This window comes from Haliotis rubra, unplaced genomic scaffold, assembly GCF_003918875.1.
Source record: "Haliotis rubra isolate DU_JTF1 unplaced genomic scaffold, ASM391887v1 Scf782, whole genome shotgun sequence".
NCBI classification, from domain to species: domain Eukaryota; kingdom Metazoa; phylum Mollusca; class Gastropoda; order Lepetellida; family Haliotidae; genus Haliotis; species Haliotis rubra.
Genome location: NW_025767504.1, coordinates 244,833 through 346,206, shown reverse-complemented (window position 1 = coordinate 346,206; position 101,374 = coordinate 244,833). Strand labels below are relative to the sequence as shown.

Genomic DNA, 101,374 nt, shown 5'->3' with positions numbered 1-101,374 from the left:
ATTCACTATATTCTTTATCATGACAAGTAACAACGCCTTAATCCTTATATTGTTATCATGATGAGAAATAATGCTTCAATCCTTATATTATTTATCACGACAATTAATAATGTCTCAATCCTTATATTCTTTATCATGACAAGTAATAATGCTTCAATCTTTATTCTTTATCACGACAAGTAATAATGTCTCTATCCTTATATTGTTTATCATGACAAATAATAATGTCTCAATCCTTATATTATTTATCATGACAAGTAACAATGCCTCAATCATTATATTGTTATCATGACAAGTAATAATGTCTCAATCCTAATATTCTTTATCATGACAAGTAATAATGTCTTAATCCTTATATTGTTATCATGACAAGTAATAATGCTTCAATACTTATATTATTTATCACGGCAAGTAATAATGCTTCAATCTTTATTCTTTATCACGACAAGTAATAATGTCTCAATCGTTATATTGTTTATCATGACAAATAATAATGTCTCAATCCTTATATTATTCATCATGACAAGTAACAATGCCTCAATCATTATATTGTTATCATGACAAGTAATAATGCCTCAATCCTTCTATTGTTTATCATTGTTTATCCTTATATTGTTCATCATGACAAGTAATAATGCCTCAATCCTTATATTGTTATCATGACAAGTAATAATGCCTCAATCCTTATATCGTTTATCATGACAAGTAATAATGCCTCAATCCTTATATTGTTCATCATGACAAGTAATAATGTCTCATCATGACAAGTAATAATGCCTCAATCCTTATATTGTTTATCACGACAAGTAATAATGCCTCAATCCTTATATTGTTTATCATGACAAGTAATAACGCCTCAATCCTTATATTGTTTATCACGACAAGTAATAAAGCTTCAATCCTTATATTGTTATCATGACAGGTAATAATGCCTCAGTCATTGTATTCCTCCTCGTTGCAAGGTACATTAGCTCAGAGATCGTACTGCTAATGAAAATAGGTAATACAAGTGTGGTGGCTAAATGTTTGGACTGTCCGTACCGACATTGGTGTACAGGCTGTACAGACAACGGATACTGCTCGTGTAGTCGTACAGGACTACATACAAGGCTCCTGTGTGTGTTGTGTACCGAGGAGCGTTCTTGGCGAGTCTAGTTAAGTGGAGGCCAGTCGTCACAGTTATTAACACTGATCACGTGTCAGTGAAACCGACATGAGAGTCTGCCGATGATTGATTAATACGTCAATTAGCCAGCCCGCGAGGAAGATGCAACACTAGATAAAGCCATGCACCGAGGCAACGGGGGGGAAGGGAGGAAGGGTAAGGGGAGGGGGTGCCGTCATCAGTGAATAACTTCCGATGGTATTCCAAACAAAGCAGGTTCATTTTTATCTGTTTCCGTCAGAAGAAATATATCTTTGTTGTGTCGTTTTCACAACCACGTATGGCTAAATCGAGTGTCATCAAATTAGATTTTGACCCATTTTAAAACACACATGAATGAGATACTTGATTGGCATTTTAGAAGATGATATTTGATGAACATAGAGATTTTTTCTGGGTTACATCTTCTTTTTATTCTAAAAAGAAGATGTAACCCAGAAAAATCTCTATGTTCAACAGATGAATGATATAGTTTTTTAGAGTTACAACATTCGAAATTTGGTTTACCTGAAAAGACGTTTACACTCGTGTTCCATTGGGAATAAAGCAAATAACAGTGATCTTATTCACACATGTAGCAGGGATTACTTGGAGGGGGCGTCTAAGACGGGGGGCCACATAGGCTCGGGTTTCGAAGGAAAGTGGTTCTGGGTTACTATAGCACTGAACATATTCTTAATATCCTAAAAAATTTAACTGGGTAGAAGAACAAGACAAACTAGACCTTTGGAGGACCGTCTCTGTGATCAATGCTCAGTCCTTGGGGATGAAGAACACTATTTCATGTCCCGTAGTAAATATTCATATGTAAGACACGCCTTATTCAACTCCCTTCCCCTCACATTAATAACTTTCAAAGCCTTACTACCACAGAAAAATTAACCTCCTGTTTAGAAAAATGAACCAAATAGAATAGAAATAATATGCTACCATATATACAACTTTAAGCAAATCTAAAAGATCTCTAGATTGTCTTAGGCCATTATTATACACATTTGTATTATTATATATTTTGTTACTCTGATTCATTATATATCTTGTTTATGTATGTAGTTTATAAAATATTGTCACTGTTTCTGCATGGAACGTTTGCGCAATAAATATCTTATCTTATCTTATTTGGACTAATATTTTGAAAACAGCTCGGAATGAGTGATGCAGTCAACAGATTGATACAGCTCCTCCCGGCTCATTCTGTCAGGTAGGGGCGCCGGGGTAGCCTAATGGTTAAAGCGTTGGCTCGTCACGCCGAAAACTCGGGTTCGAATCCCCACATGGGCACAATGTGTGAAGCCCATTTCTGGTGTCCCCCGCCGTGATGTTGCTGGAATATTGCTAAAAGCGGCGTAAAACCAAACTCAGTCAGTCAGTCAGGTGTTCTTACAACAACACAAACACACCAGTGGACATTGATGCTCTGAAGTTGCCATTACACATGACTGTTTACACATGAAGCCAGTTGGGATGAAACGTGAAGAGAAGCGATGACTTGAAGTAACTACACTACTACATCTACGATGTATAGAGCAGACGGAAAGTGGGCTGGTGAAGTGCTCTTTCATTCTAGCATCTGCGCTACAGAAACGTGTTTGGGGATGTTTTAATAATTAACAATTAAAGGTAATATTCATCTGTGTTTCATGTAGGCGCACGTGATCATTAATAACTGTAAAGGCAATTTTCACGAGTACCTAGCAGCTCCCGACCCGTGAAGATCCGGGTTAGAATTGATCTTCTGTAACCCAAGCTTGTCGTAAGAGGCGACTAACGGGATCGGGTTGTCAGGCTCGCTGAGTTGGTTGACACATGTCATTGTATCCTAATTGCGTTGATCGCTGCTCATGCTGTTGATTACTGAATTGTCTGGTCCAGACTCGATTATTGACAGACCGCCGCCATATAGCTGGAATCTTGCTGAGTGCGGCGTAAAACTGAATGCACTCATTCACATAACGGATGAGTAGTCGTGACTTTGATATTAATATTTATTCTACCATACGACCAATCTACTGTTGCTTCATGGGTGCAGTATGGACAAGTAATGCAGCCTTGTGCTGAAGGGGTCGTTGTCGGCACAGGTACTACAGATATGTACCCCAGGTACGTTTCTGTATACAGACATGTACCCTAAACAAAGACAAACTACAGAAACGTACCCGGTACCCTAAACGATGTTAGACAAACTACAGAAACGTACCCGGTACCCTAAACGACGGACGAGTCCATATTCCGCAACCCAAAACCGAAACCATATGTAGTTGTTCCCGTTCAGCTGATTGCGAGTGGTGTACGTTGTGCACCGTGACACATTCGTTACAGTGTATGCTCTTATATAACGATATCAAATGCATCTAATACAACAGTATGGCCGTTCCGATTAAGAAAACCCCACAATGCAGAATGGAACCTCCAAGGGTACGTTTCTGTATTCTGATTTTGGCTAGGGTACATTTCTGTATACAGAAACGTACCTGGGGTACATCGGTAGTACCCGTGCCGACAACGACCCCTTCAGTAATGGCACTCCTCGAAATGCTGTGAGAGAAATTCCCTTAATTGTGTTACAAGAACGTACGCATGTGTATGCAACATTCGTCACGGGCCCACGTGTTGATGGAAATAATGACACTCTGTCCAAGTCGCCCACTTCCTATGGCGTGACATCGCCTATGTGATGTGTCGACACACAGATTACACATTTAGTGGTCATGTTGCATGTAATGTTAACGTCGGCTAATTGGAGAAAGCTGACACTAAACCTACCGGAACACATTTAATACCACGGATTAACACGTGAACAAACTTGAAATGCTGCAAATAGTTCTACTCTACAAATGATGACTTTATCCCGTCAGCCTCCTTATGGCCGACAACAGCTGACAGCCAATTACGGCACACTGTCGTCCATTGGTCTGGATGGAGGAAGGAACGGACACATTCACGCTGGGGTGCTAACTGGTGTTCATTGGTACATGTATCTTGGTAGACAAACAACCAGTCTCTGAAATGGACATATTTTACAGAAAAAAATAGTTCATAATAAATAAAGTAAAATATAATGAAAAGGAGCCCTGAGACTTTCTTCATTTTCAGAATTTCCTGAAACTGTGGAAATCTAGACTTTCCACATATTTTAGACTTGCATGGGCTTTCTTGGATATGTTTGTTATGTTTTGTATGACAGTTAGTATCTTGGCATATTCAGAATTTTAGTTGAATGATTTGATATCTTGTTTACATATAGGGGGTACAAGAAGACTAACCACTAGTCTCTGAAATGAACATATTTTACAGAAAACAAGTTAATAGTAAAAAAAATATAATATAATGAAAAGGAGCCCGGAGACTTCTGTGGAAATCTAGACTTGCCACATTTTCTAGACTTGCGGGGGTTTTCTTGGATATATTTGCTTCAGGGTCTGTATGACAGACTAGGGTACAATGTGCAACACAACATGTGATATATCAGTGTATGCATGACAACGTACAACAGAACACGCAATACAACACAACAAAAAGCACAAAAAAACACTACTTGTAATAAACAACAATGAAAGACAACGTGCAAGAAATCACGAAAGACACAATAATTACACATCGCACACAGGATATACCAACAGGGTGTTTCTGGGCAAGAGATAAGGCATTGCTTCAAATATGTAAATGTCATAATTTCAAACCCAAACTTCGTCACCGTATTTGTAATAAACGTTTGCTCGTAAACGTAGACTAATAACTAGTCTCTGAAATGAACATATTTTACAGAAAAAACCCAGTTCATATTAAAAATAATACAATATGATGAAAAGGAGCCCTGAGACTTTGATGAAACTGTGGAAATCTAGACTTGCCACATAATCTAGACTTGCATGGGATTTCTGGGTATGTTTGTTTCAGGGTCTGTACGACAGACAATCGTAAACGGTAATGTGCCATTTAGTCTTGCATGGTCCCTGGATGAAATGAAGCGTACATAAAATATACATTGAACGTCGCGACTGAGAGCGCCACACACACACAGGGAGTCTACACAAGCAGCCCTGTCAGCGACCCTGTGTGGAGCATGTGTGTGGTTCGCACGTCGCCAACAGTCAGGGTAAGTAGTTATGACATAACCCCTCCAGGAATCGTAATGGCGTAACAAGAATAACCCAAACCCTCTCCTGTATTGTGATGCAAGGTGACAGTAATGAATCAAGGTTGTCGTGTCTGCTTGTATTTCGCCAATATTAATACACATTACCTCCAACAACCATCTGAATAAACACTGTTTGTACAGAATACAAACATAACAGGATTCCTGCCGTGGGTATGCAGAAAACATTTGTTACAGGGAATTATCTAGACTAACGCTTTGTCTCTGAATATATAGTTTTGATTGTAACAAATAAACCATTTATTTCAGAGATTCAGAACCTGAGGAAATCTAGACTTGCTTCATTTAGGGCTTTAGCACTGCAGGGATGGCTAGGCTGTTGCGGAAAATAATATGGTTCATGGACTGTGAGACAGACTAGGAATTATCTCTTACTTTCATAAAGGAGTATTGCATCTTACTTCTTGACACACCCCTGCATGGCTGTCTTACACAAAGGCTATAGCTCACCTGGATCACACGTCAAGAGTGTTTCTGCGGACTGTCCCACAGTCGTTGTCATCGTGGTCAATACTTGTAAACATCTGAGTCTGTGGCTGACGTAGCGGAGACTTCGCCACAACAGATGAAGCAGAGGCTGTTCAAAAATGTTCTCCATCCGATTTTTAACTGTATTAGAAAGTTCCTGTTTCTAAATACATGTTTATTCATTTTTAAGAGATATGTATTCGGCATGTTGGTAGCTGATATTCATTCATTACATTTTCTACATTTTGAATTCCCATTTGTGTCCCATTACAAAGACATTGTCTTCAATAAATAGAGTTGAAGGGATGCAACGCTTTGCCAAATTAGATAATACTGAAAAGAGATTTATACAATCAACATAATTCGTCGACTTGTATTTGACCATAGTCATTCTGTCCTATAACAAAGACATTGTCTTCAATAAACTAAAGTTGAAGGGATGCAACGCAGTGCCAGAATAAAGGTCATGACAGAGACTTGACAAAATCAACAGAATTTGCCTTGATAGAGAAAGATAAAGAAATACTTTATGTCTGTAGGTCACTCACCTGCACATTTAGCACACTGAAACTCCATGTACTGATTTTACTGAAAAATTGAAATGGTTGTTATTTAAATTCATTTGGGAAATAATAAAAATCCCAAAGCAAACACGAAATATGAAAAAGGGTGAATTAGAATGGCTGATATCTAACCAATAACTGATCCATAATGCAATCTTGCTCAGAATATTTGAGAAAATACCATTATTGTAGGTTCCAGCTGAAGTTATTACTCCTTGTCGAATACACTATTAAGTCATTATTAAAAATGATACTACGAAATCATATACTGGACAAAAATAGTTGGGGATATATGTAAATTTTGAAATTATGAATAATGATCTATTTATTCATTGACACACTGATATAATATCAATCATAAACATACCAATATCCTTAACTTATTTTGTCCAGTATATTTGGAAGCATGTACTGACTATTTGGGGATGAGGAGTTAAAGACATCGTTGCCTTCGTACTATAAGGGATGAAAATCGGAAGTCAAAATATATTTGAAATCATGATAATTGCTGCTATGAAGTAATTTTAAGATAATAAACCCCTCTTCCTATCCGAGCATAATATATATTTGGAAATCTGTCTTCTGGTTTCTATTTTGCTCTGGGGGCGGTGGGGTAGTCTAGTGGTTAAAGCGTTGGCTCGTCACGTCGAAGACCAGGGTTCGATTCCCCACATGAGTACAATGTGTGAAGCCCATTTCTGGTGTTCCCCGCCGTGATATTGCTGGAATATTGCTAAAAGCGGCGTAAAACGCAACTCCCTCACGCACTCACGCTATTTTTCTCTGTGACAGTCCTGATGTTGCACTACAGATAAATGAATGCATATTGTTTGATTACTTTGTATACAGGCCCTGGGAGTTTTATTATTCGGTATTAAAATATATAAGAAGTGCAAATTGCCAGGAGTAGTTGTCTGCATGATATACACTTAGTCTGTCTAGATATACACTGTGTAAAGTAACTTAGCTATTTCCCTTTAGTTCATACATTTTGCAATGTTACAAAAATCACAATCATCGTCTGGAATGTATTGACTGTGTTATTTTGGATAGAGGATTATAGACTAAAATATATATTAGCTGTCTTCAGATACTGACAGAGGACCGAGGAGATTTGTGTGGACAGACGTTGTACCATTTCCCCTTCCGAGAGGTGCTTTCTGCAAGTGCATGGCTGTATCACTATTGACAGTCAATGGTCGACATGTAAATGATATATCACTATTGACAGTCAATGGTCGACATGTACATGATATATCACTATTGGCAGCCAATGGTCGACTGAAACATGTATATATCACTATTGACAGTCAATGGTCGACATGTACATGATATATCACTATTGACAGTCAGTGGTCGACAGGTGCATGGATATATCACTGTTGACAGTCAATGGTCGACAGGTACATGGATGTATTGCTATTGACAGTCAATGGTCGACAGGTTCTATATCACTATTGACAATCAATGGTCGACAGATACATGGATATATCACTATTGACAATCAATGGTCGACAGGTGCATGGATATATCACTATTGACAATCAATGGTCGACAGATACCTGGGTATATCACTATTGACAGTCAGTGGTTGACAGGTGCATGGATATATCACTATTGACAGTCAGTGGTCGACAGGTGCATGGATATATCACTGCTGACAGTCAATGGTCGACAGGTGCATGGATATATCACTGCTGACAGTCAATGGTCGACAGGTACATGGATATATCACTATTGACAGTCAGTGGTCGACAGGTGCATGGATATATCACTGCTGACAGTCAATGGTCGACAGGTGCATGGATATATCACTATTGACAGTCAATGGTCGACAGGTGCATGGATATATCACTGCTGACAGTCAATGGTCGACAGGTACATGGATATATCACTGCTGACAGTCAATGGGCGACAGGTGCATGGATACATCACTATTGACAGTCAATGGTCGACAGGTACATGGATATATCACTATTGACAGTCAATGGTCGACAGGTACATGGATATATCACTATTGACAGTCAGTGGTCGACAGGTACATGGATATATCACTGCTGACAGTCGATGGCTCCAGACATTTACGACTTTGGTAAAACGTTGATCAGTGAGTAATGTTCATTCAGTGATGTATTGATATCACTGGACAACGTCATGGAAACAAAATGTCTGTATAAACAAATCATGCACATTACCTCATTTACATGAACACATTTGTATACATGAGTATATTTAAACACGTAAGTATATTTACTCGCGTATGCAAATGTGTCCATGTAAACGCAATTACTCACGTATGCAAATTCACACTAGGAGTAATGTTCACTAGGGGTAATGTAAGAGTAACCTTATCACCTTCACCTTCTAGAGGCAGTGCAAAAGTATTTTTGCATGTATATGAATTTGCAGCCTATGTAAATGTGTCCATGTAAACGCAACACCGTCGTTTTGCATACCTATGTAAATATGACAGAAATAGATAATTGTTCCAAATGAGTTCTCAATTGTTATCCTGGCACGACTCAATCTCAAAGTTGAAATCTTTCTGTGAAGGTGATAAGGTTGCATGATTGGTATATGGTTTTAAAAACCATGTCTTCAGCGGGTAAGCAGCATCTACAATAAGGTCAATGGCCATGGTGACTGCTTTGCCCTGGCTTGTAAGTGTCTTGTTCCATTCTGGTAAGAGATTCTTTGTTTCACCTCTTTAGAAAGGTTCTGAATTTCCAAAGACTCGAGCATCATGTACCTGGCCAGGCCAACCAACTGTGATATATGTGAACAGGTACCTGTAGACACATACACCTAGCAAAATAATGGAATACCATCCCCTGTCACCATGGGCTTCAATCGGTATCATGCCACTACAGTATTACATAGATAAAAGAGCCCTCTACCTATCAGGAAGTTAAGTAATGCAAAGTATAACTGTGTTTTTAAAGTAATGTTTCCAGTTCAGCTCGGTCAATTTATGTGTACAGATAGTTTTACGTGCAAGGTATGTAGTAGAAAATCCCCGATATATAATATGCTGCAACTTGTACATAAGTATAACCTAAACGATATATTTGCTAACTATGTCAATAATTGTCAATTTATTAATAAGAAATGCTGGTCCAAGGCCGTAAATGATGCTATTAAATCTCATCGAGACAATCTATTTTATGTTCATCTTAATTCAAGACTTAGTCTGTCAAGATAATTATGTCAGTATAAGATCCATGAATGAACACTATCTCTGGATACTAGCTGCAGAGAAGAATCACCAGTTAACTGATATCGCAAGACTTGTTTTCTATGGATCAAGAGAATGTTATTGTAAAACTGTCGCCAATGATATTGTAAAGCACGTGTTTATGTCAAGTACGATCAATATGAATGACCGAAATGAACTCTTTAACACCTTATGTGATATTCTGGATGTAGATACTTTTGTTAAGATCTGGGATCAAGACGATGATGTTATTCTTACTTGGTGGATGTCCAATAGAATGTATTAAGGAACTAGAGAGAGATGTGTGGGCAAAAGTAATAATTAATGTAAGCCATTTTATAAGGAAATGGCGATACCTGCTAAAAACATGTATGTATATGAACATTCTTGACAATATCACTAATTCATCTTAATCATTTGACGAAAAATATATTATCACTGCATATCGTAATCTTCATTCAGTTGGAGGAAATAAAGAATATATACCCATCTATCATACTTGGGCAGGAGATGCCCCACCATGGTGGTACACACATCTTTGACACAAATGTATACAGTGGCTTTGGATACTCCAAACTAATTACCGATTGTTCTGTGGTCTGTCGAAGTTGCTAGCCAGTTTGTGGTCAACACCAAGGCGCTCCCTCACTGGAGTTGAATCTTTATGCAGAAAGGGTGAAGTTCTTCACAGAGAAGGTCAAATGTAGTTTTAGGCATTTAAAATTTTCAACCCATTCATTATCGGAAAATGTCATTTGACAGTGTTTTGCCACCAATGACTTGATCTCTCTTTTTTTCCAAACATTTCTCTGTTTTGTTAAAGCCAAAATAAGTGCAGAGTTCAGAAGCATAGGAAATTCTTAATACGTTCGCTTCAACATATATCTCTACATCATGTATGATACTTGCCTCAGATGTGAAAAACTCAAAATGAGACAAAAACACATGACCATATCATAAAATACATATAGGTTCTAATTCTTCATGTAAACGCAATACACCATATGCAAATATACACACGTTAGTAAAAAGTGTCCATGTAAACAGGGTATAAGTCTTTGTCCGTATAGACCTAGGCTAACATCTCGTCTCTGAAATGAACACTTTTTACAGAAAAATACTGTTCATAACAAATAATCATAAAATATAATGAAAAGGATTCCAGAGACTTTCTTCATTTTCAGAAACTGTGGAAATCTAGACTTGCCACATATTCTAGACTTTCTTTTTCACGTTGCTGCCCATGACGGTTTACCAGTTACATGGATTTACTTAATGCTGAAGAAATATTCAAACGAAGTCCTAAATATACTTCTTAAATTATTCAAACAGCCAAATGCAAAAGCTTCCCGTGCGTTGTTTCCTACTATACACAGTGTGATAAACATACTAGTCTGTCGTACAGACCCTGAAGCAAATATATCCAAGAAAGGCCACGCAAGTTTAGAAACTGTGGCAAGTCTAGATTTACTCAGCTTCAGGGAAAATGAAGAAAGTCTCAGGGCTCCTTTTCATTATATACAGTCAAATCCCGATGAGTCGAATGCCGGTGTCTCGAATATTATGCATAACTCGAAGTACCTGTCAGTCCCGACCATTCCCTGTTATAGTTGTCATCATTTGATTTCCGGTTACACGAATTCGTCATAGACATACCTATGTCTCGAATACATCGATAAGTCGAATTTATTACTTGGTCCCAAGCGATTCGACTCATCGGGATTTGACTGTATATTTTTTTTTACTATGAACTTTTTTCAGTAAAATATGTTCATTTCAGAGACTAGTTGTTAGTCTATAAACATACATAAGTTTCTGAGAGTTAACGCTGTTTCCAGAGACCGGCAGCAGCGTCTCGTAATGTTGGAGTCGTGTAGACGCTTTCTAAAGGTATACGTGAGAGCGTCTGTACACCCGTCAACTGCGACCCAGGACGTGATCGTTTGTGCACCTATTATCATAAATTACCCAAGTGCTGCCTTCAAGTCGGGGATGCAACTCCAACGCCAGTCAAGTGGACATTGTGATTGATCGTCTGCTCTGCTCTGGCTGCTAGCTCCGGGCTGCAGACGACAGTTGCACGTGCCGCCCTGTCAGAGCGAGACCAGCCGACGAGAGTTGGAGGCGGATGTTGAGGATTCCCGCCGAATTTGGCACGTGCGGAACGACGGTGACGTAAATATTCCTCGCATCAACAAATTATTTTGTAAATATGTTCCGATGTATTTGACAGTTGCAAACGCACGGACGAACTGCCTTTCAATCCCTCCTTTTCAAAGGTGGAATTCCTGATATGTAGAATCTATGCTTCTATTCTGATTGTTTGACATTCTGGACGTTTCGCGGCTTGTCAAATACATCTGGAGCATGCTGGATAGCAGTACGGGCTCTATCCGCGCCGTCCCTATCCGGAAATGGTGGATTAATGGTAATCTCTTGTGTTCATACAGTGCAAGGAACCAGGCTACTTGGACAGCAGTCTAGGAACTGAATTCCTCCACAGTTCCGGCGATTATCGGCACTGCAACTTAGTGTAGAAATGTTGCCCACTACACCAGCCTTTAAACTGGTCTCAACGCAGTCAAACAGCTTCAGTGTATTCAGTACAACCAACACATGCCTGTGTAGCATATGATCCCAGTATAGAGTTAGAATTTGGAGTATTCTTTAAAATTGGATTCATCTATAAACATTTAGGATCAATTGCTTTCAGAAAGTAGCAAATGATGAAATTAGCGCGGCAATAGCATGCAAATTGTATAGATCCTGAGAAAATCACTGACCCAACCGTTATGTGTCTGGCTGGTCGCTATGGTGTCCAAGAATGACAGCTGGAGTCTGTTATCCACCACCTTCCACCCCGTAGTGTTGTCTCGGTACCTGATAGCTAGGGCGGCTAACGGTACACGGGTAGAATGTCCTAACCAGATATTATGTAGCTTTTCATTAACCCCCGCCGCGCGTTTAGCGCGAAGCGGGGGATATAGTATTAGGCTCCGTACGTCCGTCCGTCCGTCCGTACGTACGTACGAATTGGGATATCTTAAGAACCGTTGACTAGATTCTTTTCATATTTGGTACCTAGCTTCATCACAGTATAAGAAAGGTTTGGTGACCTTGAAATGAAGGGGACTTTAACGTTTTACCTGCATGTTAACCTATCTCATCCGTAACTACGCTGCGGTAGTTACGGTCCAACAGTAGCTGTCACTCTGATACTGGCCTGCCTATCGGCCAAGCCTAAACCTAAATCGACATAAACCTACGTTTAACTCTGTGGTTCTTATATTACGAATTACGGAAGCTGGAAGTTGCCCCGACTGAAGACTGTGCTCGAAGAACTAGCGTGTCTGCACGACAAATAATGCTAATAGAACGGTACTGCAGTTATTGTAATATTGCCGTTTCTCGGAATTTCTTATTCAGCAGTTGCTTTGTAAATTCGTCAAACCTTTTACTCCCCATTATGTCACATCACACAGAGCATTAATTACGTCGTAGTAGTTGTTAGAACATATGTTCAGTGTACACTGAAATTAGCCTTAAACAAATAACGTTAGCACTGACCTGATTACGCGGACAACATAAGTGCTTCAGCTTTCGTTCACGTAAACAACCTATTCTCATAGCTTATAACGCTTCGGGATGCAATGGAAAGAGGAAATGCTATGGCAACGTATCGTTTTCGAGATGTTTTGAAACATAAATCATTTTTATCGAATTAACGACTCGTTGACAGTGTGTTCAACCAAATATATTACACCCATTCACACGAATAAATAAGCACACAACTTCCGGTTTATAGTTTCTACATATTCAGGGACCCTTCATAATTAATGGGGTGGGGGGTGGTGATGATTTTTATGGAGCAGCATGTGAATGACCTCCCTACAATTTATGTACAAAGTAAGTGACATCCCCTTTGCATGTGTCATATTCAAAATCAAATAAACTCAGCCCCCACCCAATAATTTTAAGCATAATCTTATTTATGTGCAAATTTCTGACCCCCATAGTACATGTGAACAAAATTGATGAACCCTACCTTTCCGGAACAAAATAGGTGACCCCCCTAAAAATCATTATCACCTCACATCCCCCCAAAAATTATGAACAGTCCCTTAGGCTATTATTCAATCCCAAAATGTACAGTAAACTGGCATATTGCTTGCATAATATATGTCTAAGTATCGTTTGGGACCCCACCCCAATCTTTACTATTTATATAGGCTGACCCTTCTCTATACAAATAACCAGTACCTAAATGTAAGATCACATTTTGAAAACACAAGTATATTACTTGAAATTGTGTTTCAGGTGTTGTCAAATAATGTAACTAAGCATGAGTGAAATACTGAAATATTATAAACACATTGAACCATTACTGGAGGTCTGAACTATCTGATGCCAGAAGCAAGGGGGTATCGGGTTCATTTCCTTTAAGGTGGGAGCCTTTTAGATTTGAAAATAAAATATTTCACATTTGTTTTTCCAGCATGTGTGAAGGGTTTGCAAATTACATCAAGGCTCATCACAATTATAATGGGATGACAGTGTCAGTGAACACAGTGTGCATTTGAAATACTGAAACAAGGAATAATTTAGCTTTTGAATGGTAGTCTAAATGGTACAATTGAGATTCTACAATACTTAGGATTATTATCATGTGTCAATTATCATCAGGCAAAAAGCAACAAAGTCTGGGTTGTCATTTCAGTTTTTATTGTTCAACATATTATATTCTGCATGTATGGACATTCATAAATATAGACATAAATACAGTAAAAAATGATGGTCTCCTTTTGAAAAACCTTGATTAACACTAACACCAGATGGGTGTTGATGTTTTCCACACACTGACACTCATACTATCAATATTGCTGTACAGATAATTTAGGTGACATGCATATGGACCAAAATTGGAAGTACAACAGTGAACTCTGAAAAGTTTGACAGTCCTGTGTAAATGAAAATTGCTGCAGCACTAAGCATAATAGTTAGTACTGGAAGCACTGCATGTTTGTCTCTCTGTGTTGATATACAGGTACTTTCATATTTGGCTCAATATTCTTGCCATCAAAACCATCATGGGTGATTGTTTCCTCCCCACCAACCTCAAGTCATGTCACATTCAACATCACAAGTATCCACCAGCATTAAGTGGGTCAGTTGATACAGTCCAGGGAAAGACTTGGTCATACAACATCTTTCTCTCTTGCCTCAGAGGTGTTCATCCTGGAAAACATCAGTGGAGTATTACTATCCCAACTGATACAGGGTAATATTATCTTATGACTGCCAGTTATGAGAAAATGTATCATTATCAGATTTAAGTTACTATTGTGGAGAAAGACATGTCACATGATGAACATATTCATTGGGATAAGTCAAAGATAGAAAACATTATTCTTAACAAATGTTTCAACTTTGGAGAAGCATAATTTAAATATACTGACATTTTCTTCCTTCTTTGAGTGGCATTTAGAAGTTGGTGTGATGAACGAGGAGAGTTCTATGGATATACAACTTCTTTAATATAATAATGTAGCTACTAACACCGTTATCAAGCAAGTAACTCTCCTCGTTAATACTTTTTCTGTAGGGAGAAATGTCTGATACAAGGAAGTGTGTTCAACAAGTACACCAGACATTATTCAGACAAATTCATACCAAAAGGAAACAAACATTAACCTGTATCATGTGTATTCTGGAATCACCTGGGCCTCATCTTTGTGGACAACAGGCACCTGTAGGGATATGCATTAAAGGGAAAAGTCAATTGTGTATTACTATTAGCATTCTTGGTAAACTTTAATTCAACAATGAAGGGAGCAAAGGTGTTATAGTCAAACATAAACAACTTTTCAAACATGTATATAATGATGCTAACTTGCTTTTTAAAAGCAAGAAGTAAATAAAGGTAACCCACAGGTTCACATGAAAGTTACTTGTGAAATGCCAATTACCTTTAAATACTGAAAATAATAAATTGGGGTCTGTTCAAACTTACTCGCATACTCTACCTACCTGTCATCAGGAGATATTAGCATATGTGAAAATATCACATACATTAGCATTTTAAGTATATTACTCAATTTAACAAGCAGGTAAAATCAACAGGTCATATCAAGTGATGAATGCTTTGCTAACATATAATTGAAATATAGTTGAAAATAGATTAACCTGAAATTAGAATCCAATAGCTCTGTTTAAGTAGGGTGGAAAATTTTGAATCAATGTTGACAATGAATAAAGGCTAACTACTACAGGAACTGTTTCATAGCTAATCTTCCCTGGGGTGCCGATTTCACAAGATAACATCAGTGGCATTCTACAGATGGTGACGCGAAAAGATTGTGTACTGTAAGTTTTGATGATTACTACAATGAGAGGCCCCTAATTTCGCGTGGATAGTTTTGTACACCGTGTGTCCCTCTTGAAGCAATATATTCTTTTTCCCTGAATCGATTCAAAAACGCTGCTCGTAATTTCGGTTGGAATGCACGTTAACTAAATTTGGCAAGGAGAATAACAATAACAAACGTTTTCTTCAAACTTTAAAAGTAACAAAATACGTGGTATACTTACCATGATTAGTTACAGTAATGAAATCGCTGTCAGAAGTGGAAATGGCACACAACCGTCAACACTGAGACAGTGAGAGTTAGACCAGCTTTGATTTAAATTCGTCGCTACTTCGAATGACATTCAACCACCATTTCAGCAAGTTTTGACCTCTGGGACACGTCGAACCACCTCTATTGCAGCATCCCGAGGCACAGCAGAACGTCTCAGGCATAGTAATTGCTGCGCATTTGAAATCGACCGTGCTACAAACTTCGAACGCCATGATTATACCGGAAAAAACACATATTGAATAATAAGAGTAAACAATTTACTTTTAAGAGAACTTTCATTGACATATTACTTTTTACAGACGGTGCCACAAGGGGGCGCCACTTGTCAGACAAATGCCGAGGTGACTTGCTATTTTTATTACATAATTAGATTCGGGACACATTTTTCTACAAAATGTTACCAAATTTAGCAATTTCTTGACATTTTGATATTTAGTAGGCAACCTCCTTAATAACATTGTTAAAGAGAATATTCAATCTTCAGTCACACTCACCTTAAGTCATAATTAAAGCGCTTTCTGCAGAACTGTATCAGTACTAGTATTTAACCTGAAAATATTATTCTTATGTACCAAGGGAGGGATACAATGGATGGGCATGTGGTCCCTCTATACGTCAACGGGATTTCTATCAAACTTCAACTTACAGGTAAGTCTTGTACCTCGGAATCCCAGGAGATATTTAGAGCAACAAACATATTTCTAATGGGATTCCGAGGTACTGAATAGGGAAGTAGAATATCTATCACCTATACCAATGTATAGAGCAGAGTTAGGATCTTGTACAGAATGGGAGCAACTGATTGCTGTGTATAAAACAATGTACAGCGGACAACGATGTTTGGAGGAGTGCGGTAAATATTTGTTGGATATATTTGGTTTATAAAATACTGTGTTTGCCACATACACCACTTATTCGCTTTCCACGAAAAAGTTATTTTGTATGATAGTCATGACAACACTGGATGAGTTACATATGAAAGTATGCTCTGTCCACTTGGTTTCGTTGATGTTTGTCAGCCAAAACACCTGGAAGTCCAAGGTTTCTTACCTTCACAACACAATGTTCAATGGTCAACGGTCTAAGAATGTCATCAATTTTGAACTGAAATGGGAAGAAAAGTAAGTTTTCTCATACCTGAAGAGAATGTAAAGTATGTTGATCTGGGTCCTATGGATATCAATGTTGTTTGTATGTCCCGCTTGTATTCAAATGTGAATAAATTTGATATGTAAATGCCAGCGATTATTATTATTATTTTTTATTATAGGATATTCATAAATCGCACATATCCACGCAACTAATACATGCTCAAAGCGCTGATATTTTTCCCCCTCGATCTTTACATGTCAATTCTCAGCGGCACATCGTATTATCAATCTCAACACCCCGGGGATTATACAACCTGTGCTACTATAACCCTCATTATCTCTCGCGTCATCTCACGTCTTGATTACTGTAACTGCCTCTTGATTAACGCTCCCAAATCTCTGATCAACAGACTTCAGCATGTTCAAAACACAGCCGCAAGAATTGCATCCCTTGCCCCCAGACAGGCAGACATCACTCAATTACTCAAATCTGTTCATTGGCTTCCTGTTCACTTCCGTATCAAGTTCAAGCTCCTGTCCCTCACCTTCCAATGTATCTCGGATCAGCTCCAGTCTATCTCTGCAACCTTCTTCAGACATACCAGCCTGCTCGAACTCTCAGATCCCAGACCAAGTCTCTCCCTGTTGTCCCAAATACAAACACTCTCCGCTACGGTCACAGATCATTTGCATATGCCGCAGCAACTGAGTGGAATAATCTGCCCCAAGAACTCAAAGACTCTCAAACGTTGTCATCCTTTAAATCCTTACTAAAAACTTTCCTCTTCCGCCAAGCTTTCCTGACTGTTAATATCAAACCATGTTTGTGCGCTTTGAGCATCCTTATGTTTGGAAATAGCGCTATATAAAATGCACTATTATTATTATTATTATTATTATTATTTTTACAGATTAAGATAGTATGCAGCAGAGGTGGTTCGGGTGATCCTGGCACAGTCAGGCTGGTAAGGCTCATCATCAGCTCAGGGCCCTTGCCCCCTCTACACGCAGCCCAGACAGCGAATGGGACTTCTCCCAGGAAACGCTGCCTAGTCGAACCCACCAAGAACTTTCCGGAGAATATGAAGGCTCCCCAACACTGCAGCCTTCTGCATTACCCAGAGTGTCAGAAGGGCTGTGCTCCCGGTGGAGAACCCGGGCACTCTCCTGATCTGCGCCAAGAGTTCAGGAGGTACCAAACCAAGGGCACCGAGAACAATGGGGAGCCTAAGGACAGTGTACTTGGGATGCAAGCGAGACATTTTAAAGGCGAGGTCCGCATATTTAGCATGCTTTTCCTGAATCTTGCCAATCACATTGCTGTCAAAAGGGACAGAAAATTCAATGATATAAATAAATTCATTGGCTTTATCAAAAAGGACAAGATCAGGTTTGTTGGCAGGAATTCTTCTGAGGCTGTATATGGGCCTATTCCACAAAAGCTTGAAAGCATCATTTTCCATGACGCCCTGGTCATGTTCAGGGTCGTACCATGGATGGACCTCGGAGTCAAAGCCACAGGCATGACGGAGACGGTAGTAAAAGCAACGAGCCATGTCATCATGTCGTTTAAGATATGCTGTTTGTGCCAAGGAAGGGCATCCACTGACAAGGTGTTGGACAGTCTCTGTAAATTCATTGCATAATCGACATTTCATGTTGATATTTTCTTTAAGAATCACATTTTGGCGATTACGAGTGGGAAGTGACTGGTCCTGAGCAGCAAAAAGGAAGCCCTCAGTTTCACATTTGAGACCAGCCGACTTCATCCAGGCGAAGGAGTCGGTGGGATTGCTATTCTGTTCCACACACTGCATGTACACACGATGCAATGGCTTCTCAGAAAGCCTGTCCACAAATGACCGACTCTGGGCAGACTTGGTGAAGGACTTCACCTGGTTTACTCCCATCGCTATACCGTCCAGCAGTACATTGCCATCAGCAAAATCAACCTCAAATTTCAGATTGTGTCCAACAACCTTGGCACGCTTAAAATAGCTGTGGAATTTTTTGCTTTCATCATGAGTCTTGACATGCATCACCAGAGGATCATCCGACAAATAAATATGTGCAAAAGTACACAAAAGAATTCTATCATGAGCCTCCACATTAATCAAACCCCGACCTCCAGAATTGATTGGCATGTATAAACGATTGAGAGAGGAACGAGGGTGGTGGGCTCTGTTATCAGACATGATCCTTCTGGTCAGGCGGTCAAGACTCTGGATGTCTTGTTTTGTCCAATCAACTACTCCAAAGGAATAGGAGAGGACTGGCACAGCAAAGGTATTGGTGGCTTTGACCTTGTTTCGAGCATTTAGCTCTGAGCTCCAGATTTTCTTTAAACGAGATTTGTACTCGGCCCGAAGTTTGTCTTGAATTTGGGCACTCTGGAGCTTGTCTCGAACTTGCATTCCAAGATAGGTGTAGGCCTGATCTTCCACACGATGCTCAATAACTCCTCCCCCTGTAATTTGACCGATCCACCATTAACTACCTTGCCACGTTTCAAATGAAGAGTATAACATTTGTCGACTCCAAATGTCATGCCAATATCATTAGAAAAGGACTCGACAAGGAGAACCTGCTTTTTCAAATTGGTATCTCCCTTTGGCAAGGAGCTCGATGTCATCCATGTAAAGGAGATGAGTAAGTGGTGTTGGGGATCTGTGCTGAGGAGGTCCGGGATGGTAACCCTTCTCTCTGTTGAGCAGAAAGCTCAAAGGATTAAGACAAAAACAAAAGCAAAGGACTGAAGGAGTCCCCCTGGAAAATTCCCCTTCTGATTGGAATAGATTCTGAAGTCTGCACCTGCCCTTGCGAGTACAGCTCAAGTTGAGTCGACCAGCAACTCATTAAAGACTTGAGTAAATCAAGTAGTCGCTCCGGGAGGTCAATACCACGAAGAGACTTCAGAATCCATTCGTGAAGGACAGAGTCGTATGCTTTCTTGTAGTCAATCCAGCACATGGAGAGGTTGCGGTGGTATGTTTTAGCCTCTTCCAAAATCATTTTCTGTACAAGAAGTTGATCCTTGCACCCCCAACATCCCTTTCTTGCTCCCTTCTGCTCTCTGTAAATTATATCATTAGCAGAGCAGTATGATGACACGAGATTTGTCAAACACCCTGTGAATAATTTGTATTGTGTATTCAAACATGTGATAGGGCGGAAGTTTTTGGGATCAGTCAAGTCTCCTTTTTTGGGAAGGAGTATTGTGCGACCTTTGCAGAACCATGGAGGAACATCACCTGTGTCCACGAGAGGATTGAAACAGTGAAGTAATGGTGTTTGGACACAGGGGAATAGTTTCCAGTACCGGTTTCGAATGCCATCAGGCCCTGGAGCTGTATTAGATTTGGACTTTTTAATGACACTTTTCAGGCAATCTGGTGAGATGTAGCAGACAAACGACCTAGTTACTTTCTCATGCATTGCATGGTCATAATCACGGACCCATGGTGCCTCAAGGTTACAGTCGCCGGGTATAGACCACAACTGTTTCCAGAACCTTTCATTGGCATCCATGGGAGGCCGCTTATCATGCTCACCATCACCGTTTGTTTTAAGTTGCCTGTAGAAGTGTTTTTCATTATTTCTAAAAAGTTTATATTGTTTGATGAATTTATTTTTATTTTCCCATTTTTTCTTTCTTTCAGTCCAAACATTTATATTTGCCTTTTCGAGGGAATCGACAATTTGGATTTGCGAACGCTTATCTTTTCTTTGTCTTATACCGTAATTTTAATTTTCTCCAAATTGACTTTTGGCGTTTTGACAAATGGACTCCCCCTGATGATCGTAACTTCAGGCAAAGCTCTATCCAGGAAATGTATTTTCTTGTTTCTGTTAATTTCACCTGAAACCGGTTTTTGTTTGCTGTATTGTTCTTAGGATTGGACGTGTTTTCTTTGGAAACTGTGTGAAGTTCCTCCAAGGTTCGAGCGGCAGCATAGACATAACAATTCACTTCATGTAACGAACAGTCCGCAGAAAGTTTCATAGAAATAATGTCATTTAATAAATTAATTTCATTTTTGGGAAAAGATTCAGTAGTTTTTGTAATTGGCCTCCGTTTTTCTAAAGGTAAATCAGATATCTCATCATAAATAGAATGAAACAAAATGTACACAGGATTTTCGGAAAGATCTGCAACTGAGGAAGAGGAAGAGAAAGAGTGAGGGTCCGTAACTCTTGCAGCCACAAGGCGCACCGAGTTATTGGTCTTTCCCAACCTTAAGAGGTACCCATTCACAGCTAGGTGGACTTGGACACATAGTCACACAGTACTTTGTCCAAGTTTACTGCACGTTGCTGTACCCTCAACTGGGTGTTTGCACGTATTCATGTGGCCAACATCTGGTCATATACCAACGGATTCGTGGGTTCTTTTAAGTGCACAGGGTTGTGTGGTAGCGTTTGTGACAACACTGAAAGAGTCTGCACACAAAGTTGACTCCAAGGTTTTTTACACCCGGTCACAGGTGGGCTCGATCCCGACACCTCAAGCTCGCTGGATCACTAGCCTTGAGCCTTAGACAGCTCGCCCACCATGCCCCGAATAACGCATTTAACTCCTATCGGTGCTGAATGCCTTGTAAGCAATACTGGTTTTGTAAAATGTTTCATTATATTTCAGTCATATTCTGCTACAGGCAAGAGCCACATTGATATATCATTTGGCAGAAATGGTTACACTACAGACTGTAGTCCTTGTGGAGAGTGAGTGAGTGAGTTGAGTTTTACGCCGCACTCAGCAACATTCCAGCTATATGGCGGCGGTCTGTAAATAATTGAGTCTGGACCAGACAATCCAGTGATCAACAGCATGGGCATCGATCTACGCAATTGGGATACGATGACATGTGTCAACCAAGTCAGCGAGCCTGACTATGCGATCCCGTTAGTCACCTCTTACGACAAGCATGGGTTACTGAAGATCAATTCTAACCCGGATCTTCACGAGTTCAAAATCGAGAAAATACCACAACACTTTTTTAAACACACATACATATGCCTGTGGTATATTTCATCAGAGATGATCATATGGAAAGCAAGAAGCCAACGCCTGGTTTTAAACCACGAGTAGATTAGTGCTACATGGCCTGACCCAACTATAAAAATACATTCACTGGTGTACCTACCTAATCAATAGTGTGTAATTAAAATGTTGATGATATTAAAATCAACTGACAACATAGAAAACAACAGAAAACAAGAAAATAGGAACATAATTTAAGAGTGAGTGAGTGAGTTTAGTTTTACGCCGCACTTAGCAATATTCTAGCTATATGGCGGTGGTCTGTAAATAATCGAGTCTGGACCAGACAATCCAGTAATCAACAGCATGAGCATCGATCTGCGCAATTGGGAACCGATGACATGTCAACCAAGTCAGCGAGCCTGACCACCCGATCCCGTTAGTCGCCTCTTACGACAAGCATAGTCGCCTTTTGTGGCAAGCATGGGTTGCTGAAGACCTATTCTACCCCGGATCTTCACGGGTCACATAATTTAAGAACATACATGGTTTACCTTGAAATAATCAAGAGAAGCGTCACCAGGGCCCACTTGAATAGAACAATCTTAGCGCTACAATTACAGTCGAGCACCGTTGTCTCGATATTCATGGGACCAAGAATAAATATCGAGTTATCCGAACTTCGAGACATCCGACCGGGGCATATCATCACATATCACTATGAAAGAAAACAAAACAAAAAGTAGATTTCATGTATGTTTATTTGCATATACATTTTACTCACAGGGATCGCAATCACAAACGGTACAGCTCAAGTTACAGTGACCATCTTGAATGATACAAAAGTTGGATTTATTCAACAATCGGAACAACTCAACAATCACAGGCTAGTCATGTGATCACACAAAACCCTCACTGGATTCTCAGTATGTTTTGATTCGAAACTATAATCCTTTATCAGTAGTGTTTAGACGTAACAGTGGGTACTTCCTAATTAATTCCTTCTTAATTAATCCTAATTAAATATCAAACAAATGACACCTTCAACTAAAGATCGTGTCCAGTCTTTATTCGGTGTGGCTCATCAGTGATTTTACGTGCGCTTTCCGACCTGTTGCGTCTTTCGCACTCGAGCCCGCCAGGCCATTTGCGTTTGATCCAAAGTGGGGTGATTATGACTGAAAGATAGGCTAAACTGAAGGGGGTGTTTGGGCTGCGTAATTAAAATTTTGTTTGAATTTTGAAATTTGAAAGAAGCGGTAAGGGGAGCGAAAGTACGGGGGGATTAGGTAGGTAATATCTTTGTTCTTTTCTTTTCTTTTCTTTTATGTGTAAAGGCTGTAATTTATAACATTAAGAGCGATGTATGTTCGGTTGTCTCTTATTCAAACAATCATAGAGTAAAGAATGAGGACAACGACATTAGAATCTATTTCGAAACGTCACCTATACAGAATAAAGAAGTTGTATGTCCATAAAAAATGTCCTCATTCTTCATCTCCTCAACTTCTAGAATGCCAATCAAAGAAGTAATCATGGAGTAATGGTTACTTGGGCATGTAGTCTTAATGCTCAGTACATAACACTTGGCAATCAAGCGCAAATTGACATAGACGGATTATAGTCTTGGGACGTCACATTTATTTATATAAGCTGGAGGAAAATATGACGTATGTTGGAACTATACTAGTGCTGTGGAGTGGTATGGTCGACTGCCTCACTACTCAGTCTCACGAGACCACGTCAGAGACAACATACACCCGCGATATGTCCGCCATACATGTCTTCCAGTAGTACATGAAAAACGTGATATAAATGAGTGAGTGAGTGAGTTTAGTTTTATGCCGCACTCAGCAATATTCTAGCTATATGGCGGCGGTCTGTAAATAATCGAGTCTGGACCAGACAATCCAGTGATCAACAGTATGAGCATCGATCTGCGCAATTGAGAACCGATGACATGTGTCAACCAAGTCAGCGAGCCTGACCACCCGATCCCGTTAGTCGCCTTATACGACAAGCATAGTCGCCTTTTATGACAAGAATGGGTTGCTGAAGACCTATTCTATCCCGGATCTTCACGGGTCTGATATAAATGAACTGATAAACCATCTCTCGAGCCAATTGGTTTCCTGGTATTTACCTAAAATATTAGACGAAAAACTAGTCTCTGAAATGAACATATTTTACAGAAAAAAGGCTCATAGTGAAACAGAACAAAATATAATAAAAAGAAGCCCTGAGACTTTCTTCATTCCTGAAGCTGTGGAAATCTTGACTTGCCACAGTTTCTAGACTCGCGTGGGATTTCTTGGATATATTTGCTTCAGGGTCTGTATGACAGACTACTAAAATATGTGTAAATGTTTCATTTCTGAGTTTCATATAATATTCAGGAATCCCTTCCGTCCTAAGTGGTAAAACGAATATTGTCACCATTTTCTGGAAAGTTCCAGTCAATATGTATATGTTATGTCTGTAATTACACTGCCCGGTATAATGAATCTGCCCGGTATAATGACACTGTGGAATAGGAAATCAGTGTTGTATAGTGACTAAGACATCAAATTCAGCCAGCTCTCGTCACTCGGACGTGAGGTGAAACGGGGTTTAACGTCGTACTTGAGAATATTTCACTCATATGATGACGTGCATGTGTTAGCATGTGTGGCTGCTTGTACCAGATGGTGGGAAGTGGTTTATTTAGTATCCCGCCTTGTAGTACTAGCTTTAGACTAAGGCTTAGTCTCTGAATATATATAATTTTGATAGTAACAAACGGGCCCATTTATATTGAAAAGGAGCCCTAGGGAGACCAGAGATTCAGAACCTGAGGAAATCTAGACTTGCTTTATTTAGGGCTTTAGCACTGCAGAGAGGGCTTGGCAGTAGGGAAATTAATGTGGTTCAGGGACTGTGAGACAGACTATATTAGCTTCACGCTGCATGGATCGCAGGACAGCTGTCCAGAGGTCAGATGAGGTGAAATGGGGTTTAACGTCGTACTTGTGAATATTTCGCGTGTGTATGTGTGGCTGCTTGTACTAGCCCAGACTTAAGCTGGTTTTATAGTGTTCGCCCAATGAGATACCATGCCGTAGTAAAGCATGAATACCCCACTCAGACACATTATACTGACTCCGAGCCGACCAGTCCCTGTTGTACCCATTAATTCCAAGCGCCAGGCAGGGACCAACAAGTATCTGTTATAACGTCTTTTGGTATGACGCGGTCGGGGATCGAACCCGCGACCTTCTGCTCTCCGGGCGTCATAACTCGGATATAACAGACGTACAATACCATTTAAAGAATGGTTGTAAGTCAGTATTAATGAATATCTATAGCTTCAGGCGTCTTTCTTGAATACACCTATACATTTTCTGGAACAGTCATTTTTAAAGCACTATTTGTCTAGTCCTTTAGAGTGGGGAGCGGGGATAGGGTTACAGTGGACGGTTACTAGGTAAGACCAACATTGTGGAAATGATACCATGTGCGTGAGGTAGATTGCCATCAGGCGGGAACATGAGAAAGGACAGGGGCCGATCCAGGATTTTGGAGTATCATGAAGTCCAAAGGTTAGACTCGTCAGGGAAAATGTTTTCTGTGTGTGTGTGTGTGTGTGTGTGTGTGTGTGTGTGTGGTGTGTGTGTGTGTGTGTGTTTATGCATATCATTAAAACGTTTGAAGGACAATATGGTGTTGACGCCTCCAATTCAAGATATCTTTAAAACAATTTCAGATATCAGTAATTTCTCAATACATTTTCTCTATTATTTCAAGATATCTCTAATTCAATTCAAGATATCAGCAATTCATTTTTAAGATATGATTAATATGCTTCAACGTATCCCTTATTCATTCATGATATCATGAATTGTAATGGAGATATCTATATCTCTTCGATATTTCTTCAATTCAAGATATCTTCAAATTAATTAAATATATCAGTATTTCTTAACAAATGTGAAAACGGCTTGCCATAAGTTAACACAATATTACCCTGGATAATTCAAGCTGCTTGTGAGGCGCTAGTGAAACTTAACAACAAATAGCGCCAAATCGTAAATGTAACCAAATTTTTCAGATATGAACATGGCATTTAAAAGGCATATCTGCAGACTCTATGTGCAGACCTACATAAGCACGACCAGCAAATTAATACAGCTCTAGACTATTCTTTTCATTCTACAACAATCTTTAAATTTCAAAAGTATAAGTTAGAAACTGACCTTGTCATTTTAATATATTGGTAAAGCATTTCTGTTCGTGTAAGTCTTCGGATTTTACAATTCCATTGCACAAAGATAAATACATGAATTAATTTGTAATAAAAAATAATAAATACATTTGGCGAGCTTCAAAAAGGCAAGTCAACCTATAAAGTCTATTATTATTGTGGTAAATCTATAGCTTCCTCGTCCGCGTCGGAACACATGTTGCACCCAAATCAATCACCTACAGTGATCACGGAAATAATGACGCTAATAATATGTGGCTCGAGGCACGTAACATTACCACGTGGCTTTGTATTGGAAATCTTCAGCGACTGAGATCAGAAAAAGGCATATGTTATATTCCTACGACTAATGTTTAATTTGGTAACGTTCTTTGTTTGAAAATGCTATCATTGTCAACTGCTGTCAACAGACTAATTATTAATATTTGCATTTATTTATATTTTATAGAATATGAATCAGCTTCATCTCAACTCTGTGATTATTGGGATCAGAACATTTAAATTGTTTCTACTACTGATATAAGTTGTGATGAAAATACTACTTACCGGTTCACGTTCAGCGCCAGTGTTGACGTTTTGCAGTGTTTGACAGCGAGCGATGTCCGATTCAGGAAGATGAAGGCCTGCCTGTTTCTGATGACATTCATATTTCTTAACGAATGTGTAGGTCAAACGAAGAAAAATGGGCTTTATTCACCTTCTGACGATGTGATGATTTTAACCAATAAAAATTTCTACGATCAGTTTTTGGACAAAGAGAATGCTTGGTTGATAGAGTTCTACAACAGCTGGTGCGGACACTGCATCAACTTCGCACCCACATGGAAGAAATTTGCTACCTACGCCAAGGGTAAAGGACGACATATTTTTTTTTAAAACTATTCCTATTGACATTATCTTACTATATAATCATATACAGTTGCTGTGTTCAGAATAACTTACACTTATATGATATATGCTGAATTGTTTTTTGGGACAAAATAAACAATCAATTTCAAGGGGAATATTCCAGACTTTCTTCATGCTTGGTGTACAGTGAAAATTAACGATTGATAATTAATATATCAATGTATATTTGGTACACCTGCAGAATACTGGATACCTTCCACTACCAGCCATATTGTGTAGTGTCACGTACACTTACAGTTACAGGGAAGCAGAAGCTTTAAATTCGAAAAAATACATGAGCATCAAAATAAAAAGTAAACATTAAAATCGGATTATTTGAAACAGCTTACAGTTATTGAAGCTAAACAACGATTTTGAAAATGAAAGGTAAGTTATCACAAATAAAATATGCAGGTGTCTTTGAAAAAATGGAGCTAAAGAATTCTGGGATTTGGAGTGAGCGTGGGAAAGTTACCTAACCCTAACCCTATTCATTAACTAACCGCAAGGAAGATATTAATGGATATCCAAGGGCTAAAAAAGTAATTACACTAAGATAGCAAAGAACTAAAAACTCTAGTCGAGTTGCGCACATTTTTTGTGCAGTTCTAATGTTTTGAAAGATTGCGGAAGGTATCCGTTATTCTGTAGTCTTTCCGTCTATTTTTTGTAACTTAAAAAACATGATGTGAAGATGTAAATATGGAATAAAATCTAAACTAAAACTAAATCTTTCAAGCATTAGAAATCTTCAGTGTAAACCCACATGATCTAAATGTGTAGTCAACTCTGTCCTGTTGAAGATTATTTATCTGCTTTTCTCAACAGATTGAAGTGATTCATTACGTCGTATTTATGCAGATATCCTTGCAGTGAAGTCAACATGTTTTTGAATGCATCTATGGTCTTGGTTTTGCTTGGAAATTACAGTTTTGATGCAGACTTTGTTCCTAGATACAATTTCGTAATATCCCTGTGTGGGAAATGAATGCTAACTGTTCTAGTTCTCCTTGCAGGTTGGGGGGAGGGTGTTGTCTATCGGAGCTGTGGACTGCTCCAATGCCAACAACAGCGACCTTTGCCGAACCTTCAATACACAGGGCTACCCTACCATGATGGTATGTACTTACAGATCTATTTGACTAGTGACTGGGTCAGCATCAGTATGTACGAGGGGCGATCAAAAAGTATGTAGAGTCACCAAGAAAACGATACAAATGCAGTTATTTTTATGTTTTATTTTTCTACATATTATCTGTCAAGCTCAAGCAATTTCGTTTTGCTATGTTCCAGTCTCACGATAACCATTTTGTTTGACCTTTTATCTTGGTACCCACAAAAAACGCAAAATCTTTAATAAATGCGTCAAAAAACTTCAGGAAACAAAATATGCAAGAAATATTTGTGTGTTTGAGATTGATAGAAGTCCCCTAGCCTCACACTTAGATATTACAGTTCATAAAGAAGCAAGTTAAAGTGACTCCCCTCTTTATGTTGACTGAAAGAACTTGTTTTGGAGACACTACCCATCCCCTTTCAGATGACATAATCATAAGGACATAACTTATTCTAATGTTTTAATTTATTAATACATGATGCCAAGGGTTCAAACTAAACACTGAATGGTCACACAAGTGTCAGCTCTCAATATGTTGTAAACAGTACCAGCTTGAATATCAGGACACAATGTTTTAGGAAAATTGAAATGGTGGTGTCCTTTAAAAACAGCCCTCGACTAAATCAGTCTAAGTAAACTTAGACTCAGTATTATTTGTTACACTGCTATATTGAGTCTAACAAAACCTTGTGGAAGGTGGCGTCAGGAAACTTTTCCAATTGACCAATCAGAACACAACTTACCAAATCGAGAAAGTGGACATTCGCACATATCGGGTACCTTTTGAACTTTTACCTCGAAAAAGTTTGTACCCGAACAATTCCAAATGGTATTTTCCTTACGATCGGTTCCTAGAGATGCACGTCACAGTAGTGAGTAAACATTTGCTGAAAATAGCGTTTTGTCAGTATTAAAGCATGTCAACTTGCGGAAATATTAGCTAATTGTAACCATGTCAACAGGAACCCCAAAGCGTATATACTGCAGGTCAAATATCATTGTTTTATGCAGATTTTCATATGTTGGGAGATCAGTGTTGGTGACCAGGGACGAGAAAATCCATTTTGCAATTCCCGCCGAACCCTAAATAGTAGGCGTTGTCTGATTGGTTAAATCCGTTCGGCCGTCTCGCCTTTGATTGGACGGTCATAGGTCGCTGAAAGGTTACCTGACGTGACCTTCCACAAGGTTTTGTTAGACTCAGTATAGCAGTGTAACGAATAATACTGACCCTAAGTTTACTTAGACTGTCGACTAAATATAAATTAAGCAATCCAAATCTTTGACTGTTGATTATGATGGGAAGTCATCCAATACTATACTGAACATATTATATATGATATACTCTGAGGGCATACCATTATCCAAGAGGTACCAAATGACAGATCGTTTTTCATTTTCTGCAGGTTTGTTAGAAGTGTTATACCCCAATGTGTTGTGATGAGTAATATCTCGTTAACCACATTACCCACATATGTGAAATTTTGGATATGACTTTGCTAAAGATTCCTTCAATATAAAATGGAAGCTTTCCAAACATTGGACATCGAGAATACAGTTAGTCAACATACTTTTTGATCGACCAACGTATATGGAGAGAAAGTAACATACAGACAGACATGTGACTGGGGCAGCATCAGTATGTACAGGGAGAGAAAGTAACATACAGACAGATATGTGACTGGGGCAGCATCAGTATGTACAGGGAGAGAAAGTTACATACAGACAGACATGTGACTGGGGCAGCATCAGTATGTACAGGGAGAGAAAGTAACATACAGACAGACATGTGACTGGGGCAGCATCAGTATGTACAGGGAGAGAAAGTAACATACAGACAGACATGTGACTGGGGCAGCATCAGTATGTACAGGAGAGAAAGTTACATACAGACAGACATGTGACTGGGGCAGCATCAGTATGTACAGGAGAGAAAGTAACATACAGACAGACATGTGACTGGGGCAGCATCAGTATGTACAGGGAGAGAAAGTAACATACAGACAGACATGTGACTGGGGCAGCATCAGTATGTACAGGGAGAGAAAGTAACATACAGACAGACATGTGACTGGGGCAGCATCAGTATGTACAGGGAGAGAAAGTTACATACAGACAGACATGTGACTGGGGCAGCATCAGTATGTACAGGGAGAGAAAGTAACATACAGACAGACATGTGACTGGGGCAGCATCAGTATGTACAGGGAGAGAAAGTAACATACAGACAGACATGTGACTGGGGCAGCATCAGTATGTACAGGGAGAGAAAGTAACATACAGACATGTGACTAGTGACTGGGGCAGCATCAGTATGTACAGGGAGAGAAAGTAACAGACAGACAGACATGTGACTGGGGCAGCATCAGTATGTACAGGGAGAGAAAGTAACATACAGACAGACATGTGACTGGGGCAGCATCAGTATGTACAGGGAGAGAAAGTAAGATACAGACAGACATGTGACTGGGGCAGCATCAGTATATACAGGGAGAGAAAGTAACATACAGACAGATATGTGACTGGGGCAGCATCAGTATGTACAGGAGAGAAAGTTACATACAGACAGACATGTGACTGGGGCAGCATCAGTATGTACAGGGGAGAGAAAGTTACATACAGACAGACATGTGACTGGGGCAGCATCAGTATGTACAGGGAGAGAAAGTAACATACAGACAGACATGTGACTGGGGGCAGCATCAGTATGTACAGGAGAGAAAAGTAACATACAGACATGTGACTAGTGACTGGGGCAGCATCAGTATGTACAGGGAGAGAAAGTAACATACAGACAGACAGACAGGGATGTGACTGGGGCAGCATCAGTATGTACAGGGGAGAGAAAGTATACAGACAGACATGACATGTGACTGGGGCAGCATCAGTATGTACAGGGAGAGAAAGAGAGAAAGTAATGTACATACAAACAGACATGTGACTGGGACAGGGGCAGCATCAGTATGTACAGGGAGAGAAAGTAACATACAGACATGTGACTGGGGCAGCATCAGTATGTACAGGGAGAGAAAGTTACATACAGACATGTGACTGGGGACTGGGGCAGCATCAGTATGTACAGGGAGAGAAAGTAGCATACAGACATGTGACTAGTGACTGGGGCAGCATCAGTATGTACAAAGTATGGAGGAGAAAGTAACATACAGACATGTGACTAGTGACTGGGGCAAATCAGTATGTACAGGGAGAAAGTAAAGACAGACATACAGACATGTAAAGACTGGGGCAGCATCAGTATGTACAGGGAGAGAAAGTTACAGGACAGACATGTGACTAGTGACTGGGGCAACATCAGTATGTACAGGGAGAGAAAGTTACATACAGACATGTGACTAGACTGGGGCAGCATCACAGTATGTACAGGGGCAGAGTAAAGGGAGAGAACATACAGACATGTGACTGGGGCAGCATCAGTATGTACAGGGAGAGAAAGTAACATACAGACATGTGACTAGTGACTGGGGCAGCATCAGTATGTACAGGGAGAGAAAGTAGCATACAGACATGTGACTAGTGACTGGGGCAGCATCAGTATGTACAGGGAGAGAAAGTAACATACAGACATGTGACTGGGGCAGCATCAGTATGTACAGGGAGAGAAAGTTACATACAGACATGTGACTGGGGCAGCATCAGTATGTACAGGGAGAGAAAGTAACATACAGACATGTGACTAGTGACTGGGGCAGCATCAGTATGTACAGGGAGAGAAAGTTACATACAGACATGTGACTAGTGACTGGGGCAACATCAGTATGTACAGGGAGAGAAAGTTACATACAGACATGTGACTAGTGACTGGGGCAGCATCAGTATGTACAGGGAGAGAAAGTTACATACAGACATGTGACTGGGGCAGAATCAGTATGTACAGGGAGAGAAAGTTACATACAGATGTGTGACTAGTGACTGGGGCAGCATCAGTATGTACAGGGAGAGAAAGTAACATACAGACATGTGACTGGGGCAGCATCAGTATGTACAGGGAGAGAAAGATACACACACAGACATGTGACTGGGGCAGCATCAGTATGTACAGGGAGAGAAAGTAACATACAGACATGTGACTAGTGACTGGGGCAGCATCAGTATGTACAGGGAGAGAAAGTTACATACAGACATGTGACTAGTGACTGGGGCAACATCAGTATGTACAGGGAGAGAAAGTTACATACAGACATGTGACTAGTGACTGGGGCAGCATCAGTATGTACAGGGAGAGAAAGTTACATACAGACATGTGACTGGGGCAGAATCAGTATGTACAGGGAGAGAAAGTTACATACAGATGTGTGACTAGTGACTGGGGCAGCATCAGTATGTACAGGGAGAGAAAGTAACATACAGACAGACATGTGACTAGTGACTGGGGCAGCATCAGTATGTACAGGGAGAGAAAGTTACATACAGAGATGTGACTAGTGACTGGGGCAGCATCGGTATGTACATGGAGAGAAAGTTACATACAGACATGTGACTAGTGACTGGGGCAGCATCAGTATGTACATGGAGAGAAAGTAACATACAGACATATGACTAGTGACTGGGGCAACATCAGTATGTACATGGAGAGAAAGTTACATACAGACATGTGACTAGTGACTGGGGCAACATCAGTATGTACAGGGAGAGAAAGTTACATACAGACATGTGACTAAAGTACTGTCGGAAATGCTAGAAAAATGCTTTTTAGCCTTAATATCTTTATAAAGGTGATAAATATACTATGTTGTCAATATATCAACTCGCCTATAGTGTACCTAATTTTTATTTCAATCGATTTAACATTCCCATGCATTTAAAGGGCAGTTTACAGGAGAGAATTTGGTACCAAAACAGCAACTTAAGATTTTTTCAGAGTTCAACAACAGAAATCTGAAATAGTCTTTACATTTATGCTAATAATACAGGTAGTGTAAAAATATGAATTAACGTTTTTCTTAAACAAATAAATGTTGAATGTTTGTGTTATTTTACTTAATGATCGTTTCTTTATTGAAGAAATATTAATATAAATGTTAAGTCTTGATAAATAAGTTTCCCATCATGCATGCACATCTTTATCACGTTCAGCGTCCACTATGGCCAATGATTTGCAGTCGATTATTGCAAAGGTTTATAAGTTTTTTCTGCTTGAAAAAGACAGAGGTAAACCTTTCATTAGTTTAGAAAGGGTTTATTACAGAACTTGTAGAGCTGTTGGTATGTCTTACCAACAAGTTTACAATATTGTAAACAAATCAGACAAGACAGGGGCCGCCTCAAAAGCAAAACCGGACGTAAAACCATCCTTGACAACTTTGACAAGGGAGTGCTTAGACGGTCGGTCTACAAACTTTATGAGAAGAAGAATGTATATATTCTAAAGAAGCTACACCAGTGACTTCAAGTTAAATCTTTGCCAATGTTCACAACTAGATTAAACTGACCCGAATTACATCCATATTTTTTCAATGAAATATACTGTTGACATGCAAAACATTTATTAAAACGTTGCACATTTCTACAATCAATCGATAAGATAACACAAGTGATAGGATTCTTTCCAATGTACAGTAATTCGTATGTTTATTTCAAAACAAACACACATACACAAATGATCACTTACATAACCAATAATGATATATAATGCATTACATATTCAACATTTTGCAGAAAACATCTATTGAGATGGCCCCTCCCCGAGCGTGTGCTCAGGTGTCAATTTCACCTGTCGATACCGTGCATGCTGATGACGTTACACAGGCAGTTAATGTTTGTATCAAATAACGTCCCACTACCCCTTATTTTTCTATGTTTTTTATATTTTCATCAGTAAAAACACATTTTAGAGCATGTCTCAAAATTTATTCCCTCGGTCTACATTAGGTAGATGTTTCTTGAAGTGATATTTGTTATTTAAGTAACTGTAATACCTCTGAATTTTAAATATAAGTCAAAAAGCATTTTTCTAGCATTTCCGACAGTACTTTAGTGACTGGGGCAGCATCAGTATGTACAGGGAGAGAAAGTTACCGATACATACAGACTTATGACTAGTGACTGGGGCAACAGTATGTACATGGAGAGAAAGTAAGATACATACAGACATGTGACTAGTGACTGTCTGGGATGACATAAATGTTTACATGTTTGACCCACAACTGATGTATGCCTTGTACATTGTGTTAAGATCAGCAGTTGAAGAGCTTGTTCAGTGGCAATGAGAAAACGGTTTTATCCGTGATTTTGTTAATAAAAAATAGTCCAAGTTTAAGTTGTTGAGTGCAGTAATAGTACCATCAGCAGTACTATAACGATTCAGTAACTCGGTTTCCTCTTTTGGCAGTTCTTTAAGCCCCATGCCAACAAACAAGCCTCCTTTCAAACAGCGGCACACACTCTGGCTGGGGGACATGACTTTGACCGCTTGCTAAGCTTCACCTTCAAGTGCCTAGACTCGATGAATTCCACAGCTCCACTATCCTGGCCAAGGCTACAGCCACTGAGGTAAGTTCACACCACGGTCAACCATCTACATATGTGAAAGACAATGAATTATTTATAGACTGCTCATATATTATACAACCAGTGACATTGAGCATTGTGCGAAATTTACGCTGGTCCTGTGGTCCCTGGCTAGTAAAAATTCATCAGAACCACTAAATGAAATGTTTGCAGTGGTCCTGGTGAATTTTGTATTGATAGTTAGTAAATCTACAAATGCTGCTTTGGACCAGTGAAGTACAGACAGGACCACTAAACATTGTCCACTCACTGGTTCTGTGGTCTAATGGGAAATTTTGAAAGGTTTCTTTCCCTGTTGAGGGTATTCTATGTTTCAAATATGGTTGTAGATTGGAATGTTGTTGAGGAACTGGTCATCTAATATAGGGAGGGGACAGAATCTAGGGGAAGAAACTGTCCTTAGATAAATCCCTGTAATGAATAAACAATCCCTGATCTTGTTCACAGATGCTGCGTTTTATTAAGTCTCCTGTGCCGTATTTTGAAGGAAATCCCACTCACATGTTTGATCCATCATCCATGTAACAATCTCCACTTAAAATCCTTTCACCTATTTGTAGTTCAATCTTCAGGTCATTTATTTACAACAAGAATGACAGTTTTGATGACCGTCAGAATATCGTGTGTGGAATACACAATATTTCCTTATCCTGACTCATGCTAGCTTCTTCTCTCTCCCTTGACCTGAGATGCAGTGGAAACATTAATGAACTCCATGTTCAGACAGTCTATGCAGAGAAAACCATTTAGAAGTTGTTTTTCTGGTATTCTGAAAACTGAGCACAGAAGACCCAGTTCTCCAATTTTTGCAAGCCCTGTGAAAAACAAGGGATCAACCTCAGTGGAGGTAGAGGCTCCAAAGTTTCTTGCTTTCGGTGTTGAATGTCTGGTTCTGAACATTACACAACAGCTGTTCAAGTGCAACCATCAACCTTGGATGGAAGACTGACAACTTATTGGGAAAATTGGAGGAATCTAAAAGACCCATTTGTATCGAAGCTTCTCAAGATGAGCTCTAGACCAATAAGAAGGGAGGAATCACCCATAACAGTAGATCCTCCAAGGATGATATACTGAGGGAAAAAAATAAGGGATCACATGAAAGCACAAGTGTTCCTTTATTTGTTTCCAGGTTTCTTCACAAGCTATGCGATACAACGCTTTTTTTCCCTCAGTATATATTCAAAGATTCTTCTACCAAAGTTGTCAGAAGCTCTAAACTCACTTCTAGTCAAGGAGAGCAGTAGAGATTACTCAACCAGAAGACCTAGCTCGAGGATTTTATCCTCCAATCTTTCTGGTGCCGAAGCAAAATTCAAATGAGAAATTCTGTAACATATGTTATATTTGGGATTGCACTTTCTCAGTAAAGGACAGATTCTAGTACTTTTGTTGGGTTGAGTCCCATCTGGGATTCGAACCCACACCCACAGAGTCAGACACCTAAATCAGCCACTGCAACTTCCACCAAAATGGAAGTCGGACAACTGGTAGTCTAGACTGCGGACTTTGTGTACCCCTCTGATAATCTACAACATACAGGAGTTCAATACGATATGTTTGTGTTTTGTTTAATACCACACTCAGCACTATATAGTGGCGGTCTGTTAAAAATTAAGTCTGGACCAGACAATCCAGTGATTGACGTCATGAACATATATCTATGCAAATGGGGTATGATGACATGTGACAACCAAGCCTCTCAATCCCATTAGTCATCTCTTGTGACAAGCATGGGTTGCTGAAGACCAATTCTAAACCAGATATTCAACAAGAAGTATCTTTAACAACCAGAGAAGTTCAAAATGTTCCATCTTCAATAGTTTCAGCAACTGAGATAGCCCAACAAAGCATAGATCTTCAATATGTGTATCTACACATCCCCATTAATCAAGAGTCCAGGAAGTTTAAATATTAAAGTTTCAAGGATATTCTATGATAAATTGATTAAGAACAACAATACCCCTAAAGTACTAGAGTATTGGAAAACTGTCTTTCAGCAGGATATAATGTGGAGTAATGTATTCAGATATTACAGGAAATGCACAAATGATTGTAAGCTGTTAGATTTTCAGTACAGATTTATTTACAGAATAATCTATACAAAGAAAGAACTATTGAAGATGAAGCTAGTTGATAATGATACTTGTACTTTTTGTAAAAATACCTCAGAAGACATATTGCATGTATTTTTTACTGTGATTTAGTTAAAAACTTTTGGCGAAAAGTAGAACAATTTCTAAATGCCCACCTCCAGTGTGATGTCACATTTACAAAATTCACTATCATGTTTGGAATGTTCTCAAACAATAAAATACTAAACCATATTATACTTCTTGCCAAAAGATTCATTTATGTTTCAAGTATAAAACAACAAACACTTTCCCTTGAGGGATTTCTTAAGTTATTAAAAGATATATATACAACTGAAAAATATATAGCTAGGAAAAACAATAGCTTAGATCCCTTTATAAGGAAATGGAAACATTTATATACCTTACTATGTGCTAGTATACCTGCACTTCATGTACCAATGTCAACATTACCAATGTAAGATACTTTCTTTTGGAATATCTATGGCTGCGTAACCAAACCCATAATGGCTATCTTCACAAGAAGGGGATCTGTTGTGCCTTCTACCTAACATTTTTACTCTAAAATGCATTTTTGTTGCAGACAGTAATGCAGACTGCATGTGTGTCTCAATTTGGCGTTTTACACCTAAAATCATATGTTAACAAATCCTTTTATTAATGCCATTTGGCCCATACTGTTGCAGTAGATTTTATTATATGTCAATCGTGTATCAATATTAGTGTATATTTCAAATGCATTTCATTAGTGCTGTTGTTGTCATGACTGCAATGTATGACAATGGCATTGAACTCATTAACCATCTTTTGTAATCAACATTTTGCCACTATCTCTCCACCTTTGCCCAAACTTGAAAGAAGAGGTGTGAAGCCATCATTGTCAGGCTCGAACTTTTTTCAGGCAGCATGATTTCTTGATAGAGTTTAGAAATAAGTCTGGAGCTGGTTAGTAGATAATGATGACAGACATCATTCAGTATACGTACATCTTTTTACAATAGCAATTATGTAAATGATGGACACCTGCATGTATGCACCATAGAATTTTTCTGTCAGTCGATTTACATTACCATGTCATCAACTGCTCCTATCCCATCCTTAGCTTGTTAAGCATGTGAGGAACAGGTGGCTGAGTGTCTCGCCAGCTGGTGCACACTCATATAGTCATACAGACAAAATAGATCACTGGCTGCTACATACACATCAGTATCTCCAGCTGGCTTTGCCACTTGGATCCTACACTGCAATCACTGAAATGATCTTTAGTTTTTGTCCACAACAACTTATGGTACTTGTATGTTGTGGTTATGATACTTGTATGTTGTGGTTATGGTACCGGTACTTGTATGTTGGTTAAAAATAGTTCTCATAAACTTTTTTATGGCTTTTAGAAAAAAAGAACATTGATTATTACAAGTCAAAATAAGATCTTTTTTGGTGTTCCCTGAAATTTACATCACCTACACAGGGAAAGAAACCTTTCAAACTTTCCCACTTGACCACAGGACCGATGAGTGGACAATCATTAGTGGTCCTGTCTGTACCAGAGCTTCAGATAAGCCTTTGACCATGTAGGTATGATACCCATACTTTTTAAACTAAGTGGGTATTTCCAATTTCAAGTGGGTATCTATACTTTTTGATACCCACCATATATTTTTAAGATCCGGGTATTCATATCAAATAACAAGTGTAAGAGATGTGCCTGACACACACTACAACATGACCTCATAAGACCTTTTTTATTCAAAATTAACCATGGATATTTTCTTTTCCACGTATCGCAACAACTTTTTTTTTTCAAAACCTTGTTCCCATCGGGGGTTTTTTCACTTCCACGCCGCGAACAGCTGTTACAAGTTCATTTAGATATCACCGGGAATTGATTCTGATTGAGAAACACAGCATAATATTAATTCATCTAGCAGTCCTCTAATGAAGTTGTTTTCTGTTTGTAGCATAAAAAACCTAGATATTTTACTTTGAGCGCGTGGAAGCTTTCGACCATGATTGCTTTGTTTACGGGACATGTACCATTCATCACCACTCGCCCCTTTCCTTAACCTCCAAGAAGACTCGTCCCCCGATCAATGCTTGTTATGTGCGAAAATACGACAAACCAATCAGAACGAGTGCAATGATTGCCGTGCTTTGATAGAAATAATCCCCTGTACTTAAATAGGTACATATGGCATTATGTCATTGTTTAAAAAATCATGAAAAATATATATCGTCATATTGAAAGCACAAAGAACGTAGCTAACAGAACTGTGTTGCCTCGTGTAGGTTTTAGTAAGGATTGTGCCATGGACGGTGAGCGATTCAAATACACATATGTTGACATAACGGCCCTCTTGGGTCCAATTGAGTGTATTTCTGACGGTCTTGTGGGCTTGTTTTGGAGATCGTACGAGCGGCTTCCAACATTTTCAGGAAATGCCATTATATATCGCTACGAGTTTCAAAACAATAATATTATATCTGTATGTAACTAATCAAGTTTAATCTTAAACATTGGGCTTATGTTTCACGTCTCTGGTGATATCATATCTTATTCTGACATTTTTTTGGTCATTCATCAGCGAATTCATTTAAAATTTAACCATGACAGCAAGGTTACACAAATGTTCAGTTTGAGGAATATTTTAAAGTCATTTTTTGAGCATCTGCTTTGGGATTTAATGTAGGTGATTGTTTAATATATTTTTCGCATATTCAATTAAACAATTGTCATTTGTGATGATTAAATTGGAATATAAGGTGAACAGCTGAATATGTCTTCAACAAATATGTTTTTCTCCTTTTAGAGTTGTATCAAGAGGTTTCATGCTTTAAAATATATAAGTAGAACCACAGTGTGCGAGTGCTTTGGAAAACATTGGAATCAAACAGAGATAGAGTTATCGTTCTTGCTTAAAGTAGTTCTGATGTTCATGCGCCAATATGAAATCCTTCCAGAGGGGACCTGTGAAGATCCGGGGTAGAATAGGTCTTCAGCAACCCATGCTTGCCAAAAAGGCGACTATGCTTGTCGTATAACGTGACTAACGGGATCGGGTGGTCAGGCTCCCTGACTTGGTTGACACATGTCATCGGTTCCTAATTGCGCAGATCGATGCTCATGCTGTTGATCACTGGATTGTCTGGTCCAGACTCGATTATTGACAGACAGCCGCCATATAGCTGGAATATTGCTGAGTGCAGTGTAAAACTAAACTCACTCGCTCCTTCCAGAGGGGCACGAGTCGCTATTTGGCTTGTCCCGGAATAACATGAGTTGGTCACGAATGGACATGTATGCAGGAAACAGCTATTTGATTGGTCGCTATTTATAGATTGGCCAACCAGTGAAGGGTTAACAAATCATGACTGGTATTTTAACTGCATTGCTCATCTTAATTGCATTTAGAATTATTCAAGAATATTTTAATCGCGAATATTTGGAGATGGAAAAGTTTGTTTCAATTGTCTTGAATTGATACGATACCAACATAATTTTGATGTATTGGGTAAATACGCATTCTTATTTTGACATAGCGTAAACGTAAATATTTAGTGTTTTTTCATATGCTGGCATTTATTTTTCTTGCATATTTCAATTTTTCTATAGCGTATTATACACAAATACACAGCTTATCTGGAGCTCTGCTGTACTTCACTGGTCCAAAATAACATTCATAGATTTACTTTTAAAAATTCACTGGCCACCAGGACCACTGCAAACTTATCATTTAGTGGCCCGGATGAAGTTTTTCTAGCCAGGGACCACAAGACCTTTTGGACTGACCAATCAGAACTCAGCTTACCAAATCGCGAAAGTTAACATTCGCACATACTGTTTGAACCGTTACCTAAAAAGACGAACGATTCCGAATGTTATTTTCCGCACGATCGCTTCCGAGTGATACACACAATGAGTAAACAGTCGCTGAAAATAGAGTTTTTGTCAATATTCCAGGATGTCATCTTGCGTAAATATAAGCTAACAGTAACCATGTCATCAGAAACCCCTAAGCATATATACTGCAGGTCAAATATCTGTGTTTTATGTGAATTTTCGTTTGTTGAGAGATCAGTGTCAACTTCTTTAAATGGCATGTTTAGTAGTTGGAGATTCAGATAAGGACAAAAGTTTATGGATGAACAACTTCTTTATTCGGATGATGCACCCGAATAAAGAAGTTGTTCATCCATAAACTTTTGTCCTTATCAGATCAGTGTCAGCGACCAGGGAAGAGAAAATCCCAAAACATTTTGTAAGTCCCGCTGAACCCTAAATAGTAGTCATTGTCTGACTGGTTAAATCCGTTCAGCCTTTTCGCGTTTGATTGGACGGTCATAGGTCGCTCAAAAGCTGACATGACCTTCTACTAGGGTTTGTTAGACTCAGTATAGCAGTGTAATGAATAATACTGAGCCTAAGTTTACTTAGACTGCTAAGTACATATTTTCTAGATATTTGATAGTGTGATACTAAACATCGCGAGAGATTGTTGAGTTTTCAGGTGTCAGGTATCATGAGTTGTAGATGTACATTATGTCACATTAATGGGCTTGAGCAAGTAATGGTGTAGAATTTTTAAAGGCACAATGTCACACATTTTCAAAATATTTTGGCCAATATTTTATATATTGAGGGCATATGCACTCACTTTAGCTTCCTATTGATGCAATAAGAGACTTATTATTCCTCATGACTTGCCTGAAATCGATAATTGAAACTTCGAGGCGAACACGATTGTTCCGTACATCGAAAACTGTCGCACGCGATGTTGTGGGTGTTTGCCGAACTGGTTTTCAATCACAAGTTGCGTTATAATATTCGTAAAGAGTGCTCCAAGGGACATAACTCTATGGGGTGCGCTTGAAATAATGTTCAGCCGGTAGAGGGCGCGAGAGTCGATTTAACGCAACGTTGCATTAATTCATTCGAACGTTTCATTTAATATTGTAATCCAAGTACGTAATTGATTTTGGAATAAATTATATGATAGCTTCCCTGAGGGCTGATAGTTAGTATTATTGAGAGAAATACATCATGTATTTTTAAGAGAAATATGATGTGACATTCTGCCTTTAAGCTCATTTGGACTTGTCATGCAGCTTGAGTCTGTATACTTATTAGGGCTGTAACGAATACACTATGTGGCGAATATGATACGTATCACGAATATTGGGTAACGAATACATATAATTATTCATGAATACAATATTGAAGTTAAGTGATTGATGCACAATATTGAATGCCCATGTTGACAGTGTTAATTTGTCACAGCAATAACCAGTGAGCTCATGACACTCAAATTTGGTATCTAATAGTTATAGCTGACAGTAACATGTGCGGCCTTGGAAAACTAACATGACTTGCGGTACTACAAGGCTAGTACATATTTCATTCTTGCATATCTCATTCTGAAAAAGGACATAAGGGTTCAAGTTAAAGGGACACCTTTAAAAAAATTGTAAATAATCATGAATATTCGGTTCTGGTGGCCATGAATAACGAATTGAATTCATGAAGGGCAATGGTTCGATTCACTGAATATGTGAGTGAATCGTAACAGCCTTAATACTTATCACTCGGATTTGCATTAAGCTTTCACTAGGGGTCCATCTGAGCATAGTCTAATCCATACATAATCTGATGAAGGCCACCAATGTTTCATGTGAAGATGTCTGAATTGCAGTATTAAATTTCATGTTTGACCATGCTCTACTTGAACTGGCAAATTTATGGAATTTGACTTAATCATGTATGTTTCTCCAAATCATATTTTGTTAAATTTGTCAAATTTTAGTGTCTGTCCTCAGCATTTATGTAGAAATTATGTTGATATTTCAGTGGTGACAGCATCCTGTTCAATGCTGTTTTTCGTTTCTAAATATTCACTACAAATCCAGCTGAGCTGCAGTGCTATGGCACCTTTTGTTGATTTTCATTGCTCTTTTCTGATTTTCTGTATTCATCCATATACACATCCTCGATAATCTCAAGGGTACATACATTCCTATAAATCTCCACTAGTACCTTGGATGCATCTACAAATTTATTACCTCCCTTTGCTGGCTTTTGATCCAATCAGGTGTCTACGCTGGGAAGTTGAGCGTACAAATCACAAGGCTTCTATCATAACTCACTCTCTCTTAAAGAGGTAGAAGGAGTTCTTGGATATATATTTTTTTAAGGTTTCAGACCTGTCAGTTTGTCTGTATGATTTTTCCCTAAATCTGAATGAATCACACGGCGAACAAACCTTCGCAGCTGCAGCTGCTATCTTTGTTGAAACTGGCAAGCTCTGTTGTAACGGCTTATCTGATTGGCTACTATAAGAAGGTGGACCAGCAAAGCGAGGTAAAAAAATTAGCCGTAGATGCATCCAGGGTACTAGTGGAGATTTATCGCAACATACACCCTGGAGATTATCAAGGATGCCATATACCATGTATGTGGTCATAAGTTTCTATTTTGATATGTACAGCTGCAATATTGCCATTTCAGAACCATACAAGAAATCTGGACAGAAGCTAAAGAGCACCATGAATATGTTTTCCTTATTTTTGAAGATCCCAAATCAGCACTGGGAAGAGAGGTAGGGGAAAGGATATATAGATTAGCTTATTGAAGTGAATGTCAACAATACAACCACAACCAGCAACACACTGACATCAACAGTCCTAACATCAACATCTTCATGATATTGCTTACTGATTCTCTCTAGTATTGTTGGGGTCTTTTCCCAGCCGCAATATCAGGTCCCGGCTGTAGTATTGTTGAGGAGATCAGGGTGCCGTTCCACTAACCGATCTTAGCCCTAAGTCCCAATCTTAGCGTGACGTTACGATCGGCATACTGTTCCACTAACCAATCTTACCGAAGTCAATCGTAAAGTTAAGATTCAAAGTCTAAGTTGCTCATGACCAACTTAGGATAGCTAAAATCAATCGTAGAGAAACCAAAATGGTGCCTTTCCTGTTCTATGTGAAAAATAAGAGCGAGCATTTCACCGTGAGCGTCCCCTAAAATCCCCCATGAAATGAATTTGTATATTTGTGTGATGTAAACAAACACTGCACTGAAGCCTTACAAATGTCAGGCCAGTCTGACCACTGTCGTCATGGGAACACAACCGAGCGTATAAGTGTGGTGTAAACAACACATTTGTACAACAATTTTGCAACGTCATGGTTAAGAATAGGGACAGCTGTGAAGTGAACAATGTTCTGAAGCAAAAAGATACAAATATGTTTGATTTCACTGGGCATATTTGGTGGGGGATTCTAAAGGCAGGCTGCCTGTTATTCAAGACCACTGACAGATTCTACATACGTTATAGCCTCCTCACGGCTTGTTTATTCTGATTGACAAGGTTCAGGCACAACGGTGACATATTAATCTGACACAATTGACATTTTTAAAGTTCAGACTTAAAACTTGTTCTCAGTAATCTATATTACTTATAATCTCGGCTGTAAATACTCTCGTGTAAATTATCTGTACATAGCTCCTTGAGCATGCCCCAGGATGTGGAATAGGCGCACTATAAATATGCATTTATTATTATTATAGTATGCCTGATACCCAGCATTCACACGCACTTGCACCTGAAACCAAGGTGCTCACTACCCTAATATTTTGCTCTAGTTTTTTTCTCCACGTTTACACTTGGTTGGAAAAATACTCATGAAGGACCTGGTTAGAATATTGAAGTTCAATAACCCATGCTTGTCGTAAGAGGCCACTAACGGGATCGGGTGGTCAGGCTCGCTGACTTGGTTGACACATGTCATCGGTTCCCAAATGTGCAGATCGATGCTCATGCTGTTGGTCACTGTATTGTCTGGTCCAGACTCGATTATTTATTGCTAAGATACATAGCGTTCACTAACATGAACGCTCATGTAAGTGAACGCTATGCATCCTAGCTAGATTATTTACAGACTGCCGCCATATAGCTGGACTATTGCTGAGTGCGGCGTAAATCTAAACTCACTCACTCATTCAGTTGGTTTGTAAACTACTTCCATCATTTGCTAGACTATGCAAAGGGAGATAACTCGTGCCTCGCATTCCTCTATCTCTCGCACGAAAGAGTCTCGATCTAAGCTTGGATCGAATTGTAAGATCGGGACCGGCTACGATCGGCCTAAGATCGGTTAGTGGAACGGGTGTAACTTTTAGCTAAGACGATTGTAAAATTGGCGTAACTTGCTAAGATTGATCTTAGATAAGATCGGTTAGTGGAAGGGCACCCAGGTCCCAACTGTAGTATTGTTGGTGGGATTGGGTCCCAGCTGTAGTATTGTTGGTGGGATTGGGTCCCAGCTGTAGTATTGTTGGTGGGATCCGGTCCCAGCTGTAGTATTGTTGGTGGGATTGAGTCCCAGCTGTAGTATTGTTGGTGGGATCAGGTCCCAGCTGGAGTATTGTTGGTGGGGTCGGGTCCCAGCTGTTGTGATTGGGTCCCAGCTGTAGTATTGTTGGTGGGATCGGGTCCAGCTGTTGTATTGTTGGTGGGATTGGGTCCCAGCTGTTGTGTTGGTGTATTGTCCCAGCTGGTGGGATCCCAGCTGTAGTATTGTTGGTGGGATCCAGCTGTAGTATTGTTGGTGGGATTGAGTCCCAGCTGTAGTATTGTTGGTGGGATCGGGTCCCAGCTGTAGCATTGTTGGTGTGATTGGGTCCCAGCTGTAGTATTGTTGGTGGGGTCGGGTCCCAGCTGTTGTATTGTTGGTGGGATCCGGTCCCAGCTGTAGTATTGTTGGTGGGATTGAGTCCCAGCTGTAGTATTGTTGGTGGGATTGGGTCCCAGCTGTAGTATTGTTGGTGGGATTGGGTCCCAGCTAAAGTATTGTTTGTGGGGTCGGGTCCCAGCTGTTGTGTTGTTTGTGGGGTCGGGTCCCAGCTGTTGTGTTGTTGGTGGGATTGGGTCCCAGCTGGAGTATTGTTGGTGGGATCCGGTCCCAGCTGTAGTATTGTTGGTGGGATCCGGTCCCAGCTGTTGTATTGTTGGTGGGATCGGGTCTCATCTGTAGTGTTGTTTGTGGGATTGGGTCCAAGCTGTAGCATTGTTGGTGGGATTGGGTCCCAGCTTGAGTATTGTTGGTGGGATTGGGTCCCAGCTGTTGCATTGTTGGTGGGATCGGGTCCCAGCTGTAGTATTGTTGGTGGGATCGGGTCCCAGCTGTTGTATTGTTGGTGGGATTGGGTCCCAGCTGTTGTATTGTTGGTGGGATCGGGTCCCAGCTGTTGCATTGTTGGTGGGATCCGGTCCCAGCTGTAGTATTGTTGGTGGGATCGGTCCCAGCTGTAGTATTGTTGGTGGGATCGGGTCTCATCTGTAGTGTTGTTGGTGGGATCGGGTCTCATCTGTAGTGTTGTTGGTGGGATTGGGTCCCAGCTGTAGTAGTATTAGTTGGTGTATAGTTGGTTGGATTTGGTCCCAGCTGTAGTATTGTTGGTGGGATTGGGGTCCCAGCTGGAGTATTGTTGGTGGGATTGGGTCCCAGCTGTAGTATTGTTGGTGGGATCGGGTCCCAGCTGTAACATTGTTGACTGATTCTGTATTGTTGAGGGGCTCAGATCCCAAGGATAAAACTGTAATATCTACTAACTTGTGTAAAGCAACACTAACCAGGTGATACTATCACCCATTGTCTTACAGGTTATCTTGGACACGATGAACCAGCCCAGCATCCTGGTGCGACGAATGTTAAAAGCAGATGTTACAAAGTTTGGCATCACTACCTTTCCATCACTCTACTCCGTCAACAAGGATGGCATCTACAAGAAAGTTATTGTGTAAGTGCTGCTAATAAGAGAGGTCCTTGATCTAGCAGAGCAGTTGTGTATGTCATGTATTAGTTAGCCAGCAATATTGCTTCAAGGAGCTTTTGAAGAAAGTTAAGAAGGTGTAAGCAGGATAACAAATGTGTGTTCATGTGCCTGAAACAATGATGGGGTGGTGGGGTAGCCTAGTGGTTAAAGCGTTCCGGGTTCTCGTCCCCACATGGCTACAATGTGTGAAGCCTATTTCTGGTGTCCCCTGCTGTGATATTGCGGGAATATTGCTAAAAGCGGGGTAAAGCTAAACTCACTCACTCACTGAAAAATGACGTATAATGTTAAACTCTGTGATGAATGAGCATTTAGAAAATACTATAATTGTTTCTGAAAAACTATGTACAAATTTGCCATAGCTGAAATTTTGCAATTTTCCTTCATATTTTACCGTTATGATTTTAACATTATCTTTGATCTCATTCTGTAACTGGGGTGGTAGGATAGCCTTGTGGTTAAACGTGGTTCGTCACGCCAAAGACCTGGGTTCAATTCCCCTCATGGGTACAATGTGTGTAGCCCATTTATGGTGTCCCCATCGTGATATTGCTGGAATATTGCTAAAAGCGGCGTAAAACCATACTCACTGACTCAGTCTGTAACTGGTATAAGTATCAAAAGCTGTACTTATTTTGTTTTTTTATTTTAATAAGTGGGACAAGCAGTCACAAGAATAAGTGACCCTCTCAGAGGCAGACACTTCTAAATGTAACAGGGACGCCATCTCACATACATGTTACATCCTTACTGTTATAAGAGAAGCAGTAGAGATGAATGCACAGTTGTTCTCCATTCTATAATGATGTTACTTCTCAAACATGTCAAATGAAACCATAAGGGTTGTGAAGGTACAACTTTATAGGATTGTGGTGTCTCTCAAGTGCTCACAGCTCTGTGCTCTGATCTTCTCTCAGCCATGGCCGCCTGGGTAGCCATATTTAAAATGTAACTTTTTTGCTCTTTCTGAGACATTTCTGCCTGTGTCATGAAGAAATTTGATATGTATATATTTTTCCTTATCCTGACTCATGCTAATTATGCTTGTCTCTTTCCTCTTGTGAATGATAGTGGAACACTTGAAATCTCTTGAATTTCCCATCTAAAAAAGCGTGAAATCACTCACCCACGAGTAGCGTCCCTTCCTCCCTTATCCTGACTTATGAGGTTAGCCCTCCCAACCTCCCCTCTTTGGCACTCTGGATTTCCCTGTAAATCCGGGTGTCAGGCTTACATGCGGAGAGAGTGACAAATATGGCCGATCATGTGACCATTTAGGCGCCAAAAGGGAGGAAAGGGACACTACTTATGGGTGAGTGATTTTACGTCCGCTTTTTTAGTGGGAACTTCAAGGGATTTCAAGTGTTCCACTATCATTCGCAAGAGGAAGGAGACAAGCATAATTAGCATGAGTCAGTATAAGTATAAAATATCAATTTTAGTCAGAAAATTACATATTTATATGGTATGTAAACTAACTTGTTGTGGCATTTTGAATTTTGTCTCTTGCAGGCTTTGACTTTTTCTTATTATTGTTATCGAATTGTTATCGAGTTCAAGTGCATTATTGACATTTCATGTAAAACTTTTCTAAATGCAGCTACATGTATGTATATATCTTACGCAATATGTTGCTATTTGCCTGGCTATTTTAGGCGGTGTTGTGAATATGGACTGGAAGTATTACATGCCTTTCAGAAATATCTCTTTGCATCAACTGGTCATGCTTTATAGTTCAGACAAACACTGACAGCTAGCCAGAGGAACTGGTTATAAATTCTAAATATGATGTATTCAATCCAAATGCTATATTTTTTTTTATTGTGTTAGGCTCTGTCCATCCGTACGCACGTACATACGAATTGGGATATCTTAAGAACTGTTGACTAGATTCTTTTCATATTTGGTACCTAGCTTCATCACAGTAGAAGAAAGGACCAAGTCAGGTTTAGTGACCTTGACCTTCATTTCAAGGTCACAAGGGGACTTTAACGTTTTACCTGCATGTTAAGCTATCTCAAGAACCGTTCCCTGGATTTTCTTCATATTCAATACCAAGCTTTATCCAGTGAAGGCACAGGGCCCAGTCGTATTTGGTGTCCTTCACTTTATTTTTAGGTCACAGAGACTGAAGATTTCAGCATGTTAAATTGCATGTTCAGATAGTCACCTTAGTGACAATGCTTTTTTTTCTTCTTTTTTTCAGCAAATTACATGTGATTTGTCAAATATTAGTGGCGTGCATGGACAACTAAAATGAGAAATCTGTATGGCAGTGTAACTGGATCCAAAGGGTATATCAAGCAGGGTGTTTACTGCATATATTTCCCAATTACACTTTCCTCTGTATGGTCTATATTAACCTTTATACAATGGGCCTTCTTATGGACATTTTGCTTCTATTTTTCTTCAATATCCCTAATGGAAAGAATTTTGTGTGTTTATTCAGGAATATCTATTTTGCAGGGGTGATTATGGTATCCAAGATAGGGCAAACTTTGTAAGTGCCATTCAAGCCTTCAGTGGGAAGCTGATTGCTGACAATAGCACTATGCACAAGAACGAGAAGGATCACATAAAGGTTGGAGACAAGAAGGAGGTTGAAGACCAGGAAATGAAGAACGAGGGTGATGGTGAAGGGCAGTACGAGCAGGGAAAGGAGGCAGAGGACAGACCTCCACAGTCGTAAGTGTTGAACAAGAGCAATGGGGAGGGGCAGGGCAAGGAGGCAGAGGACAGACCTCCACAGACGTAAGTGTTGAATAAGGGCAATGGGGAGGGGCAGGGCAAGGAGGCAGAGGACAGACCTCCACAGATGTAAGTGTTGAACAAGAGTAATGGGGAGGGGCAGTATGAGCAGGGAAAGGAGGTTGAGGACAGACCTCCACAGACGCAAGTGTTGAACAAGAGTAATGGGGAGGAGCAGGTAAAGGAGGCAGAGGACAGACCTCCACAGACGCAAGTGTTGAACAAAAGCAATGGGGAGGAGCAAGGAAAGGAGGCAGAGGACAGGCCTCCACAGACGCAAGTGTTGAACAAGAGTAATGGGGAGGAGCAAGGAAAGGAGGTTGAGGACAGACCTCCACAGTCATGTGTTGAACAAGGGCAATGGGGAGGGGCAGTATGAGAAGGGAAAGGAGGTTGAGGACAGACCTCCACGGACGCAAGTGTTGAACAAGAGTAATGGGGAGGAGCAGGGAAAGGAAGTTGAGGACAGACCTCCACAGTCATGTGTTGAACAAGGGCAATGGAGAGGGGCAGTACGAGCAGGGAAAGGAAGTTGAGGACAGACCTCCACAGTCATGAGTTGAACAAGGCCAATGGGGAGGGGCAGTACGAGCAGGGAAAGGAGGCAGAGGACAGACCTCCACAGTTGTAAGTGTTGAACAAGGGCAATGGGGAGGGGCAGTACGAGCAGGGAAAGGAGGCAGAGGACAGACCTCCACAGTCGTAAGTGTTGAACAAGGGCAATGGGGAGGGGCAGTAAGGTCAGGGAAAGGAGGCAGAGGACAGACCTGTCAACACTTGATTACACTAGCAGCTAGTGTTTATCAAAGCCTAAATTACAATATAGATATATGCCTGGGTGGCATCTCCAATCACTCTCCTACCCTGAGCTTCCTGAGATCAGCCTAGTGTCTTTGTCACATATTATACAGTCCTTTCATTTGTTTTACATGTTTCATTTTGGATGATTCAACACCTTTAGATTAACATACACCTTGAAATGTTGAACATTGATGAAGAATGTATCCTAAAATTAACATTTTTCCTTATCCTGACTCATGCTTAATTGCTTGTCTTCTTCTTCTTGCGAACTATAGTGGAACACTTGAATCCCCTTTTGAAGCTCCCTTAAAAAAAGTGGACGTAAAATCACTCACCCCAGTAGTCTCCCTTTCCCCCATCTTTTGGCGCGAAAAGTTGGTCACATGATCGGCCATGCTTGTCACTCTCCCCTTCTTCTTCGACCGTTGTGAGAGCGCCTGGGTCCCCTATATGGCATATATCCTTTGAATTTTAGGCTTTTATACTAAATTAGGCTGTATAAGGGCTTTAGCAAGGATTTACCAGCAATATGGTTTGAAATTTATTCTAAATTTGTCCGTTTTTTCACGTTGTTGACAACATGTTTCAACTTGTTTACATTTCATGAAGACTTTCATTTCTTGCAGGTTTCGGTTGTCAGCTGCTGATCCGCATTCTTTATGTCCTAACTGCACTTCTATATGTTCTTCCAGCCTCTTCTTGTCAGCATTTATCTCAAATTGAATTTTGTAATTAATCATATTCTGTTCATAGACGTGCCAAGGACAAGGTGAGGCGACAATTACAAGTCATGTCTCAACAGGGTGAATGCGTTAATAACCGTGGGTTGTTGTCTGTCGAGGTACATCATTCCAGTGAGCTGCCGGTGGTGTCTTCAGAGCAGAGGAATGAGGTTTCCGGACTTAGGAAAAGATCGTCATCGACTCAACAATCCTCGTCGCAGTCCAAGAAGACCAGGACGTCGTCTGCTGTGAAGACTAAGCTGTCTTCAGACAAGTCTACAGTCAAGTCGTCAGTGGGGGCAGCGAAGAAGTCGAGGTCCTTCACCACAGATATCAACCCATCGGACGAAGCAGACGTTTATGATGAGTCGCCAATCCTCATCCCTGAAGTACCGGTGAGGAAGAAGACGAGATCTTCTTCTACACTGACGTCTGCAACTATATCAACGCAATCAGACGTCCTATCTACGCAGACTGCAGATACCAGGGAGGACAGACAGTCTATAGATGACACCTCAGCACTGTCAGATGCGGCGTCATCTGTACAACAGCACCAGTTATCAGCGCAGACCTTCAACCCGGGCATCTTTATGCAGCAGTTTACCCAGCAGATGATTGACCTGATGGAACGTAGGTTCGCTCAGGAGAAGACTGCAGCGAAGCAGACGAATCTGCAAGGAGGACGAACATCGTCTACACCTCATCGGGATGAAGGAAGCAACCTGTGTGAAGAGAACGTTCGTGAAGGGAACGTTCACGAAGACAGCAACACTCGTGACGGAGCTCGCGAAGGCATTCGCGGAAGAACCACTTGTGAAGACACTCATGGAGACAACAGTCGAGACAGCACCTGCGAAGGCTTTCGCGAAGGAAGCAACAATTATGAAGAGACTCCTGCAATAGACGAGGAGCATTCGCGAAGGCATCGCAGATCATCTTCATCCTCGGACAATCATCGGAGGTCTGCGTGTACGTCCCATAGAAGAGAGTATACACCTTCACGAAGGCATACAGCTCACAGAGACTGATCATCACGCAGGTCTTCAGGAAGGTCTTCATGGTCGTCGCCACGCAGATACAGATCACCTACCACATCTCCAGGAAGGCAATCAAGAGTGCCTTCGCGCAGGCTTACACATAGATCTCAACAGTCAGTTATGACAACTTCACTAGAACCTATCAACCTGGACAACGAGGAGCCTGTAGTTGAAAAGGAGAACTACACGTTCACCGGAGCATCGCAGATTATCCTCATCTTCAGATTCGGACAATCACCAGAGGCCTGCGCGAACGTCCCATAGAAGAGAATAGACATCCCATGCAGATACAGGTCTCCTCATTGATCACCAAATGCATCTTCAGAAAGGCATTCACGAATGCCTTCACACAGACCTTCATAAATCTCCACTCAGAGAATAGGACCAACGACAACGATCTTCAGAACAAGATGCATCTAGAGATGCATTATTTTCTCCGATACAAAGATTAAATCCTGGATGGCTAATGGATTGGAGCTTGCATCACCACCTAAGGAGGATAATGAAGCATTCACGTACATAATGTCTAACGACGATTTTGACAAGTTCACCCTTCCATCCATCGATTCGGTCTTGGATGTACCAGACAACTCAGTACAGCCTTCAAGAAGGCAACGAAGTACCAGAGTCAAAGTATACCACTTCTCTTCACCATATGGAACCCTTCATGAAGGCCCCAGAGATAGATGAGAACTACAAAATCATCAACGACTTCCATTGCAGGGGAGCTGGCTCTTGTGAGGAATGGGATAGCTTAACAGTTACCACTATCTTAGCATTGGCATTGTCGCAGTCCTCAGCGTAATATTGTTTTTTCCGATCATCGTAGTGAAGTATCAACTCTACAATAACTTTTGTGTATTCAACACAATCGGTTATTTTAAGGCGCTTCATTGAGACTGATGACTACAGTCTACAAGTATCAACGTTAAGCAAGTATGACGACTGCATTATCTTCAGTGAAGAAGAGAAAAGTCACAACAGCCAGGGAAACAGTCCACCTACATCGGTATTACGCGGGAAATCTTTCGCACGTTTTCCACTCAGCCTGCTATACACGTGTTCACTCGTGTATTTCGGGAAGTTACGGACAAGGCCGAATGTTGATGAGAGAAATCAACGACTGCACAAGATTTTACAAGGATCTTTTTCCTGCAACACCGGTGACGTCACATCGCGGGAATCTGAGATGAATCAAATGCTGCAATCTGATTGGTCCATGAGAGACAACGCCCTGTGCAGAAGTCAGGCACAGCTCACGTGTCAGGAAGTTATCTACAATCGTAAACAACTTTTCAACGTGTGAGGAAGGCTCCATTTACAGTCCAGTTAGCAGGGTACAGCGTGATTTGACCGTCTTCACGGTCATAAGGACCTTCCCTGTCAGCAGTTTGAAGATTGGTAATCTGACGAATTGCAGCAACATACGTTTGACGATTTCTGCTCGAGGCAGCCAGTCTACTATAATTAGACTTCACAGCGATGGCAATTCCAGTACATATAGAAACGACGAATTATGCATTATCACTGCACTTGTGGCGATTCTGATGACAAGTCCTTTTTACATATTATCGGAAGATTGAAGAAATAAACTTCAAGTCATGATGCCAGAACCGGACATTTTGCTTCGCTGCCATTACGGTAATGGCAAAGTTACCTAGAACGTAGGATATGAGCAGATTTTGGGGAAGATGTTCATCTCACCGCAGAATCGCAGTGTCGTCTCAAAGAATAGTTGGGTCTAGATACAAGCCATGGTATCTCAAGCACTACTCTCTCCGTTACCACTACGAAGTTGGCAGAGCCTACTCAGTTTTCTCACGTCAGCACAAGATATGACTCGCACAGGAGGTCTACAGTTGCGCCCACTACAAGTGTTTGTGAACACCCATCTCAACCGTCTGGTCTCCTTAGGACTACCGGACGGATTGAAACCAATCTTCTATGGTGGACAAGGAAGTCGAATATTTGTGGAGGAACCTACTTATCAGAGCTGGAGTGCAACACTTATCTCTACGTAGATGCATCACTTCAAGGCTGCGAAGTTCACCTTGACAACAAAGTGGCAGCAGGGAAATGGTCGAGTCTGCACATCAACATGCTCAAGATGGAAGCAGTAATAAACGCCTTACTACACTGGTCAAGCATACTAAGGAACGCACAACTGATGATCCATACGGACAACTCCACAGTGGCGTTCTACATCAACAAACAAGGGTCAACAAGATCAAAGAATATGTTAGACCTCAGCTTTCATCTATTCAGCATAGTAGACAACCTGAACATCGACATAAAAGCATCACACATCTCTTGGGAAGCCAGAAATGTGATAGCATCACACATCTCTTGGGAAGGACTAAACGCTTACGCGTTCCCTCCTCCAGCGTTAATACCGAAGGTATTACAGGAAATCAAGGTGACAAACAAGTTACAACTGATTTTGTTCACGCTCTATTGGCCAGCAAGAGTGCGGTTTCCCAACCTTATACAAGATCTAGGAAAGCCAATCCTACAACCTCCAAGTAACTAAATCTACTGATTCATCCACACACCAAGCAAGCACACTGAAATCCAACAGTGTTTCAGCTACACGCATGGAGCGTATCCCAACTTGCTTGAAGGAAAGAGGATATTCCACCAAAGCGGCCAAAGTAGTAACTTTAGCCGTAACTTGTATGATGACAAGTGGCAAAGTTTTGAGAAATATGCACGGAATAAAGACTTCACTGCAATGGAAGCAACACATCCTCAAGTGGCGGAATATCTTTGTCATCTTAGACAGACAAAACGATTAAAGGGATCTACACTCTCTACATACCTAGCGGCCTTGAGCACAGTTATCTCGATGAAATCGGGTATAAAACTGATCAAAGTACCAGAGATACTGGCACTACTACGCTCATTCAAATTGGAAGACCAACAAAGGAAATTCAAGGCGCCCGCTTGGGATCTCAATGTGGTTTTACAGCATCTTACCAGTGAAGATTATGAACCACTAGAAAGGACATCATATGAGAAATTAACTCATAAAACCCTGTTCCTCGTAGCCCTAGCAACAGCGGCAAGGATGTCAGAAATTCATGCTCTAAACTTCGGAAGAACAAGATTTGACATGCATCGTGACACAGTGCATCTGGGACTAAGATGGGATTTTATAGCAAAGAATCAACTGCCCGGTCAACCAGACAGACAATTCCATATCCCAGCACTTTCTTCAATATTAGGACCACAGGATACGCAAGATCGATCCTTATGTCCAATCAGAGCATTGAAAATATATCTACGGAGGTCTAAATTGAGGAGACGAAAATTCAAGCGCCTTTTCATCCCTCTATCCACGGAGACACCTACAGAAGTCTCACGTACAACTATATCAATATGGATGAGAGCCGTCATATTGAAAGCCTACAAAGCAACAGGACCTGATCCTCCACGAGCCTCCAATCCTCATGAAGTCAGAGCACTGGCATCCACACTAGCTCTGCATGGAAACTGCTCCATCTCAACAATAATGGAGGGCTGCTTTTGGAGATCGGAGACGGTGTTTGCCAACCACTACCTCAGAGACATGGCTACAGAGGACGTCTCCGGCATCACCAGTTTGGGCCCCTTGTTGTAGCACAACAATTGACGTTACCTCAAAGACGCTGAGATAAATCTCACCCCTTTGTCACGTGACTTGTAAACAGAGTTACGGTTTTAAAGTCCATGCGAACGTCTAGGACAGGCTAGCATGAGTGATGGACCCTGTACTTGTAAGGACTTTCTTGTACACGAAGTAGGGTCACTTCTCCACTTGATGCAAGCATCAAGAGATGGAGTTGCATAAATCCACACAGAATGTCAGGAGAAGATTTCCAGGATAAATCTGACAAGTTGTGGTCCCCCCACTCATCAGAGGAAGCTGGAAGAAAGGACAAATGCCATTGGAAGTTCCCAAGGGGGTATAAGGACCTAAATCAGCAGAGCATCCAGAGTGGCTTGACCCACCACCGTTTCCGTCGGATTCTACAAGCAATTAAGCATGAGTCAGGATAAGGAAAAATATGTAATTTTCTTATTAAAATTGATATTTTATACTTATCCTGACTCATGAGGTTAGCCCTCCCAACCTCCCCTCATGGCACTCTGGATTTCCCTGCTCGAACATACGGAGAGAGTGACAAGCATGGCCGATCATGTGACCAACTTTTCGCGCCAAAAGATGAGGGAAAGGGAGACTACTGGGGTGAGTGATTTTACGTCCACTTTTTTTAAGGGAGCTTCAAAAGGGGATTCAAGTGTTCTACTATAGTTTGCAAGAAGAAGAAGACAAGCAATTAAGCATGAGTCAGGATAAGTATAAAATATCAATTTTAATCAGAAAATTACATTTATTTCAATTTATGTATTTATCCGCCATTTGCTGAAACCAAAAAGTGTTTGCAATATCAGGAAAAAGCTGTATTGACAAATATATTATTGTTGAAATAGTACTCTGCTTGTTTCAGTGCACTAGTGCACATGAAGGACTTGGAATCGGCCCTACACTACAGCTTGAAACAAGAGGTGGCCATAAAGAGTTCCATTGATGAAGAGGCCGTAACAGCGCTGAAGAACTATATAACAGTTCTTGTGAAGGTATTACAACTCTAGATATATGTATTCAGCATCCACTTTTCTCCTATTTACCTTCCCAAAATGTTTGCTTGCTTGCAGTAAGATTGTGTTCTAGTTAATGGATTGGTAGATGTATCTTTTGGCTTTCCAAACGGGTGCAAGTAAGGTTGGAAATATACTCATGGAAACAAATAAAGGAACACTTGAAAGAACATGTGTTCCTTTATGTTTTCCTGCTTTTCACCCACAGTACAATACAAAGCATACGTGTAGAATCCTGGAAAAGAATATAGGAACACTTTTGCTTTCATCTCTTCCCTTATTTGTTTCCATGAGTATAGAAGGATAATGATTTGGTAGGTTTTCTATGGATAGGGAGATCTTACAAGTTTCACAAGCAGTACAAGTACTACCTAGCATGACCATTTGATAGGAAGCATAAGAAGAAGTGTCTGAAGATCATTGGCAGTATGACTGACAGATGGGCTAGCTTCTTGTTAACTCTTGTCAGTAAAGTGTAGGACTTCCACAGCTTTGACTGCCTGGTGTGAAGATTTGTTATGTTTAATTTGGGGAACATTTCTTCTTATATAGTTGTGTGCTTTGATGTTTTCATCTACATGTACAAAAAATCATTCATTTTCACCCTGTTTATGATTCATGCCTCTGCATCCTGACAAAAGTACAAGACTTGCACGTTGCTAAGAAAGTATAAAGGCTTTATCAAAATTCCATTAAATGTCTTTGGGCACGGGTGGTACGGGTGTCTATGGTGCTGCCATTTGCTTTGTAGAGTTGCTTCCCTTGTGCTAGACCTATGATCATGAGCTCACATCCCAGTTTGCCCCATATATTTGTTAGCTTGTTCCACCAAAGTAGTTAACATCTGAGGCATCTCTTCAGGCTTTCCTCAAACATCATAAAATTTGACGTCTTCACAGACAAAGCCGTTTTCTCTTGTTTGTTCTTGTTTGTCATTTCTTACTGGTCACCAGAAAATAAGTTTAACGAAAGTGTTACCTGTAGACCCCCATTCTACAGGCTGCTTTTTTTGGTCTTCAAAATTCGGCTTATCTGTAGTAATATACAGTAGTACATCTACACAGTGCTTTAACTTCCCTACCATAGCCAAACAGACAGGGAAACAGATTGAAGTCCTTGTCCTGATCTATAGAGCTATCTAGCTTAGCCTGAGCCCCCTCACACTCTTCCCTCACTGCCGACATGATAGACATCATGGACCACTCCTTGGATTCTCTTGGTTTCTGAACTCTTGACAGTTAGTTTCTTCCTCTAGAGGGGCGGTGGGGTAGCCTAATGGTTAAAGCGTTGGCTCATCACGCCGAAGGCCCGGGTTAGAATCCCCACATGGGTACAATGTGTGAAGCCCATTTCTGGTGTCCCCCGCCGTGATGTTGCTGGAATATTGCTAAAAGTGGTGTAAAACCAAACTCAGTCAGTCAGTCAGTCTTCCTCTAGATACTTTTCTTAGCAACATATCAGCATTTCTTCATGGTATACTTTTCATTTTTTATGTGTTTCTGAAATTCCTGAAACCTACCAACCATGACAATTTACTGAAGTTTACATTATGAGCCACAACTTAAACTGGAAGAGAAGCTGAATTTAAAACATCCTTATATTTAGCGATGTATTTTGCATTCCAAGATTTGGCTTAAAAAACCTAAGAGAAGATGTTTTTGAAGTTTCATTCAGGCAGATATCTCTGCCAAGTTATCAGGGTCATTTGAACTGAAATGAAACATACACTGGTTCCCTCAGATTTTCTTTTTAGAGAATCAGTAGTTCAGCTTTAAAAAAAAGTTTATTTTCGACACCCATTTTATTCACTCAATTTTGTCATCAACTATTGTTTCTGCTGGCAGTAGATTTTATCCATTAAGGCTCAGTTGCTCAGAGACATTATTGTTGTGGCAAGTATATTTGAATGTAATACCAATGTGTTTCTATGGGAATCACATTGAAAATGTGAATGTTGGAAGGGAGACAACTCTGAAAATATTCAATTGTCTCCCTTTGATAAGCGCCTTGTTCAGTGCAGACAGATAAGTACCAGTACTTGAATTTTCTTAGTTGATGAAAGTACTTCAGCACGTGAAAAGTCCTGGGATTGTTTAAACATTCCCTGATCAGTGCTGGGATTATACTGATGCTGCTGACAATCCTTAATCTGTATTTGGATTGTACTAACATTCCATTCCTTGCAAAACATCCGCTTCCATTCCGTCTGTTCTGGATGAAACTATCACAACAGTATCAAGGAAATTTTTAACAAGATTCATTAACCTGTGTTTCTGTTATTTTCAGTATTTTCCTGGTCGGGAAGAGATAATGTCATTTCTGGTCAGTGTCAAGAAGTGGCTGAACGATGTACCAGGCCCTCTGCAGGGAGAGGAGTGGTCTAGACAGCTAGATGCCCTACAGGTATACACACAGGGTTGTCAGGATAGCTAGATGATGTACAGGTATACACACAGGGTTGTCAGGATAGCTAGATCATGTACAGGTATACACACAGGGTTGTCAGGATAGCTAGATCATGTACAGGTATACACACAGGGTTGTCAGGATAGCTAGATCATGTACAGGTATACACACAGGGTTGTCAGGACAGCTAGATCATGTACAGGTATACACACAGGGTTGTCAGGATAGCTAGATCATGTACAGGTATATACACACAGGGTTGTCAGGATAGCATAGAGATCATGTACAGGTATCCAGACAGGGTTGTCAGGATAGCTAGATCATGTACAGGTATACACACAGGGTTGTCAGGATAGCTAGATCATGTACAGGTATACACACAGGGTTGTCAGGATAGCTAGATCATGTACAGGTAATACACAAAGGGTTGTCAGGATAGCTAGATCATGTACAGGTATACACACAGGGTTGTCAGGATAGCTAGATCATGTACAGGTATACACACAGGGTTGTCAGGATAGCTAGATCATGTACAGGTATACACACAGGGTTGTCAGGATAGCTAGATCATGTACAGGTATACACACAGGGTTGTCAGGATAGCTAGATCATGTACAGGTAATACACATAGGGATCTGTATGTTAACAGGTGTATTTGACATTGTATAATTTGTACGTTATAAGATATGTGTGACATTGTATAATCTGTATGTTAAAAGATATATGTGACCTACTGTATGATCTGTATTTCACAGATATGTGTGACATCTTGTTTAATCTATATGTTATCAGACGAGAGGAAGTTTCCTACCTGATGATGTGACGTGGATAGGCTGCGCTGGCAGTGAAACACGTTACCGCGGTTACCCTTGTGGCATGTGGACACTGTTTCATACACTTACAGTTTCCTCTCACCTGTCTCATCTCAGTAAGTATTCATCACAGTAAGAGTCACGATTAATGCCATCTCCCTTCTGTATTACACATTGCATTGATTACCCTTTCTCCAAACCCAACAACATACCCACCCTTCAGTGACTGGTAACTGGGTTGTTCCATTATCTCATAGGCTAAAATTTATTTCCCATTCTGCCTACAGCAATATTTGTAGCCAAACTGGGATGTCAGGAAATTGGGACTGTAGGCAGAATGGGATGTAACCTTTTCTGAATTGTGTAACCAAGTTAAGCTTTTGGGGGGGAAGCTGGGGTAGCCTAGTGGTTAAAGCGTTGGCTCGTCAAGCCGAAGACCCGGGTTCGAATCCCCACATGGGTACAATGTGTGAAGCCCATTTCTGGTGTCCCCCGCCGTGATGTTGCTGGAATATTGCTAAAAGCTGCAGAAAACCAAACTCAGTCAGTCAGGCAGTTTGGGGGGAAGCATTGTAGCTTGTTATTCAACTGATCTAGAATCAGTTTGTAGAACCTTCCATCCTCAATATAAATATACAGTGTGAGCTTTGGGAACTAGTTATATATGGAGCTCTCTTCATTGTGTCTAATCAATGCTTGATAAGTAAGAAAATATCTTTCCCCAAAGCAACTTTAAGTTGCATGTATACTGCTAAGTTTGGTTGTCCTAAATACATCCTTTTGAAGAAGTTTGGAATTATATGCTGTCTTGATAAATCTGTGATCTGTTTCAGGAACCAACCCGCAAGAAGTTCTACTTGGTATCAGTGGTTACATGAAGAAGTTTTTTGGCTGTGAAGAATGCTCTAAGAATTTTATGAAGATGGCCTCGACAGTAGAGCAGGAGGTTCATGATGGTTCTGACACTGTGCTATGGCTGTGGCGGGCACACAACAAAGCCAACAAGCGACTCCATGGAGACCTGTCCGAGGACCCCCAACACCCCAAGATTCAGTTCCCCTCAAGGACGTCATGTCCCCAGTGTCACACAGGCGATACAGGCTGGGATGAGGCCAAAGTATTGACCTACCTTGTAGGGCTCTATAGACAAGACAATATTGTCAGTGACAGTAGACAGACAGGTCTGAAAGGTGGTAGGGTCCGAGGCAAGGGTGAACTGGACTGGTGGGAGAAGCAGCAGCGTGCCCAGGACCTGGAGAAGATTCACTCACTCAGAAAACAGAAGAAAGTGGTATACCAGCAGAAGATGGAGAGACAGGTATGGGAGCGGGCTCGTCAAGCAGACAGCCAGGAGTACAACCACCAAGACAGGCAGTACCAAGTGTCGCGGAAAGGCTGGGGACTTAATGGTGTCGACCTTGGCATGTGCATGATGTTCTATGTGATGTGTGCTGTTATCATTCTACTGATGTACTATCACTTCACAATACGCCGGAACTGGAGGCCATGTGGGTGTCTGCCTGTATGATGAAGAAATGCAACTATAAGAGCTGGTAGTTGTTGTGTGTTGGTGTTGAAGTTAGTGTGTTATACAGGAACACATGTGAATGGTATCCCAGGCAGTGGGTGTGTGTTATATACATCCAGGGACCCGTTTCACAAAGCTCTCATAAGCCTAAGATCTTTTAACTTTTCTCGTAGCATTCGTACCTCCAATGTTACAGTATAGGAGATACGATTGCTATGAGAAAAGTAACGAGATCTTAGGCTTACGAGCGCTTTGTGAAAAGGGGCCCAGTGGCCCAGTACAGCCTTCACATTACTTTGTAGTATGGTGGTATGGGGCTTCTGTGAAGGCAGTATGTAAGGTTTGGTTGTTAATGGTTAAAGGTATACTTAACCTCTCTAGTCTGTCAGACTCTTTGCTTGCTAATGAGTTTTGGGAAATATTTAACTTACCCATGAAACTGATTGTTGCATAATGAGTGATACACCAGCTATATGACGTGACAATGATATATATTGAACATTATTACATCTTTAAGCCATGTTGTGATTAGCAACTAAATGTAAGACCCTGTTTTGTTGATGGTCATGTGTGCAATATTGTCCATTCAGACCTATTTTAGCTATTTTACAATTTGATCATCAAACTAAATTATTTATGATATATTTTAACTAAGTACAAATGGACATATGTAGTCCTAAACAGTCAACATTATGGACTGATGACTTGTGGGACAGAGTTGACCACACTGGTGTCCAGAGTGTGTAAGTAGCACTGTATGTTGTTGCCATGTTGTACATTTGGGTATTTATTCAACATTCCATCAGGGATACATCCCACAGCTTGTTGACAATGTAATTTATTTATCAGGTACAACAGTTGTAGGATTTAAATCTCATTTTGTATGGAAATGCTGGGAATATGAAAGAGAGAAATCCACTTTCTGTTGAAGTCTGTATGCATCTGCTCAAAGCAAGAATTCCTGATCTCATTAAGATGAAATCTTAGTGTTCTAAACAAAGATGTGAGGACATCACGTTTTGGGTCTCATCAGAGCAACCTCTCTGCTGTCATATATTAAACATTGAAGAATGTTCTTTTGATTACACTTCAATTTAGAAAGTGGTCAAATGTAACCTTTGTTATATTTTATATTAAAGTGTAATCCCAAATATAACATAGGTAATAATGTTCTTTTGTTCAGTTTTAAAATATTTGTGGAGAACTTTGTCAACATAGTTTTCATTTTGAAACTGATGCCATAAACTCCCCAAAGCTATTTTTTCATTGGATAATGTTGAGCTGCCAGTTAGCATGGTCATCGGTTGGTTACAGTTTGAGAAAAGTCAGTTCTGACATGACCGGTCATGGGACGTCCTCCGAACTTTGTTGAGTAAGCACAAAGATACAGTTCTAATGAGATTTGTTACCAAGCACTAAGGTACGATTTTAATGAGATTTATGAATTCCAGAATGGATGTCCTCAAAAGGTTTAATGCCTAACATGTTATCAAACTACTTAAGTGTTTGTCTGTCTTCCTCATGCAGTATGAGGGAGTTAGTGTGAAATGTATCTGTGTCCATCGTCTTAGCTTCCCAGTGGGATTGTCATATGAAGTGGTCAGTGCAAGTTGCTTGCTACTCATTGTTGATTAGTTCTTCAGACCTCGGTAGCAACCAAGGGCAACATATGCTGGTTCCATATATCATCCTTAAACTCTCTCCTCACACACATGATTTCCACAACTAATTTGTAACGATTTCTCAGGACTGTGTTGGTATAACACTGATAATGCATCTGAAAGTAAACCTACTTATAACATGGATGTAGAACATCTGTGTCTACCAGTGCTGTATTATATGTGGTTTGGTAACAGAGGGATCCAGCAGTAACTACTCATGTCAATAGGACTCATTCACCGACAAAGCAAAGAACCTGGGTGTCATCTTTGGTTCTCCCTTGTCAATGGAAGCCCAAGTTAATCAAGTGTGCCAGACCTGCTACTTCCATCTATGAAGTATTGGTAATATCCGCCATCTTATTTCCAAAGACGTAACAAAGACACTAGTCCAACAACTTGTGATGTCCCGCATTGACTACAGCAACAGTCTGTTGTATGGTTTGAGTCAGGAGCTGCTGAACAAACTCCAGAAGGTACAAAATAGGGCAGCTCGTATTGTGAGTCGTGCACCAAAAAGAAGCCACATAACACCGGTATTGATGTCCCTACTCTGGCTACCAATAGAAGCCCGGATCCACTTCAAGATCTTGTGTTTTGCCTACCACTGTTTGAATGGTACAGCACCGAGCTATCTATCAGAACTGATCTCACCATACCAGCCTTCACGACGTCTAAGGTCTGAAAACCAATGCCTACTTGCAGTACCAAACTCAAGACTAAAATCCTACGGCAACAGATCGTTTCAAGTAGCAGCACCTCAGTTATGGAACCCACTGCCTCAGAACATTAAAGAATCCCCCACCCTTGACACATTTGAAACCAACCTAAAAATCTTTCCCTTTAGAAAGTTCTATCCCCACGAACTATCTCCTCCCGTGAACTTCTCATCTGTGACTATTGTAGCGCCTTGAGCATGCACCTCTGTGGATGGAACCCAGCGCAATATAAATAGACATTATTATTATTATTATTACTTAGGTCTTGACTTGGCCTCTTGTATGGAGATTTTAGCAGAAAGTTTGACAATAAATGCTTCTGAAGAAAATATTTTGGAAGTTACAGCAAACTATGATATCAATGTTATATGCGTGTTTTAAAGAGGTGATGTGCTAAATTTTAGTTGTGCAGATTTGTCCACTAACATTTCTATGGAGGCATGACACTAGATGTGACTTGATATGCTGGATAGAGTGTACATCTGGGAACAATATAGTGTCATGTACAGTTGCCTATGTCTCTGTGATGTTGGGTGTTTGTGTGTAGGTTGTAACAGTGAAGATGTACATCAGCTGATAATCCATGGCGAAGCTTACATGATCATTAACTGTCTGTCCTCCACAAACATTTACATCCGCCACAATCGGTAAGTGTTGATCAAAATAGTTTTGAATATTTGAGGGAATGGAACCAAAGTGTGAGGTAAGGTACCTGGCCAGTGCTTGATGTATCTCCGTCAGTGTATGATACAAATACCTGGCCAATGCTTGATGTATCTCAATCAGTGTGTGATACGGGTACTAGACCGTGCTTAATGTATCCTGGCCAATGCTTGATGTATCTCCATCAGTGTGTGATCAGTGTTTGATACAGATACCTGTCCACTAGACTGATGCTTAATGTATCTCCATCAGTGTGTGATACAAATAGACTGGCTTACTCCATCAGTGTGTGATACCCTGGCCACTAGGACCGATGCTTAATGTATCTCCATCAGTGTGTGATACGGAAAGTACCTGGCCACTAGACCAATGCTTAATGTATCTCCATCAGTGTGTGATACGAGTACCTGGCCACTAGACCGATGCTTGATGTATCTCCATCAGTGTGTGATACGGAAAGTACCTGGCCACTAGACCAATGCTTAATGTATCTCCATCAGTGTGTGATACGGGTGCCTGGCCACTAGACCGATGCTTAATGTATCTCCATCAGTGTGTGATACAAGTACCTGGCCACTAGACCGATGCTTAATGTATCTCCATCAGTGTGATACTGGTGCCTGGCCATGTAGACCGATGCTTAATGTATCTCCATCGGTTGTGTGATCACGGTACCTGGCCACTAGACCGATGCTTAATGTATCTCCATCAGTGTGTGATACCGGTGCCTGGCCACTAGACCGATGCTTGATGTATCTCCATCAGTATGTGATACGAGTATCTGGCCACTAGACCGATGCTTGATGTATCCCCATCAGTGTGTGATACGGGTACCTGGCCACTAGACCGATGCTTGATGTATCTCCATCAGTGTGTGATACGGGTGCCTGGCCACTAGACCGATGCTTGATGTATCTCCATCAGTATGTGATACGGGTGCCTGGCCACTAGACCGATGCTTGATGTATCTCCGTCATTGTGTGATACGGGTGCCTGGCCACTAGACCAATACTTGATGTATCTCCATCAGTGTGTGATACGGGTACCTGGCCACTCGACCGATGCTTAATGTATCTCCGTCATTGTGTGATACGGGTGCCTGGCCACTAGACCGATGCTAAATGTATCTCCATCAGTGTGTGATATGGGTACCTGGCCACTCGACCGATGCTTAATGTATCTCTATCAGTGTGTGATACGAGTACCTGGCTACTAGACCGATGCTTAATGTATCTCCGTCATTGTGTGATACGAGTACCTGTCCACTAGACCGATGCTTAATGTATCTCCGTCATTGTGTGATATGGGTGCCTGGCCACTAGACCAATACTTGATGTATCTCCATCAGTGTGTGATACGGGTACCTGGCCACTAGACCGATGCTTAATGTATCTCCGTCATTGTGTGATACGGGTGCCTGGCCACTAGACCGATCTTAATGTATCTCCATCAGTGTGTGATACGGGTACCTGGCCACTCGACCGATGCTTAATGTATCTCCATCAGTGTGTGATACGAGTACCTGGCCACTAGACCGATGCTTAATGTATCTCCGTCATTGTGTGATACAAGTACCTGGCCACTAGACCAATGCTTAATGTATCTCCATCAGTGTGTGATACGAGTACCTGGCCACTAGACCGATGCTTAATGTATCTCCGTCATTGTGTGATGATAATGGGTGCCTGGCCACTAGACCGATGCTTAATGTATCTCCATCAGTGTGTGATAATGGGTACCTGGCCACTTTCGACCCGATGCTTAATGTATCTCCATCAGTGTGTGATACAGAGTACCTGGCCACTAGACCGATGCTTAATGTATCTCCATCAGTGTGTGATACAAATACCTGGCCACTAGACCAATGCTTAATGTATCTCCATCAGTGTGTGATACGGGTACCTGGCCACCGACCGATGCTTAATGTATCTCCATCAGTGTGTGATACGGGTGCCTGGCCACTAGACCGATGCTTAATGTATCTCCGTCAGTGTGTGATACAAGTACCTGGCCACTAGACCGATGCTTAATGTATCTCCGTCATTGTGTGATACGAGTACCTGTCCACTAGACCGATGCTTAATGTATCTCTATCAGTGTGTGATACGAGTATCTGGCCACTAGACCGATGCTTGATGTACCTCCATCAGTGTGTGATACGGTGTGAAGCCCATTTCTGGTGTCCCCCGCCATGATGTTGCTGGAATATTGCGTAAAGCGGCATAAAACCAAACTCAGTCAGTCAGCGTGTGATACGAGTACCTGGCCACTAGACCGATGCTTAATGTATCTCCATCAGTGTGTGATACGGGTATCTGGCCACTAGACCGATGCTTAATGTATCTCCATCAGTGTGTGATACAGGTGCCCGGTCTTTTGCAAGAAAAAGTACTAGATCATGCTATACCACCATGTGTAGTGTAATAAAGTACAGGTATACGTTTTCACCCTGAACTATTATGACTTCAAACTACTCCTTGCTTTCTTACATTAAACATATGGTTAAGCAACTCTATTTCTTAAATATTATTTTTGAGATTTGATAATGATGCCTTCTGATTTATCCTGGGGGTTCATTTTATGAAATGAGTTCATTCCACCAAATTGACTTAAAATTGGATTAAATTAGGTTTTGTAAGTATTTGACAGACATTACTCCAGAAGTGAATATTGGTCATGTTTCTTTTACAATGAGCCTCTTCAGTGTTTGATTCTCAAACAATATGTTCAAATCAAAGTCGCAGTTTTCACTTTGTTTCTTTGATCTATTTTTGGTATTAATCCAAAACAACTTGACTATTATCTGGCTCCCTGTTTCAACTTCCAATCTATTAATGTGAAAGAGTATAACAAACCTTTGTGAACAGTTTTCAATAATTTTTATTAAATGTTTTCTTTTATTTCCAGATGTTTCGAAATGCCAATTTTTGTTAAATTGGAATTTTCTTTCATAAAATTGTGCTTGTTGTGAGCTTAAGCTTGATGAACACTAGGCCAATCTCGCATTTCATTTGATACGTCCAGTCCTTAAGTTTGTAGGTGACAAGTTGTTGATTGTGTGTGTGTGCACCAGGAGTGTATTGTGTGCTCCACTGACAGGAATCTGTAGTTGATAGATGTCCATTAGGTTACACAAATCACAACTCTTCCACGTAGACATTAAACAGTGGACAGGTCTATGCAAACATGAAGTCAATACTCCTTCTATGGTGAGTAGGAAATTGTTTTGTTGAATATTGAAACCCTGTGTTGTTTTTGTAACAAGCTTTATTTTTACTTTTTACTTCACCGAAACCAAATTTTCATTTTTAAGGTTGAGACCCTATATGTATGTCGATGTGCAATGAAAAGTATATTTTTATAGTTTGTTATTATCAGAGCTGACAAGCAAAGCTCAGAATTAGAACAGATAGCAACATGTTGTCCACCATCCGTCTGTCTATAACATTTAATCATCTTCTCTGTTACCACAATAACAGCAGTTGTTGACCAAACAGTGTCAGGTCAAGGCCTGACGTTCATAAAATCTGTTGTATTTCCAAGTGACATACAAGAATGATGCAGTAGTCACTGACTTGTGATGTGGTGATGACTAGTGTTGGGAATCGGAAACCAAATCCACTATCGATTATCGGAGGACTTGAGGTGAACGATTATCGATTACAATCGAAATATATACTTTTTTAATGTAATCACCAGTTTAAGGGTGTTTCCCCAGATTCATTCTAAGTAATGTTTTTTATAACTAATACTGTCATGCAATGAAATGCATGCATGTAAGTAAGACACTGGAATTGTAATTAAACAATAAAAGTGGTTAACATTTTACAATGCGCATAGCTTTACGCTGCAGAGCACATGTTTGTTTGTGAATATTCGTCAAATTTAATGGTTAGTTTACTTCATTCAAGTGTGTTATACTGAAACAACAAAATTCTGATTAATCGAAAATATGCTTTTTACAATCGATAATTATTTTTCATCTTTCTTTCAATCGATTTTTGATTATTTTTGATCATCGGAACACCACTAGTGATGATGTAAAACATGATCTTATCAACAAACTGTACCATGTCATCACTATTCGAGATTTCTGCCTTTCTCCTCTAAAGTCAGAACTACAGAACCGTAAAACAAGAAATAAAATTGGTCTGGCCTTATGCAAACAATATTTGAATACAAATGCTAACAAGCTCCAAGTCAAGTTCAAATGGAACAAAGTTCTTAATATTCTGAGAAAGTGTAGCAAGTCTAGTGGTTAAAGCAATATTTTATCACTCCAGAAACAGGTTTAAACCATATTAGTGCAGTGTGTGACATCCATATGTGGTGTACCACATGTAGCTGAAATATTTGTAGGAAGTGTAGCAAGCCTCTGTCTCTTTAACATGACTACATGTTCAATTGCAGGTGTTTTCTATAAACCATTGATTCATTATCTGTTGATAACCTACAGGGTGTAACATCATATGATCAGCCAGTAACATGTACGCTGACGACACATTTTGTATAGATGTGATATTGCACTCATGTCTGAGCCGGAATCTAAGTCACTGCATTAAATATACTGTCTGTATGTTTTGTGTTATGAACGTCTGTAATTATTCCTGTCAATGTTATTATACCCAGATGTGACTTTTAAAAGCACTTGTTGTAGCATGTCACATTGTTGTGAATAAATGACATTATTTTATTAAAACTAGTGCCTGTTTCAATTTAGCTCACCTGAAGTGAAATTTTGTCTGCTAACGTCTAGAGACTGCCAATCAGCATTTGTAACTTCCTAATAATCATTTTTAACATTTCTGTTTCTCGGCAATTGCCAGCATTAACATTTTCCAAAAATGTATCCCTTTCAGGACAAGGGAATTCATGAATATGGCTTTCAGTGTTTCATTTGATATGCATAATGACACAATATAAACATAAAGTGAAAACTCTTAATCTCACATAAAAGCGTTCGCTCGTCATGCCAAAGATCTGGGTTTGATTCCCCATATAGGTACAATATGTGAAACCCATTTCTGGTGTCCCTCGCTGTGATATTGCCGGAATATTGCTAAAGCTGCGTAAAACCATATCCACTAATCTCACAAGGGCTCCAGAGGTGTATATGTAATGTATACACTGTATCTTCACTAAGAAGTTGCTTTAATACACACCAGTTACGCAGCATTGGTGAATAATGCAAGTATGCAATCCACAGGTGTCAGTAATGCCACACAAAAACAATCGTTTATTGGACCTGCCGAAACGCTTATGCATGACACGAAGAATGCTGACAAATACATGACTAGACTTAATTTTACAACTAATGCGCAATGACAACCATTTACAGTGCGACTAGTGTCACACTGTGTGACAATGTGGGTTTATTCTGGCACTGGTGATGAATGTATTGTTTGATATTCCATTTCCAGAGCACTAACTGGCCATAACAAACCTCTCCCTTCTGTCCTTTGTAACCAGATCTTTCCCTGTGGTGTCCCAGGGTATTGGACACTCCAAAATGGCAGTGTTCGGCACCTGCAACACGAGATGCACGCAGCCTGCTCTAATCAGTGGCATATGGAAATAGTTACATATGTAAATGTACTGACTGAAACTACTGGACCAGTGTCAGAGGGGTGTAATACGGGTGTAGATGTACTGACTGAAACTACTGTAACTGTGTCAGAGGGGTGTAATACGGGTGTAGATGTACTGACTGAAACTACTGTACCTGTGTCAGAGGGGTGTAATACGGGTGTACATGTACTGACTGAAACTACTGGTCCTGAGTCAGAGGGGTGTAATATTCCAGGTGTAGATGCACTGACTGAAACTACTGAACCTGTGTCAGAGGGGTGTAATACGGGTGTAGATGTACTGACTGAAACTACTGTAACTGTGTCAGAGGGGTGTAATACGGGTGTAGATGTACTGACTGAAACTACTGGTCCTGAGTCAGAGGGGTGTAATACGGGTGTAGATGCACTGACTGAAACTACTGAACCTGTGTCAGAGGGGTGTAATACGGGTGTAGATGTACTGACTGAAACTACTGTACCTGAGTCAGAGGGGTGTAATACGGATGTAGATGTACTGACTGAAACTACTGGACCTGTGTCAGAGGGGTGTAATACGGGTGTGGATGTACTGACTGAAACTACTGAACCTGTGTCAGAGGGGTGTAATGCGGGTGTGGATGTACTGACACTCAAACTACTGGACCTGTGTCAGAGGGGTGTAATACGGGTGTAGATGTACTGACTGAAACTACTGAACCTGTGTCAGAGGGGTGTAATACGGGTGTAGATGCACTGACTGAAACTACTGGACCTGTGTCAGAGGGGTGTAATACGGGTGTAGATGTACTGACTGAAACTACTGTACCTGTGTCAGAGGGATGTAATACGGGTGTAGATGTACTGACACAAACTACTGGACCTGTGTCAGAGGGGTGTAATACGGGATAGATGTACTGACTGAAACTACTGAACCTGTGTCAGAGGAGTGTAATACGGGTGTAGATGTACTGACAGAAACTACTGGACATGTGTCAGAGGGGTGTAATACGGGTGTAGATGTACTGACTGAAACTACTGTACCTGTGTCAGAGGGGTGTAATACGGGTGTAGATGTACTGACTGAAACTACTGGACCTGTGTCAGAGGGGTGTAATACGGGTGTAGATGTACTGACAGAAACTACTGTACCTGTGTCAGAGGGATGTAATACGGGTGTAGATGTACTGACACAAACTACTGGACCTGAGTCAGAGGGGTGTAATACGGGTAGTAGATGTACTGACTGAAACTACTGTAACTGTGTCAGAGGGGTGTAATACGGGTGTAGATGTACTGACTGAAACTACTGTACCTGTGTCAGAGGGGTGTAATACGGGTAGATGTAATTGACTGAAACTACTGGACCTGTGTCAGAGGGTGTAATACGGGTGTGGATGTACTGACTGAAACCTACTGGACCCTGTGTCCAGAGGGGTGTAATACGGGTGTAGATGTACTGACTGAAACTACTGGACCTGTGTCAGAGGGGTGTAATACGGGTGTAGATGTACTGACTGAAACTACTGTACCTGTGTCAGAGGGGTGTAATACGGGTGTAGATGTACTGACTGAAACTACTGGACCTGTGTCAGAGGGGTGTAATACGGGTGTAGATGTACTGACTGAAACTACTGTACCTGTGTCAGAGGGATGTAATACGGGTGTAGATGTACTGACACAAACTACTGGACCTGTGTCAGAGGGGTGTAATACGGATGTAGATGTACTGACTGAAACTACTGTACCTGTGTCAGAGGAGTGTAATACGGGTGTAGATGTACTGACAGAAACTACTGGACCTGTGTCAGAGGGGTGTAATACGGGTGTAGATGTACTGACTGAAACTACTGTACCTGTGTCAGAGGGGTGTAATACGGGTGTAGATGTACTGACTGAAACTACTGGACCTGTGTCAGAGGGGTGTAATACGGGTGCAGATGTACTGACTGAAACTACTGTACCTGTGTCAGAGGGATGTAATACGGGTGTAGATGTACTGACTGAAACTACTGGACCTGTGTCAGAGGGGTGTAATACGGGTGTAGATGTACTGACTGAAACTACTGTAACTGTGTCAGAGGGGTGTAATACGGGTGTAGATGTACTGACTGAAACTACTGGTCCTGTGTCAGAGGGGTGTAATACGGGTGTAGATGCACTGACTGAAACTACTGAACCTGTGTCAGAGGGGTGTAATACGGGTGTAGATGTACTGACTGAAACTACTGTACCTGTGTCAGAGGGGTGTAATACGGGTGTAGATGTACTGACTGAAACTACTGGACCTGTGTCAGAGGGGTGTAATACGGGTGTAGATGTACTGACTCAAACTACTGGACCTGTGTCAGAGGGGTGTAATGTGGGTGTGGATGTACTGACACAAACTACTGGACCTGTGTCAGAGGGGTGTAATACGGGTGTAGATGTACTGACTGAAACTACTGTACCTGAGTCAGAGGGGTGTAATACGGGTGTAGATGTACTGACTGAAACTACTGGACCTGTGTCAGAGGGGTGTAATACGGGTGTGGATGTACTGACTCAAACTACTGGACCTGTGTCAGAGGGGTGTAATGTGGGTGTGGATGTACTGACACAAACTACTGGACCTGTGTCAGAGGGGTGTAATACGGGTGTAGATGTACTGACTGAAACTACTGGACCTGTGTCAGAGGGGTGTAATACGGGTGTAGATGTACTGACTGAAACTACTGAACCTGTGTCAGAGGGGTGTAATACGGGTGTAGATGCACTGACAGAAACTACTGGACCTGAGTCAGAGGGGTGTAATACGGGTGTGGATGTACTGACTGAAACTACTGTAACTGTGTCAGAGGGGTGTAATACGGGTGTAGATGTACTGACTGAAACTACTGGTCCTGAGTCAGAGGGGTGTAATACGGGTGTAGATGCACTGACTGAAACTACTGAACCTGTGTCAGAGGGGTGTAATACGGGTGTAGATGTACTGACTGAAACTACTGTACCTGAGTCAGAGGGGTGTAATACGGGTGTAGATGTACTGACTGAAACTACTGGACCTGTGTCAGAGGGGTGTAATGTGGGTGTGGATGTACTGACACAAACTACTGGACCTGTGTCAGAGGGGTGTAATACGGGTGTAGATGTACTGACTGAAACTACTGTACCTGTGTCAGAGGGATGTAATACGGGTGTAGATGTACTGACTGAAACTACTGTAACTGTGTCAGAGGGGTGTAATACGGGTGTAGATGTACTGACTGAAACTACTGTAACTGTGTCAGAGGGGTGTAATACGGGGTGGATGTGGCTACTGGATCGAAATCCACACCCAGGCTGTAGATGTACTGAAACTACTGGACCTGGGTGTCAGAACTACTGGTCCGACTGAAACTACTGGAGTCAGAGGGGTGTAATACGGGTGTAGATGCACTGACTGAAACTACTGAACCTGTGTCAGAGGGGTGTAATACGGGTGTAGATGTAGATGTACTGGCAATACCGACTGATGTCAGACTACTGTAACTGTGTGGGACGACAACCGGACACGGATACCTGTGTCAGAGGGGTGTAATACGGGTGTAGATGTACTGAAACTACTGAAACTACTGGTCCTGAGTCAGAGGGGTGTAATAATGTACTGACGGGTGTAGATGCACTGGACTGAAACTACTGAACCTGTGTCAGAGGGGTGTAATACGGGTGTAGATAATACTGACTAAACTACTGGACCTGTGTCAGAGGGGTGTAATACGGATGTAGATGTACTGGACTGAAACTACTGGACCTGTGTCAGAGGGGTGTAATACAGGTGTGGATGTACTGACTGAAACTACTGAACCTGTGTCAGAGGGGTGTAATGCGGTGTGGATGTAATTGACACAAACTACTGGACCTGTGTCAGAGGGTGTAATACGGGTGTAGATGTACTGACTGAAACTACTGAACCTGTGTCAGAGGGGTGTAATACGGGTGTAGATGCACTGACTGAAACTACTGGACCTGTGTCAGAGGGTGTAATACGGGTGTAGATGTAATGACTGTACCTACTGGACCTGTGTCAGAGGGATGTAATACTGGTGTAGATGTACTGACTGACAACACCACTGGACCTGTGTCAGAGGGGTGTAATACGGATGTAGATGTACTGACTGAAACTACTGGAACCTGTGTCAGAGGAGGATGTAATCGAACTGTAGATGTGGCGTAGATGTACTGACAGAAACCACCACTGACATGTGTCAGAGGGGTGTAATACGGGTGTAGATGTACTGACTGAAACTACTGAACCCATAGTGTCAGAGGAGTGTAATACGGGTGTAGATGTACTGAATGAAACTACTGGACCTGTGTCAGAGGGGTGTAATACGGGGGCAGATGTACTGACAGAAACTACTGTACCTGTGTCAGAGGGATGTAATACGGGTGTAGATGTACTGACACAAACTACTGGACCTGAGTCAGAGGGGTGTAATACGGGAAGGATGTACTGACTGAAACTACTGTAACTGTGTCAGAGGGGTGTAATACGGGTGTAGATGTACTGACTGAAACTACTGGTCCTGAGTCAGAGGGGTGTAATACGGGTGTAGATGCACTGATTGAAACTACTGAACCTGTGTCAGAGGGGTGTAATACGGGTGTAGATGTACTGACTACGGTGAAACTACTGTACCTGAGTCAGAGGGGTGTAATACGGGTGTAGATGTACTGACTGAAACTACTGGACCTGTGTCCGAGGGGGTGTAATACGGTGTGGATGTAATTGACTCAAACTACTGGACCTGTGTCAGAGGGGTGTAATGTAGGTGGGATGTACTGACACAAACTACTGGACCTGTGTCAGAGGGGTGTAATACGGGTGTAGATGTACTGACTGAAACTACTGTACCTGAGTCAGAGGGGTGTAATACGGGTGTAGATGTACTGACTGAAACTACTGGACCTGTGTCAGAGGGGTGTAATACGGGTGTGGATGTACTGACAGAAACTACTGGACCTGTGTCAGAGGGGTGTAATGTCGGGGGATGTACTGACACAAACTACTGGACCCTGTGTCAGAGGGGTGTAATACGGGTGTAGATGTACTGACTGAAACTACTGAACCTGTGGGCCAGAGGGGTATAATACGGGTGTAGATGCACTGACTGAAACTACTGGACCTGTGTCAGAGGGGTGTAATACGGGTGTAGATGTACTGACTGAAACTACTGTACCTGTGTCAGAGGGATGTAATACGGGTGTAGATGTACTGACACAAACTACTGGACCTGTGTCAGAGGGGTGTAATACGGATGTAGATGTACTGACTGAAACTACTGAACCTGTGTCAGAGGAGTGTAATACGGGAGTAGATGTACTGACAGAAACTACTGGACCTGAGTCAGAGGGGTGTAATATGGGAAGGATGTACTGACTGAAACTACTGTAACTGTGTCAGAGGGGTGTAATACGGCTGTAGATGTACTGACTGAAACTACTGGTCCTGAGTCAGAGGGGTGTAATACGGGTGTAGATGCACTGACTGAAACTACTGAACCTGTGTCAGAGGGGTGTAATACGGGTGTAGATGTACTGACTGAAACTACTGTACCTGAGTCAGAGGGGTGTAATACGGGTGTAGATGTACTGACTGAAACTACTGGACCTGTGTCAGAGGGGTGTAATACGGGTGTGGATGTACTGACTCAAACTACTGGACCTGTGTCAGAGGGGTGTAATGTGGGTGTGGATGTACTGACACAAACTACTGGACCTGTGTCAGAGGGGTGTAATACGGGTGTAGATGTACTGACTGAAACTACTGAACCTGTGTCAGAGGGGTGTAATACGGGTGTAGATGCACTGACTGAAACTACTGGACCTGTGTCAGAGGGGTGTAATACGGGTGTAGATGTACTGACTGAAACTACTGTACCTGTGTCAGAGGGATGTAATACGGGTGTAGATGTACTGACACAAACTACTAGACCTGTGTCAGAGGGGTGTAATACGGATGTAGATGTGCTGACTGAAACTACTGAACCTGTGTCAGAGGAGTGTAATACGGGTGTAGATGTACTGACAGAAACTACTGGACCTGTGTCAGAGGGGTGTAATACGGGTGTAGATGTACTGACTGAAACTACTGTACCTGTGTCAGAGGGGTGTAATACGGGTGTAGATGTACTGACTGAAACTACTGTACCTGTGTCAGAGGGGTGTAATACGGGGGCAGATGTACTGACAGAAACTACTGTACCTGTGTCAGAGGGATGTAATACGGGTGTGTAGATGTACTGACAGAAACTACTGGACCTGTGTCAGAGGGGTGTAATACGGGTGTTGATGTACTGACTGAAACTACTGGACCTGTGTCAGAGGGGTGTAATACGGGTGTAGATGTACTGACTGAAACTACTGGACCTGTGTCAGAGGGGTGTAATACGGGTGGCAGATGTACTGACTGAAACTACTGTACCTGTGTCAGAGGGGTGTAATACGGGTGTAGATGTACTGACTGAAACTACTGGACCTGTGTCAGAGGGGTGTAATACGGGTGTAGATGTACTGACTGAAACTACTGGACCTGTGTCAGAGGGGTGTAATACGGGTGTAGATGCACTGACTGAAACTACTGTACCTGTGTCAGAGGGGTGTAATACGGGTGTAGATGTACTGACTGAAACTACTGAACCTGTGTCAGAGGGGTGTAATACGGGTGTACATGTAGATGTACTGACTGAAACTACTGGACCTGTGTCAGAGGGGGGTAATACGGGTGTAGATGTACTGACTGAAACTACTGGAACTGTGTCAGAGGGGTGTAATACGGGTGTAGATGCACTGACTGAAACTACAGAACCTGTGTCAGAGGGGTGTAATACGGGTGTAGATGCACTCACTGACTGAAACTACTGGACCTGTGTCAGAGGGGTGTAATACGGGTGTAGATGTACTGACTGAAACTACTGGACCTGTGTCAGAGGGGTGTAATACGGGTGTAGATGTACTGACTGAAACTACTGGACCTGTGTCAGAGGGGTGTAATACGGGTGTAGATGTACTGACTGAAACTACTGTACCTGTGTCAGAGGGGTGTAATACGGGTGCAGATGCTCCTTCACCGGATTGTTGCTGGCTTTGTTGTAGGCGCACAGTAAGGCCCATCGCCTCATGCTGCTGGTGTTGGCACTTGATGTGTGGAGCATATTCCCGTGGAAGTACAGGGCGTCACCTGTTAGATATGTTGAGAGTCACAAAGAGGAACTGTTTCACTCAGTAACTGCAGACGCTAACGTTTCTTGTGGCAGAATGTTCAGAAGCTAATGCGTCACCGCAAATTGGAAACAAAGGTTTAACGTCAGGAGCAAATGCCGATTTACCTGGGTTTAATTCCACATAGAGTTGCTCACACACTTTGCTGATTTCTGACACTCGGTCCACATCAGCCCCAATCTGACGGCCGACAATACCGTGGTCTACACGACCACACAAATGTGAACCGGATAATATCTGTAATATACAACACTACATCATCGACCACACAACCGTCAGTACACTACAAAACTACACCACGATCCACGATCCACGATCCAGTAGTTGTACATAATTGTACATTTAGGTATGTGTACCCCAGTATAGCACACAGGCCCTCGTGTCTTTGCGAGGATTAAAGATTTAATAAACATATTTTAAATTTGAGATGACCCCCGACTCGAAGTGCTTCACAGTACAACACACCATGATATATTGTATTGCATTTCGAGTCGAGGGTCATCTCAAAATCAATATTTTTTTAAACATTAATCCTCGTAAACTGAGTGAGTTTAGTTTTACGCCGGTTTTAGCAATATTCCAGCAATATCACGGCGGGGGACACCAGAAATGGGCTTCACACATTGTACCCATGTGGGCAATCGAACCCGGGTCTTCGGCGTGACGAGCGAACGCATTAACCACTTGGCTACCCCGCCGCCCCTAATCCTCGCAAAGACACGAGGGCCAGTAGTATAGCATACCCAGCACCAGGTTCTACACTACCTGCAGGCAGCCATTCTCCCGAGTACATTTGTCCAGCGCGATGAATACAGTCATCATATCAGGGAAGAGACACCCATTCCGATACCAGTAACTGAAACATATCAGGTCAATGAGGTTCGGCACAGTGAAAACATGAAAACACGGTCTTCCTGCAACTTGTAACTAAAAGGTGAATATTGGACAACTTTATTTGTACCATACCCGTGAACATCCGGGATAGAATTGATCTTCAGTAACCCATACTTTTCGTAAGAGGCGACTAACTGGATCGGGTGGTCAGGCTTGCTGACTTGGTTGACACATGTCATCGTATCCCATTTGCGTAGATCGATGCTCATGCTGTTGATCACTGGATTGTCTGGTCCAGACTCGATTATTTACAGACCGCCGCCATATAGCTGGAATATTGCTGAGTGCGGCGTAAAACTAAACTCACTCACTCACTTTCTTTGCACCAGTAACTGAAATCTTGATCCAGTCCTTCTTGTACCAGTAGTTGGAATCGGGACAACAATTACAGTACAAGAACTTAAACCTGGATTTTGGACAACCTTTCTGGAACCAGTAAGTGTAATGTGTTTGCCTGGTATATGCGATGTATACTATGATTTCTGGACAGCTGGGACCACCTCCGTGGTGTAGTGGTTAGAGCGTCCGCCCGGAGAGCGGAAGGTCGCGGGTTCGATACCCGGATGTTTCATACCAAAAGACGTTAAAATATGGTACTTGTTGGTCCCTGTCTGGCGCTCGGCATTAATGGGTACATCAAGGACTGGTCGGCTCGGAGTCAGTATAATGTGTCTGAGTGGGGTATTCATGCTTAACTGCGGCATGGCATCTCAGTGTGCTGTCACTATAAAACCAGCTTAAGTCTGGGCTAGTACAAGCAGCCACACATACACACGCGAAATATTCACAAGTACGACGTTAAACCCCATTTCACCTCATCTGCACCTCTGAACAGCTGTCCTGCGATCCATGCAGTGTGAAGCTAGTACTACAAGGCGGGATACTAAATAAACCACTTCCCACCATCTGTTTCCAGGACGAATCACGGAGTGTGGAGAGCGGTGTACCTACCCATAGTCCTGATGCCAGACAAAGCTACCCCCTGTCTTCGCTTCTTTCATCATCAGCTTGGTGTGGTAGTGATATACCTCGCCAGACAACAACTTGAACATAGACAACAGTACACATTATCTCACTATATCATTGGGATCCGAATCAAATCACAGAGAATTGTTGTGCTGTAAACTCAGTGACAATGGAAACTAAGACAAAACTTTACATAAGTAATATAACGAGGGAAGATATTCTGTCAATGTTATTATACCCGAGGTGACTTTTAAAAGCACTTGTTGTAGCATGTCACATCGTTGTAAATAAATGACATTATTTTATTAAAAATATTGCCTGTTTCAATTTAGCTCACCTGAATTGAATGTACTTTGTCTGCTAACGTTTAGAGTCTTCCAATCACCATTCGTAACATCCTAATAATCATTTTTAACATTTCTGTATCTCAGCAATTGCCAGCATTAACATTTTCCAAAAATGTATCCCTTTCAGGACAAGTGAATTCATGAATATGGCTTTCAGTGTTTCATTTGATATGCATGACACAATCAAACATGAAAACTCTTATAAAAGTGAAACGCCGCTTTTAGCAATATTCCAGCAATAATCACGGCGGGGACACCAGAAATGGGCTTCCAGAGTTGTACCCATAGGGTCCCGTTATACATGTATAGTATCTTCACTAAGGAGTTTCTTTAATACACCCCCAAGGGCTTAGGCAGCATTGGTGAATAACGAGAAGTTGGAAATAATCTGTCATTCTCCGTTACTCATAAGGTATTGTCTAAATAACTGTCTAAATATGTGTTCAGCATCACTTGCCTTCGCACACGTCCCTGCAACCTTGCTGCATCGAGCCACCATTCCGGTGACGTCATTCCCAGGGTGATTCCACAGACACAGTCGACTCTCTCGGTTTTTGTCATCCTTGTTCTACATCAGAGGAAAGTCAATGCTTGCGATGAAAAGCTGAACCTTACACTCGAGCAGCGTCATTAATGTGAAGATGTTATATGTTTCAGCGATGAAAACCTTTACCGTGAAAGAACACTCTATACTTTACACCAGAAAAACACCTTTACCTGTAAAGGCACAATATCACACCACACTTCTCTAAAAATACAAAATGCATTTCTCTCAATAATACAAACTATCAGCTCTCAGGGAAGCTAGCATATAATTTATTCCAAACAAAATTACGTATTTACAATATAATGTTAAATTAAATAGTTCGAATGAGTTAATGAAACGTTGCATTAAATAGACTCTCGCGCCCTCTACTGGCCGAACATTATTTCAAGCAAACACCATAGAGTTATGTCCCTTGCAGCGCTCTTTACGAATATCCTACGCACAACTTGTGATTGAAAACCAGTTCGGCAAACACCGATTACACCGCGTGCGACAGTTTTCCATGTACCAAGCAATTGTTTATATTCCATATATGGCAAGGGTTCTCTGTTTGGAAGCTATTCGCCTCGAAGTTTCAGTTATCGATTTCAGGCCAGTGGTAAGAGATAAATCATTTATTGCGTCAATATGAAGCAAAAGTGAGTGCATATGCCCCAATATGTATAACATAGGCCAAAATATTGTCGAAAATGTGTGACATTGTGCCTTTAAAGAACAGGATAGAGTTCGCACAGGAGAAACACTTTTATTAGTATTGAACACAACAGAAGACAAACTTGACACAATCATGAAGGTCAAAGAATACTTACACCATACGCAAACTTATCGATGACGGAATTGTCTTCTACTACTTCCTTCACTCGATTCAGTTCGCTGTTGCTCAGAAGTCCCCTGCGACAAGGTAAAAAGTGAAATGCAACCCTTCAGATGGTGCGTGAGTGTACACGTATGTATGTATGTATGTATGTATGTATGTATGTATGTATGTATGTATGTATGTATGTATGTATGTATGTATGTATGTATGTATGTATGTATGTATGTATGTATGTATGTATGTATGTATGTATGTATGTATGTATGTATGTATGTATGTATGCCTGTGTGCCTGCGTTTGTAACAGTGTGTGTGTGTGTGTGTGTGTGTTTTTTATGATATCTACATGTTTGTGACATTCTTAGCCTTTTCGCATACCTTTAAATCATTCGAAAATTAAATCAATAAAAGCAAAACAACCAATACACAATCAATACCTGAGCAGTAAATAACCGTTGTCGTTGAAACATGCCTGCATATCATCCGTCACAGTAAACGTGTCCTGCTCGAAGACATAGTCTGTAAAACAGCCCACACAGTGTATAGAAACTGGATCATATTGATCACACTGATGTAATCACATCTAATCTCTGTCGATGTTCAGTAATGTCGGGATCAGCATATACATCCCTTATCCTTCTACGAGTGTGCATGACATACATGAGGTGAGTAGATCCAGCTCTGACATGCATGAGGTGAGTAGATTCAGATCAGACATACATGAGGTGAGTAGATCCAGCTCAGACATACATGAGGTGAGTAGATCCAGCTCAGACATACATGAGGTGAGTAGATCCAGCTCAGACATACATGAGGTGAGTAGATCCAGCTCAGACATACATGATGTGAGTAGATCCAGCTCAGACATACATGAGGTGAGTAGATCCAGCTCTGACATACATAAGGTGAGTAGATCCAGCTCAGACATGCATGAGGTGAGTAGATCCAGCTCTGACATATGTGAGGTGTGTAGATCCAGCTCAGACATACATGAGGTGAGTAGATCCAGATCAGACATATGAGAGGTGAGTAGATCCAGCTCTGACATATGTGAGGTGTGTAGATCCAGCTCAGACATACATGAGGTGAGTAGATCCAGATCAGACATATGAGAGGTGAGTAGATCCAGCTCTGACATATGTGAGGTGTGTAGATCCAGCTCAGACATACATGAGGTGAGTAGATCAGATCAGACATATGAGAGGTGAGTAGATCCAGCTCTGACATATGTGAGGTGTGTAATATTGATCCAGCTCAGACATACATGAGGTGAGTAGATCCAGATCAGACATATGAGAGGTGAGTAGATCCAGCTCTGACATATGTGAGGTGTGTAGATCCAGCTCAGACATACATGAGGTGAGTAGATCCAGATCAGACATATGAGAGGTGAGTAGATCCAGCTCTGACATATGTGAGGTGTGTAGATCCAGCTCAGACATACATGAGGTGAGTAGATCGAGCTCAGACATACATGAGGTGAGTAGATCCAGCTCAGACATACATGAGGTGAGTAGATCGAGCTCAGACATACATGAGGTGAGTAGATCCAGCTCAGACATACATGAGGTGAGTAGATCCAGCTCAGACATACATGAGGTGAGTAGATCCAGCTCAGACATACATGAGGTGAGTAGATCCAGCTCAGACATACATGAGGTGAGTAGATCCAGCTCAGACATGCATGAGGTGAATAGATCCAGCTCAGGCATAGATGAGGTGAATAGATCCAGCTCTGACATACATAAGGTGAGTAGATCAGCTCCACATACATGAGGTGAGTAGATCCAGCTCTGACATACATGAGGTGAGTAGATCCAGCTCAGACATACATGAGGTGAATAGATCCAGCTCAGACATACATGAGGTGAGTAGATCCAGCTCAGACATACATGAGGTGAGTAGATACAGCTCAGACATACATGAGGTGAGTAGATCGAGCTCTGACATACATGAGGTGAGTAGATCCAGCTCAGACATACATGAGGTGAGTAGATCCAGCTCAGACACACATAAGGTGAATAGATCCAGCTTTTACATACATGAGGTGAGTAGATCCAGCTCAGACATGCAGACGGTGTATAGATCCAGCTCTGACATAGATGAGGTGAATAGATCCAGCCTCAGACATACATAAGGTGAATAGATCCAGCTCTTACATACACATGAGAGTGAGTAGATCCAGCTCAGACATACGGACGGTGAATAGATCCAGCTCAGACATACATGAGGTGAGTAGATCCAGCTCAGACATACATGAGGTGAGTAGATCCAGCTCTGGACATACAGCCGGTGAATAGATCCAGCTCGGACACAGATGAGGTGAGTAGATCCAGCTCAGACATACATGATGTGAGTAGATCCAGCTCAGACATACGGACGGTGAATAGATCCAGCTCAGACATACATGAGGTGAGTAGATCCAGCTCAGACACACATGATGTGAGTAGATCCAGCTCAGACATACATAAGGTGAATAGATCGAGCTCTGACATGAATGAGGTGAGTAGATCCAGCTCACACATACACGATGTGAGTAGATCCAGCTCTGACATACATGAGGTGGGTAGATCCAGCTCAGACATACATGACGGTGAAAAGATCCAGCTCTTACATACATGAGGTGAGTAGATCCAGCTCAGACATACAGCCGGTGAATAGATCCAGCTCAGACATAGATGAGGTGAGTAGATCCAGCTCAGACATACATGAGGTGAGTAGATCCAGCTCAGACATACATGAGTGAATAGATCCAGCTCGGACACAGATGAGGTGAGTAGATCCAGCTCAGACGTACATGATGTGAGTAGATCCAGCTCAGACATACATAAGGTGAGTAGATCCAGCTCTGACACACATAAGGTGAGTAGATCCAGCTCAGACATGCAGACGGTGAGTAGATCCAGCTCTGACATAGATGAGGTGAATAGATCGAGCTCAGACATACGGACGGTGAATAGATCCAGCTCAGACCTACATGAGGTGAGTAGATCCAGCTCAGACATACATGATGTGAGTAGATCCAGCTCAGACATACATAAGGTGAATAGATCGAGCTCAGACATGCATGAGGTGAGTAGATCCAGCTCAGACATACATGAGGTGAGTAGATCCAGCTCAGACAGACATGAGGTGAGTAGATCCAGCTCAGACATACATGAGGTGAGTAGATCCAGCTCAGACATGCATGAGGTGAGTAGATCCAGCTCAGACATACATGAGGTGAGTAGATCCAGCTCAGACATACATGAGGTGAGTAGATCCAGCTCAGACATACATGAGGTGAGTAGATCCAGCTCAGACATACATGAGGTGAGTAGATCCAGCTCAGACATACATGAGGTGAGTAGATCCAGCTCAGACATACATGAGGTGAGTAGATCCAGCTCAGACATACATGAGGTGAGTAGATCCAGCTCAGACATACAGGAGGTGAGTAGATCCAGCTCAGACATACATGAGGTGAGTAGATCCAGCTCAGACATACATGATGTGAGTAGATCCAGCTCAGACATACGGACGGTGAATAGATCCAGCTCAGACAGACATGAGGTGAGTAGATCCAGCTCAGACACACATGATGATGAGTAGATACAGCTCAGACATACATAAGGTGAATAGATCGAGCTCTCTGACATGAATGAGGTGAGTAGATCCAGCTCAGACATGCATGAGGTGAGTAGATCCAGCTCAGACATACTTGAGGTGGGTAGATCCAGCTCAGACATCACAGTGAAAAGATCCAGCTCTTACATACATGAGGTGAGTAGATCCAGCTCAGACATACAGCCGGTGAATAGATCCAGCTCAGACATAGATGAGGTGAGTAGATCCAGCTCAGACGTACATGAGGTGAGTTGATCCAGCTCAGACATACAGCCGGTGAATAGATCCAGCTCGGACACAGATGAGGTGAGTAGATCCAGCTCAGACATACATGAGGTGAGTAGATCCAGCTCAGACATACATGACGTGAGTAGATCCAGCTCAGACATACAAGAGGTGAGTAGATCCAGCTCAGACATACATGAGGTGAGTAGATCCAGCTCAGACATACATGAGGTGAGTAGATCCAGCTCAGACATACATGAGGTGAGTAGATCCAGCTCAGACATACAGAAGATGAGTAGATCCAGCTCAGACATGCATGATGTGAGTAGATCCAGCTCAGACATGCATGAGATGAGTAGATCCAGCTCAGACATACATGAGGTGAGTAGATCCAGCTCAGACATACATGAAGGTGAGTAGATCCAGCTCAGACATACATGAGGTGAGTAGATCCAGCTCAGACATACAGAAGGTGAGTAGATCCAGCTCAGACATACATGAAGTGAATAGATCCAGCTCAGACATACATGATGAGTAGATCCAGCTCAGACATACGCACGGTGGCCTCTCACGCCAAGACATACATGAGGTGAGTAGATCCAGCTGGAGACTTCACGGACGGTGAATAGGTCCAGCTCAGACATACGTGTCCCTGAGGCAGAGGCACTTCGTCCACATTGCAGTCAGTCCAGCCAGACATACGGAAAATGGGTAGATCCAGAAGCGGATGTACGGAGGTGAGTAGGTCCAGCTTAGACATACGGACGGTGAATAGATACAATTCCGTCATGGTGGGATAATGTAACGCCAGAGAACAGCATCGCGTTGGATTAAGGCCGAAATTGTTATCAATATTATTTTTTTATTGGGTGAGTAGATCCGGCTCAGACATACAGAAGATGAGTAGATCCAGCTCAGACATACATTCATAAATAGAATAACGTCTAATCAGGCACCCAAAGAATATTCTAAATATGTCGTTTGAAATACAGGGATAACGAAATGATCGTTTGAAATAATAAAATCTCACCTTTTAGGGGCATTGCTATTTCAGAGAACTCCACTAAAATTGTGTGCTATAAAAAGAGAAATTATGAAACAGTTGAGCATATGTAATACAACTAACACCACATACTTCCACACATGTTACTGTACATTACATAACTGATATCTGTCATCTACAGGTGGTAACATACCTGACTTGGCAGCGGGGAGGGATAGACACGGAGATATGTACAGCTGCAGCTGAATATGTTGACGAATTACACAGACTACCTTGACCTACTGGTCTACATAAACACATGTAACGGTTTAACATATGGTAGATCACACACGCGGCTCAATCTCAATGCCACTGTGTTAAACATAGCGCAATGTATATCGTATATGTATTAAATAATTTAGATGAATCGGCATTCTCGTTGATATAACCCTGTGGTCAATGATATGTCGACCCATAGCAAGTTTCTAGAAGAAAAATTATTCCAACCCCACATATTGAAAAGCATGTAGCCTTACACGGGTCCATTCTACCCTTGACATATGATTATCATTCTAATTGTAGAGATCATCCTCTGTTTAGAACATCCTCTTTGTTTGAAACGCATGGACAGAACTCTTTGAACTGTATTAACTTGATGGGGTGTGGTGAAGAACGAGCATGGGTTTGTGAAGATGTGAGATTCTGTAAATATGTGTTCAGTTAAACAGGCTGGAGTCACGTGTCGGTTACAATTCTTTATTTCACTCCACACTGTAAAAATTTTACCTGATTTTGTTACGGTATAATGCCTGGCAGCTGGTTGCCAGCAGATTACCGAATTAAAAAGTGGTTGTACCGTTTGTACAGTACCGCACTGTACATACAGGACCACCGGGTAGGTACGGTAATCTGCCGGCAGCAAGAAGCTGCCATGATTTTCACTATAGTACCATAACACACAGCATATACTGTACACCTGTAACTTACCTTCTCAAACCAAAATTAAACACCCACTTTCAACATTAACAAAGAACAAAGGAAGAACGTTTCTTAAAATAAACACTTTAATTATTTTCAGCACCTGCAACACCACTTTTGCTGGTTAGTAATGTTAAACATGTTCAGGAAAACTACACTGAAAACAACATACATTACTCAAATGATTTTCTTTACACTGGCTTGCATATACATACTGTCAGGACCTGCATCAGTAAGGTGAATAAATATAACTTCATATGTTGTGAATGTCGAGCAGGTAGTATTGTGACGGGTACATTTGATACATAACAGTGAAATAGATGAATCTATCCAGTAAAAGGGCTTTTTGCGGTTAGACCTTTGGTCGATTTGTCAGTCGATAGGTCAGGATATAATTATTGCAATCAATAATATTCTCAAAAACTGTGCTGATTAATTCTCAAGACCAAGTTAAATATGATTATTCAAAACCAAACAATATACGCCCCAGATGACACTTTGAACATACGCACATTTGTTTCTTTTTAATTCATAAATATTATTGGAGAGCATTTTTGTGATTATTCAAACAAAACGATATGCTCACTTCAGTCCTTTCCCTGGTACAAAACTATAAATCAGACATGACTTAATCGAGTATGACATCACCCCCTGATCGTTCCCACAGAACCCCCGGACAGTGATCGACAAGCTGCGTGTTGAGCGGTGGGTCACGAAGTACGACAATCTTGACGAAATTAATTAAAATTAATCTCCAATGCGCCTATTTTCGTTTCAAAACGTTCTGTAAACAAGTTTCTGAGTGTCAAACTACGACAGAAGCACATTATGAAGTTAAAAGTCTGGATGAATTTCCTATAAAAGACAGCACAGGTTAGTGGACTGGCACAACTGTCGACAACTGTTCACAATGCAGATGCTGTGTGTTGCTGTGGTAGCCGTTGCCGTCCTTGGCGTCGTCTCTGGGTCAACGTAAGTAGCGACCGCCAATCATGTTATACTGAATGCTTCAGCACCATATTTACAAATCTTTACAAAGACCGAGTGTGTAATGTTGTAGGACGTGTTGCTATAGATTTAAGCAACCTTCACAGAACGATATGGTCCAACTCCAGGGCATTGTTTGCTTGTTTGTTTAACGCCGCACCCAGCAATATTCCAGTTATGTGGGTGCGGTGGAGTAGCCTAATGGTTAAAGCGTTGGCTCGTCACGCCGAAGACCCGGGTTCGATTCCCCACATCGGCACAATGTGTGAAGCCCATTTCTGGTGTTCCCCGTCGTGATATTGCTGGAATATTGCTAAAAGCGACGTAAAACCCAACTCACTCACTCACTCACTCCAGTTATGTGACGGCGCTCAGTAGCAGTCGCCTCTTACGATAATCACGGGTTGCTGAAGATCAATTTCTACGCTGATCTTCATGGGTAGCTAGTTACTTGCTGTAACTATATATCGTGGTTGCAAGTTCGGGATCATGGTGAACACTGTGACTGATGACTGACTGACGTATGCATGTTGGGGTCACACCCTGGGGTTCCTGTTCTGTCACTGACACTCACGGTACATCTGATCAGGGCTGCAGTCCAAGCCATGAATAGAAGGGAATTGTGTCAGTAATCAGTGTGTATAATATGTCAATACCCCAATACAACATATTGAAATACAAGTTGTTCATGCTAGTGGAGTCTGCTTGTCCAACTGGGAACAAAACAAATACGACAATTCTACTGTCTCTATCTATCAAATACGTATATTGTTATCATTACGGAGAGCGGCCACAAATCTTACTTCCTCCAACCTTAGTGTGTGAAGACAGGAATCCGTCCACTACGTTACAAGAAAACTTCTATTGCATCACTTCCATGACCTTGTTTCATTTGCTGCAACATTGTTGGTTTTCAATTTCGCCATTTTCAGAATCTCGCCTGACCCACAGTTCGGTATGTTCAATTTTCAGTGCCTTTACTCATAGAACTGTTCCACACAATAAACCATATGTAAATCTATGTATTGTGCCAATAGTTTAATATTAATCATGGTTAATATAATTACTTCTGTACTTCTTAGATCCCAGATAATTCCTTTGCTATCAACATTTCAGAAGCACATTAAATGAAGCATTATAACTTATCCCTCTTCTTTCATGATATATTCATAACTTCTATAAAACCAAACAAGCAGTAACTCTCTGAGTATGATAACAAATGAGTTGTTACCGGGGAGACCTGATATTCGCAGTGTGGGGCAAATGGTCCACGTGGAGCGAGCGTGTGGGGAGTGCAGTGTCAGCTGTGGGGGAGGCTCCCAGACTGTGGTGAGGACGAGGAAGTGCGAGGGCGGTCGGATCTGTAGGCCCATCAACGGGGGGAAGGAGGAGTACACACAGGCCTGTAACACCAACAGCTGTTCAGGTGAGATCACCGTTAAACACCGGGTGTTCACATTCCCATCATAGTGTCGACACCACAACTCAGTTCATAGCCAATACGATGTCCACCACGGTATATCTGTGAGGCTTCATGTGTAACAGGTGTTGTGTCATATGAGGAGACACGTTGTACCTGCAGGTGAAATAGTGCTTGTCTGGAATAGTGATACATGTTGCGAGGTAATATACGAGGGGCGTTCAAAAAGTAGTCAGCCTCACCTAGAAAAAGATACAAATGCAGCTGTTTTTATGTTTTATTTTTCGACATATTATCTGTCAACCTCAAGCAAATTGATTTTGCTATGATCCAGTCATAACATCCCATTTTTTTAAATCTTGGTATCCCCCCAAAACGCAAAATTTGCAATATATGTATCACAAACTTCAGGAAACAAAATATGCAGGAAACATTTTGTGTGTTTGAGATAGGCGACTTCGCTAGAATCAAACTTAGATATTAAAGTGCATAAAAAAGCAATTTGAAACTACAATTGCTTGTTAAAGTGACTCCCCTTCATGTTGACTGAAAAGCTTGTTTAGGAGACATTACCCGCACCCGTTTCAGATGACGTAATCATAAGGACATAAATTGTTGTTTATAATGTTTATACTTATTCATACATGATGCCAAGGGTTCCAACTAAATACCACATGGTCTCACAAGAGTCAGCTCTCAATATATTGTAAACAGTGCCAGCCTGAATATCTAGACACAATCTTTTGGAACGATTAAAATGGGGGTGTCCTTCAAAAAAAGTCCCCTGTCTAAATATATATCAAGCAATTCAAATCTTTGCATGTTGATTATGACGGGTAGTCATCCAATACTATACTGAACATATTTTATATGACATTATCTGAGGGCATACCATTATCCATGGGGTACGAAATGACATATGACGTTTTTCATTTTCTGCAATTGTGTAAAGAAATATACCCCAATGTGTTGTGATGACTAATATCTCGTTAACCACATTATAAACATATGTGAAATTTTGGATATGACATTGCTAATGATTCCATTAAATAAAATGGAAGCTTTTCAAACATTGGACATCGAGAATAGAGTTAGGTTGACTACTTTTTAAATGACCCTCGTATGCTGTACATAAATCACAGTAGTGAAAGGTTGATAGTACATATCCCCTGTTTCTGTGCTTGCTTCTCAGTGGATGGAGGATGGTCTCCTTGGGGTAGATGGACCTCCAACGACGGCGAGGAGTGCTCAGCATATTGTGGAGGGGGCAAGATCAGGCAGTCGAGAAAGAGGTCATGTGACAACCCAGAACCTCAGAATGGCGGTGCTGACTGTGAAGGAGAGAGTGTGGAGAAACGAGTAACCAACTGTAACCCACAAGGATGTGGAGGTGAGGTTCCTGTTGACAAGTTGCTGTCACTAAGAAGCCAGTGGACAGTGAACAGTAAGTTCTTGCTGTTGTAATGACCAATGTGTGAAGTACGTGTTTTGTGTTACAGGTTATTGCCCAAACAGACGAGTGAAGTTCTTCCCCCATCCTACCAACAGAGGTCGGTACTACCAGTGTGGGAACTACATTGCTTACCTCATGAAGTGTCCCAAAGGCCTCGTCTGGGATGACAGCATCTGGACGTGCAACTTTGACAACTGAGACGTCCCGCTAACTTGATGTCACGTGCACATGTACAGTCCTAATAAAGCAGAGTTTTTAAAGTAAAAATCGTTCTATGTTTCCTATTTACTACAGAACATATAATCTGGTCTCTGTATTTACCGAGTGAGTCACGGATGACAAACTGACTCCAACATGTGAAGGATTCATGTGGTGCTCCTGCCCAATAGTACTAGTCTGAGGTCCATCGAGAGATCTGAAGTAGTAGTGACACATAGTCCTCGCTTTGGCTGTCTCAGGAAAATAGTAATAAGTGTTTCACATTTGACCTTGTTTAGAGTTTTGTGTCTTCAGCAAGAGATATATTCACAGACAAGTTCAGATTTCGAATCCAATTGAACATTTCACAACCAACCCGATTCCTGCACATGCTCAAACGATGATTTTATTCATTGACAGACGGATTTGTGCCTAATGAGCAAGTATGAATATATGTCACATGTACATTGCAACTAAAACTAAGTTCTATATGAAAGATTTATGGGATTGGTTTTGTAAGCACCACCTTGCTGATAGTCACACAAGGTGTTTTGCTTGAAGTCACCTCGGAATAACGTCGGAGATACCTGCTTACACTAACTAGGCAGCACCTGTGTGTTTGAAGCCTCCAAGTGCACAGAGCCACCCCTCCGTTTATACACAGAGAACAAACACACGTATTATTGTCATTCTTCAGTTAATTACAGGTATACTCCGTTGATAGATGAGTCCAGGCCTTTGGACTGCTGAGCGTCTTGGTGTGTTCGTGATGGTTGGAGATGTCACATGTCCCCACCTTACAGCTGGGATATTGCTGAGTGCAGCGTTAAACAACAATCAAACACAACATGTCCCCGACTCTCTTCCAGTCGACACGTCAGGTTACTGAGAGTAGTGAGATATTCGTTGTTTGGTGGCAGAACATCGGTACCATGAGTTATAGTGTGTCCATTTCCGCGTGGCCCAGTTTTCACGAAACATACGAGCGCCCAATGCATTTCGGTTTCCAAACACGTTTCCTAAAATTGCTCTAAACAACTGAAAAACCAGACCCCAGGTACCGAGTCTGACCACCGATCTGCTACTTCTACTCATCATCTACCTGGTCTGCACAATCTATACCGTATACAAACTAATAATCACCCGTCTACCTGCTAGAGACACTTACCAGTCCACCATGATGCGCTTACAAAACTAAGTCATCGTTGATATATACTTCCGTGACAATCACACCTATCTTTTAATCGCCATCGGACTTGTGGTATGTCTAAGATAGAGATTTCTGTCACTTTGGACCAGATTTGATTCAATGGGTAAACCTTTTCTATCATGATATTGAATCTAGTGTATTGGTTAATAGCTTTGCATCACCCTTCTTTAAAATAAGCCGGGGCTGTCGTCAAGGGGATCCTCTATCGCCTGATATATTTTTGGTTTGTGTAGAAATTTTGGCCTTCATGATAAAAAGTAATAAGTATATAAGAGGAATAAAATTGATAATATTGAATACATTATGTCATAATTTGCTGATGATACGACGATGACACTGGATGGTTCTGAAAGATGTCTTTATGCTGCTTTAAATACATTACAATTTTTTGCAAGAACTCTGGGCTAAAAAATTATATTGAAAACAAAGCTAATTTGGATAGAATCAAAGAATAGATCAAGACTAAATTATGCAAAGACTGGAATTTTGACTGGTCTCATACTGAATTTACACTTTTAGGTATTCATTTTGACATATATTTAGAAAGTATGGTTGAAAAAAATTATTCTGATAAATTCTCTCAAATTACGAAAGAAATGAAGCCCTGGTCAGCACGAACACTCACTCCCTTTGGAAGAAACACACTTTTGAAATCACTCCTGCTTCCAAAATTAAATCACCTATTTGCTTCACTCCCAAATCCTCCAGATCATGTCTTAGATAAGCTTCAAAAGCTGTGTTTTAGATTTATTTGGAAAGGAAAACCAGACAAAGTTAAAAGGGACATTGTTACATCTCTCCCTAAACATGGTGGTTTAAAGGTGCCAAACATCAAAGAGACAATTGCGGAGACAATTATATTAAAAATGTTGTTACTCCAACCTTAACCAATCAGTTTTGGAAGGATGTGTTACTTGCTTGGGCTTGGTTCACATCTAAGCAAAAAGATACTATTACAAGTGAATTTGAAATCCAGTCACAGTCTATCTGGTGTAATGATGACATATTGGTTGATAACAAACCTAGCCTGTATAAATATTATATTGGTACAAGAAGGGAGTTATGTTTATATCTGACATGTTGACAGCAGAAGGGAAATTTCTATCCTTTGATGACTTTATAGATCTATATAAACTCAGAACAAATTCCCTGACCTTTGAAGGGGTCAAACAAGCAATTATTACACATATGTTAAAGGTAAATATTTCAGATTTTTCATCTCTGAGCATTAAACCGACATAACCCTTTTAATTTGTCCAAACTAAAATTCAGTGAAAAGGGTAGCAAATATTTTTTTTATGAAACACTCCTATGTTCTAAATTTAAAACAGAACACTATAATAGAAACTGGGATGGCTTGAGTCTAAATCTCCTACCAAAGGAGTGGGAAATATTTAATATTATCCCATGGAAGTGCACTATAGCACTGCTCAAAGATGGTTACAATACAGACTTATTCATAATATTCTACCTACAAAACAGTTTTTGTTTAAGATCAAGTTCATAGACTCTCCTATTTGCAGTTTCTGTAAACATTACATTGAATCAATTACTCATCTAGTTTGGGACTGTGAAATTGTTCAAGATATCTGGAAAAACCTCCAGTCATGGCTCTTAACTGGCTTGAATATTCCGTTATATTTCACAAAACATAATGTTTTACTTGGAATTAAAGGAAAAAATAATAATCCAATTATGCCAAAATACTTGTTGTGAAGCAAGTTATCTTTAGACACAGCAGGAATTCAACTGTACCCTTTATTAGTCATGTGAAAAGGGAGATAATTAAGTATTATGACATTACAAGATATGTTTATTCCTCCTCTTGAGGTGTTGACAAATTCTTCTCCTTTAGGTCATCTCTACATGCACTTTCCAGCACAATAAGGAGAGGGATGAATAATTTTGACTATGTTAGCCTTATTTCATATAGATACAAATTGAATGCATATCCCCCTGTGCATACATACGTATCTACATACGTATATGCATACATATATGCATACATACATACATACATACATACATACATACATACATACATACATACATACATACATACATACATACATACATACATACATACATACATACATACATACATACATACATACATACATACATACATACATACATACATACATACATACATACATACATACATACATACATACATACATACATACATACATACATACATTAATACATACATTAATACATACATTAATACATACATATATACATACATACATTCATACAACATTAATACATACATCAATACGTGAATACATACATTAATACATACATTAATACATACATATATTAATACATACATTAATACAACATACATTAATACATACATACATTGATACATACATTAATACATACATCAATACGTTAATACATACATTAATACATACATACATTAATACATACATCAATACGTTAATACATACATTAATACATACATCAATACGTTAATACATACATTAATCCATACATATATACACACACATAAGTACATACGTATACATATGCGCGCGCACGCACGCACACACACTATGAAGATATGGTGTATCTGATGGCATTTGCAGACGTTTTTCTATAGAAATATCATTGATTGCTTCTGTATTCTTGTATGTCAGCACAATGTGTACCTATCAATGTAAGATATAGACTTCATGTGATGTCATATCAAACAATATGGCGTCAAATAATCCGGGTTTTTTAAAATGTCTTGAGATGCTGACTGGCCGATGTGATATCAAACGTTATTCTTTTTCAGATTTATATGATGAGAAAGCAATTTTGGAACTCAATAAGATCAAAGATCTGCCACTAGTTAACTTGCCTCCAGAGCCAGAGACGATGTAACAGACGGCATTACTGGAGCACCTTTCAGAATGACAACATCACCAGAGCCAGAGACGATGTAACAGGCGGCATTCCTGGAGCACCTTTTCAGAATGACAACACCAGACAGGGATTGAGAAGAATCTAATGTGATATGACAGAACTTAATAAGCCTTGAGACAATGAAGGTAGAATTTCATACTTAACTTCAGATCGTAGTTTGCACAAAACAAACCGGCAAACAAATGTTATTTCAGTTGAACAAATTTTAAGAAATTTATGCCAGTTACCGAATTAAAACTCCATCTAGAAATTCCACTTGCAGGTGTTCGTGAGGGTTTAAACGATATTTCATTGAAATCTGGAAAGTGATCACTTCCCAAACTGTCATTTTGATAAACACCCCGTGTAGCGCCACCAGCAGTTGTTACGAGTTATGTCCCTTCTATGTCAATCATATTATTGTGCATTTGCTTCGAACAAAACTGCGGCGCCGGGTCAAGATGATCTGATCGATAATCAAAATCTATATTGTAATTAAACGGGTTTTACCTCGTGAAGTGGAACTTACTTGAATACCTTCACTACAATCCTGACGTTTGGTAAATATGTCGACGCCGAACTGACGGTAAACATGCTTTGTAAAACCTGCAATAAACCGAAATCAGCAGCGCAGTTCAGTTCCATTTGGTTACAGAACTTTGACTGGACTATGCTTAGATTCGTTCGTCCAGCCAAACCTCGGAAATGCCAGTCTGGTTCGTTCCGCACGTGTAGAAACTTGTCTGCAGTTACAGATTGCCTTGCCTCGGTAAGATGGTCAAACCTCACACACCTGATCAAACGAGCAGTTGTACACAGAACCTGACGAAACAGTCACATAAACTCATTCCTGTCCTGCCTGTTATAGCTCGTAATACAGAAGCTAGTAATAACTCAGCAGGAGCTGTCTGAAATCCCACACCACAGTTCTGAATGTAAGGAGGGTCTGGGATCCAGGATTCGGTGCACATGCCCATTGTTGACCTGTGGCGCATAAACAACTGAAACTTGTTCATCAATAACATCTTGATCTATATACCTCTTAACATGGAATGGGTCTTTTTGTCAGGCCGAAGACCCGGGTTCGAATCCCCATGGGCATTAAGCCCATTTCTGGTGTCCCCGCCGTGATGTTGCTGGAATATTGCTAAAAGCGGCGTTAAACCAAACTCAGTCAGTCAGTCAAAATGTAAAGCCTGTCCCTTTTATTTGATGATTTGATGGTAAATTAATTCAAGCTGTCCCCTGATGCTGCTTTGTCAACACTGGCCAGCCACATCCACATTGTGTTGACGATCATAGCTGACCTCTAAGGAATGGACAAACAGTCGACACATTGCCTAGTCACAACCACTCTCTGGTTTATGAGTAATTTATCCTCTAATCTTTCCTCTAAAAAGTACTGCTCGTGGTTAAGACTTTCAAATGATTTGTTAGTCAATAGGTCAGAATATTATTGTAATCAATAATATTCTCAAAAACTGTGCTTGTTAATACTCAAGACCAAGTTAAATTTGATTTATTCAAAACCAAACAACATACGCCCCAGATGACACTTTGAACATTCGCACATAGGTTTCTTTTTAACTGATTAAATATTATTGGAGAGCATTTTTGTGATAATTCAAACAAAACGATATGCTCACTTCAGTCATTTCCCTGGTACAAAACTATAAATCAGACATGACTTAATCGAATATCACATCACCCCCTGATCGTTCCCACAGAACCCCCGGACTGTGATCGACAAGCTGCGTGTTGAGCAGTCGGTCACGAAGTACGACCGTCTCGACAAAATTAATTAAAATTAATCTCCAATGCGCCTACTTTCGTTTCAAAACGTTCTGTAAACATGTTTCTGAGTGACAATCTACGACAGAAGCACGTTATGAAGTTTAAAGTGTGGATGAATTTCCTATAAAAGACAGCATAGGTTAGTGGACTGGCACAACTATCCACAACTGTTCACAATGCAGATGCTGTGTGTTGCTGTGGTAGCCGTTGCCGTCCTTGGCGTCGTCTCTGGGTCAACGTAAGTAGCGTCCGCCAATCATGTTATACTGAATGCTTCAGCACCATATTTACCAATATTTGCCAAGACCGAGTGTGTAATGTTGTAGGACGTGTTGCTATAGATTTAAGCAGCCTTCACAGAGCGATATGGTCCAACTCCAGTGCATTGTTTGCTTGTTTGTTTAACGCCGCACTCCAGCAATATTCAGTTATGTGACGGCGCTCAGTAGCAGTGACCTCTTACGATAATCACGGGTTGCTGAAGATCAATGTCTAGGCTGATATTCATTGGTAGCTAGTTACTTGCTGTAACTATATGTCGTGGTTGCAAAGTTCGGGATCATGGTGAGCCCTGTAACTGATGACTGACTGACGTGTGTATGTTGGGGTCACACCCTGGGGTTCCTGTTCTGTCACTGACGTGTGTATGTTGGGGTCACACCCTGGGGTTCCTGTTCTGTCACTGACGTGTGTATGTTGGGGTCACACCCTGGGGTTCCTGTTCTGTCACTGACGTGTGTATGTTGGGGTCACACCCTGGGGTTCCTGTTCTGTCACTGACGTGTGTATGTTGGGGTCACACCCTGGGGTTCCTGTTCTGTCACTGACGTGTGTATGTTGGGGTCACACCCTGGGGTTCCTGTTCTGTCACTGACGTGTGTATGTTCCTGTTCTGTCACTGGCGTGTGTGACGTGTGTATGTTGGGGTCACACCCTGTGGTTCCTGTTCTGTCACTGACGTGTGTATGTTGGGGTCACACCCTGGGGTTCCTGTTCTGTCACTGACGTGTGTATGTTGGGGTCACACCCTGGGGTTCCTGTTCTGTCACTGACGTGTGTATGTTGGGGTCACACCCTGGGGTTCCTGTTCTGTCACTGACGTGTGTATGTTGGGGTCACACCCTGGGGTTCCTGTTCTGTCACTGACGTGTGTATGTTGGGGTCACACCCTGGGGTTCCTGTTCTGTCACTGACGTGTGTATGTTGGAGTCACACCCTGGGGTTCCTGTTCTGTCACTGACGTGTGTATGTTTGGGTCACACCCTGGGGTTCCTGCTCTGTCACTCACACTCACGGTGCATCTGATCAGGCCTGCAGTCCATGCCATGAATAGAAGGGAATTGTGTAAGTAATCAGTTGGTCACTTTATACATTGTTGTAATGTACTGCCATTCTACTGAGCTCCAAGATGAAGATGTCACTGGTACCTTTACAGCCCGATACAATACTGTCACTCATCAGTGAGTACAACGTGTCAATGTCCCATTACACATAAGTTGTTCATGTTACTGGAGTCCGCTTGTCCAACTGGGAACAAAACAAATACGACAATTCTACCGTCTCTATCTATCAAGTACGTATATTGTTATCATTACGGAGAGCGGCCACAAATCTTACTTCCTCCAACCTTAGTGTGTGAAGACAGGAATCTGTCAACTACGTTTCAAGAATACTTCTATTGCATCACTTCCATGACCTTGTTTCATATACTGCAACATTGTTGGTTTTCAATTTCGCCATTTTCAGAATCTCGCCTGACCCACAGTTCGGTATGTTCAATTTTCAGTGCCTTTACTCACAGAACTGTTTCACACAATAAACCATATGTAAATCTATGTATTGTGCCAAAAGTTTAATTTTAATTATGGTTAATATAATTACTTCTGTACTTCTTAGATCCCAGATAATTCCTTTGCTATCAACATTTCAGGAGCACATTAAATGAAGCATTATAACTTATCCCTCTTCTTTCATGATATATTCATAACTTCTATAAAAACCAAGCAAGCAGTAACTCTCTGAGTATGATAACAAATGAGTTGTTACCGGGGAGACCTGATATTCGCAGTGTGGGGCAAATGGTCCACGTGGAGCGAGCGTGTGGGGGAGTGCAGTGTCAGCTGTGGGGGAGGCTCGCAGACTGTGGTGAGGACGAGGAAGTGCGAAGGCGGTCGGATCTGTAGGCCCATCAACGGGGGGAAAGAGGAGTACACACAGGCCTGTAACACCAACAGCTGTTCAGGTGAGATCACCGTTAAACACCGGGTGTTCACATTCCCATCATGGTGTTGTCGACACCACAACTCAGTTCATAGCCAATACGATGTCCACCACGATATATTTCTGAGGCTACACGTGTAACAAGTGTTGTGTCATATGAGGCCACACGTTGTACCTGCAGGTTAAATAGTGCTTGTCTGGAATAGTGATACATGTTGCGAGGTAATATACGAGGCGCGTTCAAAAAGTAGTCAGCCTCACCTAGACAAAGACACAGATGCAGCTGTTATATTTTTCGACATATTATCTGTCAACCTCAAGCCGATTGGTTTTGCTATGTCCAGCCTCGCCCATTTTCATTGACTTTTTATTTTGGTAATACCACCACCCCCACTCCCCCCACCCCCACCCCACCCCCCCAAAAACGCGAAATCGGCAATAAATGCATATCACAAACGTCCGGAAACAAAATATGCACGAAACATTTTGTGTGTTTGAGATAGGAAGATGTCCGCTAGAATCAAGCTTAGATATTAAAGTGTATAAAAAGGCAATTTGAAACTACAATTGCTTGTGAAAGTGACTCCCCCGTCATGTTTACTGAAAAAGCTTGTTTTGGAGACAGTACCCACACCCGTTTCAGATGACGTAATCATACGGACATAAATTATTCTAATGTTTTCACTTATTCATACATGATGCCAAGGGTTCAAACTAAATACTGAATACACAAGAGTCAGCTCTCAATATACATGTATTGTAAACAGTGCCAGCTTGAATATCTGGACACAATGTTTTTGAAAGATTAAAATGGATGTGCCCTTTAAAACAGTCCCTGTCTAAATATATATCAAGCAATCCAAATCTTTGAATGTTACTGATGACGGGTAGTCATCAATATTATACTGAATATATTTTATATGATATTATATTAGGGCACACCATTATCCATGACGTACCAAATTGCAGATCGTTTTTCATTTTCTGCAATTGTGTAAAGAAATATACACCAATGTCTTGTGATGACTAATATCTCATTAACCACATTACCCACATATGGCATTGCTAATGATTGCATTAAAATAAAATGGAAGCTTTTCAAACATTGGACATCGATAATATAGTTAGGTTGACTTCTTTTTAAACGACCCTCGTATGCTGTACATAAATCACAGTAGTGAAAGGTTGATTGTAGTGTTACATATCTCCTGTTTCTGTGCTTCTCAGTGGATGGAGGATGGTCTCCTTGGGGTAGATGGACCGCCAATGACGGCGAGGAGTGCTCAGCATATTGTGGAGGGGGCAAGATCAGGCAGTCGAGAAAGAGGTCATGTGACAACCCAGAACCTCAGAATGGCGGTGCTGACTGTGAAGGAGAGAGTGTGGAGAAACGAGTTACCAACTGTAACACTCAAGGATGTGGAGGTGAGGTTCCTGTTGACAATTTGCTGTGACTTCGAAACCAGTGGACAGTGAACAGTAAGTTCTTGCTGTTGTAATGACCAATGTGTGAAGTACGTGTTTTGTGTTACAGGTTATTGCCCAAACAGACGAGTGAAGTTCTTCCCCCATCCTACCAACAGAGGTCGGTACTACCAGTGTGGAAACTACATTGCTTACCTCATGAAGTGTCCCAAAGGTCTCGTCTGGGATAACAGCATCTGGACGTGCAACTTTGACAACTGAGACGTCCCGCTAACTTGATGTCACAAGCACATGTACAGTCCTAATAAAGCAGAGTAAAAGTAAAAATCGTTACTTTTATGTTTCCTATTTACCAGAGAACATATGATAATATGGTGTAGTATATGGTCTCTGTATTTACGGAGTGAGTCACGGGCGACAAACCGACTCCAACTTGTGAGGGATTCACGTGGTGCTCCTGCCCTATACGTAAGTCTGATGTCCATCGTGAGATCTGAAGTAGTAGTGACACATAGTCCTCGCTTTGGTTGTCTCAGGAAAATAGTAATAAGTGTTTAGACCTTGTTTAGAGTTTTGTGTCTTCAGCAAGAGATATATTCACAGACAAGTTCAGATTTCGAATCCAATTCAACATTTCACCACCAACCCGATTCTTGCACATGCTTAAACCATGATTTTATTCATTGATAGACGGATTTATGCCTGATGAGCAAGTATGAATATATGCCACATGTACATTGCAACTAAAACGAAGTTCTGTATGAAAGTTTGTATGAGACTGGTTTTGTAAGCACCACCTTGTCGATAGTCACACTAGGTGTTTTGCTGGAAGTCACCTCGGAATAACGTCGGTGATGATGGCATCCAATACCTGCTCACACTAGCTAGGCAGAGCCTGTGTGATTGAAGTT

At 41.1% G+C, this 101,374-nt stretch overlaps 3 protein-coding genes and 3 long non-coding RNA genes across 11 annotated transcripts; 4 read left to right on the top strand and 2 right to left on the bottom strand.

The window, feature by feature from the left end:
• The first annotated feature begins 27,073 nt into the window (after positions 1-27,073).
• Positions 27,074-64,399, top strand: LOC124260962 (sulfhydryl oxidase 2-like). The gene is made up of 10 exons (XM_046695281.1): positions 27,074-27,366; positions 28,421-28,522; positions 34,871-35,031; positions 43,642-43,732; positions 46,805-46,941; positions 49,444-49,662; positions 56,776-56,905; positions 59,213-59,329; positions 60,125-60,260; positions 60,978-64,399. The coding sequence occupies exons 2-10, from the start codon at positions 28,517-28,519 to the stop codon at positions 61,670-61,672; spliced, it is 1,692 nt and encodes a 563-aa protein (XP_046551237.1). The 5' UTR covers positions 27,074-27,366; positions 28,421-28,516; the 3' UTR covers positions 61,673-64,399.
• Positions 64,400-65,233: 834 nt separating this feature from the next.
• Positions 65,234-67,034, bottom strand: LOC124260963. 6 transcript variants are annotated; one of them, XR_006894228.1, is made up of 4 exons: positions 66,720-66,775; positions 66,509-66,614; positions 66,288-66,340; positions 65,234-65,281 (listed from the first exon to the last, which is right to left on the bottom strand). It is a non-coding gene; the product is annotated as an uncharacterized LOC124260963 (long non-coding RNA). The 6 variants fall into 6 exon arrangements; XR_006894226.1 differs by having other exon boundaries at positions 65,236-65,281; positions 66,235-66,340; XR_006894225.1 differs by lacking the exon at positions 65,234-65,281 and adding an exon at positions 65,921-65,970 and having other exon boundaries at positions 66,235-66,340.
• Positions 66,433-67,073, top strand: LOC124260964. The gene is made up of 2 exons (XR_006894229.1): positions 66,433-66,504; positions 66,770-67,073. It is a non-coding gene; the product is annotated as an uncharacterized LOC124260964 (long non-coding RNA).
• A 2,846-nt stretch (positions 67,074-69,919) lies between these two features.
• LOC124260981 (L-proline trans-4-hydroxylase-like) lies at positions 69,920-86,163 on the bottom strand. The gene is made up of 10 exons (XM_046695300.1): positions 86,098-86,163; positions 85,932-85,977; positions 81,508-81,589; positions 81,064-81,145; positions 80,165-80,275; positions 79,346-79,437; positions 78,266-78,356; positions 77,608-77,737; positions 77,308-77,459; positions 69,920-70,238 (listed from the first exon to the last, which is right to left on the bottom strand). Exons 2-10 carry the CDS (start codon positions 85,942-85,944, stop codon positions 70,137-70,139), a joined length of 855 nt encoding a protein of 284 aa, XP_046551256.1. The 5' UTR covers positions 85,945-85,977; positions 86,098-86,163; the 3' UTR covers positions 69,920-70,136.
• Positions 86,164-87,765: 1,602 nt separating this feature from the next.
• On the top strand, positions 87,766-89,135 carry LOC124260976. Its single transcript, XR_006894232.1, has 3 exons — positions 87,766-87,833; positions 88,781-88,803; positions 89,102-89,135. It is a non-coding gene; the product is annotated as an uncharacterized LOC124260976 (long non-coding RNA).
• A 7,802-nt stretch (positions 89,136-96,937) lies between these two features.
• Positions 96,938-100,792, top strand: LOC124260973 (thrombospondin-1-like). The gene is made up of 5 exons (XM_046695292.1): positions 96,938-97,056; positions 98,565-98,587; positions 98,887-99,060; positions 100,266-100,463; positions 100,573-100,792. Exons 1-5 carry the CDS (start codon positions 96,995-96,997, stop codon positions 100,722-100,724), a joined length of 609 nt encoding a protein of 202 aa, XP_046551248.1. The 5' UTR covers positions 96,938-96,994; the 3' UTR covers positions 100,725-100,792.
• The last annotated feature ends 582 nt before the right edge of the window (positions 100,793-101,374 follow it).

Coding starts and splice junctions, on each gene's coding strand:
- LOC124260981 (XM_046695300.1), bottom strand. Junction 78,357..79,345: donor GTCTGGCATCAGGACTATGG/GTAGGTACACCG, acceptor GATATGTTTCAG/TTACTGGTATCGGAATGGGT. Junction 77,738..78,265: donor GGGAGAATGGCTGCCTGCAG/GTAGTGTAGAAC, acceptor TGTATATTACAG/ATATTATCCGGTTCACATTT.
- LOC124260962 (XM_046695281.1), top strand. Junction 43,733..46,804: donor AATCAGCACTGGGAAGAGAG/GTAGGGGAAAGG, acceptor ATTGTCTTACAG/GTTATCTTGGACACGATGAA. Junction 46,942..49,443: donor ATCTACAAGAAAGTTATTGT/GTAAGTGCTGCT, acceptor TCTATTTTGCAG/GGGTGATTATGGTATCCAAG.
- LOC124260973 (XM_046695292.1), top strand. CDS start 96,995: ATGCAGATGCTGTGTGTTGCTGTGGTAGCCGTTGCCGTCCTTGGCGTC. Junction 97,057..98,564: donor GGCGTCGTCTCTGGGTCAAC/GTAAGTAGCGTC, acceptor CGCCATTTTCAG/AATCTCGCCTGACCCACAGT. Junction 98,588..98,886: donor CTCGCCTGACCCACAGTTCG/GTATGTTCAATT, acceptor TGATATTCGCAG/TGTGGGGCAAATGGTCCACG.